This window comes from Pezoporus wallicus, unplaced genomic scaffold, assembly GCF_028554395.1.
Source record: "Pezoporus wallicus isolate ANWC-B61680 ecotype Strahan unplaced genomic scaffold, APGP_CSIRO_Pwel_v1 contig_8791, whole genome shotgun sequence".
Lineage (NCBI taxonomy): Eukaryota > Metazoa > Chordata > Aves > Psittaciformes > Psittacidae > Pezoporus > Pezoporus wallicus.
Window position 1 is genome coordinate 1 of NW_026635603.1, and position 143,398 is coordinate 143,398.

The 143,398-nt window shown below is 39.4% G+C and overlaps 4 protein-coding genes and 1 long non-coding RNA gene across 15 annotated transcripts in view; 3 read left to right on the plus strand and 2 right to left on the minus strand.

Moving 5' to 3' along the window:
- Positions 1-130: 130 nt before the first annotated feature.
- On the plus strand, positions 131-61,191 carry PPM1B (protein phosphatase, Mg2+/Mn2+ dependent 1B). 4 transcript variants are annotated; one of them, XM_057396961.1, is made up of 8 exons: positions 131-268; positions 14,986-15,100; positions 24,903-25,047; positions 38,330-39,193; positions 41,031-41,148; positions 48,613-48,724; positions 51,642-51,699; positions 57,405-58,509. In XM_057396961.1, exons 4-8 carry the CDS (start codon positions 38,348-38,350, stop codon positions 57,708-57,710), a joined length of 1,440 nt encoding a protein of 479 aa, XP_057252944.1. In that variant the 5' UTR covers positions 131-268; positions 14,986-15,100; positions 24,903-25,047; positions 38,330-38,347; the 3' UTR covers positions 57,711-58,509. The 4 variants fall into 4 exon arrangements, with proteins under 4 accessions (XP_057252944.1, XP_057252946.1, XP_057252943.1 ...); XM_057396963.1 differs by lacking the exons at positions 14,986-15,100; positions 57,405-58,509 and adding an exon at positions 59,310-61,191; XM_057396960.1 differs by lacking the exon at positions 14,986-15,100.
- LOC130592548 (uncharacterized) lies at positions 12,983-22,142 on the minus strand. Of its 2 annotated transcripts, XR_008970568.1 has the most exons (4): positions 21,963-22,142; positions 19,976-20,092; positions 16,724-16,790; positions 12,983-13,094 (listed from the first exon to the last, which is right to left on the minus strand). It is a non-coding gene; the product is annotated as an uncharacterized LOC130592548 (long non-coding RNA). The 2 variants fall into 2 exon arrangements; XR_008970567.1 differs by lacking the exon at positions 19,976-20,092.
- Positions 61,192-70,608: 9,417 nt separating the features above from the next.
- On the plus strand, positions 70,609-83,711 carry SLC3A1 (solute carrier family 3 member 1). Its single transcript, XM_057396959.1, has 10 exons — positions 70,609-71,074; positions 72,297-72,476; positions 73,485-73,639; positions 74,601-74,726; positions 77,473-77,592; positions 78,236-78,360; positions 78,921-79,119; positions 79,875-80,021; positions 82,272-82,388; positions 83,169-83,711. Exons 1-10 carry the CDS (start codon positions 70,648-70,650, stop codon positions 83,607-83,609), a joined length of 2,037 nt encoding a protein of 678 aa, XP_057252942.1. The 5' UTR covers positions 70,609-70,647; the 3' UTR covers positions 83,610-83,711.
- A 1,625-nt stretch (positions 83,712-85,336) lies between these two features.
- PREPL (prolyl endopeptidase like) lies at positions 85,337-103,002 on the minus strand. 5 transcript variants are annotated; one of them, XM_057396954.1, is made up of 15 exons: positions 102,877-103,002; positions 102,152-102,381; positions 99,410-99,607; positions 98,854-98,920; positions 97,977-98,183; positions 95,785-95,908; positions 93,267-93,483; positions 92,539-92,724; positions 90,916-91,119; positions 90,001-90,176; positions 88,386-88,602; positions 88,053-88,202; positions 87,482-87,608; positions 86,341-86,423; positions 85,337-85,435 (listed from the first exon to the last, which is right to left on the minus strand). In XM_057396954.1, exons 2-15 carry the CDS (start codon positions 102,368-102,370, stop codon positions 85,358-85,360), a joined length of 2,253 nt encoding a protein of 750 aa, XP_057252937.1. In that variant the 5' UTR covers positions 102,371-102,381; positions 102,877-103,002; the 3' UTR covers positions 85,337-85,357. The 5 variants fall into 5 exon arrangements, with proteins under 5 accessions (XP_057252937.1, XP_057252938.1, XP_057252936.1 ...); XM_057396955.1 differs by having other exon boundaries at positions 97,977-98,180; positions 99,410-99,610; XM_057396953.1 differs by having other exon boundaries at positions 99,410-99,610.
- Positions 103,003-103,199: 197 nt separating this feature from the next.
- Positions 103,200-143,398, plus strand: part of CAMKMT (calmodulin-lysine N-methyltransferase) — a 208,824-nt gene continuing 168,625 nt past the window's right edge. For 2 of the 3 annotated variants that reach the window (XM_057396964.1, XM_057396966.1), the window contains exons 1-3: positions 103,200-103,422; positions 109,238-109,404; positions 117,459-117,523. In XM_057396964.1, the coding sequence (XP_057252947.1) occupies positions 103,324-103,422; positions 109,238-109,404; positions 117,459-117,523 (331 nt within the window). In that variant the 5' untranslated portion in view covers positions 103,200-103,323. The remainder of the gene's footprint in view (positions 103,423-109,237; positions 109,405-117,458; positions 117,524-143,398) is intronic. The other variant, XM_057396965.1, reaches the window with a different exon arrangement.

Here is a 143,398-nt window from a genome sequence, read left to right on the forward strand (position 1 = left end):
GGCGGTGGGGGTGGGTCCGTGTGCCGTGCCCCGCCCGCCCCTCCCGGGGCGCTGTGACGTGTGCGGTGGGGAGGGCGGGCCGAGCTGCGGCCTCTGGGACAGGGGCTCCCAACATGTCTGCGCTGCTGGCGGCGACTGCGGCCGGCGGCGGCCAGTGCGGGGCGGCCCGCGCCTGAGGCCGAGCCAGGGTCCCCTCACCCGGGCCGGGCCCTGCAACGGCTGCCTGGGGCTGTGACGCCGGGGGACGCCGGCGCTCGTCCTCCGACAGGTAGAGGGGTTAGGGCCCGCCGTGGAGCAGGGGCGAGCGGGTCGTAGCCGCGCCGGGGCGGGTGGAAAGGCGGAAGGGTCCGGGAGGCCGGGTCGGGCCTGGGCGTGCGTGTTGCCGAGCGGCGGGGCCTGCGCCGTGCCGGGGAAAGTGGGGGCTGGCAGCGCCGGCCTGCTCCGGGGGGCGGCGGGCAGGGCCTGCTGCTGCTGAGCCTCCCCGGGGGGGCGGGCGCCGCGCAGGCCCGGCCGACGACTCTTTCCGCCGGGGAAAGTAAAAGAGGGCCGGTGGCCGTACTGACACGGCCTCTCTCCCAGCGGGGGAGCCGGGGCAGGCGCACGGGGGATGGACGGCGAGGAAGCGGCGGGGAAACCGAGCCCGCCGGTGTAGCTGGGGATGGGGGACGGCTGGCCCGCCCTCCGCGGGGCGGGCCGGGGCGGTGGCAGGAGGCCCGGCGGGCCAGGCCCCGCACGCCGACCGCTGCGTGTGGGGGAGCGGGCCGGCCGGGTCCCGCGTGGGTAACGCGCTGTGCCGGGAGGGCAGGGGAAGGGGCCTGGAGGCGGCCGGCGGGCTGGTGCCTGCGTGGGGAGCACGGTCGGGGCGGTCGGCGGGCCGAGCCTGTGCACGTGCATTGGTCGGGGCCGGGGGAGTGGCGGGGTCGGTGTTTACCGACGGGGTGGGGTGGTGGGAGGCGGCGAGCTGCGGAACGGCCTTGATGTTAGAGCGAGAGGCTGCCGTTGGGCCCGAGTAGTGGTGACGAGGTGGTGGTGTGCAGGGGGGATGAAGTCACAGATGGGCAGTGCCTGGGTGCTGCCTCTGGCGTGGAAGGGGAAAGAAGTTGAAGGCAGTTCTGTCTTGTAGTTTGGGACTTGCTGGCTCTGTGAGCCCAGTGGATGTAAACGTGGATATGCTTTTACTGTAATTTGTGGCTAGTTGAAGGCAGGGAGTCATTTTGATGGGCTGGAGGCAGCTGGAAAAATCTCTGTTGTTTTATGTGCTGTGGTAGGTTGAGGGATGTGTTTGTGCTGTGGGGATGCAGACGGTGCGTGAAACCACATGTATTTAGGAACAGTGGTACATGAAGGCCTAAGAATTTAGGAGTGATAGGTAAACAATACTGTGTGTGTTGTGAGAAGTAAGGTGATAACTTGGTTGGCTTCTGGGTGTTGTGGAGGAGGGAGGCTTTGGGTGGTAAGCCTATGTACAACTTAAAGGAACAGTGGTAACAGGTTGCTACAAGGTTCTGAACTTGTTTTGTTTGGTGGCCAATGTGGTTAGACTTAATGTGTGAGACCTTCGTGTGTAATATGAGATGGTATGTAGACAGAAAGGCACTCATGTTCCTACTGCGTGTACGTTGGTTTGCTGCTCGCACCGAGAGCCGAGAGAGGTGCCTGCCTCTCACCAGCTCAGAGCACCCTGTTTCTTGGGCACTGAGATGGGCTAGGGCAGCAAGCAGGGCAGGGAGCCCTGTTTCTTGGGCACTGAGGTGGTCTCTGTCCTGGGAACATGAAAGGTGCTGTCAACTGCTGTCTCACCTCTTGGTGAAACTGAAAGGCAATCATGTTGGGTGTTTATTGTTTGAGCCATTGGATACAAATTCGAAAGCATTTAGCAAATGCCAGGTGTTGTTGGGGTCATGTTAGTGCTGTTTGGAAGAAAGCCTGTAGGTACCTGTATTTGTGACAGGTGTCAGGCAGCGTAAATTTCTGTCTGTAAGGGCATCAGTACACTCTTGTGGGTAGATTTCCATGGGTCATAAGAAAGTGAGGGGACTTAGGTGAATATGTAGAGGTAGAAATGAATGGTGGAGTCTTTGACAGATTTGTGTACCTTTGAAAAGGGAGGATCTGATGAATTTTTGGGGATTATGCATATACAGGGTGAATATTCTTAGTCTATGTATATATGCGTGTATCAGGGGAATGGCATTTGTGCAAAAGGGAGACTGGAGTTTTCGTATTGCTGAGTTAGTGGGACTGTGTGTGGAGAGGAGGCAAGCGGTTTTGGCTGAGGCTAGGAAAAGTTGAAATGGTGGGGGGAAAAGATGATAAACTGGGTCTGGTGTCCCAGGTACATCCTGAGCAGGTGAGAGCCTGTGGGGATTCTTTGTTCCTCTTGCTATGGAGAGAAGTATTTTATAGTTGTGACAGCCAGTGCAAGCTAAAAAAAAAAAACAAAGCAAAAAAGTGAATGAAGATCAGGCAATTTGTGACCTTTGTGAATATTATCAGATTAAAGGAGACTACAAAATAATGAAGGGGTTTCTGTTTAAGGTGCTTTTTGTCTGTTTTGTTCTTTTTGTTCCACTGGCTGAATTGGCTGAAACTTGCACTCATAATGGTGTTGATAGGTCAGCAGCACTTAATGTGGTGTACCCCCATATATGTGTGAGCTCGGGCTCAAATGTCTGCTATATATATTTATGATGTGTGTTATATATAACTTTATACACTTTAACAGAGTGCATGTATCCAGAAGGTATGAAGTCTTTTGTATTGAACATACACTTGCATTTGAGAGGGTTAGTGCATAAACATTTGAGGGTCAGAGATGTGTGAAAAGACAATCTGTTTAGAATGGAAAGCTGCTTGGCTCAGGTGGAAATGAGGAAAAATTGAATGTGTGTATCTGATGTTCTGCAGGCTTGTAATAGTATTATTTGTTTACACAGCCCCTTGTCTCCTGCTCTGCAGAGATATTTAGAGGAGGTTGTTATATAGGATGATGATTTAATTAAGGTACATAAGATAAAGATGAGGGAAAAACAGAATTAATGTTGTATTGAGAGTGCACAGATCCATTTTTCTGTTGCGGTGGCTGTGAGGTGGCCAGTTAGTGAGGTAAGGAACTAGAGAACTATAGAAAAGAGTAGTCTTCGTAGTAATTATCCTGGGTAATCCAGTTCCTTTCTAGTCTCCAGTGTGGAATTAGCCCTGTTTACTTAAACTTTTCCAGTGGTGATCACTGTGTGCTTCTGACTTAATAAACTTGAGACCCTGTCTTGCAGAAATATAAACCTATCAAAGTTGAAATTAAATCTTGTGAAATCTGGTTTGAACATAGTCTTTTAAGGTGCTCAGTGTCAAGAACTACTGCTCTCAGAGGGGACAATTGAGAATGAGTATTTATTATACGAATGTGTTGCCTCCATATTACAAAAAAAAAAAGGGAAAGGCAGTAAAATTCCACGCTTAACATTGGATCTAAAAATCAGTGTCTGTGAAGTATTATAATAATGAATACCACTCTTCGGAGCACGGTTTATTCAGACTGCAGGAAGGGATGGGGTTGTATGTTCAGAGAGTAATGTCAATCCTGAAAGAAGCAAACTGCAGCATACCTAGCTAAATGCTGCCATAAAGTTCCTAGGTGTATGTGTGGGTGGTTTTTCATTCATATATTTTTTGTTTGTTGGGTTTTGTTTGTTTGTTTCAGAATTTCTTGGGTTAAAAAGAAATAAATTGAAAGTGATCATTTGTTAGTCTTGGATCATCTGTCCAGTAGGAATGCTTAAATCTGCTGCACAGGCCTAGTGCTATAGCTTTGTAAGTGCTAAATAGCTGTTCTTTTCCAGTCGTCACTGGAAGATAGCTAGCTTACCGTTGGTTTTTGCAAGCACAATCTCTTCTGAGTGAATGGGAGAGCCTTGGTGAAAGAATGCAAGCTCTGCACTCAATGTATGGATTGTAGAGAGTGATTGCTGCAACAGGTCATGCATATCTTTGTGTTTACAGTATTTGTTTGCTCTAATGTAAATTTGTTTTCTGCCCACCACCCTGATTGCATCAAGGATGCTCTGTTGGTTGGTGGGTTATTTTCTCTCTTTTTAATTCTCACAACCTTGTACAAACAGGTTTTCTCTCAGTGAAAAAGAAGCAGCAGTGTTCAGATTTTGGGCCTCTTAACAACCCAGGTGATTTGATCTGAATATTCGCCTCCTCAGACCAATGGTGGTTTCTTTGGAAAACTTAAAAGTTTTTGCTATCTTGGATCCTTCCCTCTCTTTCTGTTCGTTCATTCTGTTCAGTTGTTTATGCTTGATCATCTTCAAGATTTGGCTTATAGAGAGTTACAGCGTGTGCGTTATAGCTTCTATCTCACTGTATGTTAGCAGTGTGAATGCAGGATAAATGTTCTGTGAAACTTCAAGGAGGGTCTGGTTTAGCCCTGGTCTTCAGCATATCTAGTATATGTAAAGCCATCAGGGAATTTAACTTAAAACTCTGGACAAGTCACTGCATGTTCTTAATGGGAAAAAAAGAAATAATTAAAAAGGCACCCCAACTGAAGTACCATCAGACTACCAAAGCCCAGAAGAGAGAAATTGTTTGCATTGACAATGAAAGATGTGTCCCAGGTGCAAGAACAAGGATGCTGTTTCCAAAAAGATTGTCAAACCCATTTAACAGACAAACTTGCAAACTTCTCAGCTATTTGGCTGGTGTCTTTCAGTCTTGGGCAGATACACCTAGCATGGAGTAACTTTGGTCAAACTGCTTAAAATTTGGCAAATGAATCTTGTACAGATTTCTGTCTGTGCTAAAGCCAAGTAAAAATACTGAAGAACTAATGAGTGTCACTCCAAAAGGAAGCTTGTCTGAAAACCTTTGCATGAGATGGTAAGAAATAAGTGAGCTGGTGTAGCTCATCTCAGTTCCTTGCAATGAGCAGTTCAGTTCATCCCAACTTGATGATGATAAAGTTTGTCCCAACTTGGCATGATAAAACACAAGGGTTGCCAATGAGTGTAGGTTAAATTAGTCTTCTGGCTCCTAGAAAAATTCCACTGGGAGAGAAGATGTTTTAATGTAGAAAATCATAGAAGGGCCAATGCCATATCTCAGTGGACAGCAGCCATTCTTACAATTTCAGAGGAAATTATTCAGGCTCAGCTATTGTTCTGCTAGGAAAAATGTCAGCCACAACTCTTTTTCCCCATGCACCATTAGTTTCTCATTAACATTACTTCAGTGTGTTATTTTGGCAGAAGTTCTCTTAATCTTTCATGGGATGTAACCTTTTCATTGAGTTTTCTGTCAAATAGCACAGCTAGGTACTTAAATCTATTTTCACAAGACTTAACAGGAATTCAGCTCAGAAAAACATCATTTAAAGATGTTTCAAACCAGGCTACTGGGGAGCTAAAGATGGCCCTTTAGTATCTATGGTGATGTGAAGTCAATGACCACAAACTTCAGTTAAATCAGAAAGGAAGGCATAGGTCTTTCTTAGCAGTTTTCAGGGGATTAGTGTGTTAACAGAAAATGCCCTCTTCAGTAATCCTAGTTCTGTGCCTGCACCCCAGTGCAGGAAGTTGACCTTTACTGAGTGTAGAGCAAACATGGCTCTGCATTGTTAGTATGTGAATTAATTGTTTTTATCAAGGAGGTAATGAAGTGAGATGATAATGATTTTGTTGAGTAGAGGAGGTAACGCTTTATTGTAATGAATTCGTACAATACTGTTTTGCCCTGTTCTCAGTAGCTTATCTGTCTTACTAAAGCCAGTATTGTTTATTCAAAACTCATATTTAACATTTTGTGTAGCAAAAGAAAACTTAGTGACTCCATCAAATGTTGGAGTTATTTGTAAAGAACTGATATTTTGATTCAAGTGGAAAACTGAAACAATGAATATTATGTTAGTCAGCTTATTCCAAACAATAACAACAAAAAAACTTCTGGGTAGCTTTGCTGGTTAAGCTGATGTGCAAGTAATATAAAGCATTATTGAGCACATGCTACTCTTCCTTTTCTATCACCAGCTACAGTGGAGCCATTGATGTGGGTTATTGGGATGCATTTTCACTGCTAGTTTAAAAGTTTTATAAAACAGGAAATGTAGGTGTTGCAGGAAATGTGTGGATCCTTGGGGTTTGTTTAACTTTATTCAGAGAACTTTCCTAGATGTATTCCACTAGCTTTTGACACTCCTAGCTCCAAAGGGGTGGAAGCAAAAACAGGTGAGTGCTGATACACTGCTGCTATAGCTACTCCAGGAAAAGGAGCACTGAAATTCACAGTGCAGCCTGTCTTTTCAGGGCTAGTAAGTGTGTGTTGGCAGCTTAGTTTAGTTACTACTGCTTGAAGGCTCTCTTAAGTGAATAGGCAGTATCTGCCACATTGATTATATTTACAATATGTAAGTAATATTGCAGTATGCTGCAATTGATACTGTAGAGTGAAGCTATAATAAGTTAGGCAGACCCACTGTTCATGGTGTATGTACTTCAAAGGGCTTTATTTCGAATTAGTTGTACTCTTGTTCTGTGGACCAGGTAAACTCCTAACATAAGTAGCTATTACATGTTTTCCCAGAGTTTTGGTTCAGATCAATCTGAGATCGTGTGTTCAGGAACTTCTTTGAGATGTGAACCAAAGCACAGTAAGTGTTGTGACTCAGGTTTACTTCAAAAGTGCTAACATAGATGTACAGACTGGGTCTCTAAAAAGCATGCTGGGGATTGCAGAGGGTGTTGGTCTACGTGTGAGGCTGGGTTCTGCCTTCTCCTGCCTCCAGAGTGCTGTTTGGACTGCAGAAACTGTCTTGCTGCTCTCTGACTCAGGATTGTTTGTTTATCTCGACGGGTATCTAAATCTCTGCTCCCAAATTATCATCCCTAGTTTTGAAATTGTGTGTGGAAATGACTGGTGTTGAAACTACAATAAATTCTAGAAAGCAGTTCTTTCACAGTTTTACCTCAGTTAATCAAGAATGAAACTAGCTGTGTGAGCAACAGGTTATGAAGCCTGACTTCCTGTGGCTTTGTGTCTTTGGTTGGATTTTTCTGGGTATACTGTATTGTGAGCCCTGAGAGTATTTTCACGTGTTTGGGGCACTGTCTGTCCTGCTGTCCTGTATGGGAGGTTGGTTTTTGGTAACATAGCTGAGCTGCTGCTGCACTCGTCCTGAAGGGGCACTAATTTGGGCCTCTCTCCTTGATCTGACTTTGTTTCCACAGAACTCACTGGAGCTGATTATCTATGAAATATTTACCCTTGTGTTATTGTCTGGACTGAAGCCAGTTTCAATAAAACTTGGGGGGGGATGACACACACGGTAGATTGGCTTTCTAAATTTGTAACTTATTTTCCACTAATGGTATCTCTTGCTTTGCTGTCTTTTTATATTTACCACTATTGAAAATTTATTCCAGAAGTGTTAGTAGTATTCACCCTTCTCCCGCAGCATTTCAGGCAATGTATCTAGGAGTAGAAAATAAGGTTCCTAATGACAGCAACTTAAGGGCTACTAAAAGTCTTCTCTGTAGGATAAAGTTTTAAAGAGTATCCACATGCTTATTAAACCACCTCCAAATAAATACAGACAGGTCTAAAGTCGCCTTTGATATGCATTGCAGCCTTTTATAATAGACGCTGTTACCACATATGGTAGTTTTGGACCACGATTCTAGGAGAAGTGAATGACAGTTTTGAAAATGAATGATGTACTGAAGTCTCTGAAGGAGAGCTAGAGTGGATTTGGAGGGTGGTGGATTAGGAGTTGGAGGGGGAGGGGACTTGTGTTTGTGATTGCCCTTGTGACCGTGAAAAGCTGCTGAAACTGTAATCTGCTTTGAAACTTCAAATGAGAAGTACTGTACTGAAGTGATACGGTACTGTAGGCTGAGCTCTGAGAGTTCTGTCTTCACTGTATAAAGCTGAAGAAGTAGTTCCTTTTGCTTCCACTTTAAGTGGGTCTGTACTCAAAGCACTGACTTCAGAGAGCTTCTGTAAAGGTATGAAAGGTGAACCTAGCACAGATATTACTCAGGTTTTGTGTCCTTTCTGTTCTGCTCTCCATTTCCCTAGTATAGTAAGAAAATACTTGTTTAATTTTTCCTAGTTCTCATTGTGGTCAAAAGAATACCACTTTGTGCACAAAACTTTACTTCAGGTACGATACTAGTTGCAGGCATTGGTTTCTACTGTCTAACATTTAAAATTTGATTCTTTGTGAGGCATTTGAGGAAAAAATGTTTATAGCTGATTTTTTTCAAGAAAAGGGTCCTCTTCTTTAATATGTGTATTCAAGACAAAGATTAAGCAGTTTTCATATTTCAGGTGTTTTAAAACTGGAATCCAGACCAAACAGAGGTAGTCTTGACTCCCTGAGATAGTCAATGTAGATCAGTCCTACATCTTAGAAGGCAAAGCTGCTCCATCTATCTCAATAGAGCCTCAGCGCACAATGTAGTCTAAGACTCATGAACATCTCACTCTGTGTCATCCACAAGAACTGAAGTGATGCCTCTAAGAAGGTTATTAATAATGCCTAATTACAAGTTGGATTTACAGGCATCTTTAGTGAGTATTATCCAGTAATTGTGGGGCTACTACATATAGGTATATTAAACTGACTCCTCAGATGTGATGTTTATCCATTTGCTAGCTTGTCATGTTTGTTGCGTCTTTACCACTTTTCCAGGAGATATATTGCAGCAAGGGATTTCTTGTTTCACTTTTCCTTTTCTCTGAAGTGATGTCTTTCCTGCTGTTTTTCTTACTGATTGCTTAACCTGGTGGATGAATTTATTGGAATCATCCAAAGTCTTGGTTCTGGCTGATTATGTTACTCTGAGGAGCACTTTTCTAAGCTAGTGGAAGGTTGTGCATAAAAGTTCAAATAGTAGGGGTTTTATACATGAGCAAAAGGGAAACGATCTTGTGAAAACAATAGCTAGAGTTGGGGGTAAGGGTGCGTGTGTGAAACCTGTTTGTAAATCCTCCATAAGTGCACCACAATTTGAACTGCTGTTTAAAAGATAACCTAGAAGTTCATAGGCGTTCAGTCATTTAATAGATGCTTTAATAATAGCAAAAGCCTGTTGTGGTTTTTTTGGGGAGGTTTTACAACCAGCCCTCCTTTAGGTTCTGTGCATCTCTTACAATGTAAAGAAACTGGAAGCAGTTTTAGGTGTCTCTTAATAGTCATTTGTGGGCCCAAAAGAAAGACGAACATACCACTTTTGCAGACTATTATGATGGAAAGAGAGCGTTCCCCAGTGTTTGCTAGAGTTAAATAGCTGTGCAGTCTCCTCTGCAGGCAGACATTTGAGAGCTCATCTGTTTTTTATAAATGATAAAGGCTATAGTTTAATGTTTTCCTGTGTTTTAAAAATGAAATAATACTTAGGCTTTGTGTGTGGTATGGAAGGAAAGCATTGTTAGTACTCTGCCAGATAGTAACCAATAGTATTTATTTCACTTCTGTTTCTCGCTTGGTTTGCCTTATGGTGAACCAAGTCCTTGTTTTATTACTGTATTTGAGTGTAAGAGCGATGGAGGTTAAGAGCTTTTGGAGATCAGTATCTAGCTTGTAACATTAAATCCAGTAGGATGACTTCTCACTTGTTAACTAGAATACATTAAATACAAGCAATTCTAGACCAGAGAAGAAATCTAAAAATACTTAATGAACTCAAAATAGTAGCTATTGTTAACCATAGCAGCGTACCATGTGGTTTTGACTACTGCTGTGCTATTGTTTTAATTTAATGAAAACCCAGAATTCTGTCAACTTAAAATATCTAGCTTTGGGAGGGAAGAGGATAAGGTTACAGGCTGTCAAAAGAATTTATGATTTAACATGAAGTAAGGTAGGGCTTGACTTAAAAAGTCAGAGGGGAAGAAACAGAATTCTAGCACAGGTCAGGATTCTTGAAATGAGCTTGTAGGCTGCAGTTGCCCATGGCAGGGAATATAGAATTTAGCACAGTCAGAAAAATGTCACTGGGGAAAGTACTCTGAAATTGTTGGGTTTGGGGTTTTTTTTTAACCCTCTATTAATTTATAGTTGGAAAACAGTTACCTTGAAAAATACTATGAATTCTCAGGTATATTTAATGACCATCCTATTTTCAATCTTAAGTTTTCCCTATTTCTAAGTCTGTATAGAGGGAAAGTAGGCCTCATCTAGGAAAAGCACTGGTCAGTTATTGTTTGCGGTTACCAGATTCAGATGTGTTTGTATAACCAAAAACTTGGGGTAAATTCCGTAACTTGAAAGGTGTCTTAAGGTTTGTCCAGACTTGAAACCTGGTTATATTGTCAGTTCCACAAAGAACAGCAAGCTAATGTTGAAAACTACTTAGTATGTCCATGTTGTCCCTTCCTCCATAGGTCTTGTTTGTTTATTGAAGCACTGATTAAAACAGCCCTTGCATACAAAGCAGACATGACAGCTTAGATCTGTCATGAGTTGTCAGATTTGTGCTTGAAACCTTTCTAAAGTCAGTCAGTCCTAGAACACCATATTGAGTCTCCATCATCCTTTTCTGCTATTTATCTGTTTTTAGTAATAACCTTAAGCTATCAATAGTACAAAAAGAACTGGTGAACCTGGGCTATCTGTGAGCAAACTTTCTTCTGTACTGTTTATTTTGGTCTGAGTTCAGAGCTGTTGATTCTTTCTACTTGCTGTTTGTCCTCTCCTTTCTTTGGGTCAAAGTCTGATACTGTTACTGCAGGAAATAAACTGAAATAAGGCAGGAGAGGAAATAATCTGTGCTCTTAATGAGGAAGAAAAATACAATACTTTCTGAAGAAGTGAAGCCATAAATCCACCAAAATCTTAAGCTAACCCAGACAATACTTGAGTAGGCAGAGCACGTTACTCATTGAGGAGTATTCTTCCTTATTCTCTTATCACAGGGTTCTGTTTTGTATTCATTTGTCAGTTCATAATGTGAAAGATTTTTATCAGCAAATATGCAACCTTTTATTACAAAGTTCTGCTGTCTGCTGCTAGCCTACTGTAATTGTTTGCCTTTCAGAGGTATCATGACTCTGATACTGGCATGGGTGAAATCCAACAAGTATAAATTGACCACTGACATCTGTACTGCTGGGTGAAATGGGGGGGGGGGGGGGAGCTTCTTCATATTAGTCTTCATTCTCCTTATTTTTATTGATGTGTGGTTTGTTTGAGCTCATTTTCTCCTGTTTTGTGTCCCTTCTTGAGAAGGGTTGGGGTGGATGGGAGAAAATTTAGTCTGTAGTGCTTTTTCCTAAACTGTGTAAATGTTGGCTGTGGCTTTTTTTGTTTGTTTTTACCCTGAACTGTGTCAAAAGCCCTGCAGATAGAGGAGAAATTAGTGCATGGCATGATCTATTCTTATTATGGATTTAAGGTGCCATGGAACTGGCAGACTCGCATCACTGTTACTGAGGAAGAGTTCCTGGAAAGTCTTTGAGTGATTGAAAGGATGTACTTGGCTAAACTACTGTGTTCAGAGAAGGAAAGGAAAATTAGAGCGGGTTTATGTGACCCAAATAATTTTTCTATTGAGAGTGGAAAAAGCAGTAAGTCTTGTTTGGTTCAACTGCCAAAGGGTAATGCCTTCAAAACCCTAGAGGCAGGGCAAAAGTAAGCCCATCTCAGTTAAAGTAGTAGCTAGTGTATAATTCAGTTGGAGCCGAGTTTTTAATTCTGAATTTCTTCTATATTGATTTCTAGTCATTAAATCTCTTGGTACCACAGTGGAAGTGCTGGGCAGTAGATGTATTTGCTTCCTTTGGCAGCCAGGCACTGATTTTAAGCATCTGAAAAGAAATAATAACAACGGATGTAACGTCTTGGAGGCTGGCTAGCTTGATGTATGTAATACAAGCTTTGGTTTTGTCTCTTTGTTATGGGGAGTTGGCTCCCCCTACCCAAACAGCTTTCTGCTACATGCTGCCTAGTTGGTGAGCATCTGGTATTCCTCTTTTTGGTTAAAAGTCCTTAGAATCATTTGGTTGGGGTTTTTTTTGCCATTTTTCAGTGTTACAGTACAGAAAAAAAAAAAATCTTATTAGGCTTCTGCTCCGGCATTTGCTTCTGGAACCCACTCATAATCCTGACTGTTTCATTGCAGAAAAGGTTCTTGTATAATTAGCTAAGTATGTTAATGCTGTTGTATTTCTGCAGCCTTCTTCCTCTGACCATGTGCCTTTCTTCCTGCTCATGCTGATATTTGGCTGTGTCTCATCTCATGGTGAGAGATAGTTATGTGATGTGTGTATGTTTGGTATCTGTTGCTAAGGTTAATTTTCTTCTAGTTCAGCCTCTTGAATCAATTTGCTGCATGAGGATATGAGGGTAACTACTGGTGCAGAAATTGGAGTAGAAAATGCGCAAAGCGGGAGGTGAGCTTACAATAGTTACTGGTTTAGCTTAGCCTATCCTCTTGTAAGACTGTACTCTGAGATGTTTCAAAGGAGGTTCTTCTAAGGTGTAGTTATTAGTGTTGGTTCTTAACATTAATGGTTTGGATACCTGATGAACTGTCTTGCGAGTGCAAGTCCTAAACTTACTTGGAAGGCTACTGGTGATGAAGAGAAGGCTGTACTGGGAGTCGCATATCTGTGACATTTGCAGCAGTGTCACCAGCCATGTTACAATCCTGAAGTAAAAGAACTCTCACTTAAAATGCAGATATTAAAACCTGTATAATAACTAAATTAAAAATATCCATATCTTCCTTTGGATTTTCCCCAAATGCATAGCCTGCTGCAGATGTTGATATGATTCCCTTCACAGCAGTCATTCCGGTTTAATTAAATATCAGCACTTGCTGACAAGAATATTTTTATTCTGTAAGCACATGAGAATACAGAAGAAACCGAAACTTTACATAGCAAAGGTCATGGTAAGGAGTTTGTCGGAAAGTTCCTGAGCGAGTCAGGCTGTTTCTCTGTGCTTTTTGTCACGTTTGCAGATTTCCTTAGGGGATAAGATGAGCCTCTGCTCATCCACTGTGGTGTTGTCATTGTTCACTGCTTAATGTGGAGCTGGAGAATCTTATCTGCTCCCTTCTTCAAGCGCGTTTTGGGGATCTGCAAAGGGGCTGAAGTGTTTAGGGTGAAACATGAGTAATCTCATCACTGAGAGAGACTAGAGTTGGCAATTATCAGGCACTGACTGGTTTTGTGTCCAGGAGTTCCTGTAGCTGTTCAAGTTCAGGGGTCTCGAAGTGGGTGTTGGTTTTCTTTTCAATATAGGCCAAGAGAAGTTAAACCCATCTGAAAATGTGTAAGCCACCTGAATTTCCGAAATGCCTTCTAAGGTGCATAATGAAATATGCTTAAGTTGTCTTGGCCATTTGCTTTTCTTCTCCACTCCTTCCCTTTCTCAGCCACCAGTTGTTGTAACAAATACTAGGTACAGTTACGAACACCAAGTTTTTCCTATCATAATCTCTGCTGCTATTACCATCTTGTTGCCAGATACCTTGAAAATGGCCAGAAACTCAATTGCTTGATGGCTGTGCTCTCTTGTTGAGACCTGCTTATTTTTATGCGCAGAGTTTTTAGATTTTAGCTTTGGAACATTTGAATCCTGCAAACTGTTGAAGCCAGAGATGGTTCCTCTTCACTGTTTCAGGCATCCTTGCTATGTTGTAGAAAGTTTTCTTTATTTCACTTGATAAAAGCATTAAGGTACTGATTTACTTTGATAGCACTACCAGTAATAGTTTGTATCAACCTGCAGCAAAACATTTCTTGGCCCTTGAAGAAGAAGGTGACTGGAAATAGCATGGCATTCATTACCAGGGGTCAGTCATGCTTGACCCATCTGACTGCCTTCTGTCAAATGACTAAGTCTTCAGGTGAGGGTAGAGCTGTGGATGTTTGTGGCTTGGTTTGTTGTTTTTTTTTCACTTTGACCTTAGCAAGGCTTTTTACAGCATCCCACAGCATACTCCTGTTTACAGTCTGAATGGGAGGATGACTGGATAAAGTTAAAACCAGTTGAAAAGTTGTCTCAAAGGGTAGCTGATAGTTCATACTCTGCCTATAGAGTAGTTACAGCTGGAGCTCCTCAAGTTTTTGAATTTCATAGTAATCATTATGCCTTGTCTCTCACCTGCCTTCACCCATTTTTCCAAACCTTGTGGTAAAACAAAGCAATTTCTAGAGCATTTGTTGTTTGAAGTTACTGGTGGAAAAAAAGAGACTGGAAAAGGAAACTAAATCACAGTTTCTCTGAGATCGATTCACTTCCCTCTTTGCCCAGGCCTGTGAAAAGAAGCTGTCATCCCAGATGCTGCAGGTAGACATCTCCAAAATAAAGGTTTCGGGTAGATTCGTGCTGCAGAAGTTGTATGCTGGTATAGTGGGCATAGTGGGTTTAACTATGGTAGCCCTTCTCATATCTTTGTGAGAACTTTCTTTCTTTGTAACCAAGATGATTTTGGTGAATAGTCAGATGAGTTTATGCTTTTGATTTTTAAGAAATTTGTAGCGTAACAGGCTTCTTCGTTGTGGTTTCCATGCTTTAGGTTTAGTTTGAATCTCAGCTTTTTAGCCTTTCTTCTCCTTCAAGTCTGGGAACTGGATATATTCTTGTAAATGACTGCATTAGTATGCCAGACTTTTCCATCCTCTCAACACTTGAACAGGCATGCATATGCAGAAATGTATGCAGCCTTTCTCTCTTACATGGTTTACATATTCCTGGTTTGGAAATGGGTTTGCTTACATGTGGTGGTGGAGTGTATTGATGGTGGGAGTTTCTTGGCAAGTAGTGGCCATTGAAATGTGTAGTTCAGATCATTTCATACTTTCATCTCTGACAAGTGAAAGGTATTCATGTGATCTTTTGCTGCGTAACCGTAGACAACCAGGAACTTCTGGACTAACGTGGCCGTTTACAGTCAAGTTGCTACTAAGCAGTTCTTGAATATTGTGTCGAACTAGCAGAGAAATTGGTCAATCCTTCCATCTTGCTACTTTCAGACTCACAGGCTCTTCTGCTTTATTCACCCCTTACATACAAGGAAGAGTCTAAAGTGAATCTGTATCAGAAGGACAAAAGATCTGGAAGAAATTTTACTTTTGTACTACACTTAAGGTAAGACTGATCAGATGACAAAAAGCATGAATACCGAGGCTTGCAAAATGGTACTGTTTCTGCATTCTTGGCTTCTTGCATATTACACTATTTCTGCAGAGTATTGTGAGTATGTATTAAGTATTAAATACTCCTACATAATTCTCTGGAAATACACTAATGATCAGAGGCATATAAGCTATCTGCGGCTGTGTTCCTTAACTAAAATAAAGTATGTTGTTAGTTGTAACTGATGTTTACTGTGCAAAGCTGTCTTTTGGGTCGCATAGGTGTTCCTACTTCTAAAACTGGTACACTGAGCTGCATGATACGCAATGGCATGTCATACTAAATTACCAATGCCTTAGTAACTCTTTCTGGTTTGCTTTTAGGTCCTGTGCTTAGCCATTTGTAATTTCTCTGTGAATACAATATTATAGTTCTTGAGTACGTTTCTAGTCGATTTCCATATATCGGGACATAACTGGGAGTCAGCTTGCTGTGCTTTGGAAGGAGTGAAAAATGCATTTCTTTCAGTAAAGCCATAGCTTCAAGCGCATGAACAGTTGCAATCTGTCTGCAAGTTAGAGCACCGATGAAGTGATAGGAGCCATTAGCATCATTTGTCAGAGTGATACCATTGCCTTCAGCTTCCACTCACAGTTTAATTAGATGTCTAATAATATTTGTTGTGCTGTGCCTACACTACTGGATGGATATCACAGTGGAGGGAATATTGCTAGGAGTAGGGGGATAAAACCTGTAGCGGAACAAGTGGAATTCCTGCCAGTGGGACCAGTGTTGGGGATAATGCTGACTGGGGTAGCTGTTCACGGCGTTCAAGGGTAGAACTAAAAAAGTGGTAGAGAGGTATAGAGAGGCACATAACTATCCCTTGCCGAGACAGTAGTTTGTGTAAGAAGGGGAATGCAAGGCCATGGTATCCAGCCATTGAACAGATGGTGGAGACATTCACATGGAGTCACTTAGAAGGACGTAGGAGATGTTTGGGGACTGGAAAGTACAAGTAGCACTTCATGTAGGCAGCTGATTGCCTAATGCTAGCTCTTCAATTTTAGGGAGGTGGAAACTTACTGAAATTGGTTGGCACTCATGCTGAATTCAGCATCCATTTGAAGGCTCACATCAGCAGTCTTCTATTGATGTACCAGTTTCTAATTTGTTGTGACTCTGGTTCTGTTTTTTATATAGTAGGTTTTACTGAATTATCTGTGTAATCCCCAAGCTGAATGTCTACCTTTCTTTTTAAACTGCTAAATTCATCAGATTCTTTTAGTTGTTGTTCTGCAAAAGCCTAAATACTTACGAGTGTTCCTTTGTGTGGCTTGATGTTATTTTTTATGGATACCTAGTTTTATCCAGGCAGTTCGTTCTATCTCAGAATACATGCGGGCTAAGGTTTACATGTAGTTAAGTGGCAAGGCTGAGATGTGAGCTCTGGAAGATAGAAATAATTTTAAAGTATCTTGACATGTTGCCTCTCTAAATAGGATGAGAGAGTAGGGTGTTTGCCCCCACACTACAATTAACGTGGGGTTTTTATGCGCCTTTGCGCTGATTTCCCATCACCATTCAGTCCAGCAAGGGCATGTCTTGCAGCCAACAGCTTACAGGAGCACTAACCTTTGATGGAGCTGGAGATGGTGTCTTAATCTGTGTTATCCACATTTGCCTGCAGCTAATGTCTGACCTGATGAGTAGCGTAAAATGAATGTTGAATTATTAACATGCTTGCTTCCTGGAATCCTTTTTGCTGTCAAGTCTATGTAGGCCTATCATTACTGCATTGACTGCCTGTAATGCCCTTAAGCACCCTCTCTGATTTTTTTTTTTAAACTGGCATGGTCTTCTTGCATGTTAGTTTTAACATTCTTATTGACAAAATTGCCCTTTGAATTTTTGCAGGTGTAGTTCGACACCTATTACGATACTTGCATAATAGCAAAATTAAAACAGTTCTTAGTCAATAGATATATCTGAAATTGCAGCATTGAAATACATGTTGCAAATCAAGAGAGTTTAAACTGTATTGGTTTAAAGTGAGTCAGTGATTTATTGTGAAACTGAAGTTGTAGTGCTAATTGGGCAAAACCTTTGAGTATTTAAGCTTGCGAGTTGCCGAATGGCTGCTTCTTGCAAAGTACTCCTCTGTTTAGATGACAAGTGAAGCAGTTCAGATAGCCTCAATGCAGATACCTGAAAATGATTCCATGTGTCCAGGCAACGATAACTGGAGGCTGCTGCCAGAAAAAAAAGGTAATGGAAATTTGCTTCACTCTGCAGTTCCTAGAAATAGTAATTTTTGTAATTAGACTTCAGACTTGTAAAGAAGAGGTTTCTCTAGCCTGCTGGAAAAGTAGGGCATGCAGTAAAAGTGCAGGGGGGAGTACTGTGTTCTCTGAAGTAGTCTGACAAGCCATTTGTGATCTGAAACTTAACTTCATATACCACGCTGTGGCTTGAATAGTATGTATCATGTGATTACAGGTGTATTGATCCTGTTAGAGTACAAGAGAATACCATTACATATCATTTAGGACCAGCTGCTTCTGAAGTGTTTGTTTAGAGCTGCCTTAAAAATGCTTTGAGATATGCCTTTCTTGAAATGAACCAAAACCCTGATCAGTTCAACTGGTTTGATTTAGGAAGGTGGTAAATCTGTGTTAGCAATAGGGGAGTAACTTTCGAAGTAAATAGACCTCTTACAAATTTTAAGATGTCTTTGCATTTCTGCATGCTGATTCTTTTCATTTACCCAAAGACAGTGCTGTTACTGAAGTAACTTTACTAGTAGCTAGAAAAAACTTCTTAACGTGGAAGAAACCAAGGGGAAAAAAAAAAGATGTTCTAAAGCTGTAATTGAGGGATAAAAATAACTATGTGTTTTAACAATTCCTATTTGGAGCCTTCAGTTCCCATGTTATTTAAATTAGTTCTTTTGGAAGATTGTGTGTGTAGGCTGTTAGTTGATATAACAGATGCTTGAATTATCTCTTTCCAAGTTGCGTGTTTTGCAGTAAACATTAAAATGCCTATAGCATAGTAAGTGTTAATATTTGGCAGCTTGTAGTACTGGTGTTCTTATGCTACTGATTTGAATGTGCTGGTGGTTTTATTATGGTGTTGAACGACTTTTTTTTTCTGTTTAATTTAACTCTTTTTTTTTGTGTATAAGCCTAGCAAGTGGTAATATGGCTAAAATAAAACCACAGATAGATCCAAGTAGCTAAATAGTGCAGCAGAGAATTTGTGCTTCCGATAACTACACATCAGCTGTATCCAAATTTATTTTAATCATCTGTGATGGCTCAGGTTAGTTCATTTGAACCTGAAGGCTTACCCTTAGAAAGTGGGGGAAGAATAAGACTTGCAGAGAGGTGAAGTCCTTCACCTAATCATCAGTGTCATATAAAGAAATAAAAAAACATTCTTGCTGTCCCTTATAAATTTGATACAACTTGATTTGTCATTGTCAAACATATCAACATTAGGGAATTCTTCCTGTATTTTCTGAACCTGGTGCTAACTGAACTACTGTGATTTTTTTGACCTTTTTCCCTTGTTTTTTCACTCCACTTTGCAGACTTTAAATTCCTTCTGAATTTTGGTTATACTTATGGTCCCGCTTAGGTTTGTGTGTTTTGTACATGTAAAATGGGGGGAAAAGTGATTAGCTGGCATATGTATTGTAATGGCTTCAGTCCGCTGACAAAATGTGATGCCGTTGTGCCTTTAAGAATACATTTTGGGATATTTGCTATAAATACAGGATTGGTACAGAAAGACATGTTCTAGAAACCATGTTTAAGCTTCCTTCTGTAAGGAGAAGCACAAATACAGGATGTGATATAGAGGATAAAATAAATTGTTACTGGCTTTGATAGTGATAGCAAGACTTGATCTAAAAGCTGACTTGTTCTGAATGCATTGTGAGACACTAGATGCTAGGATGAGATTCTCTACCCAGATAAAAAAGTTAACTTTTGGGAACTCCAACTCTTGGCTCTAAACTGAGCATTGTTTAGAGAAGAGTTATCAAGACAGCCTTCACAATATCTGTTCTTCCCTTGTGTAAGCATTTCCTTTGGAAGACTCAGGGATATTAATCCTTTGAAAACTGTCAGACTTCCTGCTTGTATCCTAGACCTAGAGCATCTTAAAATTTTGGAGAAAATTGCCAGCAGACAATTATGTCAGGTTTCTTACCTCTTTATCCTGTAATGTTTTGAAGTCTGCAACAATGGAGTTTCTTTATCCAAATGCACATGCTTGCTACAAAACCAGATCCAAAATCTCTTGCTTTCTCTGATTTTCCTAAGAACTGGTTCTGTAGGAGTTTTTTATGGTATTACATTTAAGATGTTTTCTTGAAAGCCTTAGCTGGAAAAGGCTAAGCCCTTTCTACTGCATAATCAACAGAAAAGTTTTTTATTTGGAAGATTACTCCTGAATTTGAGTAATACTGTGGCTTGGTAACACCTTGCTCTTCTTCTCCTGGGGAAAGGATTGACAAACTTTTTAGTACTGCTATAGTAGATAGAGTGGACGAGACACCTCATTTCTGTGAGGGACATGCCATTTAGGCTCAGAGCCCTTCTGAATAGATGTGCTCTGTAATACTGTCAGATGCCAGGTGTGGTGGATTCTTTCTCAGAACATTTAACCAGTGCTCAGGTTGTATTTTCTGATTGTTTTAAGCAGATGGATATTTACAAAATCTAAGTAATGCACCTGGAGTGACTATTTTTTTTTTTTTTAAACACTGATTTGAAGGCCAGATGTTCACAAAGGCAACAAATGGACAGATGGTTTCAAACTGACTCATTAGCTTTTGCTACCTAGGTATTCTAGCTTGTAAGATGGTAATAAATTTACCTCATAGGGAAACACCATAGGAATGTGCTCAAAAGAGAGGCACTTCAGTACACTCTAGTATGTCTGAGCTGCAATTCTGAATCTCCATCAAGAAGATGGATGTTTGCATACTCTGCCCTTTGCATTAAGAAAAAAAGAAACACAAACCCATGCAGAGTATGAATGCATCTTCCTCAATCTGTAACTCCTGGATTGCCATGGAAGGTGTAAAGCATGTCTAGACCTTTACTTAGAGCTATAATGTAATAATATAACGTAGAGAGTGATATGTATAATAGGAGCTTGTTAGAGACTTTTGTATGCTCTTCTCTAGAAAGTCCTAGCAGTCCCAATAAACATCTTAGTTCAAAGTAGAAGTCCTCTGCTTACAATCCTTCTTCGTGGTTTTAATTGAGATTTTTCTGCAAAAACCCACTAACATAAATGAACCATATTTTAACTCTTGAAGATAGTCTCTTCTTAGGTCAGCTAAAGATCAGATAACTGAAAATCTGAGGTTTCGTACTTGGATATTTTTACTGAAGCATGTTAGATGGCTTTTCTCTTCAGTGTTCCTGAACCTGGATGTTTGAAAGGCTGTCCAGCATAACTGATGGAGAGAAGATTCCTTATTTCTGTGCTTGGTTATGTTAAGCATTACTCTGATCTGTTGCAGGAGAACAGGAGGAGTAAGTGCTTGCCATTGATCTCCCAGTAGGCAAATGTATATTGCATACGTGCATTCTGAATTCTAGTAAGGCTGGCTTTTGGTATTCCTTCATCTTCTGCTCGTATAATTCAATAGAGTTTGAGTTACTCATCAGCTTCATGAGCAGTCTCTGCTTCAGGCATTCACTTGTACCAGCATAACTATCTATGTCTGTTGCTCAGCCACATAGCGTGGAAATAGGAATGAGCTGCTGAGAGCAAATACTGCTTAAGCCATCACTGTTGCCAAGACATCTGCATAGCCATAATGTGAATTTACTGATCTAAAGCTTACCTAAAAGAGAATTACAGAGAATTTAGGAATTAGAGGTGCTTTACAAATATATATGAAAGATAATAAATATTTTTAATGTATTTTTAAATATATATTTTGCAGGAAAAAAGTTTGGAATAGCTTTTGTAAGATGTATCAAAATGCAGCTTTCCAGTGCTGTAGATTAAGCCCACCATTTGTGAGGTGATACTTAAAAGTATAGACCTAATTAGAATGCTAAGCCCATAGTACTATCAAGCGTTTAGACAAGTGTGAAATACTAGTCTAATAGTGTGTTTCTGTTGGAAATTCAGTCTTGAATAGTTCCAATGACTAACTGGCAATAAAAGTTGGAACTGCAGACTTGAAACTGCTGAACCAAATTTTCACTAGAACCCCAAGTAAATTTATTTCAAGGCAACATTTAGATTTTTAAGAAGCTCTGGGTGTTCTGAAATGCAGTGGCAAGATACCATTCCGCTTCTTCACAACTGTTTCAAAAAGGATTAAACACTTCAAAATTACTGAGTTCTTAGTTTAACTTTTGCTTATTCTCCTTTCTTTAACTGTTGTAATAATGAACGTCTTAATGCAGCTTCCACATTTGAAGGGGGGAGATGGAATGGGACAGTGTAAAAAGCCCACAGCCACAAAAACGCAAACCAAGGCTTTGCTTAGTCTTGGCTGATTCACAATGTTTTTGTATAGAACCAAGTACCGCTTAGCAGATGCAGAGAGAATTCATTATCCTTTTATTACAAAGGATGAGCAACTTTCTCTTCAGGGTGAAAGTTGCACATTGTCTTAAGTAATTACACATAAATTAACTCCTGTTTTAGTTCAGGCTTTGTCATATATGTAGACTAAGGGAGAGCTATGACATGAACTTGAAGTACAGCTGGTGCACTCCCTTGGTGTGTGCTCTAACGTTCCTGGGAAAAAATCAGGTAACCTAATGAATGCCTCTTTGAGGACAGAGATGTTATCTTATGAACATGCAATTGGGAGATGCAATATATAGCTAACCTGTGGTAAGCTTACACTAGTGCTCTTTTCCTTCTCCTTCCTAGTATCTTTTACTTCTGCAAAATCTGTTACTGTCTTCGGTGTGAGCCAGTTTACAGTGCTGGGGGATGATAGCAGTGGTGGTATTGTGATGTCATGATGTCAGTTATGACACATCAGATTATAGCTCTTTCTACTGATATTCAGGGAGAGGGTTGGTTGCTTATTTACTTCTTTTAAAGCAGCAATGATTTGGTTATCTGTAAAAGGCCAGTCATAGCTGTCTGTGGAGCAGAATAAAGCCTGTTTTCCTGGTGCTTCTCTGCCCAGAAACTTGCAGAGGACTGGTTGTTGTCATGGGCTTGTGTGTTTTAAGCATTAGGATCCAGCTTGAGGATCATTAGTGTTTTGCTACTGGGGTGTATGTATTTTATCATTGGGAAGACCAGAATTTGATGGTCTTTTTCATTTGCTTACTTTTGAATATTGGGTTTAGTTCTTCAGCAGTGATTTACTTATGATGGCTTTGGCTGCATAGTCTTTACCTTCCGAGAAAATACTGTAAACATGGTGAAATTCAAATTCTCTGTTAGCCAAGGAATATTTAAGTTGTGCTTAATTAACAACTGTTCTACTGTAGAGTATTAGTTTCTTAATAGCAAAAACTGTAGAAGTTTACTGAACTAAGTCCTACTCAGATGTTAAGCGTTTTTACATGCTCGAAAGATCTAAGGAGCCCAAATTAAATACTTAATAGGTCTTGTTATTTTGTTAAGCCTCTAATAGGAAGCATTCAGCTTTATTCTGGGGATGTAATTTATGATGAGCAATCTGGGTAACACCTTTTCATTGTGTATGTGAGCATTTTCTGTGCACGAATTTTTGGGAGCTGGATTCAATAGCTTGTTATCCCAAAGCTGTATCAAGAATCTAAGTGTCTTTTAATATGGAAAAAAGAATTGTGCTGCTTATTTGGAGAGGCAGGAGTCACTACTGTATAGAAGTAGGTAAGGAGTAGTGTCCCCTCTTCATGCAATGTTCAGTCATGGAGTTCATATCTTAAGATGTTACTGTGTTTTAGGATACTGCATATAGTATTTCTCACTTCTGATAATTAAGGTATAAATAGGAGCATATTCTGGGGTAAGATGCTGTTAAACTACAATATATGTGAAGCTGCCCTACTGTAAGCTGCCTAAGGTTAAAAATCACCTGTGTCTAATGAATGCTCTCATGTCCTCTGCAGAGTAAGAGAATTTGGGAGAGGTCAAGCCTCTTGCTTCTGGGAAGCATAATACTTGTCTTCCGGTCTGCTTTTTTTAGTCAGCCACTTCTGACACTACTCTAGTAGCCTTTAGAACTGAGGCTTTTGAGCACTTCATCCTGCAAACCCCCTGTACCCTCCTAATTAAGGGGATCTTCCGAAGGTGGAAGGAAGTTCTTGAAGGGAGTTGTGTTCTGTGTTAATGCCCTTATCACTGATGTAGTTAAGAGGGAATTAGGGGCTATTTTGTGCAGCTCTGTGAAGCTGTACTGCTTGTGTTTTGTTGTGTTGGGGTGTTCTCCCCCCCCCCCCAAGCTCTTGGATGTGGAAACAACTCTTCTTTTACTGAAACATTTTACCTTTTGGGGGAGGGCTTTTGCCATGTAGTCCAGTACAACGATTTAAGGTACTTGCTGTCTAGTTCTTTCAAAATACTTTTCCAGAGTTCATTAATAATTTAGTGCTAGTTAAGGTGTAATTTCACAATGCTCTGGGCAAATCTGAATCCGCAGCAGCTGCTGGTTCTACCTTTCTGTCATTGGCACTTGACTGCATTTCCTGAGCTGGTTCAGAGAGCTCAAGTGGCAGAAAGTAATTTACCTTTTCTGGCTTAGTTTGATTCCTTGAATCGTCTGTTCTGTTGTGGTGCCTGAGAAGGCAGAATGTTGGGGAAAATACAGGGCTTGAAGCATTACAGGCATAAAACTTACTGAACCTCTACAGTTCGTCAAACAGCAGCACAGTATTCCTCTTGAGGAATTTCTTGTTTATGACGCTTTATGGTAAAACATTATGAAATGTTCTCAAAGCTCCTTTCTTCAATCGACAGGCTTAAAGTCAAGGTCTGTAGTATGTCTCCCTTTATCACTCATTCAGTTCATCAAAGTCCTGTAATCAGTTGAAAATCATCAGTGTTACAGTAAGGGCTTGTATTTTCCTTGTGCCCCAGACAAAGCTGGCTGTTACGCAGACTTCTTCCTGTGACAGTTCCTTCTACCAGTGTACTCTCATGGTAACTTGTGTAAGATGCAACAGTTTATAAGATTAAATACGTAGTCCCTGACCCATGAAGGAATTTGGACATTTGCATCCCGCTTAGGTGGGTGCACACATTTAAGTTGTTAGTCATCTGCTGCTTTTGCATTTTAAGCTGAGTTTATGATTAATTTCGTAAGAGCTTCCTCAAAAGAAACAGTGATTCTTATTTCAGAGGAGCTGAGATACTTTTGCAACTGAAGCTTACTGCTTTTATTTTAAACTCTTGTGCATTTTTATCTAAGTAAGCACAATAAAGACCTTACAAATTATACATGCTGCATTTGGTGGGTTTAAATCTTGTCGAGTACTCAAGGGATATTCTGTCATTGGAGCAGGGGAATAAAATTAAGCAAATAGCATGAGCAGGCATGCAAAAGCTGTTCCTTCTGATACTGAATTGAAGGACTTGAGTACTAGGTGATAGGCTAGATGACTTTTTAAGTGCTGTGCTGGTGAAGGAAATAAGGAAAATGAATCTTTGTGAGTATTAATCTTTAATATGATGTTTAGAGAGTGTACTGGAAGGTCTTTTGACATCCAGGCATGGCTTTAGTTCAAGCACTTCTATTTAGGAAAAAGTTATATTCATGAAAAAAATTCATGTACAAATCTGTTGTAAACCATCTGGAGTAGCTAACTACTTTCCTTGTTTCTTTTAGGAAATACCAAAATAAAGCAGATGCTGTGTCCTGTATGGTTATCTCAAGGTTTTGCAAGTCATTCTGTTATGTGCTTCTTGGCAGCAGGAATGTAAACTAATTCTTCGAGCACGGAACTAGAACCTTGACAAAGTTGCAGTTACAGGTAAGAACAAATTCTGTCACTTGGAAATTTACAGGAAAGGTATACTTGCTTTTTCTTTAGCTGTGTTTTAACTTGCAGTTTGTAGTTGGCCAAGAATTTAACAGATATTTCAGAGTAGATTGGATAAAAGGATGTGGTCTTCTCTAAAAGCACTTGAGTTTTGCCTAATCTTATTTGGGAAGAATTTGAACTTAAAGTACAGCTTTTCTCTGCTCTGGTACAAAGCTCTTTCCACAATTGGAAAGAAATGTAATCTTTCAACACCTAAATATATGCTGACCCAGAGTTTGAACAAGGTATATGCTTACACAAAGGACTGTACGGTGTCAGTCTGTAAAAGTCATGAAGTGTTTTGCCACTGTGCGTTGAGGTCAGCTTGCTGTCTGCAGGTGGCTTTTTCTCCTCAAGGTCTGTATTTCCTTAAATGCACTAATATCAGCAGTACTCCTTAAGTTGCCTTTTTTAACTTTGCTATAGAAAATCTCTAAATTCTTTTTACAAATTCACTGTAGTTTCAACTCCTGAATCACCTTTTCAGGGGTAGAGGTTGATGTCTTCTTCCAGGTCAGTGAAAATGTTTTGGCTGCTTGTTTTCTATCATAACTTTATCTGACAGTGATGGAGATAACTCTTGTCCCACTACTCAATCACTGTATTCTAAACTTGGGTGTAGGGCACTACAAACCTATATTTAAAAAAAGAAACAAAACAGAACCAAACCACCATAAATACCTGTCACTGAGATTGCATATTTTGGATGTATATTTCTGAGTAATTTATTTATGTTTTTAAACAGGGAGTATGGTTTTTGAAGACTATACGTGAGATAGCTTTATTGCATATGCTGAATCTGCAGAATTATGATCAAGTTAAGGCCTTTCAGTCTTGATTTCACATTTTGGTGTCTTTGTCAAGAAAAGTTGCTTGCCTTAGGCTGCACTTTTTTTTTCCTTAGTGGTAGGACAGGAGTCTGCACTGTTGATATAAAGCAGACTAATATGTCTTACTCTGAAGTTGGATGATGCATGGGTCAGTGACAGGAGAGTCAGACAGTGCTGAGGAGATGACTTTGTTTTGCTGCTACAATGAAAGAAGGATTCAAATGTGGTTTGGGGTTTTTGGTTGGGCTTTTTGTTGTTGCTTGTGGTTTTGGTGGGCGGTTTTTTTTGTTACTGTTTTGATTGAATGCTTGTACTTAATTTGCAGTGATGTAACAGGTTGAAAAAAGGCACAACTCTTGTATTGTCATAGACTGATTTATCTTGGAATGGACCTCTAGCACTCATTTAGCCCAACCCTCTGTCTGACTTCCTCAGATTTTTGTGTAAATCAACAGGTCACTGCTCAATTATGTAAATAAATGGCTTGGTGTTTTACTGTGGTTCTACAGACCTGCTTATTCCGGACTTTCAGACTTGTTTAGGAACAATTTATTGGTGATATGAATTGGTGATTCACTGCTACCCCATTCTCACAAAAATGTGTGTGAAGCTTTTAGTAAACAAACATTAAAAAAGGTAGGAAAAGTTGTCTTAAATGCCTAAATCTAGAATAAGGGATGACTCATTTCTAGCGACACACTGCGTCATGCTAATGAGTAAAATAAGCCTTCAATTTTAATACCAGTAGTGTATTGGCTAAACATTGGTTCTCTTTCTTCGAAGTTTTAGATGCTGTTTGTTTAAAAATTCTGGCTGGTGGTGATTAGATTAATGATCGAAAAGGAGCAAACTAAATTTAAACTCAGAATAGTTGGTCTCCTGTTGAATTTAAAGAACAAAAAAAGAAGATTCAAGTAATTCTGCATAGAGATAACTATAAACTTTATTATGGAAGAACCACTTTTATACTAGGGCAATGCTTTGTTATATTCAGGTGCCACATGTGTATCTGGTTTGAATAGCCTAGCGAAGAAGTAAGAGCATGCTTATTGGCTACAGGAAGTACAAATAGATACAGGGAAACAAAAGGAAATTCAGTTAATATCATGCAATGTAAACCTTGTCGTAGTGTGGTCAGTAGGGACAAACAAGCCACAGTACTGTGTGAAGTTCACTTTTCCGACTTTATGTAAAGGTGAACCTGCATGATAAAGGCATGGTGACTGTAAAAATGCATCAACCTGATCATTTCCGGCTTTGTACTATATGCTGTGATTGCAAAACTACATTCAGAGCCCACTTTAAGATTTTTTTGTGAAGCTCATCTTGAATATCTGAAGTATGATCTCTTTGTACCTACCAAACTGCATTCCAGAAAAATAAGAAGGCTCAGCACAGAAGTGTCCAAGTCATCCATGAGATGGTTGCCATATAAGTTGCTCTTGAAGATCTGCAGCCTAGCTTCATCCATGTTTAAATAACATACAAGAAAGCAGAATATAAAATGAACCTCTGAAAAGACCGGTGTGTATGTTGTTGTGGTGTTAAAAACAGCAAAAAAGGTATAGCTCCTAACCTAGCTTCTGGTGCTCCTTTCTATTCCCACCCTCTCCACCCCCCTCCCAGCTTCATAGTACTGAAGCTAACTTGGTACCTCTTCAGTGAAGCAGTTCAAAGAGTAAGGGCAAAAATGTCTCAGCCAGCAGTTCCAGAAGAAAAGGAATTGCTTGCACAGTGTAGTGGTGAGTAGCTGAGGCAGAGCAGAAGTGATAATGTATTCAGGTATTGTTGCTGACATTGAAAATAGATATGAATCCAGTGTTACATTACTCCTGTGGTTGGTTTGTACCTCCAGACCAGTTTAAAGCAGCTTAAGCACATTCTCAAATCTTTTTCCCCATTTTAACTTGCTGGTTTAAAAGTAGTGTGGTGGGGGAAATGTTTTGTGTTTTCTTTTTTGTCTTAACTGTTCTAAGAATAGAGATGCAGAGATAAATTTCAAGGTTACAGCTGTAGCTCCTGGCGTCTAGTCTACCTAGTGATGGGGATAACTCATAAATTTTTGTTTAATTCCTTGTTTAAAAGCCTATTGGGCTTTTTTTCATGTCATCCTGACAGGAAAAGTTTCTGATAGTAGGCTCTCGATTAAAGGTTTATATTGTTATTTAATTTCTTTGTGTCACTGGCTTTGGTCAGCTGAGATCTTTCCTAATAGTAACTCCCATGGCCACAGATTATTTACAGGCAAACCAACCTTTCAAAACTAATAAACCCCAGAGGGAGTGGACATGAATAGTAATCGCTGTCTCGCCATTAATCTTATTCTTAGATTTTGTTAACTGCTGCTTGACTCTGCCAGTACTTGTGGCTACATAGTTAGAGTAGCTGTTGCAGCCAAGATTCAAATAGAGCTTGTGCTCAAAAATTCAGTGTTTGCCTAATGTAAATTATGTAGTGCCAGTATTTTTAAGGTCAGTAAATCAAAAGCAATCCCAAGTTTTGAGATCAGTAGTGAAGACCTTTAAAGCTGATTTCAGTCATCAACTGAACTTGTATTTAGTCTATATAGTATAAATAGCGTAATTTAAGTATGGCGATAGTACAATGACAGTATATTGTAAATAAAAGATTAGTAAAAAATTACTTACATTATTATGTCACTATTTCTTGTGTAAATCGACGGGTATATAGAATCATTAGGAATGTCAAACTATCTGCAGTGTGTATAGATGCATTTAATGTGTAGAGTGTGTGTATGGATATATGTATACATGAGAGAGTGCAAAGTAGAGTCAGACAGGAGCTTTCTACCAAGTTTAAGTTTGATTTTTAATTTTTGTTTACTTAAACCAAAGAAGTTATTCCTGCACTTTCAATAACCTTGGAAGTTGCTTGTCACAGATATTTGAGTATTTATTCATCATTTACATCTTTAATATCTAGTGCAGTGTTTTCTCTTCTGAAACGTCATTTTTTTTTTATAGCAGGAGCACATGTGTTTTGTAACAGGAAACTCTGGCGCTGTTTCTTTTCCATAGCACTGACTTATTAAAAATGACTGGCCCGTTGAGTGAATCCTTCTGAGGAAGAGACATTTTACAGTACACTTTTATGACCTAAGCCCTAAAGATTGATGTTGGACCATTCTCATTATATGAAAAGATACGATATTGCCTTTGGGACTGTTGACCATCAAGGTATTAGTCTAGTTTTGATGTTCTCTTTGAAACTGACATGTGATCTGAAAATTATTTTATAGTATCTAAAAAAACTTTGATTATGGCTTGTAGACCTTTATAATCTAATTACATTTTGGCTGCTGTTGTGGTTCAACCCCAGCCAGTAGCTAAGCACCACACAGCTACTCACTCACTCACCCCCAGTGGGACTGGGGAGAGAATCAGAGGAGTAAAAGTGAGAAAACTCATGGGCTGAAATAAAGACAGTTAAATGGGACAGAAATGGACGGCATAATTATAATGTTAAATATTATTTTATAATAATAAAATAATTAGAATATAGAGAAGTGATACACAGTCCAATTGTGCACCACTTGTTGACCGATGCCCAGCCGCTCCCCAAGCAGCAGCCCCTGGCCAGCTTTCCCCCGGTTTATATGCTACGTATGACATCATACGGTGTGGAATATTCCTTTGGCTAGTTGGGGTCAGCTGTCCTGGCTGTGTCTCCTCCCAGCATCTTGTGCACCCCCAGCCTCCTCATTGGCAGGGCATGAGAAGCTGCAAAGTCCTTGACTTCGTATAAACACTACTTAGCAACAATGAAAAACATCAGTGTGATATCAACATGGTTCTCATACTAAATCCAAAACACAACGCTCTTACCAGCTACTAGGAAGAACATTAACCCTATCCCAGCCAAAATGAGGATACATCATCTACCTCTTATTCTATGCTATTTATGTCCATACTGTAAGTTCCACGCTTTCTACAACATCTCAATTACCTCCACCTTTTCATGTCTTTTGAAATATACAGGCAGGTATCATTCCCTGTATGTGCCATATGTCTAAAAATGTCTGATATTATTTAATCTGTGACTTTGGGTCATCTGTCACAGTAGTCCTTCTGGGCAGGAGAGATGGTGTGTGGTGTAGGGTTGCTGCATGCTGAAACCAGTTCTAGTTCTGTCACCACTACTCTTTTTTGGTTCTATCCTTAAAATTAATTCTTCATTAATCTGGATAATTTTTATCGTAATACCATTTATACAGCAACCATAGTCATGACATACAGTATCTTGTAGCAGTTAACATCATACAATTCAAATCATTGAATATTCTCACCCAGAATCAAATTCCCTTGATGTACGCATTGGACTTTACCATCCTACTGTATTACCCACCAAATGCACCCAGGTCCTTGAGCAAAAACAACCTCACAAATGGATTTGCCTTTGCCTGAGGCAGAAATAATCCAGGCTGTCTTCCCAAGCATATTTTTTATGTGCACTACAGGGACTTTGTCTCCTTCTACAGTATGAAAAGGCTTTTGATTTGGCAGGGCCAGCTTGATTGGCAGATGCCCTAGTGTTGACTAGCCAGGTGGTATATCCCAGTGTTTGAGTGTTCAACCACCTGTTGGTATAGTCTTTTAGCAGTCCATTGTACCATTTGATTTTCCCAGAGGCTGGAGTATCATAGGGGGTATGATATACTCACTTGATGCCATGACCTTTGGCCCAGGTGCCTGTGAGATTTTTTCTGAAGTGAGTACCATTGTCTAGCTCAATTCTTTCTGGGATGCCATGTCACCAGAAGACTTGTTTCTCGAGACCCGATACCTCTCTTCATGGTAGTTCTCCAGAGGCTGAGGGCTTGTGCCCCTTTTCTGATTGTTTTATCAATTCCCCTGTTCCCTAGAAAGTGATCCTAGCTGCTTGGTTTCCCTACCCTCAAATTCCAGATTACTGGCCCCATTATCCCAGCATCAGAGCAGCCAGGTGACATTGGGCTTGCCTAGATGATGACTGAAGTCTTTCCATGTGTGTCTCAGTTCACTTGGGGATAGGGATTGGGTGGTTACCATCTCTTTTATGGGTTCTGCCTCTTCCTTTTTTCATGATGGCCCTACTTATTCATTCCTTACTGTATGAGGTGACTTTAGTATTTATTTTTTTGTGTGGAAGGGCGACTGATACTGGCATGGGTTGGTTCTCTGGTTCAGCCACAGTGCCTGTTACCAGGGTTGAAGTAACTGCCTTGCCTCTCACTTTGTTATCGGATCCAGAGATGTTCTTTTCCCCCTGAGGGTACTGAATAGTGTTGAGCAGGGCTTGGTTGGCATGGGCAAGGCCCTAGCACATTGCAGTCTTTTGTGTTTCTGGAGCTGCAAGGGTTACAGCATTCTTTTTCCAAGTCCTTAACTAGTTTTTGCAGATTCCGCACTTGTTCTGGGCGAAGTTCCAAAACACCGGGGATGCCCAGTGGCTTAGGTACTTGCCCATACTATCCCACACATCCTGCCCTATCCGTGCTTGAGGCAGATCCCTGGATGGTTATTCTTAATATAGTTGTTTAACCTTAAACAAGACATGGAACACATTCAGAAGACAAAGCAGTAGGAACATGCTAGTTTGAACATCTCGAGGATATTAAAAATTCATAAGAGCTGTTGTAGCTAGCCTGGAGGAGAAGGGGAAGAGGAAGGGAAGTAGGGAGGTGTCTCCCCCATGGTTTGGGACTCTGGAGAGAAGGTAGAAGGTGCAATTATTAATAGTTTCCTATAGATGGCTCCCAAAGTACAGCGATGATGGCAATGCTGAGTATGAATACCAGATTACTTTCGCCATCAGCAATTCTGTCATATCATAAGCCAGTGTTAGAAAGTATAACATAACCTTAGGCGAGTTCCCATGGGTGATAAACAGCACAACAGGGAACATATGAAGCCAGTAAGTTACTATGTTTAAGAACAAGCACACCAACTTTAAGAGCAAATAAATCAACAGTGTGACCAGTGCCTATTAAACCGGTATAACAAATGTGCATAGCAAATTTGTTCTAGCATGTTCAAGTCAGAGTTGTTGTTACCTCAACCCGTTATTCCCCATGCTGGGAACTGAAAAGGACTGTTGGGGTTTAAGCTGAGATGGCAACTAAGCACCACACAGCTGCTTGCTCACTCACCCCCAGTCGGATGGGGGAGAGAGTCAGAAGAGTGGAAGTGTGAAAACTCATGCATTGAAATGAAGGCAGTTTAATGGGACAGAAAATTAATAATAATAATGATTATGATGCTGATAATAATGAAAGAATTGGAATATACACAAGAAATGATGCACAATCAGTTGCTCGCCACTTACCAACCGAGGCCCAGCCAGTTCCCGAGCAGCAGCCCCTGGCCAGCTTTCACTCAGTTTATATATTGAGCATGACATCAAATGGTGTGGAATATCCCTTTGCCAGTTGGGGTCAGCTGTCTTGGCTGTGTCCCCTCCCAACTCCTTGTACACCCCAGCCTTCTCGCTGGCAGGGCATGAGAAGCTGGAAAGTCCTTGACTTCGTATAAACACTACTTAGCAACAGCTGAAAACACCAGTGTGTTATCAACATGGTTCTCATACTAAATCCAAAACACAACACTCTTACCAGCTACTAGGAAGAAAATTAACTCTGTCCCAGCCGAAACTAGGACTGCTGCCTTCATGAGCCAGCAAGTGCATATTTTTGCCTGTTAAATATCAATCTGTATGGAAAGGAGTGTAATTTCATTTAAAGTAGCTACCTATTTTGCCTTTGTGATGTACTAGAAAATCATGGATGTCTGTACCCGAGCAAGAACCATTTGCTATTTTATAACTAGATCTTGGGGAAAAAAAATCAGTGAGTGTGGTTGTTTTTCTGTTAACCAGAGAAATTCAGAGCTTGAGCGCAGACCTGATTTGAAGACCATTTACTCTATGGTTGATCTAATACCTAAGAAAGTCTTCACTGTGTAGCTGTGGGGAAAAGGATACTGATCACTAACTTTTTGTATGTGTCAGAGGACATGGCTTTTGTCTTCATATTTCCCTACCTCAAAAGAGTAGATGTCTGGTTTCCCAAGCCTGAGTTACTGCTTAAGTTCTCTGTATAGGAGGTAAGGACTTCAGGTAGGATTTCTATCAGGTAGGAAACATCAGGGAAGAATGTGTGTTAGGACTTCAGAGAAATAAGCCTTGGGTTAGGTTTTGCCCTGGGAAAGGGGTGTCAGCTTTTGTTAGAAACTTACTGCCCTGAACTCTTAGGAATAGCTTATCTATTGATCTCAAACTATATGAAGAGTGTAGAGTAGAGCGGTAGCTAGAACTGCTGCATTGGCTGCACACTGCTCAGTCTCAGTTTCTTCCATTGTCAGAGAGTGGGGGGGAAAGGGCAGTATTTTCTTCCTCTAAAGGCCTTCCAAAAGCCTTTGAGCCTTGGTAATCGTTGGCATTTACCAGGTGATGATGAAGATGATGATATTATTATTATTCTTTTTCCCAGAATTGGGGAGACTGCTGGGGGAAGGGAGTCCTGGGCTTCCATTCCTCATCTGAAGACTATGTATTATTTTAAAGAATAGTCTGTGGAGCATGGATGAGAACAAAGGTGTCCTCCATTTCTAAGAAAGTTTGGGGAATTACAGTAGATACAGTCTTCTGTATTTTGAAAGCTTCCACTAATAATCTTGCATGGGTAAATGTTTTCACCAGGGGGAAATTAAATTGTGTTTTCAGACCACTGTGTTACACAGGTTGCATTTGAAAACGGGATTTTAGGAAATTAAAGCTGAAAGGCTGAAAGGGTACTGAACTTTTTGAGCTTACAGACTGGTTAAAACCAGGGTTGAATTACTAGGTGAAGGTGGGCACTTCATCTGTTCCTCTGGCTGTGTTTTAAGATGGAATCTTGGGCTGCAAAGATGCTTGGGACTTTAAGGCATTAAGTCCCTCAAGAAATGGTGAGAGGTGTTGACCGCTGAGAGGAAGCGTAATGAAGTCTTCATTAACAACCTGGATAGTGGAAGAGTATTTGCTCTTGGCACATTTGATACCATATTGGAGGGAGAGGTCAAGATAAAAAGGTCTTGACAAGTTGGTCAAACGGTCTGATGGTGACCTCAGAAAGTTTAATCAAGTCACGTACCTGGAAGAGAGTAACCTTATCTGTCAGTGCAGGCTGGGTGATGACTGCCTAGGAATCAGCTTTGCAGAAAAAGAATTATGGGGTCTTAGTGGACAACCAGGACAAGTTAGCTTAACATTAGGGAACATTGTATCTATTGTGATGAAAGCCTGGGCCACATTAAAAAAGGTTTATACAGCATGTTGGGAGAAGTGATTATTTCCCTCTTTTTGAAACTGATGAGGCTGGAATACAGTGTGGAGTGTTGGACCCCCAGTACAAGAAAGACGCAGTAGAGTGAGTTGAGTGGAGGACCACTCTTACTTAGGGGCTGGAGCATGTGATGTAGGAAGAGAGGAGAGAGCCAAGTTCCTTCAGTCTGGAGGAGGAAAGGCCAACGGGTGGATCCAGTTGCTGTCTTCCAGGCAGGTAAGGGGAGGGTATAGATAAGATAGAGCTATGCTTTTCCCAGAGATGTGTAATGAAAGCCTAAAAGGACACAGACTGCACTGATGAGAGTTCTGTTTTCATTATGATGTAAACTGGTTGCCCAGAGGTTATAGAATCTTCATCCTTCAAGATGTTCAAAGGTTGACAAGGATTTGAACAGCCTGAACCATCTTTGGTGTTAGATATTATATTGATTGAACTTTGAATAGGGGCTTGGACTAGGTAAGTTCTGGAGATCTCTCCCAGCATGAATATATGATTTTGTAACTTGTGAATTCTGACCTGACTCCTGACTTAAACGTTAGTTAGGTGCTTGTCAGGATTGATTTGTATCTAGCTTAAAATAGAAGATGGAAACACCAGGTTAGACCTATTATAGGCTTTGCCTTCTGTAGGATTTTTGAAGGTCAGTTTGGCTGAGTTCCATTTTTAGGTGCTCAGGTGTGTTTATTGATCTAGCCTGAGCTGTTAAGAGGGACAAAACTAGATGTGAGAACCAGGGTACTGTTTCTCCAGTGGAACTGTTTTGTTTTGTGCCTTTTAATTTTAAAGAAAACAAGTAGTGTTTTGTTTGTTATACAAACTGCTTTACTAAAAAAGCAAAGTTTGGTACAATACTACCAATTTTATTAAGGTATCTCAGATTTACTTAACTAATTTGTACATAGGTATATACACAGCTGATTTACTCCTAGAGATAGTGTGTGTGTTGGCATTATAGATGTGAAGTTCAAATTACATTTGTGCATACTATCTGATAGGAATATATTGTACTCACCCATGTGCCATGTCATTTGTCTGTTATTTTCTGTAATTTAGTGTTTTTAAAATGCTAAAAAAAAGGTGCTATTGTTAAAAAGGTGTAAATCATCTTTGTGCCTTACTGTCAGTGATAATTTTGATTGAAAAGCTGAGTTTCAGTGTTTCTTTCATGCTCACTAAGTGACCTGACTTTTTCATCTGGTCTTGAAATCAGTTGGCTCCTTTATATAGTTTACATAATACACACAGGGATAGAAAGGCTTACGTGTTTGGTGTCTTTCATATGGCCAGCCATAAGTTGATTCCTAGACTTTTTGTTTTCTTACTGATTGCAAGTCAATTTCTGCATCCTTTATTAAAGCTCTGTAATATTAACCAGGATGTTTAGATTATCAAGATAATCTTTAGTATGATCTTTTCAGTTTCTCACTGCTGTAAAAAGTGAAGCTACTTACGAATAGGTAAAGCCAAGATGTGAAACTTACCTTTGTTTTTTTAACAATATATTTTATCTTATACATATAAAACACTACACTCTACTGAGCTCATAGGCTCTTGCAATTAAATAGGTTTATCTTTTTCCATAGTCATATTATTTTCCCCCATTTTTTATTTTAAGAACATAAGGACATACAGTTAAAGGACAAGGTCTGAAGTGTTGGAGGGCTTCTGTCATTTTGGCAGCACTTGAGTCCTGTGTTAAATTTTTGCTGGTTTTGTGTGTAATCTGTGAATAAGTGGTCAGCAGCTATTAGAATTCTTCCATGAATCTCCTTTACAGATGGCAGTTCAGCTATTAAACTATGTGCAACTTGTTGAGTTCATGACTGAGAAGGTCAGTTGCTGAGGACACGTACTTGTGGTGTTCTGCAGCTCTGCCTTGCTTTGCTTTCATGACACTATTTCACACTGATTCTTTTTTGTTTGTTTTTTAAAAGCAAGATCAGATCTGTCAAGAGAAAGGGTTGTGAAAAGCATTTTGGCTGAGGACCTTGTTAAGTATTGAATTCTTCATTCCATTGCTGTGTGTTGCTTACTACTGATTTGCTATGTTGTGAATATTCTTTTCAGATAAAGAAGGAAAAATAATGATGCAGATAGTTGTGAGCAGAATGTCACTTACTACTTTCACTTGCAAATTGCATACAGTATGAAGCTTGCAATGCATAATACAAGGTTGTGTAGCCCTTTTATCTTCATCTTTACTATCCCAGGTATTATAATTAGAGGCCAGTGGATGGTGAATACAGAGATAAAGAATAAAGATATTTGTGGTTTCTTGTGCATGGAATTCTTTAGATAATATCGTGACATTGAACTGATTGGGAAAGTGGGAAGTTTAGGATGGACAGTATGTGTTTGAAAGTATTTTGAGAATGTTAGATGTGGGTTTGAAGTCATTCTGTAACATACTTTTTTTGTATGAGATGTGCCATTATCTGAGGATTGGTATTTCTGGTTTTGTTTCATAAGATTCTGTTTGAGGACTTTTTGTGTTTATATGGAATAAATCAAATTGGTAACAGTCTCCAAGCGTGTTCTCTTAATAATTTGGGTTTATTCTAGATTCTGCAGCTGTGAATATGTGCCTTGTACATGGAAAGCCTGATTTGGAGAGCAGAAAAGGCTCAAGACACTTTCTTTGGTGTCATACAATTCCTATTTTTAATAGCTACTTAAGACAATTTAGCAAGCACAAGATTTGTGTGTTGTAAATTGGACTCAGTAGCAGAAGATTGGTACCTAGAGACAAGAAGTGTGGAGTTCCCTAATAAATGAGAAAGTATCAGAAATCATGGTAGCATCTCATAGCTGGACTAGAGGGGGTAATTGCACAGTGTTAGCATTTATACTGTCCATTCAAGACCTCAATTTCTAGCTGACTGTTTCAAGAAATCATCTTCTCAAGTAAACCTTTCTGGAGTCTCATTAGTGGTTTATTCTGTGTCAGAACAGATGATATGAAGACTTAGAACAATGCACAGTACTCAAACATAAGAGCTGTTTCAATTCTGGCATTCCTCAGTTGATGTGACTTAGCCAGATGCTTACTCTACTCATTTTAAGAAAAAGTACATCAAGTTATATGATGTTCAGTCTCTTACAGAGCCACAGTGCTCCTTTCGCATAATGTTAGTCGTAGCTGAATCAAAAGCCATTAAACCTGAATGAAGACACACAGTAAAACTAGACTAAAAAGTAAACCAGATACGGAGTTGCATCAATATTTGGGAAGGTCTGTAGAAATTTGTATCGAAGTAAGAGTGAGAGGCAGAGTTCAAAAGAGGCATAACCAGTGAGCAGACTGCTGGGGACTGTGTAGTAAGTGGGGATCCTCAGCACCTCACAGAGGCCACTGTAGGAAAGAGATAGTGTCAAGTCTGGATTATCTGAAGGGAAGTCCTGACTTTTTGCCCTAAAAAGGGAGGTTGGATGTAGAATCTAACTATATTTTTTTTCCTGATTGCATTGTACTATAGTTATATCATTTATTGAGAGAATCCAAGGGAAGCTCTCTTGGATCAGAGCAGGATTTGCCTTCTTGTTTCCTTTGGCAGATGGTTTGCATTCCCCTGTTGTCACTTTTGCCATGCTTTACTAGAATGCAGAAGTACCAGAGTACATGCAGACATAGTGAGACTAGTCCTTGTTTATGAAGTATTAGCTTCTCTTCATGCTACAGTAAACCCGGGAAGAGGATATGAATGCTATGGGTGTTATTTTTCCGTCATGAATTAGTTTCTGCAGAAAACAACAAAATGGGCAGGGCTGCAAAGGTTTGTGAACTGCTCTGCCTTCCTATGGAGAGCTTTTAATTTTGTTGAAGTAGCTCTTTGAAAGACAAAACACCCCACCAAAAAAAAACCCAGACAAACAAAAAAGCTACCTAAAAATGCAAACAGGTATCTGTAAATTCATGCTTCGTTTGTGTAATTTACTAAATTTTTTCCTCCTGTTATAGTTGTTGGCTTTTGCACGTGTGCATGCTTTATCACTTGTTTTATAAAGAAGAAAGATGGCAAAGAGAGCTTATATGGAGTGGTGATTTTACAAACTAAGACTTTTCTTCTCTGTTTTCCAGATTCAATATTGTATAAACATGGGTGCATTTTTGGATAAACCAAAAACTGAGAAACATAATGCTCATGGTGCAGGGAATGGCTTGCGTTATGGCCTCAGCAGTATGCAGGGATGGAGAGTGGAAATGGAAGATGCTCACACAGCAGTTGTAGGTATTCCCCAGGGCTTAGAGGACTGGTCCTTTTTTGCTGTCTATGATGGTCACGCAGGATCTCGCGTTGCAAATTATTGCTCCGCACACTTACTAGAACACATCACTAACAATGAAGACTTTAGGGCGACAGAAAAATCTGGATCTGCTCTTGAACCTTCAGTGGAAAATGTCAAGAGTGGAATCAGAACTGGCTTTTTGAAAATTGATGAGTATATGCGCAATTTCTCAGACCTCAGAAATGGGATGGACAGAAGTGGCTCAACAGCAGTGGCAGTTTTGATTTCACCTGAGCATGTATATTTTATCAATTGTGGTGATTCACGTGCTGTTCTCTATAGGAATGGACAAGTCTGTTTTTCAACACAGGATCACAAACCTTGCAACCCAAGGGAGAAAGAACGAATCCAGAATGCAGGAGGCAGTGTAATGATTCAGCGTGTTAATGGTTCATTGGCAGTTTCTCGAGCTCTGGGGGACTATGACTACAAATGTGTTGACGGTAAAGGCCCTACAGAACAACTTGTTTCTCCAGAGCCTGAGGTTTGTGAAATTTTAAGGGCAGAAGAAGACGAGTTTATCATCTTGGCTTGTGATGGAATCTGGGATGTAATGAGCAATGAAGAGCTCTGTGAATTTGTTAAGTCTAGACTTGAAGTATCGGATGACCTGGAAAAAGTGTGCAATTGGGTAGTGGACACTTGTTTACATAAGGTACGTAACTGTTTTCTCCAAGCAACTATTCCAAAATGATCTTCTGTTTAGATGGGTGCGGTGTTAACAGCTCTTCCTGGCCTACTCTTCCCCTTTTACCTCTTTATTCCCTCAACCTTCTGTACCTATTTGACTATATATCCTTTCTGACGAATATACAACATCATCCTTTGTGCCTGAAGAGGTGATGGCAATTGCAAAAATAAAGATTTGTTATTTCCTCAAGTAATACTTGCTTATGTTTCCAGATCTAAACTTTGTTTCTAAATACAAGCTTTTGAAAAATTAATGAATTCTATGCAAGGTTGGTTTCTTACTGCTTTTCTTTCAAGTTGGGCAGTGCTTCTATCCTTTGCATAAATCCAGTGTTTGCATAATCTCCTCTTCAAGATATGGTTTATCTGTCATCTGAAGTGGTGTCCTCAACTCATTGTTGTAGCTTAGGTGGAGAAGCACTACTTCTGCATCTGAGCTTTCTCATCAAATTTTGAGTTTGCTCAGAGCAACTACAGGTCGGTCTATACACGTTTTGTAGGTATACCATTTCTAGCATTCCCCGAAAAGTGCAACTCCTGCTAGGGCAAATAGAGTTCCTTCAATAGGCCGCAGACCAAACGTGTGATTTGAATGGAAACATTAACGTTGGGAATTCTAACGCTAAAGGGTAGCTTTTCTGACCAAGTACTTGATCAGCCTTGTTAAAGGGTGATCACACTAGGATACTTTCAGTAAAACTGAGCCCTGACCTCATGTTTATAAAGTCAGATCCTGGATCTCTTCAGTTTGTGATGGTATTAGAATGGTGTCCTCTGTCTTCAGGATGTGAGTTGTACCATATAATATTAACTGCTGTAAAAGATAGGTGTTCCTATATGCTTGGTACAATAGGGAATGTAGAATAACTCCTGAGTACTTCTGAAGGAATTTATTGTAATATCAGATTCCTACTTAAATTCTTTAGGAGGAGGAGCTGTTGTAAAAGATCATAGGAACTATCCAGTAGGCTGAGCTTACACAGAAACAATATGCAGATACCAGTGGCACTTAAAATTCTACCAGAAGTTGGGGGGAGAAGTTAAGATCTTGATTTCAAACCAGGAATCTAAGTTACGGTTCTGGTGAATCTCCTTGTAAGAGACTTAGACAGTGAGGTTTTAAATTTGGCAGTGGATTATAATTTTGAAAGTTAAATATGAGCAGAAAAGTGGCATCAGAGCTTACTAGTGAAGATCTGACATTAAAATTAGTATCTGACAATAGGTGTTGGCTGATACTGCCGAGCATGTGATAGTCTGTAAGGTCAGCTTGGCCATACTAAATGAATTACAGTTTTGTACTTAGTTTCTTCAAGGTGCAATACATGACACAGGTGCATTCTGATAAACAGATTTTAATGAATACAATGTCTTATATGGACACTCTCAAACTGAAATAAATTAGTAGCTGTAGCTAACTATTCTAGTAGTGTAGGATTCTGCTTTTTATTTTGCAACAGGAGTTGGTTTTTTTAATTTGGCCTAAGGTAACATTAAACAGCTGTCAAATTTCTGACCTGGTTTTTTGATACTATTTTTAGATGGTTGACATGTAAGTAAGTCCACTAAATATCTTAGACTTAAAGGATGTACAGTAGAAATCGGTAAAATTCATTTTATCAAATAGTTCAGTCGGAAAACTTGGAGGCTCTTTTTAATCAAAATAGAGTTTTATTGCAAGGTTTCTTCTTTCCCAGGTGTATCACAGTACTGTATTTGGAACAAGTAAAAATGTGACTAAAATAGAAAAAAATACAACAAGACTCAAGATTCTAACTCTTGCTTTTTATCTTGTCATATAGGGGAGTCGTGATAACATGAGTATCGTACTAGTTTGTTTTTCAAATGCTCCTAAGGTTTCAGATGAGGCAGTGAAAAAAGATGCTGAGTTGGATAAGTACTTGGAATCACGGGTTGAAGGTAAGAAATTCATTTTGTTCACTAGAAATGCTGTCATAACCTTCTTGAACATGAAAATAAACCCCCCAAAGCCATCATGCCACTATATGTTGGGTCAAATTCAGGCCTGGTTATAGGTATGATATTTTCTGTGTCAGGAAAAATGTTTTAAGCTGTAAGTTTAGCTTATCCTGGTATTCTGCAAGCATTTTCTTAATGTGAGCTATGAAGTAAAGCTTTTAGGGGTTTACTTCTATCTTTACAGGTCATAATGCAACCACTGAGCTTGCAGAGTGTTGTATCAGCTAAGTAATTTGTGATAATGCCAACGTCTTGCTTATATTAAAAGGAACTCCTGTGATACCTGTTGCTTTTTTTTGTGGAAGTGATGAAAAGAAAAAGCTGTTCTGGGATTTCATGAAGGGACAACTTACTCATCTAGTTATTAAAGGTTTTTTAACTGCTTCTATTTAACACACCTGTGAGTTACTTTTTACACCAACTTTTTCTAAATGCACTTCTATGAGAACTTAGCAGTGTATAAATGATCAAAGTGGTCAAAATGATCAAAGTCATCCCTTTAGATTCTGAATGATTATCCTGTGTGTGTATAAAAATGTGTAATCCTCTGGAAGTTTCATGGAGGACTAAACTGAATTCCTAACCTGTTTCATTTAGTCACTGATTTTATAACTCTTTAGGTATCTGAAAGTTTGATTGCAACTTCTTTCCTTAAGCAGAAAGAGTTGAAAGAAAGTTAGCTTACCTAAGAATGAAAGGCTTGCCCTTGTTTATTTATTCCTTCTCTGCAGTGCTCTTAATGTCAGAAAAACTGACATTTGAAAGGGGGCTTTCAAACTGTTGCTGCTAATTTATATTCTTTTGTCACTGATTAAGGCTGTTCTAAGGTCAGACAACAGCTATGGGTAGTGGTCTCCTGGTATCTCGAATCTTCTCAGTTATGTTAGTGATCCAGGTATAGCTCAGTTTTGGTAGAATTGACTGAACTTCAGGGCTGATATTTAAGATTTGCTTTTTTTTTATAGAATTGTTCTTATGTTGGCACAGGTGTTTTTGCAGAAGCAGCTCGGGCATGAAAAAACTGAGTTTCTGGGACAGTTTGTCTTGCTGTTATAAATGTTGCTAGGATAATACTGTGAAGTAGCATCACTGGAGAGAAGCAATCAATGGTTTTGAAAGCCTTGTTGTTATGATGCTTTAAACTTCTGTGATCTCATGAGAAAAGTACTGAAGCGCTATCACCCACTTATGGTGATGCAGCTTATTAACCCATTTGTTTGAGCTATAAATTACAGCAGCAGTATGCAAGAAAGGAAAGGGTTTACTGAAGAGTAAGCTGGCTGAGATAACTTGTACCTTTGACTTCTTTCTGGCCTGGCCTGGATCAACAGATCCTGGTTCAGCTGTGAGTTATGAAGAGATGGTCACTTTCTAGATGGATAGTAAGTTAGGTGGCTGCCTTAGATGTTTTTGTTCCAGGTGCTGAGACCAGTAGCTTAGCTATGATAATGCTGTCTTGATGAAGCTTGTGGTGTGTTTGTATGGAAAAACGTGATATTGGCAGTCTACAGGACTATTCATCAGAGTTCCCTGAAAGTAATTTTAAATTTGGGTGCCAAGATGTTTGAGACTTTGCAGGTCAGAACCAGCTTGGAGGCTGAAACAAGGTCTCAATAACATCAGCCACAGCTCTGAGTACAGGCTGCTTGAGTTTGAGCATTTTTTATCAAAGAAGGTGTGACTGATCAGATTTTCTCAGTGTTGAGATGGAAACTTTCCAGGCATATAGGCATGGTGTGTGTAATTTGTAAAGATACAATACTTACTTTTCTTCTCTTTATACCTATTGGGTGAGAATTACTAATACAGGACTACAGCAGTATCACATAGGAGACAGGTGCCACTTCTGTTTCTCTTTAGTTTATTTGAGTATCTGAGTCACCCACTGGCTTTTTAACATGCTGTGATGGATACTGAAAAGGCTGATTGGATGTGCCTTCATTAGAAAGTAGTTGATATCCAAATAAGGAGCATGAGATGTGAGTGAGAAGTAATCCTGCACTGTAGGTCTCAGGAAATCAGGAATCTTCTGAGAGTGTACAACAGCAAAAATCCCACAGCTAACCATGCAGAACTTACCTTAACACTAATTCAGTGTAAAATGCAACAGTGACATGGAAATGTACATGCTGCCACTGTAACCTGGTTTCTGTGGGCAGCTGTTAGTTTTGTCACTTTGGTATCAAAATTCTCAACCTTACTGTTAATGCTAGAAATGACACTTATTGTAGATCCTCTCTACTGAGTTTTCATTTGTGTGAAGCAGCTGTGAAAGGCACAAATCACTCATGTTCTTTGTCTAGTTTTTTTTATTGCATTCTTAATCAAATGAGTTGAACTTGGAATTTTTTTTGTATCTGCTCCAATGTCCCAGTAATCTAGATAGTTGATATGTAACAAACATTAATTTTTAAATATATATAAGAAGGCCTTCAGGTAAGGATACAGGATATCTATGAATGTGCTGTTGCGTGGGGTGTCTTTCTGTCTTGTTTAAATGGGATCTAAATTGAAATGGCTTGCATGTTTGTAGTTTCTGTTGAGATTAGAGAGAGCTAATGGTCACTTCAAATGCTAACTCCAGGTGTGTTTCTCAGAACTTGGCTTTCATCCCAGGCTTCCTAGATGACACTAGTTAAGATAAATACCTGTTATCTTCCTATGTCTGAAAAGAGTACATGAGCTGTTAATAGGCTCTGGGAGAAAGCCAGGAGCAGTTACCTGCACTGACAGCAGTCAGGTGTGCTCTCAGTGCTTACTGGCTAGTATTCCCAGCTTCTTGGTGGCTCTCCTCTCAGTCAATGTATGGAACTGCAGTGCATTTTATTGCTTTCGTAAGTGAGCTTTAAGGAGATTAATACACAAGTTGTCAAATAATTTTGATCAGAGTGATTGAATTAACTGAGAATGATGTAGGAGGGACCATTTGCGTGTAACAGTGCGGTTTTATAGCGTAATTTACTACTTATCAGAATAACTTCTCGGCAGAAATGTATTTTAGCTGTATTGTCATATTTAACAAATTTTACACATGCCAGGAAAAAAAAGTGAAGAGTCTGCAGGCTGAACTGATGCAGAGCCATTCTAAATGGAACTCTAAAGGACTGTTAAGCTTAAGTGCTCCAGAGAAATAAATTGCTTCAAAGCTTGGACTTCTGTTGCTTCAGCTCTTCTTGATTTCCCTCCTCCCCACCCCGCATGAGCTGTCTGTGTCATTATGTGTTCTGCTTATTGGACGGAGTGCAAAGCCTTTGAATGTCAAGCATTTGGCATGGAATGAGGGCACATTTGAGGGAATTCTGCCAAAAAGTGGAGAAAATAAAGGAGACTGACTTCAGAACTTGAAATATTTACCTATTTTCTAGCAAACTCTTGCATTCATAACAAGTCCTATGAAGCTGTCATTTTGGCACAGTCAATTTCTACCTTACGTTTGTGCCTTGAGTGTTACTAGTTCAGAAATTACACAGAGAACCTTTAACAGAATGTTTCAAACCACTAAGCAGCATGGAGAGAGTCGTTTGGAAATATGTTGGATTCTTTTGAAAAAGTAGGTTTAAAAGTTCTCTTCATTTGTTTAGATGCATTCTAAATATGGTTTACACCTTAGGATATTCTTTTTCAGGGAAGTATGTTTGTTATTTATTTATAGTCCTGATGTATTCTGAAGCTCTGAATGTGATAAGCTAGGGAGCTAAGTCCAAGAATCTGTATGCTTAGTTACAAGTGATTGCATTTAGTGAGAATCTGTAGTAAATCTACTAATGTCTGAAATACCCAACTAGATGTACCTGGCAAAAGGCAAATACGGGACTTTGCATGCAATAATTTCACATGAACAGCAGTGTTTCTGTGTCTGTAAATCATTAGCAGCTCATAATATGTTCAGCCTGCTGATAGCCAATAACAGTTCTTATTTAGACCTGTAGTAAAAACATTCTGGAGGGAAAAAAAACAACTGCCCTTAGAAATTCTAAGCTGCAAAGATGGAGAAGTTGTCAAAACCACACGGTATTAGTTCTCTTAGATACTCTTGTCTCTGAGACTAATTTAAATCAGGGTGACATTGGTACTTAGTATAAAATCCTTTGGGACTTCCTGAAGCAATTTTAGGTTGATCAGTGGTATTTGTTCTTCATGAACGTACACTGTTCAACATGGAATGTTTTTTCTCTTCTTTTGAGGACGTTAAATTTCAATCTGGCAGGACTAACCCATCAAACCTTTTAGACAGCAGGGTTTTTTTTTGCTGCTGCACTTGGGTGTTTTAAGCTCTGGCTTTGGAGAGAAGGGCATTGTTCGAAACATGCTGTTGTTTGTTTTAAAACATAAAAAAATCTGTGTTCAAAAGCAGTTTAATACTTACATGCGTAACATTTGCACTCTGTCTTTGTACGTTCCTAAGCAGACTGCTGCGATCCTGTGTATTCGTACAGTGAGTTGAATTAGTAGTTACATAGGGTCTTTCCAGAGTTATGAAAAGGGAATTACTGTTTCAGTACAAAAACAAAGTTGCCTTTTTTTTTTTTTAAACAGTTATTAAAAAAACACCTCAGGAGGTGATGGGTTACAGAGTTTTCTAGTGTAAGAACTGTGTATATACTGAAGCTCTTCTGCTTGTTTGGGTCTTGAGGTTGACAGAATGTGCACAACTGCATTCCAAAGCTGCCAGTTCAAGAGTATTCCACAATATGTATGAGGTTGTAGTCAGTAGCTTGTAACAGAGTCGTTTATTATGGTGAGCACAGCCCTGCATCTTTCTTGAGTCACTTAGCCAGCTAATTTCTACAGTAATGTAAGTGTGTTGGATGGTAGTTCAGTTATGCCCCAAACGGGCACGTGTTCTGTTTAGGTTAACAGTCTTAATAGTAAATGAACACTCAGTTAATACAGGAGTCAAAAGGTGGAAGATATACTGTATATAAAACTGATTTATCATAATATAGCTGGAAATCAAAGGGGATGCTGGAACATAGAAAACTTGTGACGCTGTCTGGTTGGGGACTTGCATTATATAAAATGGAAAGAAAATTGAATTTTCAAAATAGTCAGGTGTTGAGCTTTTAGTGAAATATATTTTAAGGAGTAAGGTAGACTTCATAGTGGACTTTCATGGATTTACATATACAGTAGTATGAGGAAATGATTCCATAAGTGTCTGAATTATATTAGCAATGAATTAATGTTAGCAATTAGCAGATGTAGAAGTTTCTGTAATTGTGTTTTGCACATTCATGGAATAAGAATTAATTGCAGGGTTATTCTTAATATCATAGAGATGATGGTGAAAACCTTGTAAATGCCTCTAGATCAGTTTCCAAAAACATTTGGTTTCTTTCTCTAGTGGCCTTTGTCAAACAAATCCCCAGTGTGATCTGCTAACTGATGTGTAATGAAAAAAGGTCGTGCTGGGTCATTTGCTTTATTGTCGAATTTTCTATTAGGAACCTTTTTAGGCGATGGTCAGCTTAGAATTCCTGATTGCGCACCTTCTAGAAATAGATGGAAGATGCTCATGGTTCAGTTGGGCACTGCCTGAGTAGTAGTTACGCAGTATAAACTAGAAGTAGAAAGCACAAAGTAAAAGCTTCCAGTACCAGGGTTATACAGTAATCCTTAGTCATGATTGCTTTAATTCCTTTTTAAGAAGATCAAAAAATCTTATACTTGCACCAATATTTAGTAATTGCTTACTTCTGTAGCCTTTCCTTTCTTCTTATTCATTCTTGCTAGTTGCTTACTTTTGGTGTGTACAGAACCAGATGTGCTCCTGGTATAAAAAGCAGTACATGCACAAGACACTTTCTGTGAGATGTGAGTCAGCAAAATTGCATTATAGTGGTATAGTCTACTTCTAACTAGGTAGAACAGCACAAAAGGATGCAATGACTTGTGGCAGGTTTATGTGAATGTGTGTGGAAGAAGTGATCAAAATAGTACGATGCAAGCATACCTATACAGTTGTCACTTCCGTTGCTAGCCATGATTCATTCTTAATGGATGGATGTGTGATAATATACTTAAGGTTTCATGGAAGAATGTTTATTAACTTCCAGTGGTAGTTTATTCATTGCAGACAGTTTATGGTACGGACTTTAAGTTGGGGTTTAGAAGACGGTACCTTATTTGTTACAGAGCAGTAAAACTATGCTAAAAGAATTGCTTTGTGGGGAGGGGGGCTTTCCTGATACAGAGGGAGTACCTTGCAAGCACTTTGTTGTTTTCAGTAGTCCCAAGAGAAGCCTGTGTATCACTTGCTTTCTAGGTAGGGGATAGGCATGATGAGAGGTTCAAATCCCAGGAAATCTGAAATGTAGAGCTTAAAGTAGGTTGGTGATACACTTTTCTGCTAACTTCAGCAACTCATTGTAGCTTCTTCTGACTTCAGTTGCAGGCTCCAAATCAGGCATCCAGAATCTAATCAATAGACTGTAAGGAATTTTAAGGTATTTGTTTACCTTTGGATAGTAGCCAAGCTACAACATGACTGAAGTTTATTTAGGTTGATACTTCATTTGTTCTTTTTAGTTCTTTTGTGGCTCAAACGGAACTTTAATCTAGAACGATGCCTACAGGAAATAGCACTCCATTCATTGATGCAGCTGATTGTCAGAAAAATGTGACACATACATACAGCTACAGTGTGTAGATAACTTAGTGAACCTTTTTCTGCTATGGTAGTAGTAGTTGAATGACTAGAGGCTGATGACTGGTACTCTTATACCAATGTCAGTGTATGTGCAGCTAATGTAAGTGCACCTTACAGCACCTTTGATGAATAAGAACATGTGAAGATTTACTTAAGTTTAGGCAGTTCTTTCCCAAGGCAGATGAACTTCCTAGCACTGGATTTTCATGCTGCTTCTGCTTTGAATACTGTATTATTAATTATCCATCCTCAGTTCTATATTCTGTTTTGACCACATGAGTGATAATAGACCATTATATATGCCACTTGATATGTGTGATGATCTTAGTGTTTATGCACGGAAGATTCAGGCCTTTGAGAATACAAGGTATTAATCTCAGTGAAGTAGGACTGAATTCCAGGGAAGCATTGGCTTTATGGCATGTAACTTCTGAGTATGTATTGTAATGCAACAGGAAGGTAATTGAAACGGACTCTGAAAACAAGCTGCTGCTTCATCCAAGTCATAGTCTGCTTCTGACATTCTCTGAAAGAGAATGGCTAGAAGCATACGGGAAAGACAGGCTATGGATTTGAATATATCTGTTCCACCGTGCAAAGTCTGTGTACCTAAAAAGTAAAGAATGTTTTCCTATTTACATGTAACTCTTTCATAATGTCTCTGTTAAATAGTGATAGTATCTTGTATTTCAGTGCCTTTAGGAATGGGTGGTATTAATTCAGTAATCTAAGGACTTCTTCTGTTTTTAAATTAGAAATTATGGAAAAATCGGGTGAAGAAGGAATGCCTGATCTTGCTCATGTTATTCGTATTTTAACGGCGGAGAATATCCCTAATTTACCACCAGGAGGTGGTTTAGCTGGCAAGTGAGTACATTGCTGGAATTGCTTGAATTGTTTAGTTCACTGAAACAAATACTTTCATTTAAATGTGTTAAAGCTTTTCTTATTGTAACAGCTATACTCAAAGAAAAAAGTTGGGCTTCATATTTGAAGCCAGTTTAGCTTTTGTGTTACATAAACGTTTGCGTCACCATTCCTGTTCCAGACTGGTAAGAGGAAACAGGTTTATCATATTCTGGTACATAACATACTGATTTACTATTTCCATATGGCCATTAAAAAAATAAAAATGTTTATTCTTGTCTTTTTACTGCTTTACATTTGTTAAGAACTCTCAATAATGTAACCAGAATATTGAAATACCAGCTCAGTTTTTGTGATGTCATGTTTCCTTTACCACCTAGTGTCCATTACAAGTTTGGGCTGATGCTTGTTTGCTCAGCATACATTCTTGTACGCAAACTGTTTTTCTTTGTTTAGTCTTAAACTGAATGTTAGATAAGCAAGAATATTAAACTAGCATATACCTTTTAAAACATAACTGGAATAAACATTCAGAAATGACATTGGTTTTCTGCAGAGGCTAGTGGTAATGTTCTAGCAACCTATCATTTAAGGGTTTTAAAGAACAGAATTTGGGATTGCATAAGCCACTGTTGATCTAGAATTCCCCAAACAGTGGAACCCATTATTTGCTCCCTGGCATAAGTCATGTTTCTTTTGGAATCTTTGTGTTTTTCCAAACATAAGATCCTGTCCCCTGAGCATTTCTGTATACATCCATTTTCATTGCGTGCTCTTATTAATGAGCACTGTTTGCCATGATAATTTTTCTTTCTAGCATTGAAAGTTCCTCTATGTTTTGGTCCTTTTTCTTCACTTGTGTATGCGCTCCAGGCATTCAGGAAAGTTGTGGTGTGCCTGTTATTCTTCTGTTCTTCTTAGCGCCTCGCAACTGCTGAATGACTTGGTGTGTTTTGTTGTTTAGCTCATTAATAACTGCAGCATGTACTGCTTCATTATTCTGGAACCCATATATATAATCCTGTTTTCATTTGTTGACCATGTTACGTTTTAAATGGGCTTAGGTTCAGAATTTGCCTTTTGATGCCTTTCCCTCAGTTTTGACTTAAGTTCTGCACTACAGAAAACTGACTTTGGGAGGTATGCATGCAGCTTCTTTTGAGAGAGTTCTTGCTGCCTCATATTTTGAGACAGGAGGTCCTGAGTTTTTCCATCGAAGGATGGTACGGAGAAATACACTGTTCAAAGAAAAAGTGAATTGAAAAGATAGGAGAATTCCCAAGAGCCTGAGTTTTAACTCTGATTCAGAACTTCTGCAGTGGCTGTCTGCTGCTTCTGTGGCAGCCTTGCTTGGACTGTGGAGGTGTTTTCTGGTACAATGGTGTGAGGTGCCTTTGCTCTCCATAGTACAGATATTAGGTCAGAATTGTGCCATTCCTCTGTCACTAAATGTGCAGTTAAACTGAGAGAGCCCTTTTCTGTATCACCTGCAAAAGGATTGTTTCTTTTCTCTGGGAAAATCTTCCACCAGTGTCAATGGATCTGATACTAGCTCAGCCATGCCTTCTAGATTTCTTCTTAAAGTGTTGACTTGAACTGATGTGAGATCCATCCTGAGAGATCTGATGCACTGTCCCGTGCATTCACTGCTCCATAAACCATCTCCTAGAGTTCTGAATATTTTAATAAACACAGTTTAAAATGTTGGATCATGACTGGAAAAATACATTCTGGTGCTGGACACTAGATACTGAGATGGCCTGATTTATTGCTTTGTCTCAGAGTGGACATACTTGCAACATCACATTCAAAACCTGAACTCTTCTGTTTTGAACATGCTTTGTGCTTCCTTGCTGTAAACATAAGAACATAGACATACAGATCAGACCAAGGATTGTTTTAGCTCTGTGTCCTAGCCACAGGATAGCTGAAAGTAGGTGCCATGGGAAGGATATAAAACTTCTCCTTTCGTTACTCAGTTTCCAGCTTCTTACAGCTGAGGTGCTTTCTGATCTTTTCCAGTAAGTTAAAATATGTTCAGAAGGAGTCTCAGCAAGCTTTTAGCATCCTTGGTGTTCTGAGGTGGAAAGTTCTGTTGCATCAAGAGCCATCACTGTACTTTTTGAGACTCTTGCTACTGTCTTAATCTGATGCCCTTGTGGTCTTTGGAAGAGTCAACAGTGTTTATCCACATTCTGTAAGACATAGTTTGTATAGATCTTGGCCACCTCCAGACTTGAGAACCCTAGTTCACTTAGCAGTTCTTTTTTTCTTGAAGGTGTCAGTAACTTTGATTGTATCGTGTACAGACATAACCTTTTTCCCTCTCAGAAGTCTGTTTATACTTCAGGGTTTGTTTTTCAGTTTTTACCTAATGGCATTTGGGGTTTAATTTCTACAGCATGAATAGACACTGGACAATGCATCTCAGAGGTTGTATACTCTGAACACAGCACTTAAAAAGTTCATGGCCAGTAGTAACCTAGATATATGTAATACAAATGGGGAAAACCCCATCTGTCTTCAAGTTCCACATCCAGAAATAAGGGAAGAAAAAACATGAAGTATGAATAATTTTATTTCAAGTAAAATACACATTTAAGGGTTACTCTTGGCAAAATTTGACTATGCTGGAGCTTCTAAAGATGTAAAGAGGTAGATGGTAGACCATGGGGAGGGCAGAGTAAGAAAATGTTTTGCCTTGCTTAGTCTTCACAAATCCTAACTTACTGCTAAGTCCCCACACATCATATTAAAAGTGAGTAAAGGCACTAAGAGCAGGCTTCATGTTAATAAGAGGCAGGTTAAAGGCAAAGCGTCTTAAACACTTTGCAGTTGTTACTGTGCTCAAACTTTTTAAACTCTTAATATTTTGAAATCCTTTCTTGTGCTTAATTTTTTGAACTTCTCTTTTTAGGCGTAATATTATTGAAGCTGTGTATAGTAGGCTGAATCCACACAGAGAGAATGAGGGGGTAAGTTCCCGTTTTGATTGCTACACCGTTTCGGTCATGAGAACACCAAAGTAGTTTCATGCATTAAGCAGCAGTGTACATCACTGCCAATAAAGGATTATAAACAGAAAATATGTATTTTAGCATACAGTTCATTTTGACCTTGTTTTGGATGGATCTGGTACAGACTTCATCCTCAAAAAGACAGTGAACTGACACCCAATTCTAAAAGACTTTTAAAACATTGGTGCTTTTTCAGCCCAACCTGTGAGGCAACAATGCAGGGGGTTTCTAAATTACAGGTTTTTTTAGTGTAAAAAAAATTATGGTCAGCATATTCATTATTTAACTAGCTGTTATGTCTGCTGTCTAGAAATCTATTAGAAGAAGGGGCAGACACACTTCCTGTTGTCTTCTGTAAATGTGGAAGACTTTGGTACACTGAAAATAAAAGACTAATATTGACTACTCCTGTAGAGTTTACACTATCTTTAAATATCCCATGTGCAGTGGCCTGAGAAAAGCATAAAGGGCTTTTAGTTTACTTCAGTTCTGATTTCTAAAATGGCTTACATTCTTCTGCCCAGTTCCCAGTAGTCTGGATGTTAAATAGCATGTTGAAATACAGTTTAATTTTAATCCTGATTATTAGGTGGTTATTAATATTAGCATAAAGATTAATAATTGGTGTTCATATTAGTTGTGGTTAATTTGAAGAAAATAATCATTGGAAAACTGAAGAGCTGATAAAAACCACCACTGCTTGTGCATATGTTCCATTTCCTGTATAGTTTATGTAAATTAATGTGAGGATATCCATTTGATTTCTAGTAAATCCTTTGTCATTTTTTCATCTTGTGAGATGGCTACAAGGTCCTCAGTCAGGTAGTCATTGCAATGAATGGGGCGATGTCAACTTGTATTTTAAATACTTTGAAATGATCAGTTGTGTGCCTTGAGATTGTGACTCTGCAGTCTCACCACAGTTGTGTTTTTCTCACAGTCATCTTCTGTTGCCTACTTGTGTTTGGTTTATTCTGTTCAGTTAGAAAGCTTGTATACATGGGGGGGGCACTCTTCTGTTAAACTACAAATAGAGAAGACATTTCTAACATTTTTATTTTGGGGTGGGGGTTTGTTTGGTGGGTTGGTTTTCTTGTTGCTGGGGGTTTTTGGGGGGTGTGTGTGTTTGTTTTGGGTTTTAGTTTGAAAGTGATAGAGTTTACATTTCTCATTTAACTTTCAACAAATTGTCCAGCAGTACCCCCAGACAAGCTAGACAAAATTTTCCTCTTTTCAGCTTCTTTAGTCCTTCAGGAAACTCTGCACCTCTGTCAGCCTGTTACTACTTTCCATATTTACCCATAGCTTTGTTTCTGTTCATGGGGTCAAGTTATTGGTGAAAGTGGCTCATTTGATGATTATGGCATAGGTTTTATAAGCTCTTGTTGTTCGCTTGCTTTTAAGAAAAAACAGGTTTGTCTAAAGGTAACTTTCTAGAAGTGTCATATGCCATAGTTACATTTATGATGCAACTTTTCTAAGTCCAGATTTACTTTTCAATAGCCATGCAAGCTTGCTAAAAGTCCTAACATCCAGTACAGCATCCTTTTTGTGTATTGGCTACTTCCATGAAATTTTTGTACATCATCCGTTATAATTTAATAAAATGAAGTAACTGAACTAAATATGCAAGTTACTCATAAAGGAATATATCTTTAACCCTTATTACCATTAATAGCTTTGACCTTTATTGCCATTAGAATCCCTGGATAGTTGTCTTGAGATTGGGTGAAGGATGCAGTTCCTTTTTGCACTTTTCTAACAAGTTGGAATTGCTGTCTTACTGTCCTTGAAATGGATGACTTTAGTGGGCCTCATCTCTGAGGTGATGAAAGCATGACTTCCTTGCTAGTCTTACTCAGTTCCAAATGTATATGTTATAATCTCTTAGTCTTTTGAACTGAATACTCTAGTGCGCAGGGTGGAGGGGTGAAAGGGAAGGAATCTGTTCAGTTACTCAACATCAGACTCCCCACAGTATCTACACACTGTGATAATGTTGCTACGTATCTCACATTTAAACAGTAAGCAAAGGTAAGAAGGAAACATACAAGGACGTGCTAATAATGACATTTCCAACCGAGACCAAAATCTTAACTAGTAATGCCCATGTCTAAACTAGTACGAAGCAAGAGCGGGGCTTCATGCAGAAAATTAGGAGCTACAGACACAGATGCTGAGTCTGCAGAGCATAAAGGTGCAGGCTTGCGCTGAAGAATCCTTCCCTATGTGTAGTTACCCATTATTCTCCTGTAGAATGCTGCTGCTACTAACTGTAAAGTCTGCCTGTGACACTCATCTTCACCTGATGATTTTATAAAGGCTAGAACCATTTATTTTTACTTTGACAAAATCATCATGTAATTAATTGCTGAAGTATTTCTGCGAGTAAAAAGTTTTTAAAACACCACTAAAACCCATAAAACCAAAACCCAAACCAACCACATTGACTTTTGCAGCTGAGAATATCTTCCTTCTAAAGAGTATACTTTTTAGCATTGAACAGTTAAACTACTTACCGTGAATTACTGTGAACTGGATCATAATAGCTTTACAAAGTAAGTTCTTAGTATATAAATTAAAACCAAGGTAGTATATTCTAGATTAGCTTTGCTTTTTTCTCAGCACTGTAAAGATTCTAGTGTTTTGCTTCGAGTTTTCTTTGTCATCCAAGACAGTGATTGTGAGTGGTAACTTCTTCCAGTTCTTCACATGCACATTTTCTTGAGAATCCTTGAGATAAAGTGTAAAGTGAGACACTGGGAAGTGAAAGAATCCTGACCACAGCAGTAAGCAGAGATCATTAGTGTGGCTTCAGGGTACAGCATTCATGTTTTCTTTTAGGCATCTCAGCAGAGTTAAAAGTATTTTGTAAATCCAGGGCTGGAGAGTGCCCTGCATTGGGCTCACAAAGAGCAGTGTTTGAGCAGAGACTTCTGCTATAAATGTGGTGCTTGTTGCTTTTACAAGTGCAAGTGAAATCCTAGATACCTGTTATGTGTTGGGGCTTGGCGTTTTCAGATCTTAAAAGGAAATATAAAAGAACTTCTAAATAGCTAAACAGTTATTGCCACTCTGATACCGCTGAGTCTTTGCTCTAGTTAACTTATTTAAATATTACTCTTTCTCTATTGGCTCTACTTTGACCTTATTTAAATTGAATTTTTATATATATACATATATATATATATATATATATATATTCCTAAAACTAAGACATTACTATCCAGTTAGGTACAAGGAATAATGTCAGAATTTCAGTGGCTGTGTTAATAGTTTCAGTGGCATTTGCTTAAAGCTGTGTTTGAGCATCTTGTTTGAAACCAGTCATGTTTATCCCTTGCCTTTACTAATACTGTACACTTTGATAAATCAAATCACATGTCATTAAGGGCTGCTACAGATAATATTACTGGACAAAATTCTTGCATCTTCAAATATTGTAAATCCTGTCCCTAATACATAGTAGCCCTTTTTAGTATATACATAATTTAACAGAACAGAACTTGTGTACAAGTTGTGAATGCTCTTGTCAAATATAGCTAGCACAAATTTATTCTTGGTTTTGTGGTCAGCAGCACTAAGATGAATTAGCACATAAAAGAAGACAAATAGTAACTTGCACAGAAATCATACTTTTCAGGGACCTGTTCTGGCCACACATCATTAGAGAGAGAACCGTGTTATAGTGTATTGATAATGTATAGTATATCAGAGAGGCAGTTTCTGTCTCACTGTTGCCTGTAGGGTTTTTTTTGTCTGCTGAGACAATGAGGGAATCTGCTAAGATGAGGGAAGCACAAGATAGCATGCACTCCTACTACCACTTGTATTGTTTAGGAGTCTCAGGGCTGCTATTACATTGCTTACTGCTTTTACGCTTCAGTGTTGTAAGGGAGCAAAAGTTTTCACCTCAGTCTGCCAGCAGAATTTTTAAAGCTGTGAATCTTGTGAAATACGGAGATTCAGAGTGTATGTTTGCTAATGCCAGTCTTGGAGCAAAACTGATGGGATGGAGCAACTGTAGACTTTAGATGTTCTCTGAACTTTAAAAATACTGGAACTCCAGCTCCACTGCCTTGTTTGATATTAGCTAGATAAATGCATAAATAGTATCCTTTTGTCAAAACCTAAGATGTGGGATACATCTGTAGATTAATCATTATGCCCTGAGTTTTCACTGAGGTTTGTGCTCGTGGGACATTGAAACAGTCCCGCTTCATATATTAAAACTAACTCCTTTAACTTGCTTCTCCTCACTGGGCTCTTGGAGAGCTCTCTGAACATGAAGATGCTAGTACATGGGAGTCAAACATCTCTAAGACCTGCAAACGACAGTTGAAGTCTGTCTCTATTTGCGAAACAAGTATAAACTTAGAAGGATAGCATTATATGCAGTAACACTCATTTTTGTGGTTAAATTGTCCATTTTTTAACTGAGACTGTGTTAATGAATCTCGGGGCTTCGATTCCAACAACATTGGAGCATCCAAAATCTTATTGAACCCAAGAGATTGTCTTAATACTGCAGCTAAGCTTGTAAGTGAGTGGCTGCAATACTTGTAGTTCATGAAGCTTTTGGTCTAGAAGACAATAAAACAAGGTCAGCATGAAAATAGGGCTGTCTGGATTTTGCCTCTAATGTATTGCAGAATGTGCCAGCTTCCAGTGATACAGGTCCATTTGTCTAGCTTGGTAACTTGCTAGGTATTAATAACTTAAAATGTATTATTCCCTTTAAGCAACGGTACCACTTTAGCACTTGGAAGTTAAAATACCTAGTATCAGTGACACAGCCCTGTAATAGATGTGCACATCTATTGCCAATTTTTTTCAGTTGAAGGCTTGTAGCCAAATAGGTGGCTTGCAGAGGAGACCCCCATTCCTTAATCAGTGCTGTTACTCGGATTCGGTGCTGTAGGTTATTAGGTTTGACTTTATGTAACTGTTCTGTTAACTTTTATAGGCGATACTGCCAAAAGTAGTACCTTGTATTCAAACACCGCCACTCCTGGTGCTGATAGCTGCTTGTTTTCTTTTGTGGCAGCAATCATGCATGCAGAAATCGGGGATTGTTTCTAAAACTTTCGTGAGCACTTGTTTTGATGTGATGCTTCAACTAAACTGCTGGCAGTAGAGTTACCTCCTCTCTTTAGTAAGCTTTTCACAGGGCTGTGTTGCTATTGGCTGTGCAGAAATTCACCATTAAATGTATTGACCTGATGGCTAAAGAAGCTTACCTTGACAAATTTTTCACTGACAACTGACCAGAGTTGTGGGGAATGTGAGCTAGGTTCATCAAAAGACAATTTGAATCGAGATGTAGTTAACTGGGAGGAGCTACCGCCTCGACACTGTCTGGCTCAAAATAAATTGGAGTTATTAAAAATGCTGGGTTAGTGGATAGCATTTCTTAAGCTCTTGGGTTGTATAAGAGAGACATCTGAGGTGTATGTTGCCAATAAGGTGGTTTGTATTCGAACTGAGCAAAGCTGATGTTTTCTCAATTGGAAAAGTTGCGGGTTTGGGTGGGTTTTTTTGGTGGGGTTGGTGGGGTTTGGGGTGGTTTTTGTTTTGCTTGGGTTTTGTTTTGTTTTTAATGTCGTTAGAAAATATTCTAGTTTAACTGCTGATTTTTCTGGGGTCTTGAATCTTAAAAAAAGGACCCTGGCGAAGCCGAGGAAAGTGGAACGCAGGGAAAATTGGTGGAAGCACTCAGGCAAATGAGAATTAATCATAGGGGGAACTACCGCCACCTCCTGGAAGAGATGCTGACTAGTTACAGGCTAGCTAAGATGCAGGGAGAAGAGTGCACTGCTGAATCAGCTGCAGCATCTACTTCAGATACTCATGCTGGACCCAGTGACTCCGTACCAGACACTCACACAGAATCTGGGAATCTCCTTGCTGAAATACAGAGCTCAAGCGAAGATTCAGGGATGAATGAGCTGAGTGACAAACAGACATAACGTTTTACGTAGTGGATTTAACGCTTCGCTTCACTTGGCCTATCTTCCTTTGTTTATGTCTCAACATTTGTCACATCTATCCTAGAAGTCTGTTTGGTTTTACTTTAGTTATTTGTATAGATTGTTCGTACTAAGCTCTTTTTTTCCTTAGAAGTTTACCCACTATGGTATATTATAGCAATTGCATCTTACGTTGTGTAGCAAGCAGCTACGTTCCCATCTGAGGTTCTGATGAATTTTTTTTAATCCTGTGACACCACCAACAGGAATCTACCATTCTCATGCAAAAATAAATTTTAACACTTTTTCTTCTGATTACAATTTTACATACTAGTTTTGATGGTATATGTTAGCAAAATGTAAAGTTATTCACATCTTAATTGTATCTTTTGTGCAAATAATTGAATTATACGATTTCGTCAGGGTGGGTTTTTTTTTTCCCCAGTATCATATACTGCATGTTTGTATTTGAATTGTGTATAGTTTATAATACAGCTAAATTACAAAAGCTGTTAAGTTTTAGGTTGTCACTTACTCTTCATTAAATGTGTTTGATTTTTTTTTCAATTTAGATTGTATCCACTGTTGATTATAAATAGCAATTTTTCCAGACCGAATGTATTATTACCTCCCAAGTTGTAGCATACCATATATCCAGAAATGCAAATGTACTTAGATTTAGTGCCTAGTGCCAAGTTCTAAGAATTTGTGTTCAACTGAAAATAAAGAATATGCTGTGGAATAATCTGTATGCATATTGACTCTTTTAAGCAAGTAATAAACTTCCTTTGAAATGTGATCGTTATGACCTGATGTGGAACTTTTCATAGCTTCGAATATTAGCTCCTGATGTTCGGTAGCTTCTACAAATATTTGAGTAATTTTGGGTTTGGCACATTCGTCATATTCCTGTATTTGGGCAGCATTTCTCAGGTTCAAGTTAAACATCATCCATATAAACAAATAAACTGGCTCTTCTACCCAGGTTTACCCCTCTGCCAAATCTTTTCTGTGTCTTTCGATGCGCAACACGTATGTGTACACAGACCATACATTTGAATAGATCAGTGATAATGCTGGGAGTTTACTTCGGTGGTAAATAATCTGCTAATAAACCCAATCCGGAATTCTTGGGTCAGTGGTGAGTTCATAATGTAACACTTGCACAAAAATATCGTTCTCCAAAATAGGTACAGATTTCATTGCCATAATGAAAAAGAGCCTCCGGGAATTTCTTGTGGACCAGGAATGCCTGAAGAGCTGAGTTCCTTAGTATTTTATAGATCTATTTTTTTCATGTAGTCCATAGATGTAGTATCTGTTGATAGCTATGATTTAGAACAGTTTCAGATGATACTTGTGTTTAAGTCTTTCTGCCATAATAACTTTACTGCATTCATGTTTTCTAAAAGTAAATTCCCTCATGAAGTTGAAGAGCAGAGAATGTTTGTGTGTGGAAGTGGGCAGGTATGGAAAGAAAGGAAAATGTCATCTGTCTTACACTATTCTCCTTAATTATGCCACTGAAATCCAAAGTGCAACAAAATGTTTTCATTTGTCTTGGTGAGTAGTAATATTTCTCCTCTTCTTTTCCTGTAGGGTGCTGGAGATCTAGAAGATCCGTGGTAGCCTTACAAATCTACTAAAATGCTTTTGATTCTGAAAGGGGGAAAAAACTTTTAAATCTGTTTTCTTCAATACAAGGGAAAAATTCTGGTGGATTTCCAACATTTTGTGAAATGGGCAGAAAGATATTAGAATTTTCCATCATTTGTTCATTTTTGTGTTTTCTGATATTGCCACTCTTAGCATTGCCTGTACTACAGTATTTTTACCAGCCTCAGGCACACTGATTACATCTGTAATGAACTTTGGCCCTAAAAAGGAAAGAAGGACTGATTCTCTCAGCAGACGGGTACACGCACCTGAGGTGCACGGGATTGTGGGTGTACTCTGAAGATACACTATGGCTAAATGAGATGTGCAACACACAAGCATGAGAGAGAGCAAGTAACTGTTGGAGATGTGACTCATTTCACTCTGCCGAGTTGGAAGGCTTTGCAGCTCTGTGGCTTGGAAATGATTTCAATTGGGCAATACGCTATCAGATGTGTATTTTTATTTTTGTGGGTTTTTTAAGTTTCCGGTTTTACCTGTATTACCAGGCCGTTAGGTTTCCCTGCGGTGTCCAAATTGTGATACGTTGCCTACTGCTTGCTTCAAGATAAGTGTATTTGGCAATAGTATATGAAGATTTAGGCATCTAAAACCAGTAAGGATTTTACGCATGTGTACAACACACCCTTAAACTCTTGCTAGAGAAAGATCTTTTAAAAGAACCAAACTGATGAATTTATAGTTAGTAGTGACTTGCTTTGACATCTCTCACAGCTGCAGGTTTTTTAAGAAAAAGAAAAAAAATTGCTGAAAATTTGCCTTTATTATAATGTAAATTGTGATTATTTTTTGTTCTATACGTGGTTTTCTATAGTTTTTTGATTTTTTTTTTTTCAGCTTAAGATACAGACAGAAGTCGTGTAATATGGGTATAATTTTTAATTGTTTGCATTATTTTCGAAGTTCAAATTATCACTTTGAGATTACTATAAATACACTTAAAATTATCTATTTTAAATTAAGAAAATATTAGAGATATTTTCATGGGTTCAATGACCTTTCATTTTATAAGCAATGGGCATGGTACAGAGTGGCTGTCATGTAAGGTACTTGAAGATTCTTAGTTTAATTCTATTTTTGCAATAACCTTGACTTTTTTTCTGACTTTTGAGTTGTGCATGTAGTGAGTCCAGTAAATGCTGAAAATGGGGAAGAGTAAAGTATTTATCTAAAATAAAAGCTATTGGGGAGGGGAAACAATGAATGTATCCATCTGTACATGATTTACATGCTGTGGATGCCTTGTAAACATTTTCCTATTTGTTTAAACTGTGTTTCAGCGAGGATGTAATTGCCCTTGTGTGTAGTTTTAAGCTAATGACAGTCATCAACTGGTTTTGTGTGAAATGGAATTCATGGTATTTTTCTGTAACTTTATCCCCATGGTGAGTCTGTAAAAACCACACGCTCCTTTCATACTGGTGCCGAAGGGCAGCTTTCCCCATCATTTGATTCACTGTGTATTTTTTTTCCTTCTTTTTTTAATCTCTTTTTTCCGTTTTTTTTTTTTTTGTCTAGAGAGGATTATTGCCACAGTATATTTTATTTATTCATTAGATTTTAGCCTTGTAAGTTAAAGTGTTCTAAATGATGATGTTAACAGGTATTTGTCCCTTTACTGGTTTTTTTGGGGGGTTGTTAAAAGCTAGGGAATGAAGAATGCAAAATGGTTTATTGTTCAGACTGTCCGCTCTGGTCCAACCCTGTACTGATAGTACCTTCCCAGTATGATATTGTGATGTTTCATACAATACAGTGAACATAACCAACTTGTTATCTTCAATAAAGGATTGCTAAAACAGTGTGATACGCTTTATATTTTCTTGAGAAGGATTTGTCGAGATGATGCGAGTGTTCTATATAAAAAGATAATGAAGTAGGACTTACGAGGCATCTCCTAGTGATGGATTTGCGTTTGTTCTGTAGCGAGTGTGGCTTTGTGCCGCAATAAGCCAGAAGTCTCAAAGTGGGCTTCTTGGGGAGACAGAAGAGTACTAACAACATTTGGAGCTCCTAGGGCAAATCCAGCCCAAGTTCAGCCGGAGCGAGTCTTACTCCAGCTGTAGCAGAGCATTCATTTAAAGTCTGTGAGAATTCACATTAAACTTGAGGTTTTAATCCATCATTTTTTTTTTAAGTTTCTTCAAGATGTGAGGGTAGACCTATGGGGTTTTACTTTTTGCAGTGTTTTTGAGAAAGTTCTCCAACATTAATGCTCTCATGTTAAGATTTTTGCTGGTCTGGGTTTTTTTTACCTTGGGGGTTAGACTGGATGATGTCTGGAGATCCCTTCCAACCCCAGTGATTCTGTGATTAATGATGCTTTTTGGCTGAGTGGGAGAGGAGAACAAAATCCACCGTGTTGTTGATACTGCATGGTAATAACCTATGTGAATACGTCAGTGTTACCGTGGAATGCGTTTAGAAACAACCTGTAGATTTTGGGTCTGAAGCTCTGTGAGCTCTTTGAGCTTTTTCCTTGGATCTGCTTGTACAGCCTAACACCTGCACGCTCTCCTTACGAACTATAATACCTTGCTCCGCTGGTAAGGTTTCCTGTGCTCCATAGGCTCCATCCCTATGGACACGTATACGTGTAGGTTTTTTACATCATGTTGGTAGTCTCCCTGAAATGGAAGTGTTTATGTTTCTGTTCTACAGAAGTGAAGCATTCATATAAGCTTTTTCAAAGAGAAGGACCATAGCTTGCACAGCTACAACGACAATCAAGGCATCTTTGTTTCCTGTAAGTCAGTACTGCTTTCCATTTATGCACCCACTGGATTGCCAATGCTAACAGTGTTTTTAGCTTAATCACTCTTCGGATTTCAGCAGCCTGCAGGAAAACCTTGTGCTTGTTGACTTTGTATTCTTGGGGTGAGAACTCTGAAATCTTGATAAAATTTGTTCATTATTTGCTCTGAGTTGTCAATTTGAACATCAGATTTAAAATCGTGTTCTCTTACTTTGCCAACCGGTAGCTAACATAAAGATACTTCCGTAGAACACCAAGAGCGAGGAGTGTTTCTCCCACCTCAGGTCTTTCTAACATGTCAGATTCAGCTTGATTCTTCCCTTTGTTTTTAATGACATCTCTTGTAACAGACACAAAGTCGTCCGTGTTAGGTGTCAGATCTGCTCCCTGATGGTCTTGAGCAAACTGATCCTTGTTAAATGGACTGGGGAATAAAGAAACGGATGCAAATGGAAGTGGTGTCATCCTGAACTCAAAAGGCTCATATGAGGGGTTAACTACAATAAACCTGTTAACAGACTGGATCTTCATGTACTTATTTGAGCCTGCATGCAAACCTCTGCAGGGTTTGGTGAAAATGCCCATCCTTTCCATGAAGGAGCAAAAAAGACCCAACAAAACAACAGTCAACAGCTAAACAAAACCCATGTACGCTCAAAACGGGGAAGGTTGGCCGGATAGCTTTTTGGTGTCACACAGAAAATGGAGTTAAGTCGGCCCCTTCATCTGTGAGCTTTATTACACCGTCAGCCACAATCATTGCTTTAAATCTTCCACAAAAAGTGGAATTAGGCCCAGAAAAACAGTCCTTTTTTTTCCTGTGGCACTTTAAAGGTCCATAGTGCAATCAAAATCAACAGGCACTTAATCTTTGTAACAGCACTGAACCAAGCTTTAGTGGACAATTGTTACTTCTGGAAGATGAAGCAGAAACCACTGCTGCCTGACATCAGGTATAAGGTCTACTGTGGCAACAAAAGTCACAGTGCCAATCAGTTTTAAATCTATCAACTTGGGTTTTGTTGGGCTGAAAAGCAGATTTTACATGTCAGGATTGTCTGCTGAAGGTATATTGCTTTTAGCTCTTCATAGCTGTTAAGTCAAACTTAAGTCAAAGGAAGGTAGCTCTGTTGGTGCAGGTGAGCAACTGCATGGGATGCTCCCGGAGATGAGGGCAATTTGGCAAACCCATGGGAAAGTACCTGTGTCACTGAACCTTTGCTATCTAATCCAGGTAAGTGTGCAGCTTGTGCAGTTGAAACTGCCCCTGCTTGGGGTCTTGTGTGTCTTTGCAACCCCTTTCTCTGTGTACCAGTCTGGTCTTGTCCTGCTTATGTTTAATTGGGCTGTTGCTATGCAGGTCTGTGCTTTGCTTGTACCATCTTCTGTTCCTACCTAGCTGCTGCTTTGCTGATCAAAAAGACAAACAGCTTCGGCATTCTAGCATGACTGTGCCTCCTTTTCGTGTTTAGCTCGCTGCTTGAGGTCATCTCTCATTTCCATCTTTCCCTTTGTTACATGCTCGACCGCTGCTGCTGTGCTTTGCTCTTTTTACATCTGAAAGGTCACGTTCCCCCACATACCTGGTTTTGTTCCAACTGCTGGTGTTCCAAGTAGATTGGAGTCCCACTGCACTTGGTACCACAGACCGGCAATGCTGAAAGCATGAGAACTGTGAGAGTGCCTCATAGAATGAAGGGCAGACACTTTAATTACCTTCTGGTGGGGGGGAATGGGTATGTGTGATGGTTGTCCCTTCACTATTTGAGTTTCAGAGATGGGGGATTTAAGGGCACTGTGTGAATCCTTGCTGAATGTAAAATTAAGTTCTTTGCCTCGCTGGTATAAACAAGGTCCTGTTGTATGCAGATACGTGATGTGAAATACGGCACCTGAAGAGCCCACGCAGTTCAGTGAGTTCCTTCAGGTCGAAATGGAAAGGCTGGTGTGTGTTTGCTGCAGGCAGTGCTTTCACCCTGGTCACTGGATCCTGGAATGCCAGGTGATTCTGGAACAAACCTTGGTTTAGGAGGTGTTTAGAGGTTATTAGGATTAGTATTATAGCAGTTGCTCTGACTTACGGGAAGTAAAGGTTGTCTTCGGTTTCGGTCTTTGTATGTTCAGGGGAGTCTGAAATCTCAGAGTAAGTTCTGCTCCCCATGTCCACACTGAATGGGATGTTTGTCTTTGGAAATGGCTTCTTGTGCAGCATCGTCTTGATGCAGAGATCTAGTTTGTGCTGGCCAGAGAAGCCCCTTCCTTGAATATAGACACTGGCATGCACCAGCTGTTGCTGTGCAGAACGCGGGGTCAGCCCACCTGAATTATAGAGGGTTGGTTTTCTGTTGGTTTGGGGTTTGGTTTGAGCATTTTTAGATAGAAATGGGTACTTCCAGTTCTTTGTTTTCACTCCCAGTGTTCACAGTGACTTTTACTCACTCACTCACTCACATTCCTGTTGCTGGACTGTGGCCTGACGTGAAGGCGATGGACTGTTGGTCTCAAACACCCACTGTAAAACTGTTGGGATGGAATTCAGTACTACAGAGGGAAGATCCCTGCACAAAGACTGGAGATTTCTGATCTGAGCCGAGCTCTTCCAGCAGGGAATTATAACCTGATAGCAGGGAACTGTAACTCAGGAATATAACCTGAGTGGGTTTGGTCAGTAAACGCCTGCCACCAATTTGATGTATGTGAAAAAGCAGGTTAGTTGCAGGAAGGACAATCAGATGCGCTGATAGAGACAGGGAAGGAGTAAACTCATCATTCCAAGCTCTGGCAATGCTGAGTGGAGTGCTGTATGTAACTGTGTAGTACTACATGCGTAATACCTGCAGGTGGGGAAGCAGGCACTGTGAAAAGCAGCACACAGGTCACGTAGTGTCAGACCTGCAGAGGCAGAACAGAGTATTCCTTGCCTGACAGCTCCCCCCTGAAAATACTTCCATCCTTCCACATGAGGAAGTTCTTAGCGCTCGACAGAACAAAGCTTGCTCCGCAGTTACTGCTCAGTGAATGTAGGTTGTTGGCAGATAGAAGTTCTAGCAAGGGTAGATGTACCCCTTGCTATGGGGTACAGCGTGTTTGGTAACCCAGAGGGTGGATGTGGTGGAGATGCAGTGCAATGCCATCTTACTTTTGAGCTTCTGCTTGGCTCCATGTTGGGCTTGCCTGGCTGTGCTGTCTGCATTACAGATCTCATTTCACCAAGTCACTCTTGAGTTTAAGGCCATCAAAACTTCATCAACAGACTGTCAGGGTTTAATACTATGCCGAACATCCCCAGCTCATCAAGGGAAAAACTGAGGTTTGGGGCCCTCACTGGGAGGGTGTTAAGGGTTATGCTGGAAAAGAAAACTCTTTGCAAGTCATCATCCTCTAGGACAAAAAGGTGATGGGCAAATGCTGTAAGGGGAGGAGTGCTGACCATCTGAATGGAGAAGGATGCAGTTAGGTGAGCGAGTTTCCTTCTGGGGAGGCAACAAATCTGAAGCTTACTTTAAGTTTCTCTATGGGTGCGTGACCATATGGTGTTTGACCCTCTGTGTTGGGGGGGCATCCAGAAGGTGTCAACTCAGCGTGCTGCTGCTCTTACAGCCGCGATAACAACAAGAATTAGAGGGTAATCTCAGCAGCCAAGCTGATCACCCACGGAGGGCAGGGGCCAGGGGCCTCCTTCCTGCAAACCCTACCCCTGAAACATCACATGAGCTGAGCAGTAACTAATTGCAGCGTTTATAGCGCCATTAACCTTTAATCACGGAGTCCATTAGTGGGCTAAAAGCATTTAAAGACCAACAGAAATCCCCACCAAACCCCATCGCAGCGTCCCACGCGATTGCGTTTTGCCACTCCTCAGGACTGCAGGCTGATGGCAGAAACCCCACACACACCCAAGGATGCCCAGGGGAAAGGATGCTGCATCCGAAGCTTGTTCCTCGAGAGCATCTCTCTCTCGACAGCTGCCCTCTGCACCGGGGGAGGACTTTCAGTGCTGAGTGAAACACAGCTTTAAAGGGCAGCTTATCCGTCAGCCTTGTGGGAGCCACTGAGGGGAAAACTGACAACCTCAGTGTTTGCCTCTTTGCATGGGTGCGAAGCTGGCGCGGATTCTGTAAGCCATGAGGTTATAGTTAAAGTGCATTATGCCAGACCCATGCCAGTGCTAACAAACCGTTTAATGAGAAAGCATTAGGCAAGAGAACTTTCTAACAATAAGCATCTTCCTACACTTGGCACGTTAGGGCGCTTAATCACCCCTCTGTATGGTTTTTGGTGTAATATGTACAGTAATAACTGGTGAGCCGCTTGGCATTTGTATAGCATCAAACAGCAGCCTACTTAGCCGGTGCATCTAAATAATTATATATAAGGAATACTTGTGGAAATTAACCCCTCCATCTTACAGCAATAACCATGGCAATCTGTGTGGAGATAGCAGCTATTACTGCCCACGTACAGGTTGGTTTTGTTTCCCTATCTAACCCTGAGGTAAACAGAGTACCTGGCACAGGATATGAAGTGTTTTCTTTACTACTTACTGCTTTTCAGTGGGTTCAGCTAATGCGGTTGCATTGGCTGGTTACTCCCGCTAAACTGCAGAATTGCCCAGGAGGGAACCATTTCAGAACCGCTTGAGAGCAAGCCAGAAGCATAACGCCTGCGTACGTAGAACGCATTTTAAAGGCAAAAGTTAAAGCTCGGTGGAAATCGACAGTGATCTGCCTCTCCTAAGGTAAAGGTCACAGCTTTCCTTTACCAGATAATTCCAAGGTGAGAAACTCCTCAAGATGAGGAGAGGGGGGAAAAGTAGATCAGGAATACAAAATAAACCCCGTGTGGTTCTATTTCTAAATACATTGAGAAGGAGGTACCAGGTTTAACCTATTGAGAAGGAGGTACCAGATTTAACCTATTGAGAAGGAGGTACAGATTTAACCTATTGAGAAGGAGGTACCAGACTCCTGGGCTTGCCCTCCAGGGTCTGTGGTACTTGGTCATCCAGACCTATTTTAAGCTCCTTTGCTGTATTTTCAATAGAGGTTTTATAGAGAAGTGTTTCGTATTCAAAGTCCACGTCTGGCCTAAGCGTACCTGTGCTCTGCTGGAACCTGCTTGTGCTTCAGCTCTTACACGTGGCAAGGTGGAGCTGATCTGAAATACAGTTGAAATCTGGCTGTAAGCACAGTCAGACTCTCACCAAGACAGACACTTGGTAGTTTCCAAGGTGGTTTATGTTCTCTTTTGACCTTAAACTAGAGTGTGCCCCTGTATCTACGTAGCCACTGGAAGAAGGCTGAGGTAGCACGCAATGGCTCCTGTGTGTTTTGTTTATCTACCACAGCAGTATAATCCTCCTTTCAGCCACACACTCAGCAGTTAAGGCACAATCTGTCCTACTTCAGGTATAAGTAAGCCTTCGAGTGTTACTTGGGGAGATTATATTAGGACAAGAGGGGCTCCTTTGAAGACAGGGCTCCCGCACAGTGGGGTTTGCAGAGCCAGCGTTGGCCCTTGTGCTCCTGCAGGTGTTAGAATGAGGGGGAAGTCATGGATGTCCGGATGGTCCGTACAGAGAGCAGTGGTGGCTTTAACTGCTGAGATACTCAATTGGCCTTTTTCACTCGGAAGAAAGTAGCACACAAAGGGCAACCTCTCTCTGTCTTTAAACCAGTGTACAAGTCTGTGCAGGCAATTGTGACCATTAAAGTTACTGAAATACTTGGAACCAGAGTTTCAGCAGTGTTTTGTTCAGTAGTACTCGGTGCTAGGAGTACTCACATAGTGCTTGGGTGACGTGGGGTTAGGTCCCTGGTCCTCTGCACACTTCATGCTTGACTGGGGGTAAGCCGTTAACAGAATAAGCTCTCTCCCAGTCTTTAGTTCCAGCTGCAGAGCCATACACTTCCTGTGGTATGGAATACCCCTTTGGCTAGTTTGGGTCAGGTGTCTCTGCTTCCTCCTGTGCTCCTCCTCGCTGGCAGCCTGAGAGTGAAAAGTCCTTGGTCAGACTAAACATTACTGAGCAGCAACTAAAAACATCGGTGTTATCAGCACTGTTCGCAGGCTGAAAGTCAAAACCACAGCAAGGCACCAGCTACTGAGAAGGAGAAAAATGACTGCTACTGCTGAACCCAGGGCAATGGTGAAGAAGAAGATCCTCAAATTCCAGCTGTATTCTTCAGAAAAGATGCTGACGGTGACTTGCGACAAGTGCTGCATGGTGCAGTCAGCATGCGGTACAACACAAGGAAGCAGCCTTGCCTCTGTGGGCTCAAGCATCAGGGGTGACAGTAGAGAGGAATGGAGAAAGGAATAAGCAGCACCAATACCTGGTTGAGATGTCACTGTTAACTTTGGTGCTTTGTCCTGTAGTTGTCTTCTAGCATGAATACATCCTCTGTGTTCTCTACAAAGGAAGGGAGGTTGTTCCCATTAGCCTGGTAGGAAGCTGCTTGGGTAAGTAATGTGCGATCTGCTTGTCAGGGTCACTCCTAGTTGGCTTCTTTCAATGAACGTCTGTCTTCAACTCTTTTTTTGCATACGCTTTACCCCTCTCTTTGTAAATGTCACAGCAGGAGCCCAGCTTTATCTTACAGGTGTTGGGTTTGCACAGTATCAGGATCTGAGAGACTTGGCTTTGTTCTTGGGGTGAGTGAGGAGGGTTTTGGAGGTCAGACACATTGCTGGGGGCTCTGTGTGCACACATGTAGAAACAGAGGTGCAGAACACAGGTTTACCTATGCGGACAGACCTGCATTCCCAGCTCTGGTTCTGCATTACGGCAGCCCCACATTTAGAAACATGCTCATGGTCTCGGCAAAAAAAGGGAGCGGAGGACAATGATGGGACAATCAAAACCACCCCGAACAAACACAACCCAACACCTCACAGCTCCCCGAGCTGAGGGTGCTGAGTCAGTTCCCATGGCAGGCAGCAGTGCTGTGGTCATCCTTTGCTCCTATGTTCTGCTGTGCCTGGGTGCTTGGAGGAGCCTTGGGGTAGTGCAGGAAGCTGTGGGCACATTTAAGCCTTTGGGGCTGGGGGAAGCAGCAGGATGGGAGCACTGAGGCCTGATGCAGTCTAAAAACTCCTCTGCATTTGCACATTTCCCTTTTTAACTGGAAATTAATGAAGTTAAACAGTTGAAACAGGGTGGGGAGTGGTTGGCTTTGTACCGAATACAAGCTTATGGCCTCAGATGCTCTGGGCACGGCCTGACTCTGCACAGGGTGAGGTTGCTGCCAGGCACTGCTATGAGGAAAGGGAAGAAGAAGCTCCAATCTGTCAAAGACCACTTCTTAGCTCAGCTTGTCAAGAAACAACACATTTTTCACTCGTTTGACTGTTCCATGCTGAATTCAGTCATTAGTTTGTAAACTTCTGTCACTGTTTGAGGCAAACATCATAAATACTTTTTTTGAGGCCAAACCCAACCTTTTCTCCACTGCAGTTTCCCATGGGAGTTTCAGTGGGACCCTGACCCTAAGGTTGTGGGCAGGTGATTGCTTTTACGTGTGATAAGGCAGCTCTTTGGCAAACATGCATTGCCTTGTGCTTCCTTTGGCATGCCTGGGCTGGAGGGGATCTGTTGGTGGATGCAGGCTCCCTGGCTCCAGGGCAGCTGGGGCTGAGGGCACTGATGTGTAAATCTGTGCACGCTTGTGGAGGCTTTGGGCACTGATATTTTCCTGGCCTGAGTAGTAGAAAGGGAGGAAAGGAGAAAGGAAAAGCTGCTTTCCTTTCATCAAATAATTGGCAATGACAGTAATATTGGGCAGTGGGGTTTGGTTTTTCTCTCCTGAGTCTTGCTCATGCCTGTGCCGAGCTATCCTGTCCTGACCCTGGGGTAGCTCTGGGTGTAGCAGCCTGCGACATGCTGTGAATGGCAGGGTTGGAATGTGCCTTACCCTTGTTACTGCTTAAGGCTTGTTGGGTGGGCTGGGCTCGGTTAGTTTGGTGGGTTTTGCTTTTCAAAGGTGTGAGAAACAAAGCACAACCGGCCTTTTGTCCTTCCTTAGTTTGTATTGCTGCTTTGGGCCACAAGCTGTCAACACCTCCTTGTCTTCTTGTCCACACTTAAATCACTCATTAATGCTCAGACTGCTTTAGGCAGGGAAGACCCAGACCAGTGTGGAAAGCTGCATCTTCACTACATCTTCTACTGGCTAAAAAACCCCATCATTTCCTCTTGCTGGCAAAAGGAAGTTCGGTGTGCAACAGCAAACCCAGCTCTGCTTGGCTGGCAGAGCAATAGGCTTACCTCCCCCTGGAAGGCTGCACGTTCTTACAGTGTGTTGTTATCTCGCTGGAGATGCCTGCTATGCAGAAGAGCAGGAGCACTTTGCCCTCCTTGTCTCTTCCTGAACTTTGTCCACTGGGTCAGGATTGATTATAAACCCAGGGGCTAATTACGCTGCTTCTCATTTCACTGAACAAAGGTGTGTGGGCAACACCTCTGTGCTGTGGCCAGAGTCTCTAGGACAAGACCTGTGAAGGGAAATGGTTGAGGAAGAAGCAAAGAGCTTACCTATGGAGCTGAGTGAGAAGGGGGGTGTGGAGAACAACGGGTTTGTTCAAAATGAGGCTGTTGATGACAAGGGGACCAACTCCAGTACCCAAGAAGAAGTGCCAAAAGCGTGCACTGTTGATGTGGATGCAGCAGCTACAGAGGAGCCGGTGCTGAAGCCCTATGCAGGGATGCCAAAGGAAGTGTTGCTCAAGTTCTCCAGCCAAGCCCAGTACAGAGTGACCAGGGAGATTCTCTTCTGGCTCATAATTGCCACCGCTGTCCTGCTTGTATGCGCCACGATTGCCATTATTGCTCTCTCTCCAAAGTGCCTTGACTGGTGGCAGGCGGGTCCTATTTACCAGATCTATCCTCGTTCCTTCAAGGACAGCGACATGGATGGGAATGGGGATCTGAAAGGTGGGTGAATTTCCAGTCTTGGTATGTGCAAAGCTATGTAGCCGTTGTCCATGTGTATGCATATATATATATATCTGTGTGTGCATGTCCATGTATATACATATATAGATGTATTTACAAAATCACCATACAGTCCAACAGAGAAAGCCACCCTAACGGAGAAGGGAAGAAAAGTTGTCTGACTAATCATTAATGGCAACTCACACTGTCCTGAATAAATACAGGAGCTGCTTGCTCAAGTTGCTAAGTCTAAGCCTGGAGTTTGCATGTTTAGAGGTGGGGATGAGGGCAAGAAGCAGCACCACTGCCATCAGAGTGAAGTATCCCCTCAAAACTGAGGTCAGGCAGGGGCAAAGGTGGTGCTGAGTGCCTTGCAGTGTTGGGTTGGCAACATTTCCTTAAGGAAAAGTGTGTGAGGGGGATATAAAACTGACAAAGAGGAGAGAACGATACCTTACTTCTTCTTCCTGGCCTGGGTGCTTTTGAGCTCTTAATGCCTTGAGAAGGTGTGCCCCATAGCAGGAGGCAATGCCACTTACCAGTAGCTTAGCTGAGACTGAGAAAGAGAAGGATCAACACTGCAATGGACCATTTCCAAACAGCAAGCCCTGGCTGTAATATGTTCTGCTGACAAGTGAAGAGAAGGAACTGTTCCTGTAGTTATGTGCCAGTAGTGATGTGCCAGGAAGACAGGAAAGATTTGGGTTTAGAAATGCTAGGGGAGGCTGCAGTGAGGTGCCCTTACAGCAAACAACAGAAAAACTCCGTAAGAGACCTTTCCTAAGGCAGGGAAAAAACCTGGGATCTTTGCATTGAAATTGTGCTTCCCTTTGGGTGGTTCGAGGATTAATGGCTGTGCCTTGCAATGGGAAAGCATTTCAAATGCTGTTGCTGCATTTTAACAAAATACAGGAGTTTTCCAGAAGTGAGAATTAACTTTATTAAATTGTAAATATTGTTATGATGCAGAATAGAGATTTGGTTTGATCTGATGTTCTTTCGTTCCTGCTTTACCTCCTTTGTAAAAGTGGCGTTGAACGGTTCCATTCTGTGATCTATCCCTGAAGAAACACCACAATTGCCCTGGCACCCCTGAAAACAGGGGACGGTTGTGCATCCAAGGGACCTGTGTACCCCCTTTGACTGAGGGCCCACAGCAAGCTTACTTCAACAGAAATAGTTTGTCTTTTCTAAACAGACGATGCTCTGCTCCTTTAAACAGGCATCCAAGAAAAACTGGACCACATTACGTATTTGAACATAAAAACTATCTGGATCACCTCTTTCTATAAGTCCCCGTTAAAAGACCTTGGGTATGGTGCCGAAGACTTCTATGATATTGATCCCATGTTTGGATCAATGCGCGATTTTGAGAACCTGCTTGCAGCCATCCATGACAGAGGTAAGCTGCAGCTCTGAGCAAAATAACTCTATTAAGACATTCAATTCAGACCAAAGAGGTGCACCTCACAGCGCTGGGTTGTGATCTGAGATTTCAGCTCACGCATCCGGTGGTTCCCCCATGGTGGTGTTGAGCAGAGGCAGATGGAGATGCCGGTGACAAGTCTGCATCAGCTCCACAGCAACATGAGTCCTGCCATTGCCATTTCACACCTATGAGCATTGGGGTAGTGCTGGGAGCTACAACAGCACTGTCAGGCTGCTCTGTCCTCTGCAAGTCATGCTCCCTCCCCACTGAGGATGCTCGTGGGTGTCGGGGCTGATGTGCTGTCTGTGCTCCCTGGTGGGTATAGTGTGGGCATCCATGGTCTGGGCTGAGGTGTGATTGGTTTTGACTGAATTTTATGACTGATGGCTACTTTCTGAAGCAGACAGGAAAACAATTACAGGCTTGGGAGGGAACATACGCTTCCTTCCTGTGACTGCATCCTCGGTTGGTGCCTCTATGCCTTCGGCCAAATGGTTTGCTCCCAAAGGTGTTGCCCCTTACAGCTGTAGGGGGAAGGGAAAATGGTTTGCCAGGCCCCAAAACACCTGGGGTTTCAAAAACCGTCTAGTCTTCAGAAAGGGTGAGGAAGAACATGTGTTTACTGATGCTAGACTGGTGAGGTGTCTTTCCCATCTAGGAGGTGTGGGAGACGGGTATGAAGCCACAGTTAATGGAAATGGTTCTTAACAGCAGAAATCTGACTCTTTTCTTGCCCCTTCTTTCCCCCCCCAACAATGGGCTGGGGGAACAGTACCAGCCAGATGTGTTGCAGCTGCCTGCAGGTTCTAGTTAGTCTGCGTTGGTAGGTTGGAGCTTTTGGGGTGGTTTTGCCTCTCTCCTTTGCCAGACCTCTGGGATGTAAGCACCCCAATCACTTGTGATACTGCACTGGAACAAAAAGAGGTGAACTTTGTCTGAAAAGGGTCCATGTAATGGTCGGTTTGTGGTTTGATTTTTAAGGGCTAAAAGTGATAATGGATTTAATACCGAACCACACCAGCGACAAACACCGGTGGTTCCAGCTGAGTCGCAATCGCACTGGCAAGTACACGGACTACTACATCTGGCAGGACTGCGGCCAGGCTGCGGGTTCCATCACTCCTCCAAACAACTGGGTAAGCACTGGAGGCAAACATGCAAATACCAGGCTGGATTCAGGTGGCCACAGTGTGTGCTGGGTCGTAAATGCCTGCAGGAGGTTCAAACCGATGTTACTCAGTGAGCAAGTGCAGATTTAAACCGTCTCAGGGTGAACGGTTCCTCCTTCAAACAGAATTTAACAGATTACTTGTGTTCCTTTACCTCGGTGTTAAACCTTCACTCCTTAAACACAAAGAGGATGATTGTGCATAAGCCATTGTGTCCCCTTCTGTGACTGGGTGCTTCCCTCTAGAAACTCCCTCTCGGCTCCCCTGCAGTCACGGTGGGTGGGGAAGGAAACAAACAAGTGTGTTGGTGGCTTTTTTCCTTCTTCAGGAGGTGATCAGGCCAGAATGTGTGTTCCCTGTTCCAAATGTATTTACTTGATCCGATGGGTGCACAATCAGGAGCTTGTGTATTCTAAAAACGAGGTGGAATGAGTATTTTGTACCAGCTTGTGTAGCTTCTCTTTAAACTTGGCCTTAAGAGCTATCCTAGCCTTTGGAATCTTCTATTACAGAGATTTTGACTAAGTTAACATCTTACCGTGCTGACTGTTGTTGGTGCTTCAAAGGGGTAATACCGGATTGCAGAAAGCTCAGTTAATTAAAGCTGGTTTTGGTAAGATTAAGGAAAAACAATTCCAAAAGCAAAGTTCGCACCCATGTTTCCCCCTCTATTCTGGACAATTCTCAGTGGAAGCCTACTTAAAGGAAAAAGAATGAAACAGAACCTTGAGCAGCAAATACGTGTGGTAAAACACAGCTAAAGGGAGAGCAATGAGTGGGAGAGGGAAATGTAAAACAGAAGCACAAAATCTAGTCCACTGATGAGACATTTGGTGCTTTATTACATGCACCGCAGCTTAAAGTGAATGCATAAGGGCACGTTGGTTAAATGGGGATTCCTGATTATCCTCCTCCCTTACCTGAGCAGGTGAGCATCTATGGGGATTCCAGCTGGCAGTTTGACGATGTGAGGGAGCAGTGTTATTTTCATCAGTTTGGGAAAGAACAGCCGGACTTAAACTTCCACAACCTCGCAGTCCAACAAGAAATCCATGTAAGTACGAGCCCCGCCGCGGCGCCATCAGCAAAGCAGCTGCTTCTGCACTTCAGCTCTCTGGTGATGGTCAGTTCTGTAGCTGGAAGAAATCCAAGGCTTGCAGTGTATGTAAGCCATTGTCCAGGCAAACATGAAGTCTATAAGCAAAACTGAGGGTTTGTGCTGTAATGCTTCCAGTGCAGAGCTACACACCACTAGAACTGTCCTTGAGCGGAAGCATTGGCAGAGGGTGCTGTTACAGCCCTCTGGAGTTTACAAAGGTACAACTATGGCATTTTTTGCTCTCTTAAGTCCCCTGCTCTCCCAAGTGCCTGCAAGATCTGGATGGGGTTTTGGAACAGCAGATTGCACTTTAAAAGGAGCTCCCTTTCCTCTTCCCTTCCCACTAAAGGCTATCTTAAAATTACTTTGATGCTTCAGGAGCCCCCTGCTTTTCAGCCCAACCTTAGCTGCAGACTACTGATACTTGCCTCTCTATAAATCAAACCTCAAATAGCTGTTCCCACTCTTGTTTATGCTGATTTATTTTCCATCTGTGACAAGATCCCCCTTAAGCTTTTGTTAAGCTAGATTAAACGGGCTGGGATTTTCCAGTCTTTCCTGAAGTGAGAGGCTCTTCATCCCTTTGTTTAGCCACTACTCACTCCTCATAGGCTTTTCTCACCTGTGGTTGGCCAGAACTGAACAAATTGAACAGAAAAGATGTCTGGGCAGAATCTTGCAGTGGTATAGGCACTTCTCTCTGTGTCCCAGGATAGCTGTTACTTGCTTTGAAGTTGGTGCTGTTATCAGGTAATCCAACATGAGTGCTCCCTGGAAGCAGTTAACTGCTTTCAGCTCTAGCCTCCATCAATAGCCAAGGATGAAGGCACTTAGGTGGGTTTGGATGTATCAACAACAGTTAGTGGAAGTGGAAGGCAGGGAGAGAAGTCTTTGTTGATGAAAGGAGCTGTGAATTAGCCAGTTAAATGTGGGGCTGGCACCTTGTTTTATCAAAGAGACGTTTGCATTTTCAGGAAAGGGAGACAAAAGTTGATTTGAATCACAAGGAACGCCTGGGCTTGGGGATAAGGGGGAGATAGTGAGTTTCGGTCTGTCAGCACCGCTGATGACTTAACAGGGGAGACAGATGGACAGCAATCACTGCCTCACCAAGGCAAGGTGGTGGTGCTCTGATGAAACCTCACGTCTGTCTGCACCACATCTCCCCGCAGACATTGTAGAATTCCTTAAAATATGAGGCAGGGCCTGAACATGGAGAATCTGAGAGTTGCTGCTTTTAATCTTTTTAATATGCTTTTTCCCCCGAAAATTTGCACCCCATCAGCTACTTCAAGTGTTTTGATTTTGTCCTTTAGTGTCTGTTACTTTGTACTGTAGAATTCTGGTGCATTTCTTTGGTGGAAGCCTTCACAGCTGCCCACTTTGTGTTGGTCTCTGTCTCTATGAGGCCTCCCCCCCTCATGGCAGGCACTGATTGTACATGAAGAAATAAAACACATTCTTGTTAGTGAAGGCATGAAATGAGGCTGCTTTTGCGAGGGATCCTTGGAGAACTCCACAAGTAACCTGTCCATCTTGATACTTAACACCGCATCTTGCCACTTGCATCTTTTTCTCCTAGAATTGCTCATACTTTTCAATGCTCCTGGCTAAATTGGTTTTTAGGGGTACTTGAGATACTATTGAAGCTCCAGTAGCAAACGGATGCTGCATTTCCTATGCAAAGAGATGAAATGAAAACGATGAAGTTTGGCCTGGCAACACCAACCTATGGTAAATGCTTATGAGCTTCATTAATTGCTCCAGCATGTTAAAGAATAATCCTTGCCTAGTACCTTAATTCAAAGCCCTGTTTCAGAAGGGTAGGTGGACTGAGCAGGAAGCAAAATGGACTCTTCCTATGGGAAAGTACAGCCCAGTAAGGTGGAGTCTTTATTTGCCAAACTAAAATCTGTGAAGCTGGAGCGTGGACTGGTTCTGCTCCAGCCCACTGAGGCAAGTGTACGTCCCACGTTAAAAAAAGGCAATTCAATAGCTGTGTTTAAAAAGCAGGTTTTGTCCTCAGACACAGCAGAGTACCTGATCTAAAAGAACATTTACAGAAACAGCCCAGGAGGGACTGAACTTTAGAGTCGCTTAAAACTAGAGCAATTAAAACTACAGTAATGTAATAGCTAATGAAGTGGGATATAATTTTACTAATAGTGAAATTAGGAATTGAAAGCAGTTAACTTGGGGAAAATAATTTTCCATGTGCCTACAAATCAACAAATAAGCCTGCAAATAACAGAAAAATTTTACATCAAATGTTTTAAGAGCTCTATTGTGTAAAAAGAATATTAATGGCACAAGGTCTGTGCAGAACAGCATATTCTCGCTTATTTGAATCAATGTGTTCTAACTATGTGCAGCCATGATGGGTGCTCAGCAACAGCAGCACTTAGCCTGAGCCCAATTGTTTTGATGGATGAGATTAGAAATGGCTTTTAGTGAGGCATGGCCTGGCTTTGGTCTCCATGGGAGAAGTTACAGGCCAGTCTTTTTTCCTTTATATGGGATGAAATAACAAGACATGCTTTATTTAGACTTCAGTTTGACTTCTAGTAAAATCTGAAGTACAAATGACAACATAAGCTGTTACAGATTCATACCACCTAACAGGTTTAGTTTCCTTTTTGAGTATATGCTATTTTGAATGGGGTGGGCTCACTTGGGCTTCTCAACTTTTACCTTTGTCTAGGACATCATCAAATTTTGGCTCGGCAAAGGGATTGATGGATTCAGTTTCAGCGCTGTGAAGTATCTTCTAGAAGCAAAGCATCTCCGAGATGAGCCTCTAGTGAACAAGTCCCAGAATCCAGTAATGTATATGTTGTGTCTTTGCTTTTGTCCTGTATGTGCTACTGGGGCAAGAGCGTGTATGTTTTTACCCTTTGTTCTTAATTGTGGCTTTAAGAAGACTGATAAGTGGTGTACCTTGGAAGGTGGGTGGCTCTTTGCCCTGCAAGAGCATGTACGAAAAGAAGCCCCTGAGCTCAGGTGTAGGTCAGTGAGTATACCTGCAAGCAGAAGCCCCATGGGTGGGAGGAGAATTGGTCCATACACACTTTGTAGTTCTGTTCTGACACTGTTGCCTTCAATTTTCTGTTTAAAATCATCTGCTTTGCAATTTATAGTTTAAAAAGACCAGTTTTGTGATTTTAATAGTTGATTGGTTGTGTCTGGGGAGCCTGTTGCAGGTGGGATCAGTTGGTTAGAGCTGCAGTTAGTGGGCCCTCTCTCTTGAAGGATGGAATCCAAAATAAGCAGCCCTGTGCTGTAACAACTTTACAGCTCCCAAGTGCAGTTCAGCTCTGCACTGTTAGCATTGGTATGCTAAATTCACTTCAGTCAAAACGGATTTGGGCTGGTGCATTGTCTCGGGAAAAGATGGAAAGAATTCGGAGAATTCTGAAACCTAAAATATTGGTGAACTAATGGGAAATATTGTATCTTTCCTTAAGGAGAATATCACTGCCTATTCCCAACTCTACCATGACTACACCACCACACAAGTTGGCATGCACGATATCATCCGTAGCTTCCGTCACACTATGAATCAGTTCAGCAGAGAACCTGGCCGATACAGGTAATCATTATTGCAGCCAGTTCATTTATTCTCTATCAGCTTCTTGCTAGGAATAAAATGGTGGTGGTGGTTTTTGATTTTGGTTTTTTTAATACCATAATATGCCATAAAAAGGTTTTTTTTTGCCTCAAATGCAACTAGTGGTGCATAGGCTGTACTATCACTTCCCCTCCCTTAACCTGGTGACAACACTCTTCCTAATGGAGCCCAGGCCACCATTAGCCAACTTTGCTACAAGGGCACATCACTGGCTCATGTTCAACTTGGGGGACCCCCAGGACCTTTTCTCCAAAGGCAAGCTTGGAAATTGCTGGAATATGGAGTGTGTGGATGTGGATTCAGAAAGATAAGTCTTCGGTCAGATACTTACTGCCTTGTGTTGACTCTTGACTTTTCCAAGAAGAATTTCTCCTTGTCTGCTTTACAAAATACTTTTCTCTGTATTAATCTTTGTCGGGGAATGGGATTCTTAATGCAGTGTTATTTTATATGTATGTCCAGCAGCATTCCTAGCTTCTTTCTGCTTCGTGCAAAAATGGGATTTGTATACTCCTTTGTAGATTTCTGGGTTCTGATGGTGATGACAAGGAAGACATGGAAGCAACAATGACGTATTATGGAAAAACTTTTGTCCAAGAAGCAGATTTTCCTTTCAATTTCAACCTAATTAGCATGAAAAATCTATCAGGCAACAGTATTTTTGAAGCTGTCAACCTGTGGATGAAAAACATGCCTGCAGGAAAATGGCCAAACTGGGCGGTAAGAGTTCTAGACCAGCTCTTATAGGAAGAGCTGGTTCCTATAGTTCACCTATGGGTGATAGTTCCTCTTATGGTGATAGAAACCTCCCCTTCCCAGTTGATTTCAGTGGGATCAGCAGCAGGCTAAGCCCCTGGCTAGCCTACAGAAGATAACCATGTGAAAGTCTCTGCTGCTGTAGTCACAGTTGTTGGTGCCAGCCGGCTGCCTTGCCCTTTGATTAAGTTACACTCCCTGTGCAAGGGTGACAGAAGGGAACTTATGATCATGCCTCTCCCTCAGTGTAAAATAGGGCATTGGCTTAAACCACCGGCAAGGACGGGATCAGTACAATTATCTTTGGCCATAAGCTGACTTAGTGCAATGAACTTTGCAAACCTCCTGGGGCCAGGAAAGAACATAGCTGGCAGCTGAGAGCAAGCACATCTGGGCTGGTCAAGAGATCTTTTCAGAACAAGCCCCACTTTCACACAGCAGAGAAAATAGCAGAAACTGGGGGGAATTGTAATTGTGGAGAGTTGTTATTTGTCATCTCTCCTCACTCCTGCCTCGTGCTGCTGGCAGGGCTTCTGTGCACTAAACTACTTCAGCCAGAAGCTTGTAATGGCACCAAGGTAGAAGATAGTTGCCCTCACAGGCCTGGAAGGGGGAATTAAAAAATGAAAGAGAAAAAAACCCTTCCGCCTTATTAAAATCAGTTAACCCATTTCACATCTGCATGGACATTTGTGTTTAACAAATGATGTTTTCTTCAGGTTGGAAGCCCTAACGCTCCTCGGCTTTCCTCTCGGATTGGGAAAGAGTATGTCAATGTCATGAACATGCTGCTTTTAACCCTCCCCGGTACTCCAGTAACTTACTACGGTGAAGAAATCGGCATGGAGAACATCGCATCAGAAAGTGTAAGTGAAGAGCATGAAAACTGATCCTGTTGTTGGCTAGTTCCAAGTAACAGAACTCTCAAAAATGGAACTTGTGTTAACCAAACCAGTCTTTATCACTGTTCAGATGGTTTTCTGTGCTCGCCATAGCAAAACCATTGGACAGCACGTGGCCAGGCTAGAAACCAGAAACAAGGCCCTGATGTGTGTCTGAACTGCTAGACTGCAGTCACCGTCCCCAGTTTCTGTCCTCTGCCAGAGCACCAAGTGCCAATACCAGGCCTGGGCTAGTGGTTAGGGGAGGTGTGTTGCAGTCATCCAAGGAGAGAGGAACCAATTCACTTTCTCCTTCCTCCCATGGAAGTATCCTAACTGCTATGCCAAAATCCATTATTTCCTGACTGCTACTAAAGGAAATCGGAGTTCATGACAGACCATAGCTACAGCTGCCATCTCCTGCTGACTACAAAGGCATCTAAGCCACAGTCCTCTATAGCGTGCCTAAGCTCTGAAGAAGGCATCTCCAGAAAGGGGTGGGAGTACAGACCAGCCCTGCTCAGTACTGGCTGGTAGCAAGGAGAAGCGGCTTTTGCTTGTCCTGCAGGGTATTTTCATTTGACTTTTAGATCCCCTTCTACAAAGGATTTAGGTACCTCAGCCTGGGAGCCAGGTGTCTGGTTCACTTGATCACTGCTAAAAGTAACGTGAAGACGTTCCACACTGTGCTGGCCTGTGGAACTTACAAGCTTTCACATTCAGCCCCTGTAATTTCTTGTCTCTTTTGTGATCATACCCAACTTGTGTTGTGTTTCATTATCTAAGATGTATGGGCATGATTGGAAAAGGTCATGCACAAAAGGGAATGGGTCAGCTCTGCCTCTCACGGCTGTATTTGAGCACCACAAAAACACGGTCCTGTGGCAGATGCTGGCTTCACTGTAGAAAGTCTCTGTTAGGGAGTCAGCCCCAGTGATACTACCAGTGGTGTTGGATGGCTGTGCATCAAAAGGAAAAAGATATCTGAACAAGCACAGGACTGCCACCAGGTTTGTCCAATTCAGGTGTGAGATGATTCTCTGATTTAAAAGGAAATCTCATTTCCTCTGAGGAGCACCTAGGCCAAACTGTCTCCTGCACTTGCTTACTGCTCACAGAATGATATTCTTCAGAAAAGTGGTGTGCCATCAGCTCCTCAAGGTTTACTCTGTTAGAGGCTGCCCTGAGGTTCTCTGCTTTCTAACAACACAGAGCCACTCAACCTGGAGAGGAAGATTCCCTGATTAATGGGTGTCATGGAAAGACACAGAGTATTTGATCAGGGTATAGTCTCTAGCCACAGCATTTAAAATACTTCAGGAGAAACTGAAAGAGGTGAAGATGAAAGGGAGTGTTACCAGTGCTCAAAACTTAGGATTCTTTTTCCCTGCTTTTCAGAACACGCTAAAAGGAGAAACCCATTATTTATAATGTCACAAAGCAAAGTGACAATTTCTTTTGTTGAGCTGCTGTTCTGACAGATTGTATTGAAAAGTGCCCTTTGTATGAAAAACAGTTTTCATGGAAAACAAACACTCAAAGTATGTGCAACATATTTTATGCCCTCTTATATCATTAAATTTAAGTGTCAGATCTTTTGGCAGCTCCTCAATAACAAAGAGGAAGCTTTTCCAGAAATTTTCTGAATTCTCTGAAAGAGAATTTCAGCCTTTTTACATTGACACTTTTGAATCAGCTAAAGCTGGTTTTCAGTAAAGTTTTTGCACTTGGAAATAATTTTATCTTTCTAATGCAAACAATCCTGTCCAAACTGTACCCCCTCTAAGCCTGAAGAGTTCTAAGGTGAAAAGCGTGATGGTTACAAAAGAACAGACGCTCAAGAGGATTTGAGTTTATTGTGATTGTAACATTATCTCTTCTTAGGACTCATTACCATATATTTGCTCACTGCATGGCTAGGTATTCCTCAGAACATCCTAGCTGTCATTAGTAGACTTCTATCCACCCATCTGTTGCAAGGGGAGACAACCCTGGTAGAGCCATTTGGGAATTCCACATTTTACCCATCACTGCGGTATCCACGAGACCATCCATTCTCCATGTCAGTAACAGTTTTGATTCTTATTTACTCTTTGGATTTGGAGCAGGATTACATCCTCCTAATTAAATTTTAACTTAAACTCAAGGAAGCAATACTGAGATGGTGATTGTTTGGAAGATGTGAGAACATGCTGCTTAAGGGGTAAACATACTAATCACCACTTTATTTTCTAGGTGACCTTTCCAGAGAAATCCCCCATGCAGTGGGATGGCAAAGTTAATGCTGGTTTTACTGAGGGCAACAGTAGCTGGTTACCTGTTAACCCCAACTACCAAAGCGTCAATGTTGAAGTAGGTATCTGCCTGTCTGACAAACTGATGCTCTAAAAATATCTATTTTGCTCCCACTCCTTTCACTGAGTGGGAATTGACAGTTGAGAATAAACTCAAAGGAAGAAAAAGCACTGAATCCTCACAAATTCTACTGGAAAAGGAAATCCTTGCAGCAGCAAGGAGCCTATGTCATTTACATTAATTTAAGCAGAGCAACTGCAATTACGATCTGGCAATTTGGCTCTTTAACACTCTTTAAACTATTTTAGTATCAATTTGGAACCTGGTTGGTTTGGTTTGGTTTCTTTTAATTTCTATTACCATGGAAAGCACTGGCCTTGTAACAAGAACCATAGACCATCTCTTAACATAAGCAGAACAGTGAATTGAACAGATTTTGCTGCTCTCCAGCGCTGACCAGAACTGAAGACAGAAAAAGTAAATCTAAGTCAGGAAAAACATAAACCACAAAACCAACCTGTGGCTTCAGTAGATAAGACTCAATAAAAAAAGCTCAGTAACAGTACTAGGACACCATGGGAGGAAGAAACAGTTGTTAGAGCTGGGGAAATTCTGCCATACCTCATAATCTCTGTCTCTGCCACTCCATAAATGCCAAGGAAGTGTATGTGAAAAAGCAGTTTTTCAGTGGGATCTGCAGACAAATATGATAAGAGGTAATTGTCAAAACAGAATTCTACTACATGTGTTCTCAGCAGGCTGGGTGGATGTGAAAGGTAAGCAGCATTTCCTACATTCAGTACAAAGACATGACCCTGTTAATGCTGGCTGTTGCAGATCCAGATGACCTGGTCCAACTCAACCCTGAATTTGTACAGAGAGCTAACTTCACTTCGCAACAATGAGCTCCCCATTCATCGGGGCTGGATGTGCTACATCTGGAATGACAGCAATGTTTTTGTGTATGTGAGGGAATTGGATGGGTTAGACACAGTCTTTCTGATGGTTCTCAATTTTGGGCAGGAATCAACAATTGACCTGAAAGCTGTCATTCCTAATCTTCCCCCTAAAGCTACTATAAGACTAAGTACTAATTTTAGTGATGCTGGTAAAGCTGTCAATACTGAACAAATTAAAACTGAAATGGGAGAAGGCCTCATCCTTGAATATAAAACAGCAAAGGCTGTTCATACTATGAAAGCTTTTCAAACAAATTGTTTTGTGGCAGAAAAAGCTTGTTATTCCAGTGCCTTCAATTTACTCTATTCAACCTGTTAAGTGCAGGAGTAGAATACCCAAGCTTCTATGTTGATTTAGAAAGCACTGGTTTCAGGGAAGCATTCAAAAATTTCACTTTGTCCTTTAAAACTTCATCTGTGTACAAAATAAATGTCCTGAAAAATAAAGCAGATACCAAATTGTCTTGCATCTGTACTGGTGATGGATAGGAAAAAGTATGGTACAGACTTACCCTTAAGGTCTGTGGAGAAAAGAAGTAAATCTGCCCTAGAAAACTGTCCTGTTTAAGTGCATGTACTTCTGTGAGGAAAGAGAAAAGGTGCTTCCTGGGTGCTGTCCTTACGGTTGCTGGTCATTCAGAGCTCCTGCAAAATCTAAAGCCAGTAGCAGTTCATGAAGTAACTGTAAAAATGGCTGTAGATGTGCAAAACGGACCCTAAAGGTGGCCCTGTATTTGTTAAAAGAGGTAAAAGCAAGCAAGTCTAATATAAAAAGTTGTGATGCTTTACCTCTTCTCTCAACTCTAAGAGCGCTGATTATCCTCAAAATTAATAAGAACAACAAGAAAATATAGCAAATATGCCCAATTCTACACTCAGGACTGCATTTCCAATTGATTGTCTCACACCCCCTCCTCCCCTCCATGTACCCTGCTAAGAGTGCATTCGCATTCCTCAGTTCCTTTTTCTACCCAAGTAGGTAGGTGAGGTGGGCAAATGTTAGCTCAGAGTAAGCAACTGAAACAACTCTACTGAATGTCACACTTGTTCACAGGTTTTGATCTCTACTGGGTGTACCTACATTATACCTACAGTGACACACAGGAAGGATAAGCATTTGACTTAGTGCAATCTGTTTTTGACATAGGGGTGATTTGGGGAACTCTTATTTTGGTTTGAGGACCTTATGGCTGCCTAGTGTATTTTTCACTAATGGTACCATTAGCTGCCCCAAACATGTGTCTTAACAAATAATGTGCAGCAGTTTGGTGCCTTGCTCAGAGCTCAGCTCAGTATGAGGCAGGCTTGCTTCAGTGGGGTCGTCCTTTGTGTTTTATCCTCTGGAGAAGCTCTGGCATCCCCTTCTGGGGCATTCATCTTGTCTTCTGGAGGACTTTGGCACCTCTTTTTTAAAGATTATCATGCTAGTTAAGGTACCTGCAAGATTTTGAATCTACTCAGATGAAAGAGTTCTAAGATTCCTGTTCTTGAATCTTAGAACTCTTAAGATTTAAAAACTAACTCAAAAAAGAACCATTTCTTTTTTGCAGTTTTTCTGATCCCACCATATGATGAGTACACTATGGCTGTGACGTAGCTAGGAAGGGCAACAGTCATCATCACCTACACATGGGGGTTAGTTTTAGAAGACTTCTAACCAGTGAGACTTCTAAATCAAATACTTCTTGGGAGTTTTACTGCCTTGTGTAAAATGTGGTTTTGACAGAGAGGTCTTAAACTGTCAAGGCTGTGAGCATGAAGTGCATGTCCTTCACATGTTGGGCTTTGCACACTAACTGTTGTGAACAGTGCTGCACTGCTCGCTTATGTGAGAACCGTACTGAACAGATTGATTAATGCAGGTGGCTACTTCTGTACTATCTGGCAGGGAAGAAATTTGGCTATTAGTTTGTATGTTTATAAGCCAATGCTATATCCAACTTTGTCTTTGAATTTGTCTGCTTATGCCCACAAAGCAGGGATCCAAGAGGAGCTACCTCTGGAGACTGTGTTCGCTTTTTATATAAATAAAAATCCGACCCCAAGTTCTTCAGGTGGTCAATGTGTTTATTTGCAGGGTTTGCTATGATGTTGGAGATGGCATACTTCAAGTTCTTTGTTCAGAAAAGCAAGGTGTCTTGCAACCTAAAAGAATGATAATAGTTCATTACAAAACAGAAAAATTCTTTGCTCTATAAACCTTCAGGTTCTTGTACGGTTATTCCAATCTTACTCCTTTCCCATACTAATACTAAGCAATACCTTAACCTAGGACAGAATGAGGCTTTTCCTGAGAGAATTAACTTTGGGAATAACTGTCTCAACCACCAAATAACATTTGCTAGGATTTATTAAAATTAACAGTAATAAAATTTGTATCCAACTGTGATAGTCTGAGGCATTGGTAATGGTATGTCAGGTCTTGGCAGTATGCTGCTGTTAACATGTACACTTGTATAACGGGCAAAGTCTTGAAACCTAATTGTAGTAGCGTTCTTTTGATAGTACAGCTTATGTAAAGATCAAACCCATCACATATGTTTTACTCATGAGGAAGATGGAAGTAAAGAGCCAGTATGACAATTTTAGGCACTTACTGCTCTACAGTTCAAGACTGTTCCTGCTGGAACGATGTTTGACACAACTTAGAAACTTTAATTCAAAGCTCTCAGTACTTTAAAATGGACATTTAACACTATTTTGGGTCTTAAGGCATGATGAGGTTAAATAATCTGGCTCTGTCACTGGCTCTTCTATATCTCTAAAAATTATATATTGATAAATATATAAAATTATCTGGGTATGTGTGTATATATATACACATAAGAAACTACTGAATTTTATACATATCTAGAACCAGAAGTTGCTCTTGCAATATTTATAAAAGGTTGCACGAGCAACTTTAATTCCAGCAGGTCTGTTTTCTTTTTCTTTTGATACTTCAAACACACATTCAAGCATACATTCCATGAACGACTGAGGCTGAAGTACCCATCAAGGGGACACCTGCCTCCACCACATTATGACTTTGTGCAGCAAAGGGAGCATACCTCGTTCAGTGAATCCTCCCAAGATGAATCGCAATGACTGCCGCTTGCCTGGATGTCTAAGATGATATTAGGGATCCAATTTCCTGGAACAGTGAAGCTAGCGATCACTTGACATTGAATGAACAAGGAAAAGGGTAAGTGGGGATGTGAGTTGTTCAGGATAGGTCATTCTGCCTCCTGTCCTGACAGAATTTCTGTTATTCCTTAAGAAGAGAATCATATAGGGGCTTGCTGGATGGACTATTTGTATTTTTATTAACTATACGCTTGAAAAGTGTTTGTATGTTTAGCATCTTTGTTCTCGCTGAGTTTCTTTGGAAAGACATGCTTTTTAATTTCTGAGCAAAGAAAGAAGCAGCAATTACAGTATCTCCTATCCCTTCTCAATCACTGCAGTTGTGCTGCTAGCAGAGAAGGAGCACAATGAAATGTAGAAAAGCTAATTCAAGATCTCTGTTGGTACTGATGGTAAAAGCCTCTCCCCAGGTTGGGTGGTACTAGAAAATGGTAAGTCCTGAGTGTTACCTTTTGCTGGCAACAGTCCCAAAGCTAGTGTTAACTTTCAGGTATAAAAGTGTCCCTGCCTTGGCATTACTGTTATTCTAACTTGGACTAACACCTGCAGTTGGAGCAAACTGGGAAAAGCAGTTTTTTGTAGAGTAGCAAAAGTGATTTTTATCCATGTGTTGCTGAGAACTGCAGGCTGAATATATCAGTAGCTGGACTAGACAGTATGGGTTCATCTATCACTGCCCAGTAGTCACCAAATGTTGAGGCCTAGGAAAGTGTAAGCCCCACTCATATTCTCCTAGTCTTTTTCATCTCAAAGAGGGTTTCCTTAGCCTGTTGTGGTTTGTCATGTTTCACATTTAACACATGGGTTGAACTATTTCAGGCAGGTCTACAATACAGAGATATCTGAACCCTCTTAAGGCTCTGGAGAGTGCATCTCAAGAAGCTGAGGTTTATGTGTCAGTGTGACTGCACATCTCATCTCTGCAGGTAACAGAAATTACTCCAGAGCTTTAGATGCTGGATTGTACTGTACAAATGAATGCTTCTAAGGAAGAGTCAATCACTATAGTGTTTAATTACATGATTTACTAATATTCTGGTTTAGTTAGCTCTATCTTTTTCTTACCTTTCTCACTTGTTGTGCTGGCATGATCTAGTGCAGCCCTCCTCAGTTTCTGAACATATCGTAAAACTCCTGTTAGTGGTACCCGTTGATCATTTTCATACGCCGTGATAAAAACTGAAGGGTAACACTGAGATTAAAAACCAAAACCAGTTCAATACTTGACAACTGATCTTTCTCATAAAGTAACAGATTTTTCTCTATTTATTTTACTGTAATACCACAAAAGTAGAAGGTATTCTACGTATTAAGGTTGTTATACGACAGAATAATCTATTACTTCCTGGCAGTCCTGTAACAACAGCTGGTTTTGAAACCTATGGATTATTTAGGATTGATTTCAGGGGTCTTTTATGACTCCAAATATTGCCAAGATCATTACTGAAATAGTTCATATTTGTATTAATGATTCATTTTCACACAAAGCAGCAGCAAAGACAATTCTAAAGTCACTGGGGTTTAAAGCACTGAAAAGGTAAAATAGGCTTTTTTAAAAAAATTCCAGTTTCCACTTTTTGTTCTGTCATAAACTGTTACATTACAGTACTATTCCACACAGAGAATATAGTTTTACCTGTGGCTTAATATTCTGGTATGGGCAATAGCTTTTGATATACTTCATACATTTTTCATCTGCTAATGGGTTTCCCCATTCCTCCTGTTCTTCAATTGTCAGTGGGAGATGAGTTTTCATCATTGTATTTAGGACATCTACGAAAGGAGCCTTAGAAGTTATTGAAAAAGAAAAATTAGCAAATAGGACAGAGGACCTCACAGGTCTAGTTCAAGGTTTTCTCAAATGAGGAAAGGGAACTTTGAATTGGAATGTTTCCAATTGTGAAACTGGTAGAATGAACCAAAGACACAGTTGAACATCATAATCCATGCAAGGTCTGCAGCACCTCACCTGTAAAACCATGGCTCTGACGAGTTCTGGAGCAGTGTTGCACAGGGCTCCTGCAAGAACTCCTCCAGCACTGGCAGCTGCTAGTGCTGTGTATTTTGGCTGAGAAAATCCTAGCTCGTGCAGCAGCATGATGCAAGCCTTAAGGTCATGGAGCCCTTTGAGTTTATTATGCCGGCACCCATCTCTGTGCCAGCTAAGGCCTAGCTCTCCTCCACCCCTGAAATTTAAAGCAAGTCAAGTTGGAGTCTCTTTGGAAAACATTACACAGCAAAGCTTCAGCAGCCTCAGAATTGTGAAACCATAGCTTCCCTTCCCAGTTAACTCTTCTCTATGCTTGTCTTTACCCGCCTTTGTGGATAAAATATTCAAGCAAAAAAATCTGTGCACGATGAATGGTGAAAATCCTAACTAACTGCACAGGCGTATTCCTTGCCTTTGTGTCCTGGAATTCACAGGAAAAGCATCACTTTAGGAAATGACACCCTCACTGCAGGCAATACAAAATCAGACATTATCTTTTTCTATGGGAAGCTATAAAAGTATCTGAAATATTTTGAATACTTATATAACACCAGCATTTATTAAACCCAATAAAATTGTATTTCTCAGCTCCACATTGAGGCCCTCAGGATTTGTCTTCTGTACAGCTTAAATCCTGAGAGTGTTAGAAAGTGGGGCTTTTTTTCTAGTTTGTGAATTTTAGATACTATTTGAAATGTTCTACTTTGTAATACAGGATTTAAAAATTTATTTCTATTTCTTTCTACACAACCACGATTTTAGTTCTAAACCACCTGAAGTCTCCTTATTCAGGTTTCAAGTTTAAAATTAACTGAGTAGTCTGCCAAATTTCTTCAATTTTGGATGAAGAATCCATCTTCATCTAGGCCTGACTTACATCTTAAGGTACTTAAAGGGGTGGGAGGAAGAACACCACAATGCTTGCCACCGACTATAGCAGACTGAATGTATTTGTATACTGAATTTGTTTTGGAACTGGTGTTTCTTCTCCTCCATAAAGCAATTGTTTTGCTCTCTTCTTTAGCTACTGAATTATTATCTCAATGAAAATGTGAAGTAAGAATTACAGTGGTTACATAAAACTAGTAGGTTTGTACCTAAACTGGAGACAAGAGGATTTAGCCAGTAAAAGAAGTAGAAATGCCAGTTAAATGCTTAAGTAGTTGCTGTAGAAGGCAAATGGCTTTCAGAAGATGCAGACTGAACATCAGTACACAATACTCTTGGAAAGAGAGGGAGGTAGCGTGTCACTGCAATTTGAGTGTTACCAAAACTTTTCTTGAGCTAAGGTGAGACAAGAAGTAAGGAGGCGTCAAAAGACGAAAAGCTGCACACAGCAATCCTGTCGACTGCAGAAACCTACCTGCAGTATGTGGTCTTGAAAGTACTTTTTTTTTTTTTTTTCCTGAGGTAAATTCACTTTTTTGTTAAAACTACTTTTAAAAAATTCTAAAATGAGATGGAAGTGAAAAGCATGAACAATTGGGTATAACTACATGAAAAAAAGTATTACTGTACCTCTTTAGTTGCATACCAAGAAATACCTGTATATCCCACAGATTAAAATCTGAATGCCATTTTCTATTTAACTTACCTAACATGGCAATATGCTAATATCCAGCCCTCCTCAATTAACATCAGCTTGTCTTCTTTAAAGCTCATGTTCAAATCTATGCCATAAGCTCCATATACATGAACTAGAAGTGGTTTCCTGTGTAGCTCTTTAGAATTCCTATTATGAAAAACTGTAATTGGCACCAAAGTTTCATCCTGGAAAAGGAGTATTTTACAATAAAGGACATTGCAGAAATCTCAATGACACATAGCAATGAAAACTTCAATTATTTATTTTAAAATGTGTTTTTCTGATTACAGTAATTTTTTTCACTTATAATGTACAAAGCACTCTTGAAAAATAAAGCAAGAGACTGAACCTCTGCTGTGTAGGCTTACGGATGCAGAGTATAAAATTCATTTAAGTGCAACACCTGAGGAGTTTTTAAACTACCAAAGTACCCAAGTCTCCCTTCCCCTGTTAACACCAAGAATAGCTATTATTAACAAAATAGTTTACCACTTACTGCAGCACAAACTCTTTATTAACATCTCCAAATTTTTATGTTCAGGCTGTTAAAACTTTCCTTTCCTGACCTATGCTGTGCAGCTGGTTGTGGGGTGTTCTTTCCAACAGCTGGCACCCTTTTCATTTATCATGGAGAGCATGACACTGCGTATCAACTAGCAATTCTAAGTTATACCATACCAAGTTTATTGACTCATCATGTACCATTATCTCCTTTAGCATACCCAGGTTAATGAAAAAAAAATATCACGACTCTTTCTTGTTCTTCCCTGTAGCACTGGAGAAAACACCCACTGTTTAGTAACTATAGCACCAACTGCTCTTTACATTTTTTAATCTCTATTCCCTGCCAAATGCATTTTCTTTAAATGGGTGGGGAGGTAGGGAAGAATAAAAGGAATGAGAAAAGGACTGCAAAATTCTCACCTTGCTTTTAGCTAGTAAACGTGTAGTGTGACAATTCGTAATAATTGGTACCTCTTGCACAGCTGGTTCAATGAGATTATTTTCTTTAAATGAATATGCAAAACGCTTAGGGGGGTGTATCGGGGAGGTGAGCTGAAAATAGCAAGCGCTGGTGGTATGTTCAGGTCGAGATTCCAATTCAAATTCACAGGCCCACGTAGGTAGCTGAGAAAACATGGCATTTCAAGTGAGACCGACCCTTACACTGCTTCTGTAAATTTTGCCTAGCGTGTCCTTCAGAGAAAAAGATTCTGAGTATCTTCCGCTTGTCTGTAGCACAATGAGTATTTTTTTTAAGCTCAGTAATGAAACAGTCAAAAGCTGAAAGACATTGGCAAACTTTGTCCCTAAGGCCATGGGATAAAGCTGTACAATGAAATAGAAAAAAAAAGGGAAAATAAATCCAAGTTCAGTTTCAAATGGGCATTAGTGCAGGTTTTTATTAAAACATTCTTTGAAATGATTCTGCATGGTTTTTATTTTTTAGATCCTATTTCCCCTGATTTTTCAGTTCTACTTCAACATGTTATACAGCCAAGTCCATGTCAGTTGTTAAGCCTTTGCTGTGAGTTAGCTCAGTAATGCTAAGCCACTGAAAACCCCTGCCTCTTAACTTCGCTCCTAGTGCCAGCCATTGTTGAAGAACAAAACCTTTTCCTGGCACGTTCACCTTCAGACACTTACTGTTATTATATTTAAGATTTTTAACTCTGCTAAGAATAAAAGAAATCAAGATGCATTCTCTGAGAGCCGCAGGGACACAGTCAAACCCTCTGCCAGACTACTACTTACTTGGGTTGGGCTGCTAGTGACATCTGAAATGGCAGCAGAAGTCCAAGTTCTCCAGAGTAAGTGCAGACCCTTTCTTAATAAATAAACTACGACCATATTCAAAAATGAAGGTTTTAGACAGCATACAGTGCACTTTGTTGAAAACCTTTTTCTGTAGCAGTTCTATAGAATGCAGCATTGGTAGCTTGTCGCAATAAACTTGGGAGTAGTTCAGATTGTATTTTTCAGGCAAACAAATCAATCAAGTATTTCGCCTGAATGGCCTCCAGGAATCATGGGTTTGAATTGAGTCATTTTGGTTTTAATCCACAAGTATTTAGCAACAACTAGAGAAAGGAAGAAATACTTTGCACAAATTCTACTGCAACATCAACTCTTCCCACTCATTATAGGACAGTGTCCATACTTGTCTTCGGAATGTTCTGATGTTTCTTCTGTGGGAGGGCCAGGTTTATTTCCTTGCTTATGCTGATGAATGTAACCAAAAATAGGCCCAGTAAAACCAAGTGGAGTGTTTAGGGAATCAAGTCCTATTTTACATTAGAAATCAGCTGTATTGTAAAAAGCTTGACTGCAATAAGCTGAAGAAAAAACTGTATCATAGGATAGCTGCTCTCTAACTTTCTAAGTGCTGTAGTAAGCCGCCACATGAAAACCAGCCACATGTAATGTACAGTAGGCATAATACTTGGCAGTATTACAGTTTCCAAACAATTTCTACTCTTGGAATTTATCTTTGTCTTCATCATAATGTTAAAAAAAATATATATATAAAATAGTATTAAAACATACCTTTATTGACTGAACTGAATGTGAAACAAAAGAAATCACATTTAAGTAAAGATGACCAGCATTCTTCAGGAATATAATACAGTGATCACTGAACATCTCCAAATCTACTAGCTTGGTTTTCTTTTCCAGTGCATAAACCAACTCCCAGTTCTCCTTGCCGCTGGCAGCTACAGCTGCCTTCATCAGCTAAAAACCAAGATGTAGGTAAGAGTTATGAATAAGATGTACAGACATTAAAGTGCACTCATACAACATCTTTATTGCAAAAATGTTTTAGTTCATATTGGGGGGGGGGGGGTGTGTGTTACCTGACTAAAACTGGAGGCTTTGAAACTCCCTTCACTTGGGCAAAATGGAAGAACAATTCAGTAACATTCAGAAAAGTTCAGTTCTCATAGATTAATCCGTAGGAAATTTTAATGCAGTAAGTGCTCTCAGCATGGCCAGAACTGTAAGGTGGTTTGGTTATATAGACTGAGATAGCCAACTTAAATTTTAATATAGGAGAAATGACTGTTAAAGCATATTCATTTATTGATGTTGCCAAAGGAGTTAGAATCAAACTGGCATGCAGCAGGTAAGTCTCCATGTACTTCTATCAGTCTTTCAGTGTAATTCTCTAAAATTATTTCAATAACCTATGAAGTACAGAATTAAAAGCCAGCTTTACTATTTCTATATGATCTGCAACAGTTACCTGAATGAATCTTATTATCAGTTAAAACTACCTTATATTCTGCAGGTTCTCCATATGTAGTAAGAATATATAACTCGTCATCTCTGTGTTCAATGTGGTAAACGACTCCTTCTGTTCGTGCTTGTACAAGAGCAGGTGACTTAAAAGGATGTCTACAGTCAACCAGCCAAACTTCCGAGGTGGTCTTGCTGTTGCTGTTGATAGTGAGAAAACGCCTGTCTTTTGTGCAATATATGTCCACAAAAAACCTGTAAGGAATAATTATTTTTTAGAAAAAAAGCTTAAACTTGATTAGTATTATAAAAATAGATCAGTTGTTTCAGAATCATGGGCTTCCCTCTGCAAGGTGAAAAAGGCATGCCTGCAAAGGGGCTGAAGAAATTCCAGACTACCTGGTTCCCAAACCCACTCCTGCTGCATCAATCCTGGGATTCAAAACCCCACAAATATGACAAGCAAGCAGTTCAGTTGCTGCCCAACTGAATCCAAGTGTTTGCATTATTGAGATAAGATTGGAAGCTCATTGATGTATTTAGGCTTTAAAATTCAGGCACAACACAGAACTTTCTATTGAGCTTGTAACATCTTTTTTTTTAAAGTAGTAATAGATAATTAAATTCAAATTAATAAAAGATATTGTGGGAACAGCAATAACAAATAAGAGCTATTATAAACTGAGAAAAAGCCTCAGTGTTACTGCCCTAAATTTGTCTGAAGCAAGTAAGACAAAAAGGACTATTTTTAAAAGAAGTACAGAGGCCTAGATGAGACAAGACAGGCAAGTTGCACTGGTAAAGCTGGAAGCTAGGAACTGGGTTTGGAACTATGTAAGAAACTAGGAAGTATCTACTGATTTGAAATGCTTATAAAATCCAGAAACAGAAAACAGGATAATAACCAGAAACAGAAAACAGGATGATAACCAGTGGCTGGATGTTAATAGTACACAAATTCAGGCTAAAAATTCACAATCAATTCCTTAGGAGTCATCCAAATTAACTGGAGCATCCCATCTTGAGACAGAGCAGTTTCTTTGCCATTTTGAATCTTTAAGACTGGATGTCCATAAAAGCAAAACTGTCCAACACAAAGATCCAGAACATTTCATCAAGAAATTGCAGGTTTGAGTACTGTAATCTGCATTAATACAGATCAGATACATGACTGCAATAATGATCCCTCTAGACTTCAAAATAAATTTGACTGGTGAAGGAAAGGATGCGATACACAGCATTTTCAGTGCCTTTAATTATTTGCAGGTGGAGGAACTCCAGGTTTTTTTTTGGTACTATTGTTTTTTCTAATTGTACCCTCCTGACATCTGAAAGAGGACAGGCACAGCAGGGGATCTAAAGTCTGCAAGGAATCAGCCTCCTGCCTCTCTAATACACATGAATTTGGCAAGAGTGCAGTACTGCATTCAGTAGAGATTCCAACAGTTCATCTCTGCTGACCTTACCTCTGAGAGAGTCAAACTGAAATGCAGGTTACACTTCTCCCCAAGGACTCTGACCTTGATATTACTTTTTTTTTTTTTTGGTCTTTGTAGCTTTTCTCAAAGAAGTCAAGAAATCAAAAATGATTTGATTGCACCTAAAAGAGCTGGTCAGATGTAGAATGGAACTGCTCAGTGTCCATACAAAGGAATGTCTTGCCATCTCCAATGAACATGTAACTTCAGTTATGAGCTGCAGTAGCACATGAACCTTTAGAGTAAGTTTCTAGTAGATTTACTGTAATGACTGTGACCTTCAGAATTATGGCAACAGTTTCCCTGTGGGGAAGTGTCAGGTCAGTGCAATTTGATTTTCCAAAAGTATGCATCAACTGCCGCTGGAACAAAAGGATCTTATTTACTCCATCTCAACTGCAGATTTTTTATTTTCCTATTTTTTAGATGAAAATATAATAGCAATTCCTTTATTATGTAACTTGAATTAACAATAATCACAAACATTTATGGAATGTTGTATAAATCGACCACATGCTGCATAGTTGAAAAACTAGTTCTGCACTCAATTTAGCTAGAGCCTTCTTGTCTTCCTAAACCACTGCTTCAAGAAAGGTTATTGAGAGGGTATTCAGTCAACAATAGTTCTGTCTCTGGGAATGCTGTAATGATTTTGCTCATCCATTACCCAGAGCAAGGATTAGCCTGAACTTCTGTGTTTTTTTTTTTTTAAAAGACTTATCAGACATCAATAGCCGAGGAAACAAAATGAAATCCACAGTCTGATTTACCCTGTATGAAACTGTCACACATTCATTAAAGGACAACCTGACCTGAAGCTGACCTTGACATTTATAAACTCAGCTGAACTCATGAGGTAAGAGAGGAAAGTTAAATCTCCGCTGATCATGTATCAAGAGGAAAACAGAGCACGTTCTCAGACTACATATGGCAATACTGACAGCAGGACACAAGTTAAAAATGCCTTTTACCATTTGGAATATGATATGAAAGGCTATGTTTTCCAAACCAGTTATATTTTACATATAAGGTACTCTAGAATACATAAAGGACTTGTTATATTTTACATAAGTCTTACCTTGCATCTTGTTCTGTATAAACTAACTTAGTATGTTTCTGATTAGTGAAAGTGGTCATAAACACATTCTGGCATTTAAGGTTCTTCTGACTTGTGTAATACAGAACATCATTTGCAGCCCATTCTGGAAAAAAAGACAAATGCATATCAAATTTGGAACAGTATATACAATTAGTGAGAGAAAATGGAGCCCCATGAACACTACTGGACCCACTGTTAAAAAAGGTGGGCTGCAGCTGACATCTAATGGAGGACAGCACTTCTCTATCCCAGAGGCTGGGGTAAGCCACAAAAAGATTTTTCCATGTTTTCTCTGAATCCCACAGAACAAGAATCTCATTTGGAAAAATAAATAAATAAACACACAAAGGCAGAGGACCATGGTCCAGGGCCCAGGAAGAGGAAGCTCTTGACCCTGTGGGGGTTCTGGAGGTAACAGGAAAACAGAAGGTGTGGCTGTTTAAAACTGAGCAGAGGAACAAAGATTTACGAAGAGTCAGCAAGATAATAAAAGGAGTATGAGCTCTGAACCACTGCATGTGACTGCATGCAAACCATTTAGAGAAAAGAGATGATGCATGTGCCCCATGGGTACTGCTGAAATAAAAATTCTCCAGTTTTCTATGTGTGTACATGTGTTCACTAACATTAGAAATGTATAAATACAGGAACCTTGCTATTTAGTAATCTGACTGATCCAGCCAAATTATTGCTATCTCCGGTCCTAAAGTCACCAGAAGGATGTTTAATACATATGCTTTAAAAAGTTATTGTATGCTGTCTTATGCATAAATACTGATTTTCAATACAGAACTGGAGGAAGTACCACACTGAAGTAATGCAAACAATTTGCTCTCTGAACAGCACTGTGGCTCCAAATTGCACAGGAAGCTGAAAGGTTCACTAGGAAGAGGGAAAATTAAAGTTTTTCTATAGCCTAGCATTTAAAAATCATAGATGTAAATTTTCAAGCACTTTCATCTATCTGCCTGCTATTGTGTATCATGCAATACACAATACCGCAAATACAAATTCTCTTGCTTATGACTGAGGGACCTCTGTACTTCATGACACCTCTGTATCTCACACCTGAATGAATTGACAAAATGGGTGTAATCTCTACTATTCTGATAGTAATTTTTTCTACACTTATTACCTGCCATAAGCTGTCACACCTATGTAGGTAACAGGGAGTTGGTTTATGAATATACTGATTCTTCTGGACACACCTAGATAGATGTTCAAATCAAGTATAGTGAAAAACGTCACTGGCAAATCTGCAGGCCTGGTTTTTAACAGGCATTATAAATTTCAGTTGTGCAAACACAACATTAAACTCTTGTTAGTCATTTTTGTAGCTAGGAAGTTTTACCTAGATTTTTAAATTTTTGTCCTGCATTACTTACACTTAATGACATTTAATAATATAATCTAAAATACAAGATGTGGAACATTGTATGCACACTATTGCACTCTTTTCTATATTCTTTAACATTCTTCTTGTTCTAGCCCCCACAGGAGAGGGGCTAGAACAAGATAATCTTTAAGGTCCCTTCCAACCCCAAAAATTCTCTGATTCTATACTATAAGAAAGATTCTCATTTCACTTCAGTTTACCTCTGCTTATTTAAAAGCAATGTAAAGCTCTGTTATCTATTCTTAAAGAATTGACTTCATTGGGTGCTGAATTGTGACCCACATCCTAGGGTCCAGTTGAAATTCCAGCCAGTACTTAATCATAGGTACCATGCGCACGCTTTCAGTGAAGTCAAGTGCCTACAGCTATCATCAGTGATTGTAGTTGTAGCTGTAAGAATTTAAACTAGAACATTCCTCACAAGGATCTTTATAGTGTAAACAGTTATGTCAGTAGTTTTTAAAGAAGCGTATTGAATGAAATACCATTCTATGAAATTAAAAACCCCAGATATCATGACTGTTCAACATCTATAAATGCTTGCTTTTACAGCGAGGAAAAAACTGTATCATGAAAGCAGCCACTTCCATCTACATCAGGTAACTTAAAAATTTGCATTGTGGAAGAAACTGTAAATAAAAAAATTATACAGCTGTAATGATTAAATGGGAAAATGTTGCTTATTTCTTAAAAATATTTTATCATTATTTGTAGATTGACAAAAATGTTGTGTTGAAAGCTGCTGTGATCCACAGGGTATTCATAAACAACTTACCAAAACTAAATACACTTGGAATGACTTTTTCCACAACAGGAAAATGACCAAGTTTCATAACAACACAGGTTGCCTCTTCGGAGTTTTCACTTTTTAAGCTGATGGCCATGTATCTCTGATCTGGTGAAATTCTGATACGTTGAATAAAGGCATCAGAAAAGCCAAGATCTTCAGTACTGAATAAAATGTCACCCTTTTCTTCATCTACTACATTTAAAAATAGAGATAGCAAAGAAATCCTGTAATTAAGGCACTGTCAAAATTAACAGTGGTTATTAATGTCTGTTTTTAGAGCAAGTCTGTCAGCAGTGTTCACAAGCATATTACTGTAATTTATTAATACCAAATATTTGTCTGGCAAGATACTTAAAAATGCACTTTGTAAAAATAAACAAAAAAAAATACAGGGGGGGGGGGGGGGGGGGATAAAGTCTTGTAGTTATTATGTAAAATATTTCAAAAGCGTAGATCTTGGCTTCTAGGAAACATGTTAAATTTTAAAGTTCAAATAACTAAAGCACAGTTGTTTTTACTGAACACAATTAGTAAAATCTTTCCTCACTCCCTCAGCAAATAAAAAAAAGCATCAATGTGCTTTTCATGTTTTCAAAATGTTAATTTAGGGCTCTGAAAAAAAATTACTTCTCTCTTTCTCCTCCAGAAACTTGCCTTAGTATTAATATATACTATTCACTAACTGTTTTCACCTCACCTTTTTGGATTCGCTATTAATCAATCATGAAAGAATTTTGTAAAAGTAATTTTCTTTAGTTATTTAAGAAACACAGCAATTAACCTTTCATGTAAGAAAAGTACATTAAGTGATGCATACAATATTTTTAACAATTGTGCCATGTTAGGAAGAGAAATCCCTTACCATCACCTGCTTTTGAAAGAAATATACAGCCATTCTCTTCAAAGTACACGTTCTCTCCAAACCTGATCTGTTCAATATAAACCAAACATGTTTCAAGTCCAACATATATAGTTTGACTATTTCCTTAGAATCCCTATATTCAACACAATTGTAACTTACACAAATGACAAAATATAGGACATGTATTTGATAATACAGTAGGAATCGAATGCATCAGAAAGGTTCTTTCAAAGTTAGGGTACTTAAGCTACCTATATCTACTCTAAATTCAACAAAAGACTCACATCACCTGCAATTGCTCTTGTAAATGAAAATGTATTGTATTCTTTATCAGAAAGTCAGATGATTATTGTATCTTTACTTGCTTTGGCTTACGGAGAAATTAAGGTAACTACACGACCACGTTCTAAACACATGCTGTTACTATCCACAAATATTAAAACATTCAAACCTCAAAACTACAAAAAATAATCAGTAAACCAGCATTTCATAGCAGGAATGGCTTCACTGCCTTTTATTTGTACTCAGTTACAAGTTTCTATTTTTTGCCACTTACCCTTGGACTTTCCAGATTGAACGTATACTTATTGTGCAACTCTTCTAATTTTTCCTTGATTCTCTTTGTCATAGCTTTGTATCTTGCTGAAATGTCATTCCAGTTTTCCTGCTCTGATTTCAGAAGATCCTTGTATGAAAGGTCTGATGTTGTTATGGATGCGTTTTGCTTCCTTTTGGAAGGGATTTTTGTTCCTTCCTGCTAATAAGGAAACAAAACAACAGCTACAAGCCAGTGCTCTGTACTCCAACATGAATATACTGAAGCAACAATAGTATTTCCTGAGCTATAGACCCAAAACCAACTTTGCATTATTATAATAGTATGTGCCATTAAAAACCACAGTTGGAGTGAGTCAAATAAGATCTTCCTGATCTTTTAGTGTTTGAGGCCAGGCTGAATGGGGACCTTGAGCAACCTGGTCTAGGGGAAGCTGTGTCCATGGCAGGGGGGTTAGAACTAGATGATATTTAAAGTCTCTTGCAAACCACTCTGTGATTGTCAAAAGTGATTTACTTGACATATTTACTGAGGTATTCTCTTCAAAATTCAGGCTACTACCAACGTATGATCTGAGTTGATTATATGTAAATATGTTTGTTCTTGTTCTAAAACTAGGTTTTAGTTGATTTTTTGTGGAATTCTATTATTTTTCCTTCTTCAGAGCTGTTTTCTTATAGTCTTTCTGTCACAAAGAGCACCATTTTCTTTCCTAGACAACAATGCAACCCACACCTCTGTCCCTGTACCTAGGAGTCCTGGCAGCTTGTTCAGATTCTTGCTCCACCTCCCCAGAAGTGTTAGCATAAATGTTCACAGGGTGCAGAAAGAAGCAATGAAATTATATGGGTTCTGCAACAATTTTATCAGGAATGAGCTTAAGGATCTGGTTTTCCACAATCCATGAAGACAACACTGTCTTCTCTTATAAAATGTTAAAAATTCATTAAAATTGATAGAGCAATGTTACTTTCGCTTGCTGTAAAACCTCATTTGTTCAAATAATAAGCTTAACAACATATATTACAGCACATAACACTGCACAGATCACAAAAAGCAGCATTTATAACATTCAAGGTATTATGTGAATGTGCCTAAACTTAAAAAGTAGGACGTACTTTCACCCCATCCTCACTTTGCACCAAGAACCATTGGTTTGTTCCTGATTTGTCTTCACAGAGGCATGAGATCTAAAACACCAATGTTATGAGTACACTTTGAAAGGAGGAGAAACTACCTGCTCCAGTTACCATACTCCCTATGAATGTAAACCACACTGTTCATGAGAATGGTTCAGACCAATGGTCCCTCTAGCCTTAAAATCACCAAATCCGAAGCACAACTCAAGGAAAACATGAAAGCCCTTAGAGAAGCTCTAGCACAGCTGTGTAATTCATCAAGGTACAGGAACTGCAGTATGTGTTAGTTGTAACATCCTCTCCCCAGTCACTGGAAAAATTGCTGTAAGTCTACACCACTCCTCAAAACAGAAGCAACTAAACAAAAAACCCACAGTGGCCATGAATTGATATTTAGGAAAGCTTAAGAATGTGACAAGCCCAGATGATATTCCCCAACAGGTATTCCCCCAGCCTTCAATGATTTTAGCTCAAGAACTTCCTAAACTGAATGAGGTTTCTGGATATTTAATCTGGAAAGATTCTGAGGACAGCAAAGTATCTCAGTGACAATGTTTGAAAACATTTGCTCCAAAACTAACAGGCACAGCTTCCTTTCAGGTGAAAAAACCCCTACCTTTTTGTACCATGGAACCAGTGTCATAGTTCAGTACTTGTAACTGTATTAGTGAACTGCCAAGGAATAAACAGAACCCAGAACCACACATTCTCATCCATCAAGGCTTCCTATGTGCTCCTCGAAACATTTGGTTCCATTTTAGACACAGACTTAGGAACTGTTTACATTATGATTAGAAATAAGAGGGTTACAACAAGATGATCTTTAGGTCACGTCTGCAGAAACACTGTCAACTTGAAACAATTTTATAACAACCATGCATCCATCTGAAAAAGTTTAAGAGAAACGAAAACACCAATCTTTTTAAACAGTACTTATGCATTACGCATATAAATTGGTTTACAGGCTGGGATACTGCAGTAAACTTTGAGAACACATTCAGCACACTCTGTATTAGAAACACAAGAAGGCCTGAAATGATTTCATTCCATTCATTTTCTAACTGTGCACGATACATTGCCCCCCATGTACACAGTATTTACTTTCAGAAATAAATCCAAGTACCTTTAAAAGTATCATTTATCACATGTGAATAGATTATGAGAAGTCAATAGCGTATTTTAATATTTAACATGGTGCAAACCATGACTTACTGGTCAGCACGGCATAAGTCCAGGGTTTTTGAGCGAGCTCACAATGGTCTATGTCTGGTGTCATCAGTTTGGATGCTTTGCCTCCATCCTAGGTTACTTCTCCCCGCAGCTACCTCCTGACACTATATCTGAATCCTTCTGGAATATGCCAATTTTTAAAAAATCACTACAGCAGGAAATTCAACCAAAATGCAGCTTTCCATCAAAACAGTACAGGCCAGTTGAATAACTGTACAGAGCTTTGAACGTAACTGAAATCTTAATACTTATCCCCCTGCTCCAAATTCTTTGGGAAAAATGTGTTTCCTCTACATTTGGAAAATATGAGAGGCTTCCTGCGCAGATGTGCCAAGGTGGTTGTTGACCTTAAATCCATACTTAATCAGCGTACCTTGCAGGAAAAGCATCTCCACGGCAGGATGCTTCCAGGTGGCAGAGTCCTGTGCGTGCATGTACTTCCTGAACAATCCAGGATGCAGCATTGTTTTGGTTTTATCTTACTATAAATACATACTGCTTGAAGACAGCTATGCTTAGAGTAGTATCTGACACTGCAGCTCAGCCCTTGGAGAAGATTTCGCAGTCCAACACACGATGTCCTAACCTTCATTTCTTGATAGCCTGAAATTCCCAAACATCGTAAATTGCTGATCATTTGCAATATGTGAAATATACATTACCGTAAACTGCAGGTAAAACTGCCTCTCTTTGAAAGCAGTGAAACTGATTCATTAGGTGTATCAGTTGAGAAGAAACAGTTAGATCTTAGTTTCTTAACAAGGGGTACACAGTTTAGCCTGCAGTGTTACTGCAAAACGTGGTTCCTGGCACTTTAACTCCAGTGAAACTATCAATGAGAGAAGGGAAGGTGCAAACGTTTTACGTTTAGATGTTGAAGAACCAAAGCCAGGTAAGGTTTGGGGAGTTTTCCTGGAAGTTGTCCCCCCTTATAACTATTATACAACAATAAAATCACTTTATCTCAAGAAGTAACTTGGCAGCAAGAGCTGACCTCCCCTCGCAGGGACGCTCACAGCTCTGCAGACCCTCCATGTTCACCTCCCGCGGTCCTGTTCCCCGTCCCGCTCCCCACCAGCCCTTCCCACCGCCCCTCACCGCCGCGGCGGGGCCGGACCGCGCTCTCTCCGGCGGCTCGGCTCACGGTAAGATGGAAGGCGACAGGAGCAGCGCCCGGCTGCCTCGCGGGACTGCCCGTAGCCAAGACGGCGGCGGAGGCTTCAGTCAGCCGCACCCCGGGAGGGCTAGCACGGTCCCTGGCGGGGCTTCCTCAAGTCACTCCCGTTACAGATACTGTTTCGTCCCCTGGCCCTGAGGCCACAGGCGGCCAACGCTGAGGCGCGCTCCTGCCCCTCCGGGGCGCCTAAAAAGCCGGGCGTATCGCGGCGGCACGTCTTGCCAGCGCTGCCCTTAACAAAGATGGCCACCCACTTCCTTCCCCTGCATCCCTAGCCCGGCCGGCCCTGGCAGCTGCTGGAGTCTCAGCGGCAAGTCCCCGCTGGGCAATGCAGAGCGAAAAGGGGGTCTGAGCCCTCCTGCCGCCGCATGGCCGAGCCTGCCGGCTCTCCGAGCCGCCCCGCCGCGGGCCGGTGCGAGGTGAGCGGCGCGGGAGCGGCGAGAGCCCGCTGGCGGCTGCTCGGGCAGGTAGGGGGAGCCCGCGGATCCCGGTAGGGGATGGCGGGTGGCGCTGCGTCGCTTTGGGCCAGGGACCGTTCGTGTTCCCACCCGTTCGTTTCTCCGCGCTGGGCGGTCGTGGCTTGGAGCGCTCGAAGGGCCGGGCTCTGCCCCGGGCTGGGGAGGCGGTGCCGGGGAGCGATACGGAATGCTACCAGCAGTGGAAGCGTGTGGAAAGCTGAGGAGAGCTGCCTGCACCTCTGACAGGAGGGTAGCGAGGAGTAGCGAGCTGGGGCTTGCAGAAGAGCTTACAGTACGCTTCTTGCTATAATAGTAATAAGAATAAAACGTATAAATGTATATACACGCACACGGCTTTCTAAAGTGTGCTTTAAACAAGCAGCAAGTGGGTACACCTGTGCTGGAGGGCAGCAGTAGCTTGTTGGCCTTGCTTTTCTGGGTCCTTTAGGAGTGGTGCGAGGTTGGAAAGGATTTCTCTTCAGATGAGTGTGTGCATAAAGGCTTAAAAACTATGAGGTTAGTGAGGCTCTGGCACAGGGTGTACAGAGAGGCTGTGGCTGCCCCATCCCTGGCAGTATTCAAGGCCAGGTTGCATGGTGCTTGAAGCAACCTGGTTTAGTGGAAGGTGTCCCTGCGTGTGGCACTGGCTTTTGGAATTGGATCTTTAAGATCTCTTCCAAACCAAACCAGTCTGGGATTCTATGGAAAACCTGAACCAGTTTCATTAGTTGTTGCTGCTACTGGATGTGGTATTTATGGTCCTAACTTAACACGTTCAGCTTTGTTTAAGTGGAAGCCTGGAACTGCCCATGGGAGCTCCCCTCATGAAGGCAGAGCCGTAGCAGGGTGGCAAATGGCGGCCACTGGCCTCAGAGGAGCAATGGCTGCAGCCAGATAACCGTGTGGGAGGCATGAGGAGGTTAATACTGCACTTCTCTTTGTGTGTGCTTTTGGTTCGTAAACTCCCTTGCCAAACTTCTTGTTTATTATACTTTAACGCACGAAATGTCAAAGTTTCTGGTAGGAGTAAAAGGTTTGGTTTTGTAGGTTTCCGTTCTAGCAGACTATGTAAGCTGCCTGCTGCGGCTATGCTATCTGTTAATGCCTTTTGAGCATACTGCCTTTGGCATTACCCTCTCTCTTAAAATCATAAGGAACTTTTCATGACAATAGAATGGATGTGTAGGTATGTGGGGAGAAGGCTTCCATTTCTTCCTCAAAATACATGTATCTGTGGCCTTTTCCTCTGCAGATTCCCTGGGGTTTTCCATGTTCTTTAGCTTTTCTGTTGATTTTTGTATGGTATGATGAGCAAGGATAAATTTAATCTTACTGGTGCATCTGAAGTAAAAAATCAGTGCTGCACTCTTTACTGCAGTGATGCTCAGATCTATCTATGGTTTGGAGAAAGGTATCAACCTTCCTTTATACCCATCTTTAAAGGAGCACCGTCAAAGTGTTTCTTACAGTGCTTTTAAAAATGCTTTTCATACTGCTGATAATAACACCTTACGTGAAACCAGTTCCATGGTGTGTTTATATATTGAATTTGCTTTCATTCAGTGCGTACACAAATTGATTCGCCATGGTGAGGATGCCTGAATGTGTGCTCTCTGATTTAATTAAGAAAAAAGGCCTTTTTGTCAGGTATCCTGTGAAGCTAGCATAAAGAACCAGAGGTTTGCATAATTACCTATGAGTTCTTTATCAATAAAATGTTTTATGTATGTATGGAGTTTAAAGTTTGACAATAGTTTTAAGCTTAGTTTGTCAGAATCAAAATGATTTTGCATTAAAAAACTCCAGTACTAAGTTAAGTTACATGTGTAGTGTGCACTTATAAATTACTGGAATAAGTTCTCGAAGGCTTTTTGAGCCCTCCAAGTCTATGCAACTGATGGCATTATCCAGCCAGTAGTTTTTGGCAGAGAAGTTAGAGGAATGGGCATAAGTTAAATTGCTCTCTGTCTATAATTTGCTCCGTAGAGAAAGTTGTATGAAAACTTTGGGGAAATCTGTAAACTTACATATTTATCCTGCCTGTTACCTTCCTCTTGCTCACACAAGTCTTGCTCACCTGCTGATGTTCACCAAATGTTTTCAGTTCACCAGAAATGAAAGCTAAAGTGAGGGCAGGGCAGAACAGAGAAACTTCTAAAATCATTTTTGTTCTCTTCCCACTCCTTTCTCTGTGATGGGTGCCCGTGCTCCAGATCTTTTTCCATGTTTTTGTTAGTCTTGAGTTTGTAAATTGTTTCAATTTGTGTAAAACTATTTGGTAAATAAGCTGTTTGTAAAAATAAATACTGCACAGTCCTACTGATGATGTTTATAGAGATGGTTTGACCAATCATATAGAAACTTTCTTGCCTGTACAGCATCCCACATTACAGTCAGTGCCATGGAACTGGACAGAGGTTTGTAGACCATCAGCTGTTACTGAATTTGGCTTTCGAAGCAACTAGGCTGTGTACAACGAGATACACAAATAAATACAGGGAAATTCAAGTGATTGCCATCCTCCGTGTGGTTTGTTGCTCTGTTTGATTGTTTTAATAGAAATCAATTAGGTTTTATAGGGAGTACAAAAAAATGGGCCTAATATTGCGATTAAATGCTCGGGGCCCTGCGGTTTTGATCTGTGGTAATATGTTACTGAAATCTTTCTAAAACGGAGACAGTTTCATGATACTTGTTTTTTTAATGTTCTCTGTGTTAGTGAAGAAAGATTTGTTTTAGAATTCTATATTGCTAGGTGAAGTTAGAAAGGAAAGAAAATACAAATTGGAGAGGGAAAACTGCTGTTCTTGGTGTTTTTTTTCTAATTTTTGGAGCCTAATTTTTGGAAGAGAATTCTGTAATCTATACGAGAGTTCTGTAATCTATCATTACAGAACCAAAACATTATTTACTTAGGTAACATTTGTATGTACGACCCGTGTACAAGCTCAACACTGTTAGGGTGGTGAGGCACTGGAATGGGTTGCCCAGGGAAGTTGTGAATGCTCCATCCCTGGCCGTGTTCAAGGCCAGGTTGGTGACATAGTTTAGTGTGAGGTGTCCCTGCCCATGACAAGGGGGTTGGAACTAGATGATCTTAAGGTCCTTTCCAACCCTAACTGTTCTATGATTCTGACACTTGTGTACACCTGTAAAGGTCTTGTGCCGAAGACAGGGCCTTTCCGTACCAAAAGATCTTGGAAAGAGTGAAACAAGGCTTCTGGAATTTTTTAAAAGAAAAGTATGTGGAGAAACATAGCTGAAAGTTACTGAGGGAGGAGATAGGGGCCACAAGTACCAACCAAAGAACAGTGTCTGGTAATTTCTTCTCCATCACAGTTCCTTCTCTGTGCCATCACTAAAACCAAGAACTGTGTCTAGCCTGCTGGGAAGTCTCTAGCCTGCTCTAATACTGGCTACTGGTTTTATAAATCTCTGAGACATGTTCCTTTATAGTGGCAGTGTGCAGGATGTTAGGGAGCTTCACCTTCATTGGAAGAGCATCATTGGAAGGGCATCATCATTTCTTCAAAACATTATTATCAGTTTAGATAGGTTTGTCACCTGTTATTTTTCATCAGTGGATTATACTATAGCAGGGGCATGTCTTTATAGCTTGTAACACAAGGGTGATGCTTTTAGGAACTGACTGTAGTTAAAAAACCACTTTAATCCTTATGTAAATACACAGAGATAGATATAAATAATGTAACATATTGTTCCTTTGTGCTGCTTTTTCTCAGTTATACACAGGTTTTTAAAAGATCCAACCTACTGTTGTAATTTTCAGATCTTAGACTACCCAATTTTAATTTGAGGGTATGGGAGAAATGAGCTCTCAAATGCTCATCAGGTTTTCTGCTAAGCCAGAGAGTTAATTTTGCAGAGTTGCTAGATGTCTCTGTAGAACAAAAAACTGAAAACAGAAAAGCGTTGTTATCCCCCTCCCCTGTGGTTTGTCTTTGCTTTAAAAAAGCCCCAAACGACACGCTTTACTGAAAATTATGCCTTGGTAGTTTGCTTTAGTTGTCAAAATGGTCTGTTTTGTTTCCAGACATGCCACTATTGTGTGAGGATCTTCAGTCTGCTCCTCAAATTCTCCTGTTTTGGTATTTTAGTAATTTCCCTCGTGTGTGTTTTTCTTATGTGTTACAGAAGTAGAAGAAATAGTGTGGACAGCACACAGGCATTTTTAATGCTTTGATGAAAATGCCTATGCCTTTCGTATGCTGAACAGATGAAAATAGATCCAAGAGCAGTAAGCCTGACGCATCAGACCTGCTGTTAGAAACTAACAGCATAGCAAATACAGTTGCTCTGCTCACATATCTAATATTTCTGAGTATCCTGCAAAATAGTAGGTCATGGTACCAAATTGTAAGGCTGTTAAATGTGACTGCATTTCCAGTTAAAGCATGTTGACAAAGGTTGGGTGCAGCCAAAAAAATCACTGTCCTGTTATTTTGCTGTATGCATCCTGTATGCAAAGCTTCTGTTTCATAATTCTGGAGAGCTGTTTCTCATTAGACTTCAGATTGATCTCTGGTTGGCAAAACCCTGTAAACTGCGGCACTGGCCTACTCAGTGGAGCTGTTCCTTGTAGCTATTTATAGGGATGAGTTTATTTTCTGCTCTTTTTTTTCCTCATTGTGGACTGCATAGGCATCTTGCTTATAAAAAGGCAATGGTAATCATTTATGTATTCTGTCCAGTGTTAGGAGAAACAAGTTAAACCCTGGACATCCCTGCCCATGGCAAGGATGTTGGAACTACATGATCGTCAAGGTCCCTTCCAACCCTAACCATTCTGTGATTCTGTCTCTTCTTCCATATGTGAAGAATAAGCCCTGACCTAAAGAATAAGCCTTTTTTTGTCTGGCAGGGAAAAACGAATTGTCTTTTGTGCACGATACAGTTCAAACAGGCTGGGTGCTGAGTTTTCCTGTATGAAGGGGTTGATACCTCACTCCCCAAAGATGGCTGAGTGCAGCGGACTGTGCAGGGCACAGACCCCATGTTTTCACTTTCCTGAACAATGTCTTAATCATTAAAACATGAAACAGTCTATTCTGTCTCAGCCACTGTCTTGAATTCTTTAGTCTCTTGGTACTGAGCTTGTTGCTGTCAGTGTGTTTTGGGACTCATATAAAGATTAGCTAATGCATCAGTCCCCTTATGAGGCGCCTGATAGGGGAATAAGCAGTTGTGGCATCTGAAAGCCTGGGGCCTGACACAGGTAGCAAGTTTCTCAACTCAGGCAAGTTTGACAGCAATTCTGGAAGCATGCAACAGTAGGCTTCTAGGCTAGGAAGTAGTCTACCTGGCAAATACGTGTCATTCGGCACCTGAGGGTCACGTTTTAGGTTTAGTCCGTTAAATTCTACGGAAGATACCCTATCTTTTCTTTTCGTTCTTCCATCTGTAGGGGCATTGCATTTTGTGTGCTTGGTGAGGGCACTGCTTGGTCTGTGAAACTTCCATTGTGGTGGTAATGGTGGGAGGATAGGGGAGAACCCCATTTGCCTCTGTGGCATGGGTTTGCTGGAGCACTTAAAAAAGCAAATTTGTGTACTTCTGAACACAGTGTATGTGCTTTACATTTATTGAGACATAATAAATTTGTAACTCATTCTCTTGATCACTACCATCAATACCACTGTTGTTTTTCTTAGGCTTGATGTATTTGGACTAGTTATTGATAACTGTTAGCTGATAGCAGAGCTATTATGATTGATTCCAGACTTGCCTCTTCAGTTAAATAAGCCTGTTTGTTCTTTTCTTAAAAGTTTCATCCTTAATGTTTAATTTGTTCTTCATTTCAAAGGTTCTGAAGAAAAAGCACTTGAAAGATGTCCATCTTCAACAAGTGTCTGTAAGAAGGTTTGCATCGTTCAATCTCTTTATAATAGAAGATCAGAATACAGAAGAGGAAACGGGGACCTGGGTTCAGTATAAAAGCATCTTTTATCCTGAGTACAGTGTGTCCTTAAGGTAACCGTCATATAAGTTTTAAGTACTTCTGAAGATCTTGTACAGGCCTCAAATAAAAACTCATTAGTCATTCTCCTAGTGTTTGTGTAACTAGGGCATAGTTTACAAATAAACTGTTAGATGTTATTTTTAGTTGTTTGTTACAGTAAGCAGCTTGTCTGTTTCATTCTTGGTAAATTTCACTGACATGGCAGACCTTGAATGAAAATACTGATAATTGTGCCTATAACTGAATGCAGATATGAGCATTTATCTTATATTTCTAATAGCTTTCTGTTGTGACATTCTTCAGATAGAAGTATGTAAAACAGGATGTAAAACACCTGAACACATTTACTTGTAGTCTGAATAAAAATTTTAGTGATGGGGTATTATTCAAAAAGTTCTAAAAGCTTTTTGGATAATGATCTATATTTTATTTAATTTTCTTCTTAATGATTCTTGTAAAACTCGATGATAATTTGGAAGCCAGTTTGCAAAACAAAAGAATAAAATATTTCCCCTTCCCACAGAAATGATTTTACCTAATGAAGAAATCTGTTTTATATTACAGCAGGTAATCCAAATGAAGGTATTTTTATTAAAAATAAAAAAAAACCCCACAAAACAAACAAGCAAAAAACTCAAAAAAACCTAATCCCCTTCCCCACCCCACCAAACTCTGAAGGAGTAAACCAGAAAAGTTTATAGCCCCCGTACATTACTATGTGGAGTAGTTTTTTTCCCTTCTGCTTTGATCTGTTTTTCCTTGTTCACTTTTATACATATTTATAACTTGGTTTTGCCTCAGCAGTGTCATTGCAATAGTAACTTAATCATCCCTGCATCAATACTTGTTCTGCTGCCTCTAATAAGTTTTGCTGAGGATGTAGGATTTTGCATTATGTGCGCAGTAGAGGATATTCTGGAGAGCCTAAGTCATTGAAATTGTAAAGTGCATTTTTAACTGAGAATTTAAATTAAAGCCAATTTTAAGGAGAATAGGGACATTGTTTCCTGGTGGGGATTTTTATCTTTTCCCTCTATTTTGTTCCTGTCCAGAAGTTACTCGGTGATCTACAAAGTGGTAATCACTGATTGTTTTAGGAGGAATCATTAGAACTTAGTGTTACACTTCTGTATTAAAATGTTTTCTCTCTATTCTGAAGCAGTGGCAATAGCTGGCATATGCTTACATTTCAGACTACTGCAGGATGGTAAACAGGAAAGGAGAAAATACAGTGTGTTTTGACAGAGTATAAATACCTGCAATAAAATCCACTTTACCTTGAATTTGTATTAAATAAAATTTCTTCCTTGTTTTCACAATCAGTAATTTAAGGTGCTAAACATAACATTTTAACATGCATAACAGAGCAACAGTTGTCCTTGATGAAACTTGCATATCTAGAAGATAAGAAATCTTGGAGTAAGCATTCCTGGGTCCTTGAGGACTGGTTATGTCTTGGAAACTTAAGGATCCTCTGTATGTCTTACAGTCTTGCCTTAATTTTTCTTCTCCCTTTGGCAAAATATTAATTATAATAATTTCCATCAATAGGAACAATTTTAATAGGATAATAAGATCATATTAATAACATATTATTAACAATAACAAAAACATCAGTCAGGTAAACCCAGAACAGTGTGCTTGAGTAGGAGAGGAGTAGGATTAGCCTTTTTATGTATCTTTTTGTTAGGGAAGAAATGTTGCTATGGCCCCTCTAAAATCTTGACAAATAGTGCGTTTGCATTTTCATCTACATATGTTTTCCTTATGCATTAATATCTTCTTGAGAAAGCTCATTGCATATGTTGGATGTTAAAAGGGCTGTCAGCTAAGATCTTGACAAGACTAAATGCTTAAGAAAGTTCGTAAGGTTGTTAGTGGCTTTTGGCGAAGAGTATAAAGGTCAAGCTGTATCAGTTCAAGGGCTATCAAAACTGATCAAATTGTATATTCAGATATGCTATGACCTAGCTGGAATTATTGCTCTAGAGAGACTTGGGGACCAGTTTATTAGGCAAATAGAAGCTCTGGCAGGAACTACCAGTCATATACATGTTTTTCTGAACTTCTCATGCTTGTTTTAATAAGCTGCTATTTCTCTAACCAAATTCAGGTTGGATTCACATTTAGGAAAGAAGAGCTTACACCTTGTTTTCCTGTCATTAGTTTATTTTTAGAATTGTTCTTAATGACAAATCATCCAAAGCATGAAGCCAGAAGTGCCAATTTTTGCTTAAAAGATTCTAGGTGGATTTATATGCCATTTTGACTAGATCTTTGAAGTGATAGCATCATAGGCTCCTTTTTAAAATCCTCACAACTCTTCTGGTTAAACAGTGATCTCTAGTGTGCTTAATGAAATGTAGATTCACTGTACATGGTGGAAGGTGGTCTTTTGAAGTTTGTATAGGTACTAAGGTGCTGTGTGGTTCTAGGGTATGAAGAGGAGTGTCTGATGAGTGTGGGTTTTGGTAGCAGTGAAAGATGTTTCAAAACGAAATTTCTTGTGTTATAATCCAGAATCTCATTTGATTAGTCTTCTTTGGATTTGTACCATATTTGATGCTCCTACACACTACATACTTGTCTTGATATGAATTGGGTGGCTACATACGTGAAATTGCTGGGTTTTTAATTCATAAAACATTCACATTAATTAGTTAGCTTTGTTCAAGTTCTCTTTAACTTTGGGGGTATTTCACTTTGCTGCTAAAAAATTATGTACATGCTAAATATGTGTTTTCTTGGTGACAGGAAGATACACAGTGAGTAAGCAGAGCAATTTAAAAATGTTTATTTAATATTACATTTCTAAATCCTTCTATTCTTAATCAGGAATGTGCTTTTAAATTTAAATTTTGTGTAAGTAGGTTTAGCAATGAAGTGACACATAGATTGCAAAGATGCATTGTCTCACTATGGACATGGTGTCTGTCTTTTAGACAGGAAAATTATTCTTCTGTTAAGAGTTAAAAAAGGAGCAATCAATATCTTCAAATCTTCTATTTCAGGATATGGATTTACTTCAAAATTGTAGGCTCATTTTAAACAATTAGAGAAAAAATAAATTATTTCTGTGTAAAATATTTTCTGTTGATCAGTCATTTGATGTTTCAAATACAAAAATGCAGAACTCAAAAGAACAATGTCAGCTGCTTATGAGAAGGTTTGAATCTCTGTAAAGAGTGCTAAGTATTCTTTGCAAGGTGTCATGCTTTTATTCTGAATGTGAATGAACCTTTAGATAAAGACATGAAAAAAACCTATTAGATGATTGTAGACCATTGGTTTCGAAGTGAGGCATGGTATTTGTCTGTGCCACGTAGTGTGTTAGAAGGTGGTTTAGGAGTGAATTCTATTGGCAGTTCCTATAGGCTATTCCTGCTAATAATATTTTTAAGTTTTAATGGATTTTTACTTTAGGGATAGGCATAAAAAGAGTGAAGGGAAGCAGATTTCAAGGAATATTGTCTACTCCTTATGGACAATTTGTATGATATGATAAAGCTGCTTTCTTCCGCTTATTGTGTGCTAAGAGACAGTGTGTGGGTTTAGCAACGTAGAGGCTTGGTCACAAGAGGAGGAAATAGAGGAAAGAAAGAAAAAGTGATTTGGAAACATGTTTCTTTCATTCACTGATGGAGTGTTCCATCATATTGCCCAAGACATGTATATCTGCAGAAAGAATTAGTAGTCGAAGAAGCCATTGGTTTGGTTTCTTGCCATATTGAACTGTGATATTGAACTGGAGTGAAAGAGGATTTACCTTGTTTTGCTAGACCCTGGCCCAGAAAAACCATCTGATCAGAAAACATCTTACTGGGCTACAATGACAACTGATGGTGACACTCACCAAGTCTTTTTGTGAAGTACCCTTAGCAGTAATGTTTCTGCCCTTGTCCTGTCTTCCATATTCCACAAATACATTAGGGTTTTTTTTTATAACCAGGTTAATAATATATTGTGATTTATTGTGCTCTGTTTTATTCTGAGTATTAAACGGAAGTGCAGCCTTAGTTCTTTTAGATATTTTTTAGTTTAGTATATATATTTAGTTGTTTGTATTATTTTTTCTCTTTCAGTTGAAGAATAAAATAAAAGAAGGAACATAGTTTTATATGGTTGATGAAAAGCATACCTTAACAGGGAGCTACTGGAGGATAATTTTTATTCTACTGTCTATAGCTGTTTATAAATAAATGTAAAAGTCTGCCACTTGTGTTGCCTGAGTTGGAGAGGAAAGAATGTTGATATATTTTAAAGATACCTTTCTCTCTTTCTGTGACTTAGTTTATACATCCAAAGTTGATTTATTCATATTCCAAAGGAAGGAATTTTGCTTTGCCTTAGCTGAGAAGAAATAGGAGTTTAATTAGTTTATCATTCATAGATTTGGCTTACATATCCATAGAAATGTTTGCATATTTTACCTTGAAGACTTACTATAAGAACACTGTAGATCAGATTAACCATGCTGGCCTGAAATTTGCTTTCTCCATTAAGCTTAACTCTTCTTTTTTTGGAGTACTTTGTTGATCTCAGCAGTCACAGCTTTGAACTTCTTTGGAGTTCTTGGAACTGTACAACATCCATGACATATTCTAAAGCAGTAAATACTGCAGAAACGTATTTTGAGATGGCTGTGAAAATCTGTGGGAATACTGGGGTTGGGGTTTAGCCACAAGTTTCTGTGATTCCTTTCCTTGACTTTCATAGTTCAGTGTACATGACACTAAGAAACTTTTTATGGGCAACTTGTAAGACATACTGTGGAAAACAGATTATGACAGGTGTTTATAGAAACAAGATGTGACATGGATTGACAGTTTTCCCTGGGCTTGGTAGTGGAGTAGCAGCTGATGGGATGGGACATGACAGTGAAGGAGCAGCTGTTAGATAAGTACTGGGGAGGTATACATAGGGCAGTGGATCTCAAACTGTAAGTTGTGGATTTTAGGTGCAGGGCTGAGTAGCATGGTGTTTGTGGCAGAATTTGGGGTTAGAGAATACCTGTATATCCAGGTGTTTTTAACTTTTAGTCTGCAAGTCAGGTCTGTGGTGGAAGAGTTGGGGAGTAGCTGATGCAGGCTCTACAAACGCAGTGCTTCAAATGGAGAAATGTAGTTGTTGCTGTTTGAAAGCGTATCTCTCCTTTCACAAGTACCTCAGCTGTTGGCACATTGCTTTCCTTAGTTCTAAAACTTGTCTGCAATAGATGTTATGCTCGGTTCTTCACTGTTTGGGTTCCCTAACTGTTAAGTAGCTACCAGTAGAATGTAAGTGCCTCTTATTTTAGGCTTGGTGTAGGGAGGAAAAACAACAGGAAGAGGTATTCTTCCATCATACTAATTGACTTTGGAAACAAACGTGGAGTAGTAGTAAAGTAGTCCATAATGGTAGTATAGTTAAGACCTGAGATGTGATTTTTGGAGTGAATAGGAATGGCTTTGCTATCCAGATCACTGTTGAGACCATGACTGTGCCTCTCATTCTGTGATACTGAGCTTGCTCCCTGCTTTTGTTCAGTGAAGGTTTCATAAACTGATCAGACTCAAGGAAGCAGCTGTTAAACCGTGTTTCACAGCGAGTGTGAAGTGGGCATCTGGAAGACTGAGGAGAAGGGGAAGTCCCTCATAGCAAAACTGGATGCTTCTCATCGTTAAATTACAGCTCACTTATGTGCTTGCCATGCACAGTGTCTGTGAAAACAAGAAAAGAGGTTGTTGAGGCAGAGTTAGAAGAGACTTTGAATGTTGCAGGCAGGCAGAAAAGGGTGGCCAGCAGAGGCATTTTGCACAGACAAGAGAGAAAACACTGGGTATGTTGTGTTTGTATGTGGATGCCACAAGCTCTTGGCCCCTGTATAATAAATGTAAGAATATGTTTGAAATGCGTGTGTTGATTTTAATTATGGAAAGAATGTTTTACAATCAGAGGAAGAACTCATCCTTAATGAAAGCTGAGTACACCAAATATAATAATGTAGATGAAGAACATTGTGTTAAATGAAACATCAAAATTTCAGGACAACCTTAAAGACCAGATGTGTGTGGCATACACCTTCTGTGGCATCTGAGTTGCTGTGCACTCAGAGCTGTCCACTTCTCAGCTTTAATTATAAACCTCATTTCAGAAACAGCCTGAAATATGGCTTAGTGATAATTTTAAGGCCAGTGATGGTAGATTTATTTCCCTTTTTGCCTTTATCTACCTTTTGACCCTGCTTTTCTAGACCAGGAGACTCTACTTACTTCTGGTTTTCCTTCTTCATAGCATTCTGGTAAACTATAGGTACCGGACTGCTAAACTGTTCAACCTCACCTTTGCTTCACTTGAAGATTTGCATAAGTCTCCTTTCTATATGGACTGTGTATGTATAGAAATTGGGAGGGTGGGCGACCCAAACCAAAGCGTGTTATCCCAGGACTAATCTGCATGCCAACCGAGATTAAAATATTTCATTACTTAGCATCTCCCTCACCCCCATCTTACATTTATTTAGAGATAAGCGGTTCACAGCTGTCTGGGAGACCCTAACTGTGTCAGACATACACACAGTGATGGAGTTCATAGGATACTGAGGAGTCAGCAGGGGACAGTTTAAAGGGCAGCTCTGTGCTTGGCAGAACTACTGATCCTGTCTGCTTCCTTGTCACTTCTCTTGTATTAACTGTGCTGCACTGGTTGTCCAATCCGATTGAAAACAAACTTGCTAGAAAAAAAAAAAAAGAAGGAGAAAAAGTGCATTTTAAGTCCATATGATCCAACAGAATTGTTCTAGGCTTCCACTGCAGCTAAGGAATGTGGTTTGTTTTTTTTTATGTAGCTGGGAAAAGAGCTCTAATGTCCAGTTCAGTCTTTTGTAACATCTTTCCTATGTTTTGTTGCCTGTGTTTATAAGCTCATTTCAGTTTATTAATGTGATTTTCATTTGACTTTCATTTTTTTAAGAACTACTCTGGTTGCCGTTTGGTGCTTCTCAAAATTTAACATGTAAATGTTTCTTTCTTTAATGCTTAAGCTTATCAGAATCTGCCAATAGGCTTCTTTGCACGATAAATGTGCAATTTCATATTTTTTCATTCTTACAACGATCTTTCTTTAGGAAAGAAAAGCTGAGAGAATGAGAACTAATTTTGTAGGGGCTAGAATCGCTGGATTTCTTCCATTTTTTTCAGTGTTTCAAATTAGCATGTTCCTAAACAGCCTGAGAAGCTTCATTTAAAATACTGTTAAAAGGCTGTGGTTTTGTATTTTACTGCCTTGCTGAATTCTTTTTAGATTTTTTTAATGCATTTGTGGAACAGCTCTGTGACCTGATTGTTATGAAGTGTAAGTTTTTATTTTGTGCATTTGGGGCATAGATCAGATAGGTATAGTTAAAAAATCCTTAGTTGCTTTTTTTTGTGTGTGTGAATCCAACTACCCTGACATCTATAACATTTAGAGGAAACTTTTTAGGTAAAATTGCATTCAACTTTGGTGCATGTTGTTTCTGCTGCAGTCAGTGTTTTCTTCACTGTGGTATGTAAAAATCAGTTATTTAATTTATTATCCCCAGTTTAGAATGTTTATTTCACTTGGGTTATGTAAATGTAAAACCAAAGAAAATGCAGTTCACTGAACACATCGATCAGTTTTATTGTTCACATTAACTAAGTGTTCTTGATTTTGTGGGAGAAAATAGGAATTTGTGTACAGGTACTTGCTGTTCAAAACTCATCTTTACCAAAACTATTCCTTTAGTATATGTGACTTCCACAACTAAACAAAAATGGATGCTTTTTGGAAGGGTTTTTGTTTTCATAAAGTATTCGTTTCTGTGAAACATGTTTATGGATTTCAGTGATGGAACTTTGCAGACTTGTGGCTGTCCTTTTGTTTTCCCCCTGGTGGCTACAGTAGTACCTGTTTGTTACTTGTCTGTGACAGGGGTTTGTGAGAAGTGAATGCCTGCAGTGGACCTCTTTTGTGCTAGAGATGTGTGTGTTATGTTGTGGATTGTTTGTTTGTTTTTTTAAGTTGGTTATACGTTGGTAAAGTCATTGTTTATGTTTTCTTCCAGATTTCACAAGGGACTCTTAAATGTTAAAGAAGTTCTTACGAGTTTTGACAACACAGGGAATGTCTGTAAGTCATTGTTGATTTAAATACGGTATTATGTTAACAGAAGTCTAATTGTATCAATATAAAATATTGCTGTATGAGCCCTCAATAACCATTTCATTTATCTGAGAAGCACTATCAGTGTGCTCAGAGATACAGATCTTCCTATCATAGCGGTTTATGTGTAACCCTGATTAACGTAGTACGTAGCCCAGTTGTTTGTGTGGATACACCTGTAAGTCAGTGTGGGTTATTTCTGGTTCTGTGACTGTGACAGGAATATTAGAGTAGCTGAACTGGGTTGAGTAGAAAATTAGTTTAGCCCATTGGCTTGCGATGTCCAGTGGCCAGCAGTGGCTATCTGTGGAACAACAGTGCAAAAACTTGGGAAGCAAACACTGATACTTCTGTCTTGGAGAGGGCAAACTCAAACCAGAGTAAAATGAAAGAAAGCACACGGTCAAGTCCCCACAGAATTTATTGGAGCATAGAACACGACATGCATTAAAAAAACAAAGGGCAAAGAATTGTGCAGAAAAAATTCACTGTGGCTATTAAATATAAAGAAATTACTTTATGGCTCAGGAAGTGCTGGATGGCAGGAGAATTAATGGCGCAGCAGGATGATACATTTGTCCTGATCTTTCACTCTTGTCTAAGCATCACTTACTCGGCACCATTAACCTGAGACAAGATGAGACATAAGTGGACCTTCAATGTCTGACCCAGTATGTCTCTGCTTCAGTGTACTTATTAATAAAATTATCTGTGCTATTAATGGACTTAAATTATAAAATTGTGGTAGATCATGGAAAAGGAGCTGAAGAAAAATATTTAAATACTTCTGATGTAATGAGTATTACCATTATGTAATTAACATTTCCAGTTGTACATATAATTCTTGTTTGATTATTCTGCCTTCTTTTTCAGGTTGGTTTGTTTTCAAACATGCAGCCTGATAGAGTAAAGGGGGCGGGTGTGTGTCTGTAAGTTTGCCAGATATTCAAGAAATGTGCACATATCTCTTTCTCCTTGTCAAAGCAATGCTACAGAAACTGTTCTGAGATATATATATATATATGTTTCCTCTCAAAGCTCCAGTCTTAGTATTGCTATAGATGTTGGCTTAGGACCTTGGGAAACAGGTCAGTTTATTTAAGAAACTTTTGCCTTGAAAGGGGAAAAATAATCATAAACCATGTGCTCTCCTTTTTAAAATTTGCTAGCTTTCATTCCATTCTGAACATTGAAGATGGTTCCGTGGTCCTGCCACAAAATACTTCAGGATATATTCTTTAACTGTTACCAAAGAGAAATGTTCTCTGATTTCTGAATGAAAGTTATATCTAAGGGATATATAGATATCCAAATTGACTGTGTTAAGTCTGAGAAACAAAATTAACATCTGTAATTATGGTTGACGTCAGCCACAAAGGTAGGCATCATGAGCTCAATGATAAAACCATTTCGATTTAAGACATTTAGAATCTGGAGGAAAATACTTTGCTTAAATTATGGGAGGCATTTAGAGAGATTTGATGTTGTAGATTGTTAGAATAGGAAGCTAGGGGGATTTCTATAGCAAGTTACTTTATTCTCATAAACTGTTCTTGATAAAGGAAAAATAGAAGGAAAAAAAATCCAAACTGGGGGTTTAGATCCGGAAAAGATAATTTTATTTTAATTTCTTGGATAACAACTTGGGAATTTAGTTTGGACAGTAGAATTTTATTTTTTTTTTAATTTGTCTGAAAGTGCTTCCCAGTGGATCAAGACAGTGTACCTTACTCTGTTAAACATGGTAAAGTAATTTCTTAATCTTTGTGTGAGTACTTGGATGGTGATCAATCTACACAAATTCCTTGTTAACACAAACAATTTACTCTGCTGAAGTTTTCATATGCTTTCCTATTGATAGATGTGCTGTCAGCTCTTCTGTTAAATTTTTCCAGTATTCCAGCTACTTTCTTATTGATTGCAGATGGCAGAACAAGACTTATACTCTAATAGGCACACCACCAGTGCTAACACAGAAGTAATACGATATTTGTAGGTCTTCTTACTGTTTCTCTGTATACAAAGCTTCACATGCATCCTTTTGGATTCAGTATTGCTTTGAGGGTTCATGCTGTGCTATTTATTATACACAGTGTTTTCCAAGTCATCTCCAGATTTACTGCTTCCCCATTCTTAAATGTCTGTGAGTGTCTGTCTGTGTTGATGTACATATTACTGATTTGTACACATTTTACTAAGCACTCTAGATTATACTCAGGCTAACTGATCTTCTGGCAGCATGCAGTACTAGCTTGGAGTGTGATAATCATACTTTTTTGCTACCACCTGTATGGATAAATGTCCCCAGTGTCCAAGCCACAGTTAATTACGTATCTGTTGCACCATCATAGTAAAGTTCCCTCAGTCCTGGGTTTACTGAGCTGCTTTATTTGAATCATAACTGACTGAATTTGTGTGCACTCCCATAATTCCTTGATTTGAATTGGCTCTTTCTTTGACCTTTTTCTGTGTATTTCTTGTCTCTTTTTGTGTTAACCCACAGTGGAAATGGTAGGTAGTAATCCTCCCTCCTTTTACCCCCAAAGGAAGGGCAGTTGTAGTATTTGTAAAATTGTGTTGCCTATTTTTCACAGGTATTGTGGGGTTCTTCAAGAACTTAGTATTATCAAATGATACTCTACCCTAAAAAAACATGCCTATATTGGTCTTTAACGGTATTAGATTATTTCTTCTAATACCTAATACTAGTGGAACTAGCCAGTATCATCACTCCCATCTGCAGTAGCATGCTTTTTAAGGGGACCCATTGAATATTGCAGACTTCAGTGTTCTTTAGGACACACTGCAGAGTCAGAACTTATTTATTGAGCACTAAACTTAAATGATTTGGAGTGAGTTATCAGAAAAGAGTTTTTAGCATCCCATGTGTTTGTTTTGGCTGCCATACTGAGTACCTATCAGGAAGATTCATGTTTTGCTAATGATTATTAGATTATGAAAAAACTGTGTATTACGTAGATTAGATTTTTAAAACCTGAAACATTTCACATATGACACCCTTTTTAAACATAATTTGTTTAAAATAATGTGGTTTTGAGGTGAGTTTATTGTTTCTTCTAGTCATGTTCCTAAGTACCTCGTTTTAAAGAAAGCTCTTTCAGGGAGCATTACTAGATATTTTTATTTTTAAGGGATAATAACATTAACAGCCACATCACCATGCACCATCGAAAGAAGAGTGGTAGAGCAGACTCTAGTTAATAACACTTTCTCTACAGTCCCAGTACAAGATATGCCACTAGCTGGCAGCATTATATAAAATATCAATAAGCAGCTTTTGAGGAAGACTTGGGACTGCTTCCAGAAGTGCTGCTTTATAGCAGAAAGTCTTTAGGACAAAAGTGGAGTCACCTGCAGTAGCTGTAAATGGTGTATTGCAGGATCCCAAGTGTTAGCCCTATAAACTGCCTCTGCACGATGTCTTGTTCAAACTTGGTACCTAAGCTTGTATTCGCTCTTTTTCCAGAAGATTTCTGAAGATGCATTTTTCAGTGTAAGATTGCTACTGTGAATGAAAATTCACACTACAAATTACAACTGGTTTTCACTTTCCCAGAAAAATGTGATTGATTTTTTTTTGTTTTCTCTTCTGCTCATCCTTCATGAGAGAGCAGTTTCCATGTGAAAACTCTAAATGAATTCTCCACAGATAGAATGCAATGCTAAATGTTCAGCTTTAACTCTGTGTATAAACAGGAAGCAGGGAAAAGAGGACTGGAATGAAGGAAAGGATCAGTCTCTGGTTTAGACAACAGTATGCCATCTGTTAAAAAGATGCCACATCCTGAAACCATCTCTAGTCTTAAGATAGTCCTTTTAAAGAACTGATGGATCCCAGGCAGAAGGTTCAGTGATGGCATTGTGGGATAGCATCAGCTGGCTTCAGGAGCCATGTGCCATGCTCCTCCTTGCAGAAGAAAAGTCTCCTCTGCAACACTGTCTGGAAACCAAGGAAACTCTCCAAGAATTGGCTTTTGAGAGTATCACCTTCCCCTGCCTTTCCTAGTGGGAGAAAGTAGTTATGATCGAAACACTTGTATAATTATATCCTTGCAGTAATCATTTCAAATTATGCATACATTTAAATTAAGTGGAATGATCAAGGGCCAAATTAAAATCCTCTTTACTAACTGCCACTGGTCTAAGCAAGCTACAGTGTCTGTAAGGGAAAATTTTAAGCAGTGAAAGACAGTACATTTTGGGATTTTTATCTGGTATCTACCTGATGTTAACACGGAAACAAGCTATTCTAGAGTTCTCAACTCATATAAAATCACAAATACACTTTAGATAATAGCAAAACCATTTTCTTGTAAACTGCCAGTAGCATCAGTTAATAATATAACTACTTTCAGGAAACAATATGTTCAATACATATTAATTTTCTTTTCTACTTGACCAAGTGTACAATTACATGTTTTGGAACTGAAAAAGCAGCAGAGGGTGCTACAGGTACAGGACTACCCAGGCACATGTTCCAAAATTGTTGCTCCTGTAGGGAAGCAGATCCTGCAAAGACTTTAGTTTTCCGTCTCGGGCACGTGTAAATAGGATAGCTCTAAATTCTGTTGCATCTTCTTATACGGTAAAGCAGGTAATCTACGTGAAATGCAGGAAAAGCAGAGGCACAGATTTACTTGCTATCTGGATTTTTATTTTTATTTTTATTTTTTTCATTTTTGAAAACACTTGTTCTTGCTGGAAAATGTTGCATAGTTTCTTGAAAATGGTGCCTGGATGTAGCTACTGTTATAAAACATGCACTCACCATCTTTAGAACTGCTTTTTTGTTTCTTTGTTTTAATTTGCCTCCCCCACACAAGTAAATGAGCTAACTAAACTGGAGAATATTTTCATGAAACTAACAAGAGAGAAGGACTTTTTCTTTTTTGGAGATGCTTAACCAGGAGAAAAAAATAAATGATTTTTTTTTTAGTTTTTGCTACTTCAATTTTTTTTTCAGACTGTGTAATTTTAAAATTATGCTTATTTAAAACTGGTAATTGTGTAACTTTTTGGTCTTTTATTTACTTAAAAAAAAGTTAAATCTACTGTAAAACAACCTTTCGTGCTTTCTTGCTTCCTCTCGAATAACCTGGAACAAGAAGGGTCCTCTTTCCTGGTAGTAGTATATAAGGATGTGTTCAGAGAGCTGCTTGTTTCTTCAGAGCTCCCACTGCGTGACTCAGAGGTATCTGAGCTCGTCTATGGAGAAATTGTGCAGCTACTGATTTATCATGCCTGGAAGGATAGATGCCATCAAGCTGCCTGGGGAAAAGCATAGGATGGCATCCTTTATGGCAGGAGAGGTGCTCTTGTATTTCATGTAACATTGCCTGGAATGAACAAGAGAGAGGATTACATTTTTCAGGTGCTGCTGTGGCAGTTCCCCCCTACTCTCTCTCCTATTTTGGAGGAAACATCTTGTTTTCTGTGGTGAAAAGCATGCCGAATATGATTCCTACCTCCCTGTGCCTTGGTAGGTATTCTTACCTGGAGAAACTGCCACTCCTTGACTTCTGAGCCTTTTCTCATTCCATCAGTGCAGCAGTTTGAAATTGTGTACTGTGTCAGAACCTCACACCCTCTTGAAAGTCTTCAACAGAAAATAAATTGGCTGGAAGAGTGTTTAGATAGCAACAATATGTGTTGTTTTGAAAGAAATTTTGTATTTATGATACCTACAATTTACTATTCACTATGCAGCTTCCTTTAAAATAAAACATTTCATGGTCAGGGTTAAGAAAAAACAGCTGTTTCCTCCCTCCCCCATCCAATTCACTTCACTGATTCAGTTTACAGCATCATTCTGAGCAGTCACATTGACATAACTGGCATAAAGCTTATGGAATGGAGCAGAAAATAAGTACATGGCGAGAAGCAGGTACCTTTTAAATTACTCTTGCTACCAGAGTTGTTTTTCTGAAACTGTTCTCTGATGTTCCATCAGAGGTTTGTCTAAATACTGTCCTTCAATTCTCTGCATTTCCTCACTAAAATCTTGTGTTTATCAGAAGCCTTTATGTGAAAAGGATAATCGTAACTGTGGTTAGGGATCTGTTTCCTCTAAAGTATCTTATTTTTTTCCCCACTGTATACTCCCAACATAACTTGACTCTGTGTCTACTTTCAAACACGGTACCAGCTTACGGAAGTGGAAGGTGAGCAAGCTCAGCTGAATTCTTCCAAGTACCCTCCCTCTTCCTTGGTCAGTTTGAAGTTTTTTTGCAATAATTGGTTCTCCTGTTCAGGATATTCCAATGAGAACCTTTTGATAAAAATATATGAATCTATCGGAGCAACTGCAGTTACTTTTCTGTATTGCTGAGTAGTGTTTTGTACCATGGTGCTCTGATTAGCTGGGTTTTTGCATCAGATCTGTTGTCTTAATCTTTATAGAAATTGTCAGTATACTTACATGATTCTAAGTGTACTATTTGTGCTAGTCTGACTTTATGCTCTGGTGTTGACCTTGTGTAATCTGAAGCATTTTTTAAAGCATTTTGTGTTTTCTAAATGGATTATTGTGACAAGTTGGATCTTTTCCAACTGTTCCAAGTCTTCAAAAAACATGTAGATGAGGCCGTTGGTGGACTTGGCAGTCCTAGAGTAAGTGCTGGACTTGATGATCTTAAAGGTCTTTTTCAACCTAGTTGATTCTATAATTCTATGATTTTGATCAAAATTAATTAAAAGAATTTGAAGATAGGTATATCACCTTAAATTAGATGGGTTAGAGGAGAGTATGAAATATTTTAATTAATTTCATGGGGTTTATGTTAGGTAACTTATCTTAATCACCTTTTAATTGAGATAGGAAAGGATAACTATGGTAAGCATCCCTTTAAGATGTACTGTGTTGTTAATTAAGCTTAGTCTGTTAATGTATTGTAGTTTTCTCTTAAATTATTTCAAATTTGAGCATAACTGAAATAAATAGTTTGAAAATAGTTTAATGTAGTTTGATGTGCAGTGGGTTGTTGCACTTCGGGTGGAACTTGCGTGTTTCTTTGTAATCATTCCTGTTCTCTTTTTTCAGCATTCCTTGCTAGCTTCTAGCCATGCCTTCACTGCTGCTCTTCACAAAAATAGAGGCATGAGGTGCAAAAACATGTTAAAAAATGCCACTCTTGGAGTACGTCCTTGAGTTGCTACCCCAGATAAAGTTGCTGGTGACACCTGACTTGCATGTCAAATGGGCATTTCTCCCTATTGTAGTATACTCTCATGAGTGGCTGTAGTGTAGAGATTGCAAGGGCAATCCCTGTTCTTTGTTTTCTCCGTACAAATGTAATTGAAATGTTATGCATAACTTGCACCTAGTTTTGGTTTTGTTTCAGGGCTTTTTAGAACACTTTTTAAACGTTGAGCTGTATTTCACTTAAAAATATGTTCAATTGGGTGAACTCGTACTGTCTTTTAAAAATGCCTGGGTGAAAAGTTTCAACTTAGTTCAGCACCAATTCACAGAATTGCATCCAAACAAAACTGTGTTGAGTAAAATATTTCTGGAAATGAGAATTTGAGGCCTATGGTGAATGATATATCCATCTGATTATTTTTTTTTATCTGATGATAGTTCTCTCTGCAAAGTGTGATGAAAACTAATTACATTGCAGTGACCAGATAAAAATCCAATATAGAACTGTTATTCACATACTCTAGCTTGATAAATTAAATGCTCTCATTGAGTCTCTGTATGGTTAAATAAAAGTTCTAATAATTTTTCAAAATCTTTTAAATAATGTGGAAAGAAACAGATGTTATTTGAGAAATCGAAAGAACTAATTTTTGGTATACCTGGTAGAGAAAAAGAGCCCCCAGACACGTGGTTTGGTAAATGGAAAATGTATGAAGAATATGTGTACAACTGCATGCTTGTACTAATTATTGGAGGTGCAGCCTTGTGATTTTTAATTAAGACTGTAGCCCACCTGCAAAAGGCTTGAGTGACTAGTTCATAAGACAAAGATTCAGAAGATACTGGTTCCAGCAATAGTAATTTTATATCTGCTCTCCTTACTGGTAGAAAATATCTCTAAATATTTAATGATAAGCTCAAACTTATTATTGTTTTGCTCATTGGCAAAAATGGAACTTTTCTTTTGTAATAGCTATTTAGGTATTTTAAGTCAGCACATAGTCTTGCCTACATCTTCTTTTCCTTACATTGAGCAAGCCAAATTCTATCATTTTTTCTTACGCTACAGTTTTGGTAGGTTGTGACTTTTCTTTAGACTGTGCGTTTGGTTTGTATCTTTTTTGAAAAGTATTTGTCGAAACTGAGCACATTAGTTAAGACCTTCACAGGTCTAAACAGGTTCTAAACCAGGTGATTTTGTATTTTACATTGTATTCTCCTCTTGTATGACAGCATGATTTTAACTCATATTGAGCTTTTGACCTGCCATAAGATCCTGGTCCTCTTCAAAAGGTACCTGTTATTTCTGATTGTGTATTTATGTGGCAGACGTGCCAGTGCCATACCTGGAACTTGTCCCTGTTGAAGTTTCTCTGTTTTCAGACTTTTGTCCTTTGAAGGCTATCTTTCAACATGCTGGACTTCCTAAGGTGATACGTTGCTAATTTAATAAGCACATTCCTTCCATCATCTAGATGAACAGTGAAAACACTGCACAGCGCAATCTAGTGTAAGCATTTATGGAAACTCCACCTGATAAAATCCCCTGCTTTTACAGCAAACCCTTGAGAATTATTCTCCAAAGTCAGTTTTCTTCATCAGCTCTGCACCTATCTTAACCAAATTTTATTTAGACTGTTTTTCTCATGAAATAGTCAAAAGACTTTCTGAAGGTGTGATACAAGACATCTGCTGTTTCTGCCCCATACACAAGTCCCTTATCTGGTTGCTCTGGTGAATGTTTATTTAATTAAAATTTGTAATTTATTTTTTATTGTTATACTTTATCATGGAATATACAACAAAAGAATGAAAAACATTGTTCTGAGTTTTTTAATTATGTGAAGATGAGAGAGGATGAATTGAATGAAACATTATACTTAATTATAGAACGCGTTATTGTCTTCTGCACTTAAAGTCACCTGATGGTTTTCTGTCTTAGAATTTCATTCACCTCCTGAAAGCCATTGTTTTAATCATGTGTACTACAGATGTATCCTATCTAAGCTTCTAAGCATAGTTTTGTCTTGTAGTTCTTTGGTGTGCTGAAGGAGAACTCCAGCTATGCTGAAACGTGTACTGGTTTTGTGACATATTTAGTAGCCCAGCAAAAAATAGAATAGGATTGCAGTAGCTTTCTACCGTAATACGCTCTACCTCCCATCTCTTGACATTCCTTCAGTTTGTTAGAATGTAAAATAATGCAAGATTTTGTTTTTATTTTATTTTGTTTGGGTATTTGTTCTTTTTGTTTGGTTGGTTCTTTTTTTTTTTTGTAGTTTGGAAGTACTCAAATGTGTTTGTGTTTCTTGCACCTGAGAAATGGAATTCTGCAGGTTAACAGGACTAACATGAAAGTAATTTGAACCTCTTACACCTTTTAACACCAGCTCCTTGTCTGTTGTTATTTATTGTTGAACTGTGACCTCTGCTTTGTGCATTAAATTAAAATTCTTTCCATCTACAGTACTGCTGGTGAAATGTGAGTTTCACTATTTAGATAACTCTTTACCAATTTAATTTTTAGGTTTTCCTTTGCATTTTGTCCAGTTCCAATATCTTAAGGCAGTATTTTGTTGTCTTGTTCAACTGTGTGTTTTGTATCAGCTCAGAAGAAGGTAAATATCGCACTGTACTCCCCAAAGCACTTTTTTTGGCAATAACTAATCAGTACAATATCTCATCTGTGAAATAAATATTAGATCCATTTTATAAGTAAGAAGTCTCATAAGCCTCTATATTTGCTGGAAAGCTGTTCAGGGAGACAGAATCAAGGCAATTTACAGTGGTGTTATGCTGAGGGCTACTAGCGGATCTGACTTCTAACCTCTCCCACATGTATGTTTATTGTAGGCTTTTATTAAATGGTACAGTACTATGTTTTCAGGAGTACCTGGTCATTTAAATTTTAACCCTGCCATTTGGGTTATCTAAATTGAAGGACTTAGAGCTGTGTCAGAGAAGAGACTTTGGCATTGCTGAACTTCAGCTGCCATGACAGTTGGATTCAATCCAGCTTCAGATAAGGGGGACTTCTATGTGGCATGGTAACATGGGCTGGAATTTATTACAGGTGGAACTCCAAGGTTTGTGGGTCACTACCACTCCCTCTCTTTGGAGTTTCAGTTCCTAACCTGATATATTCATAGTCTTAAACCCTTTCCTTTATTTAAACGTGTCAATTGTGTGTGTCAAAAAGTACTGAAGGGATATTTTCTTCCCTTTAACCTCCCACGTGGCAGCTGCAGATTTTATGTAGAATTTATTTGGTTTCAGACACTAGTCTAATGATTATAACACTCACCAGGTGGTTTCATGACAGTAGGTGAGGCCAGCACACCTGAATTAGAAAAGGGAACAGTCTCAGAGCTTTTATGTTCTCACCTACTGGAGGTCTTACTGGACAGCAAGACAAGAAACATACCCAATACTACATGTATTGGGTAATCCCTCATGACAGCATGTCAGAAAGAAACCCACTGCAATCCGCCAGTAGGTAGGAATTCAGAATGTGAGAACAGCAGCTTCATGTGTTTCTCACTATAAGCACATACCTAGTTCCATGAAATTTACCTATTGACACAGCTGAAACACTCTACACTCATTTTATAAATTGGCACCTATAAGCGTAAATTGTCAGGCTAAAAATACGCTATGAATGCCTTCATAATAAAACATAATATGGCCAAGCAGTTTGTATGCAGTGTCATTATCTTTGCTGTACATTGGTTCTTATTTCAAAATTGTGGCAATCTGAGGCAATTTGTAGATTTATTTATTATTTAATTGGACATTCCCAAAGTAGAAAATGTTATTTCCTTTTGTTTGTGTGGTTAAAAACTCGGCTTAAAATGAGCTTAGCCAGATAAACAGAGCTTTTATGACTAAGAATTAATTTGATAATTTTGTCCACAGTCATAATCTGCTTTCAGAATTATGCATTATATTTTCTGTTGAAAACTAACCAGTGTAAATTCCCTATGAGGAAGGGGTGTTCAGCTGCACATCTCCTATTGGAGAAGCCAAGTTATGACAAGTGAATCTGACTCAATTCTAACAATATTTCCTAAGTTAAACAAACAGAGAAAGATGTTTTGATCATAGATTGTCTCGGAAAATATTTGCTGTGTGGGCAGGTTTTGTTTGGTTGGTTTTGGTTGGATTAGTGCAGTTGTTTATTAAGCAGCAGTGAGTTACCAGTATTTATGAACTGGGATGTGTCTCTTTGCCAGCTGAGATTAGTTCGCATTGCTTTCAAACATGGGTCTGTGTTAAAACCCCAAATCAACTATTTATATAACTAACAGTTATCAATAACAAGGACTGGTTTTGTTGTATCTGTTTTTAGTGTAATAGTCTTTGAAGAAAAGTTGAAGATCTGTGGGCCTAAGGTATGAGCTGAAGCTTGTGTTCATTTTAATTTTTTTGTGGTAAGATGTATGTCACTTTGTTGATCTATATTTAGATTTTGGTAAAACACAGTTTATATTGTTTTTCATAAAGAAACTCTGACATATAGCCATCAAGTTAAAGGACTTATGAATGTGTAAGAGGAAATTTAATTATCCTTCATTGCATGTAGGCACACTCTTAAAGAATTTGGAGGCTTTTCCCATAAAGAAGCAGACTTTTTACTTAGTATAAAAGTTGGGTATTAAAATGAGAACAGCTTTGTGAGCCTTGACTTAAAAGTGATTACAGTTGAATGGTAGTAGTAGCAAAAGGCAATATTCTCTGATGATTTGAAGCTGCCTTTGAAAGGTATGTAGCTACTCAGAATGTCGGTAGGACCAACAAAATGCTTAAAAGATACACAGAAATAAAATGGTCATACAGGTTCAGCATTTAAGAGATCTCTACAGTAGTTTCTAAATGGACACTAAAATATACTGTCTTTGAATTTAACATAATTTTAAGGGAAAAAAACAGGTATACACTAAGAAACTAAGATCATATGAATCAAGGGAGAGACAGCTTTGGGGAGCTTTCCAAATAATATGTGCTGTTTGCTCAGTTAAACTTCCTGTTGAATAATTTTGCTTATTTTCAAAGCACCTGTAGAAAAGAATTATTTATCCTTCCCATTTCCATAGAGAAGTTCCCAGTTCTAGAATTAGAAACAAACTGTCATAGCTGGCATTGGAAAAAACCTCAAATTACAGTAGTAGTATTAAACACATATTCAAGTTCATCTACTTAGCAGAGACTTGGTTCATTGCAATCTTTGTTCTGACTGATGAATGCTTTACAATGTAAATGTTTGCATAATGTAACAGCCAGTTGCATGTCTCCTGTGTTAACCTCCAGAAGCTGTAATAACTCACACTTCCTTTTGGCAGGCAAAAGTAATTATGGTCACAATCAACACTTATAACACAGAATTCCAGATATTTAGTTTTGTTGACAGTACATACAGCACAACAATATAGATGATTTCAGACAAATAAATATTGATAGAGATAATCTAAGTGCTTTAAATTTGTTGTAATTCTTATTATTTCAAATACATATTTCCTCATAATTACTATTGCATTTTCTTTTGAGGATTCCATTTGTGTGCTCTTCAGAAAATGATGTGGTAAATATTTGGCATTGAAGTACACAGCCACACGTTTTACTATTTGTTAGGGTAAGTGACAGCCTAACAGAAGGGGAAGATGTTATGCCGGATAATTCTGCATGGCTGATCTAGAATCAGACTGAATTGCTGATGAATGAGAACAATAAATGAAAATTCTGTGTTTTCATAAATGAATTGGTTTTTTGCTCTTTGCGTTTTTTTTTTTCTTTAGAATAAACATTGTCTAGGTTTGGCATTTAAACAGCTCTGTACAACTGTTGTAATAGTTGAGTGTGAACTGTCAAAAAGAAATAGGCAGAATCATTGAAATGATTAGTCCAATTATATCCTTTAAGATGCTTTTACAAATTGGAGCATTTGATTTGTAATTGCAAAATGTTTCATATTCCAGACTCAGAAATATGCTTGTACTGCTCAGAAGAGACTATCCTGTGATTTTTAAGTCAATCAGTGTAATTGGCATGAGCTTTTTGTGTGTGTGTATATATATATGTGTATATATAGGTGTATATGTAATTAATGCACATACAATTTCATATATATATATATAGAAGAAGAAAATCTGGATTTTTAACAGGTTGGGGGTTTCCCTCATAAGACATTTTCGAAGTTTTATTTTACCTGACAGTTTACTTTGACCCTGCCTGAAATAGGGTCTTACTGGTAACATAAATATTGTAAAATGATGAAACTAGTACTGCAATGTGCTATCTTCCCCCAAATGTTTGAAAGCATTGCCAGCTTTTGAATTACTGTCATATTTTTTCAATTGTTTTTAGTACAAGTCAAATTTGAGTTGCCTTAGTAATATAAAGAATCTCATTGTCTTCCACAGGGCTTGTCAAGTGAATAAGAAACATTGTCTTCTCTCTAAAATTGATTAAAAAAAACTCCCCCAAAATTATTTTAATTTGAATGAGGTGAGAATCTGGTAACTATTGAAATGTTTTCAGTGCTGAATAATAAAGAGCATGATAATTGAAACTTGGCATAGAAATGAGTAGCAAATTTTACTCTTGCTTCTCTTTAAAAATCGGGAATTTGAATGTTGGATATCATAGAAGTAGACAACAAAACAAATATAGCGCTTGATATTCCTGAAGTACCATTCCAAGAAAGAATACTTAAATAATGCAGTTAATGCTTACTAGATGTTACTGCTTTCGTATAAATGTTTTTCATATTTTGTTTATTTTGTAGATACGTATTTTGTAATTTGTAGATGTGTGTGGTTTGTAGATTGTGTCCATTTCATTTATATATATTTAATAATTTGAAAGACAGTGCCAGATACTGCTAGAATTGTTCACTCTTAATCTTTAAATCATACTTTTCTCCTACCACAAGGCTTCAAAGGGGAAAGGATCCATGTTGCTTTTGGATGCTAAGTGCAGATAATCAGAGGAGGGACTGGGACAAACAATAAGCCTAGAATCAGAAAGAGTCATAAAACCAGGAGCATGTGGTGGAGAAGAATGTGTAAAAGAGTAGTGGCTGAGCAGGAAGGAGAATTGGAAATAAAGATGTATTTGATGAGGGTTTTTTCCAAGAGAGAAACAGGATTGGCCAGAGAGGAGTCTGGGCTGAAATTGCAATGAATTAAATGAATGTGTCCTAAGAGTAACTGGACCTAATCAAGAAGTCAGAGGTGGAAAGGAGGCTGTGGTAGCTCAGCTTCAAGAGGGCTGGAAAGAAATTGTGGGTGCACCAGAAAATGTTTCCTGCAGGTCCAGCAACAGAACCATGTTCGCAGGGATAATTTTGTACATCGCCTTCCTGTGCCTGCTAAGGTGAAATACATCTTTCATTCTTTGTAACTGCTGCTCTTTGTTGATGCTGCAGTGTTTTAATCTACTTCACTTGTGTAATCATAAAGAAGTTGAGCTAGTCTCAAAGTTGCAGTCCTTCTAACAACCTGTGGAGGAGCTGATATTCCAGATAGTAGGATTTTTGATGTTTATTTTTCACCTCAAAAAAAAAAAAATGGAAGGAAATATGTTTTAAGTCCTTGGCTCTACAAAATGCGCTGTTATTTTAGGGTTGCCTGTGTAAATGGGGATTTCATGATTTGTGCAGCTGCTTGTTGCTTGGAGGGCAGTTTCTCTCCATCTGCCAGAGGGTTCCCTGTGATGGTGGGCTAGTGCACTGTTTTTCTGAAAGGCTAGGGTTTGATTTTCATAAGTAAATCACATCTGAAACAGTGATTTCAATGGTTAAAGCAGGTTCTAGGTGCTTTGGATGCTCAAGAATTAGTGGATGTTTTTCTGTTTTCTGTGCCTCAGGGCTTCATCTAAAGAAAGTCTCTTTCTGACTTCCCCAGGGATGCTACCATGTGCTGTAAGGAACATAGCTATGATTGTGAGGTAGAAATTGCTGTATTGGGGTAACTGGTTGGGTAGCTGTCAAAGTGAGCGAGACACTGAAAAGCAGTCAGTGAATTCTGGCAGGATGCACACAGCTTTCAAGCCGAAGGCTGTAGAAACCTGCTTTACTAAAAGGTAAATTCACAAATGGGGCTATATTTAACTGAAATATAAAGATTGATTATTTTACCATACTGTCTTTCATTCTGTGTACGAAAAGGAAGTAGTAGTCCTCTGTGAAGTATAGTATGTGGCAGTACTCAGTTTCATGTTCCTAAGGTGTGCATGCAAGACAGCTGTGCTAAGGGTATAGTAGCATTTCCCAGCCAGTTTTATAATTTCCTCAATCAAGTATTTTGTTTGACAACCTTGATCTTACTTTAATGGAAATGCTTGTTGTAATTTTGTGTAAAAATTTGTGCTATTTGTACACATTTTATGCACAGACCTCAGATCACAAAATCAAGGATCTTTCATGTCCTGAAGTAGCATTTGCTGAGATAACTGACATGCTTCTGCAGAAAATGTACCCAGAAGCAATAATAAGTTTTAAAAGTACTCTGCATCTGAATATCTAACCCTTACACCCTGAATCATCCTCTGATTCATAAAGCTATTATGTTTTAAAATAGATACATTTATATTTTGATAGATGTTGTTGGTGTATGAGGGCCAAATTGCATGCAGTAATATAGCAGTTGGTAGTAGGTTCCAGTATCCCTGTGTGAGTCCAGAGAATACATAAAATGAAGATTCTGTTGTTTTTTGAAGCACCTTGGTTTTGTACTTTTTAATTACAAAATTACAAACTAAAATAACAAAAATAAATCACTGTTCTTTTGATTAATTCCTGTAAGAATCAAATTCTAATGTGTAGCAAAATGTAGTTTTGCTACCTGTTTTCCTCAAGACCTGCCTAACCTCAAAGCATGTATAGGTTGTGTATTGCACTTGTGAAAATAAATGTATATACATTTATGTATAACATGTATATACAACCTATGCCATTTCTCTAAGGCATGAAATACAAATATTTAAGCCCCCTCCTTGTTAGCAAGTTAAGCAGTTTCTGATTTATTGCATCTAGTGTAAATGTCATCAGTTTAACAAACTTCTAGTTTGTTGTTGTGAATAGTCTTTCTTACACACACTGCTTCTCTCGTGATTCAGCTTAGACTTTATTGTTGCACACAGCCTTCATTTAGTAAACTCTTGATCAAGAAATGTTCTTAATTTGGAGTAGGTATGTAATGAATACTAGGAGCTGGTAAATAATAGCAAGGAATTTTAAGCAAGTGTTGAATAGGAAATTTAGAAATCCTTCTTGTCCTAGTAGTTAAAGTTAACTTTATTCATTTTTTTGAGACAAAGAATTTGACCCCCTTGGGAAGCTGAACCTAAAAGCTGAAGTGGATGGATTTTTTTTTCTTTACATTGATTGCATATTGAACATAGAATCCACCTAATTATTAAATAAACAGACCTACAGGATTACAGATAATTTGTGTCTATGTGTGTGTCTATAGTTAGTAGCATAGACAAAAATACACACCAGTCTAAAGTTTAGCAGTTTGAATGACTTGTAGAAAGTACTGGTCTGTTTTACAATGTATATACCAGGGTCTTAAACTCACCACTGGGCCAAGCTAAAAAGGTAATGTCTGATTGTGATATTACTGCAAGACAAATGGTAGCATGCTACTCTGCTTGAAAACATAATGGCTTCATACTATAACCTTTAACCCTGAAATGATGCTTGAGTGGACCTTAACTCCTAAGTGAACATGCCTGAGTAAATAAAACTGTGGTTTCACATAACAGAGAGATACATTTTTTAGATCCTTTGCTGATTATATTGTGTGAAGGTCAATCTTCTGCCCCATTTCTGAAAGTCAGGTCAGAATAGAGATTTTAGGGTCACTTCTTCAAGTATCTAAGCCATTACAATGCACTAATAGGCCCTGATAGCTCATTTTATAAGTTCTTAGCATTAAGCTGGACATTGTTTGGACTCATTTCAAATCCTGCATGTACCCTGCAGGGTTAATTAACATCTTTTTAAATGGATGTTTTTTTAGTTATTTTGAATTAAAGTGCTTTGGTTTAGTTTGTTACAATTTGCTATCATTTACCATGAGTAAAGACATCGAAAGATTATATTTACTTAAGATCTGTATATTGTTTTGAAATTTAAGTTTATTTTTTTCTGATTTAAATGCATCAAGAGTGTAGCATCAAGCGTGCAGTGGTAGTCACAGTTGAATAACTGTACAAAGTGGTTTGGAGTGGAAAATATTAGCGACCCATTCCAACTGTGGTTTGCGCAGTGGAATTTTCAGATTATTGTCTCCTGCTCTATTTAAAACGCCATTCTGCGTTACTTCTGTCACTGCTATGAATCTTGTTTAAAGGATGCTGAGATCAATTAATTAACAGTTTAATTAGAATGATAAAGCAAACATGTAATTAGATGGCATATTTCAGTTTTCCACTGAGGTAAACAGAAGCATGTCAAAAAGGACGTAATGGATTAAAATTTAACTAACTATTTTTTGAGCATATTTGAGCACAACAGTTTTGAAAACAGTATAGACTGGGTAAGGTTGAGACAAGAAAACCACAAAATATCACTGCTAATGAGTATGTTGATCTCAAAAACAATGAAAAAGCCCCCCCAGTATTTAATGCTTTTGAGAAAAATGTATTTTTAGTAAATGGAAGTACACTAAAACAAGTACTGTGTTTTCAAAGAAGAGAAACGGGATTAACATTTGAAATGCTTAAACTAACCTTGCCTTCAAGAGCATGCTTCAAATTTAACATGCCTTAGTTTCAGAAAATATCTTTTATAGTTGATCTTAAGGAGTAGTTAACAATTGTTTGGAAACAGTCTTGGCATCACCACTCCCAACCTTGTGTCTGGACTACTGGAAAACCTTAATTGCTCTGCTAGCAGTACCTCTCTGATACGTATGGATTCAGGATGTAAATTGAATTTGTACTGCTCATCAGCAAGTAAGATAATTACTCTGTGCATCTGGAATGTTCTGTCACAGTGTGGTTCCTTTTAAATCTTGTGAAAAAGTTAATTATTTAGAAAGGTAGTTGGTGTGTGTATGCTCTGTGCCATGAACTCGTAGAGCTATTGCATCATCTGATTAACCACTTGAGGACTTCTTGTTTTGCAGTTTACCTGGCAGAGTAATGCTGGAGGTGGATTGTTGTCTGGTGTGTCATATTTATGATCTGCTCTAATTTTTTCATGTAGACCATGTATTGCTTACTTCCTTAGTTCCATGATTTCTTACGGCTGCAGTCACTCGTGTTGCTTTGCTGCGCTTCTGGCCGCTTTGCTGTTCTACTTTCATTCCTTCCCTCTAAAAGGAATCCTGACTTACCTGACGCTCCAGAAAATTTCTTAGCTGAGCAAGAGCCATATTCAAAGACAGTGCACTACAGTCATCCATAAAACATGTGCTCAACTGTTACATGCATGTATGGAGATTGAGTTCCAGAACTCAACACTTTATCAGTGGGTGGCTATAACTTGTGAACATCCCGAAATGGTTGATAATTTCACAGGTTCTTACCATTGTGTGGCTTCATTCATGAAGCTGACATAAAGAATTGACCATTAAAGGATTTTTTTCTGAATGTCTTGCCTCAAACCGAGCTGTATTCATTTTTATTAACATGCCATCTGTGAGCTTAAAAAAAAAAAACCCAAACAAAAAAACCCCACAACTCCACCCCCAAAAAACCCCAACCCAACAAAAACCTAAAGCAACAAACAAAACCCAAGAACAACAGAAACAACTATTTTCATGTGCATACAGTGTGGTAAACACTGGCGGGTTTAAGTAGCGTGCAACCTAGAAGATTTTATTCACGGGTTTCCTCTTTCATCACCCCATTACCTCTATTTTCCTATAGTCTACTTGCTGTTCCAAAGTAACTTAGTCTACCTCCCCTTGTCGCAGGGGTGATAACCAAGAGTTGGGAAATACATCAGGTCTGTATTTACCTCGAGGAGGAGGAAGCAGTGATGTTCAGAGCAACCATAAAGGTGCAAGTACATATGCAGAGCAAGAGTCATTTTGTTTTGTTTTAAAGAATGTGGATTAAGGCTGGTGAGGACTATACATGTGAAACGAGAGTCTTGGCACCATCTTACAGTTTGTTAGCTAAGCATCTTCCAACATATGAAAGCCACCTCCAGTGCACACTAGTGCTTCTCTACTCAGTTAAGTTCAGATTTGAGTTAATTGGCTTCTGATCTGTTGACAAACGTGTCTAAGTTATGGAGCCTGTAAATGGTAAGCTGGACACTTGCTAGTATTGTTCCAGCATAGGGCTGTGTTGATCTAGTGGCTTGCTGCTGCTTAAAGGAGGTAGCCCTGCTCTCTCTCTTGTGTTGCTCCCAATGCTTTGATCATCTGCTCCAGTTGCATGCCTTATTTTGGCTCTAATGCTTTTGATACCAGTCAGTTGGATCAGTTGGTTGATTTAATGAAAAAAGTAGCACAGCTTGAGAATGACTGGTGTGTTTGGTTTGGGGTTTTTGTTTGGGTTTGATGTTTTTTTGTTGTTTGTTGCCCCTTCCCTCCCCCTGCCCCAGACTATCTCACACACCTTATATCCTTATTATCAGAAGATCTAATAATCTAACACAAAGAAGGTTGCTGTTTATGTCCCTGAGGAACTGCTAATTTTGATGTTGAATTGGTTAGCTTGAAGTAGGTGTAGTATGAAAGCACATCTGTGATTGATGCTTGTTCTGAAACAGATTTTTCTGACTTACTTTAGGCTGTATACGGCCTCAGTTAATAATATAAAAACATCAGCCAACTTCATATCTTGTTAAAAGCAAGCTATTGGATCTGTTTCAGCTTTTTGGGTCTAACAGTGTATGAAAGGGCACATATTTTTAGTTGTCGTAATGAGAGGCAAATGTAGCTATGAGTAAATAAAGGCAGCAAGTGGTATGAATAAAATATTTTGTATGGTCACTTGGCAGAGTAGGACTGCAGTTTAATTTCCTCCAAAGCAAGAAAATTAATAGGTCAAGAAGGGCACAGCTAACTTTCTGAAAAGACTAAGATCAGAGCATGTAGGCCTCTACAGAAGTCTTTTATTGTTCTCTGTACTCCCCATCTTAATATTCAAGGGACAAGAGCTAAGAAAATACTATGTACGCATGTTCAGTATTTTTCAAAATGAGGATATTGGCTGTTGCAGTTTTAGGGCACAATGAACACTGATTGCCTAAAAAATTATTTTAATAATTCAACCTTTTAGCTTGAGGTTTAGGGCAAAGTGTTTTGAAACTATTATGTTCCTTTTCATTTGTTGTATAACCTAAAATGGATAAAATAATTTATGCTTTTGGGGGATGTAGACTAAGGCATATTTTGTGTCTAGGATGAGGTATGGGGACAATAAGTTTAAATCTCTAATTATCTGAAATTATTATACTTCTAAATCCCTGAAAATACATTTTTGAAATAATGAAGAAAGAATTCTGGTCATTTGACTCTATCAAATGCCTCGTAGACACCTTCAAAAAAATCACCCTTTTTTACATATAAACTCCCTCTTTTAGCATGACCATGCAATGAACATTCAAGGAAGAGTTGTTTAGAACTGATTGAACATTTGTAGTCTTTCCCTCCTGCTTCCCCCCTAGAATCATAACTTGGAAAATGCAGAGTTGTGGACTCTTGACATTTCTATATTTCATTGCCCTTGGTTTCTCTATCATTTTCATACTCGTGTTTATTCATTTCCATTCCCTGCTCTTCTCAGACTTCCATGAGCTTTCCTCCCTGCAAAGGGGAAGAAGGCTTGCTTGAGATGCATTGCCCTTGTAATTACTGTGGTGTTAGGAAGTCTTCTCATTAGACCATGGGTTCAATGTTTGCTTCCGTTCTTAAAGTGCTGTAGGTAATCATTATCCTGTATGTTTCAATTTCTAGAATTCATTGTGGTCAGATTAACTTTTAATTCTTCCCACTGCTCCCTTCACCCACCCAGACAGGGCTTGGAGAGTCTCCACTTCTCTCAGGTGTGTGAGACCTGGGAGGGTTCTCTTTGTTGACTCTGAGCAAAGGTGTTAGAGAATTGCAAACTTGTGAGTCATGAACTAATGTTTGTTTGCTGGGTTTCAGAAGAAGCTGTTTATTTTAGTAGGCAATTTTCATGTGTGAAATGTTGAGAAGGCAGCCCCTCATCAGTGGACAAACAATTCCTCAGAATTTAGCTAATGGCCCCCCTTCAGTGCAGAGAATAGATGGCAGCAATTGTACTTCCAGACTAAACCAAGAACTACTTGTTTGGCTGCTAGGTGTTAATGCAAATTTGTTCTTCAGCTCATTCAACCCTAGGGCTCCCATCCTTTGATTTAATTAAATGTAATTGGTTACATTGCTCCTCCCAGGCCCCTGAGGTGTTTTTGTTTATTGCTCACTCTTCGCAATAATGCTTCAATTCAAGGCACAAAATGCTCGATAAATAAGAGCTCTTTATCCTGTGTTGGATTTGCATGGAGATTATTCCCCTCAAATAGTTTGGGTTTACTGTTAAAAGTGAATGACTAGCGAAATAAACTCATTGGGTGGCAAACCTAGCATATCCAGAAGCAAGGAAATAAGAAGGGTAAATTAGATGAGATTAGAGCAAGAAATGAAGCTGTAATGTTAAATTAGTAAGGGATTGTAACTAGTGTTACAAGAGCCATTGACACTTTTAAATGATGCTTCAATTAATAGGATTGCTGTTGGTGCAGTAATATATTTTGAGGGTTACTTTTTTGAAGTTTATGATTAAATTGCTTGTGTATTTTTAGTAAGGTAAGGTTTTAAATAACAAATACATCAAGTAGCAAAATTTAACCTTAGGAAAATATGTTTTTCTACCTGACAATAATATCGTATTTGGTCTGGATAATTATTCTAGCTTGGATTTTAAAAATTGCAAAATCTAAAAGCTTTCTTTAAAGGGGAGGTTTTATTCTACTGACACCGTTATCTGTCTGTAAGTGCATATGCAGTGTATCTTAGTGGTTAGAGTTGGCAAATAGCCTCAACAATTTATGTTGTTGAAGTTCCTCTGCTACTGTCCTAAAAATAACTTTGAAAATTTCCCCTTTATCAGTATCTTCACTTTCAGCATTTAAGCACTCTTGCATCCAGGTGGTCTTTTTTCTTTCCTGCAGTGCTCAGAGAAAAGGCATCTTATCATTGATAGTGCTTCTGTCTTTATTCTGGCTTTGCTTTCTCTCTTGAGAACAGATGTATGGGACACGGCTTATTAATACATCTGGCTCTGTAGGCATTAGGATACCTCAGAGTAGCTGCTGGAAAAGAATGAAACTCTGTAATAGTTGGAGTTTGATTCCACAAGCATTTTAAGCCCATCTAAAATGGTTCTGCTGCTCAAGATGAAGACTGCCCTTCTTATTCTTCCTCCCAGACTCTCATTTTCATTCTGCCCCATCACCAGGCTCAGGCAGTAAAATGTGAACAGCAAATGAACAGGCAGGACTAAAAGTTTAGATCACGGGCTATGGCAGAAGTAAACACGTTGGGTAGCAGCACTGGTGTAGGCTTGTGTCCTCCTTTCTTGGATGAGGGTTTCATGCTGTCACTCAGATATTATGCTGTGATGAAACCTATCAGGGAGCTCTTTCTGAAGAGCCTTTGCAAGTGGGAGGGTGGACCTGCCCCCACAGTGTTCTTTCTGGTGGCACTGGGTTTTCAGTGATACTTGTAAGGAATTGACCTTTTTTCAGTTGTACATTAAATTTCCCACGTGCAAAGTTATTTTATTCTTGAGCATGATACGTATTGGTATGGCTAAACCATCAGCCTGTGATTGGAACTTCCATGGAGACAAATGGAGAACAAATTGTTAACAGTTGATAAATCAAACAAATTCCCCTTGGCATCCTGTCACTAGCAGGGCTGAAATAGGTGAGGGTCAGGTGAATTCATGGCAAAATCAATGTGAAACAGTGAACCTGGATGTGAGAATTCTTCTCTTGAAGAGCATGGAAAATGAGTGCTAAGTATTTATCAAACTAACCAGTGGCTAACCTAGAACACAGCATCTCAGTTACTCATTTTGTCATCTGGCTGATTGTGAAATAGTATTTTGTTTTGGAAAAGATGTGCCACATCATGGCAAACAGCTGCTGCTGTCACAGGAATTGTAAAGCTGCCTCAAATTTAATGCTTTCCTGAAACCACTAGAGAAAGCAGAGATGCTGAGTCACAATTGTGGTCTAGCCATAGTAAGGTGATAGTACTCACCTTCCTGACAGAGTATCATCCCCAGACTTAATTCTAAATGGACAGTCATTTAAAAAAAAAATAAAATCATCCATCAAACACTTATAAAATGCCATGAAACAAGATAATCTATTTCACTGCTTTGTTATTCAAGCCTACTTTTTGTGGGGTATTTTACTTGGATTTGAAAATATTTACATAATTTCTTTTTATTTAACTATCACCAGGTCATTGTAAAAGATGTTGCTTCTCATTGTCCATGTAGTTTCTATCCACTTAAGTAGGAAAAAAAGTAAGTTTTGTAGTCAAAAGGCTCTATTTAAAGTTATCACAATGTAATAGGATGCCTCTTGTGTATTATGTAAGACCTGCTTTCACTAGGTGAAGTGTATTTATATTAATAAAATAATATAGAAAAAAAATCATTATGTGAATAGAAGGCCCTATTCAGAAAAGGTCTTAAAATTTCTATGTGGGGTCAAAACACTTTCAGAACTATGAAATGGAACATAAGTAATATTCCTATTCCTGAGCTGTTATAGACAGAAATAAAATCCTTAGAAATATAACTGTACTTATAACCCACAGCTAAATAATGGCATTCATTCAGCAAAGAAAAAGAATGGATTTCTATTCAAGTCATGGCTAATCTGAACAGCACCCTAAAGCCTGGTACTAGAACACTGTAAGATGGCATGAACCTACCAACAGAAAAATGGATAGGTTTTTTTTTTTCCCTCCTCAGAATCCTTAGTACGTCTTCACTAAAAAGAAAGTATTCTTCATTATATCAGTCAAAATCATAGATACAGTTTATCCTATTTATTGCTTTATTGTATGTACCACATACGAAACAAATAGAATATTTAAGATCAATTGTAATTTCAGAATATTAGGATTATTTTTGAAAATTGAAATCAGAAACACGGATGTAGATCCTCAGTGAATAGTTCACATTTTTATTGGATTGAAGCAGGATGTTCCCCTGTCATCATGAGCTGATATTTTGGGTTCAGTGCTTTTCACTGGAGTGAGGTTATTTGTGCAGATACGTAAACCGTATGAAGACCACATCAAGAACCGTAATTACTGCTGCTTTTTAGACTGACGTGTATGTTCTTCTCACTTTGCAAGTTAAATTTTAACAGTTTTATTAAAAATGCCTGCTACTGTGGCAGAGTACTGGCTTCAGTGGTGCTTACCCATGCGCTGTCCTCCTTCTAAGTGTGTACCTCCTTTTATCTTCTGCCAAGCACGTATCTTCAACAATGTCATCTTCCATGCGTCTCCTCCATTTCTTCTCCTACAGTGGCTGCCACTTTTTCTTAAAAGATGCCTGATCAGAAGTGCTGTGTGACCCTGCCCTTAATGCCCAGAACATGGCACCAGTAGGGCAAACACAGTGATTTTTCCAGTGCTTCCAGGGAAACACATTCTGGAGGATATTACCTACCTAGGGGGGAGGTGAAAACAGAAGTTTAGATCAATGTGTGTCATCCACCTCTTTCAGTGGTAGTTCCATCACAGGATTGTGTTACGAAACTGATACAGTGAAAATGGTTTGGAAAAGATCTGTGACTGGGACAAGTGCTCATGTAATTGCCAGGTTTTTCTCTTTTTCTAGGCCTTTGTACGTTTTACAGAACAGCTGTACGTGCAATAGATTTGTGTTGATCTGTTGGTATAAATCATTATGACGCTGATATTGAGTTTTTGCCTTAGCAATTTGGATTATTTTTTTTTATCTGAAGAGGGAAATGGAAATCTAGATAAAAGAGCACAGGACTGTGTCATTGTGGGCAGTATTAATTTAAAAAGTACATACAATTTCTTTAAATCTTACTGTGAAAAATTTCCCTAGGCTGAGAGTGCCATACAATAAACACATTAACTGACAAACGTACACAGATGTTACTCTGACATGTAGAAGCTATGGTGAAGTTTGTGTCCCATTTGTGTGGTGGGCTGTTGATCTATCAGCAAGAGCATATGGATTAATATCACAGCGTGGGCTACATCAAAAATATCACTGGCATGAACTCACAGATGAAGAATGGTGGGGGTGTTGGAACACAGTTAAGTCTGTGATGGAATATTAATTGCAGATTTCCTGAGTTCCAAGTATTTTGCTGTGGGCTTTGTTTTTTAGCTATAACATCGCATTAGTGGGAATTCACATACTGTGGTGATGAGCGCAGTATAATATAAGGATTAGATAGGAGCTGAAATAGAGCCAACTGCTGGGTTCTGTTGATACAAGTCTGCCAGCAATTGCTGTTCCTATATTACTCGGTTGTAGGCCTGGATTTTCAATAGAAGTGCCAAACAATTTAAGATTTGTACATCAGTGGGGAAGCAAGTTTCTTGAAATCTTCATATGAGTTGCAGATTTCCCACCCTCACCTTCCCGTCTTCCGGAAGAACTCAACTTTCATCTTGTTTTCTTCT

Excerpts from the sequence above, each read along its gene's own strand:
- SLC3A1 (XM_057396959.1), top strand. The coding sequence starts at position 70,648 with ATGGTTGAGGAAGAAGCAAAGAGCTTACCTATGGAGCTGAGTGAGAAG. Across the intron at positions 74,727-77,472 it reads CAGTCCAACAAGAAATCCAT|GACATCATCAAATTTTGGCT; the intron begins GTAAGTACGAGC and ends ACCTTTGTCTAG. Across the intron at positions 82,389-83,168 it reads ACCAAAGCGTCAATGTTGAA|ATCCAGATGACCTGGTCCAA; the intron begins GTAGGTATCTGC and ends TGGCTGTTGCAG.
- PPM1B (XM_057396961.1), top strand. The coding sequence starts at position 38,348 with ATGGGTGCATTTTTGGATAAACCAAAAACTGAGAAACATAATGCTCAT. Across the intron at positions 41,149-48,612 it reads CTTGGAATCACGGGTTGAAG|AAATTATGGAAAAATCGGGT; the intron begins GTAAGAAATTCA and ends TTTTTAAATTAG. Across the intron at positions 51,700-57,404 it reads CACACAGAGAGAATGAGGGG|GACCCTGGCGAAGCCGAGGA; the intron begins GTAAGTTCCCGT and ends TCTTAAAAAAAG.
- PREPL (XM_057396953.1), bottom strand. The coding sequence starts at position 102,370 with ATGAAGGTTAGGACATCGTGTGTTGGACTGCGAAATCTTCTCCAAGGG. Across the intron at positions 99,611-102,151 it reads GGAGATGCTTTTCCTGCAAG|CAGGAAGGAACAAAAATCCC; the intron begins GTACGCTGATTA and ends TTTCCTTATTAG. Across the intron at positions 88,603-90,000 it reads TTAGCATATTGCCATGTTAG|GGGTGGAGGAGAGCTAGGCC; the intron begins GTAAGTTAAATA and ends TTTAAATTTCAG.